The 124,184-nt window shown below is 39.8% G+C and overlaps 12 protein-coding genes across 13 annotated transcripts; 7 read left to right on the top strand and 5 right to left on the bottom strand.

Annotated features, from left to right (window-relative positions):
* Positions 1–3,190: 3,190 nt before the first annotated feature.
* On the top strand, positions 3,191–10,891 carry plcd1b (phospholipase C, delta 1b). The gene is made up of 15 exons (XM_053329462.1): positions 3,191–3,290; positions 3,655–3,813; positions 4,497–4,725; positions 4,863–4,992; positions 5,419–5,647; positions 6,487–6,688; positions 7,263–7,407; positions 7,493–7,645; positions 7,761–7,907; positions 8,006–8,162; positions 8,834–8,950; positions 9,101–9,279; positions 9,383–9,515; positions 9,934–10,083; positions 10,280–10,891. Exons 1-15 carry the CDS (start codon positions 3,191–3,193, stop codon positions 10,369–10,371), a joined length of 2,322 nt encoding a protein of 773 aa, XP_053185437.1. The 3' UTR covers positions 10,372–10,891.
* A 2,553-nt stretch (positions 10,892–13,444) lies between these two features.
* LOC128369537 (CTD small phosphatase-like protein) lies at positions 13,445–29,609 on the bottom strand. 2 transcript variants are annotated; one of them, XM_053330609.1, is made up of 8 exons: positions 28,986–29,609; positions 20,222–20,379; positions 19,937–19,969; positions 18,543–18,644; positions 17,676–17,732; positions 17,142–17,234; positions 16,433–16,618; positions 13,445–16,059 (listed from the first exon to the last, which is right to left on the bottom strand). In XM_053330609.1, exons 1-8 carry the CDS (start codon positions 29,059–29,061, stop codon positions 15,934–15,936), a joined length of 831 nt encoding a protein of 276 aa, XP_053186584.1. In that variant the 5' UTR covers positions 29,062–29,609; the 3' UTR covers positions 13,445–15,933. The 2 variants fall into 2 exon arrangements, with proteins under 2 accessions (XP_053186584.1, XP_053186585.1); XM_053330610.1 differs by lacking the exon at positions 19,937–19,969.
* A 2,683-nt stretch (positions 29,610–32,292) lies between these two features.
* hhatla (hedgehog acyltransferase like, a) lies at positions 32,293–38,107 on the top strand. The gene is made up of 11 exons (XM_053330608.1): positions 32,293–32,414; positions 33,624–33,691; positions 33,815–33,928; positions 34,675–34,869; positions 34,967–35,176; positions 35,504–35,675; positions 36,162–36,306; positions 36,424–36,459; positions 36,561–36,762; positions 36,868–37,009; positions 37,326–38,107. Exons 1-11 carry the CDS (start codon positions 32,309–32,311, stop codon positions 37,466–37,468), a joined length of 1,533 nt encoding a protein of 510 aa, XP_053186583.1. The 5' UTR covers positions 32,293–32,308; the 3' UTR covers positions 37,469–38,107.
* Positions 38,108–40,645: 2,538 nt separating this feature from the next.
* Positions 40,646–46,223, top strand: LOC128369535 (kelch-like protein 40a). Its single transcript, XM_053330607.1, has 6 exons — positions 40,646–41,764; positions 41,903–42,063; positions 42,823–42,930; positions 43,530–43,715; positions 43,957–44,106; positions 45,766–46,223. Exons 1-6 carry the CDS (start codon positions 40,646–40,648, stop codon positions 45,875–45,877), a joined length of 1,836 nt encoding a protein of 611 aa, XP_053186582.1. The 3' UTR covers positions 45,878–46,223.
* A 2,605-nt stretch (positions 46,224–48,828) lies between these two features.
* Positions 48,829–63,037, bottom strand: LOC128369540 (vasoactive intestinal polypeptide receptor-like). The gene is made up of 12 exons (XM_053330612.1): positions 62,962–63,037; positions 61,800–61,913; positions 55,782–55,891; positions 55,556–55,653; positions 54,095–54,224; positions 51,633–51,786; positions 50,562–50,622; positions 50,154–50,220; positions 49,971–50,062; positions 49,627–49,756; positions 49,142–49,183; positions 48,829–49,020 (listed from the first exon to the last, which is right to left on the bottom strand). Exons 1-12 carry the CDS (start codon positions 63,032–63,034, stop codon positions 48,829–48,831), a joined length of 1,263 nt encoding a protein of 420 aa, XP_053186587.1. The 5' UTR covers positions 63,035–63,037.
* A 10,396-nt stretch (positions 63,038–73,433) lies between these two features.
* On the top strand, positions 73,434–75,164 carry LOC128369538 (mitochondrial ubiquitin ligase activator of nfkb 1-A). The gene is made up of 5 exons (XM_053330611.1): positions 73,434–73,458; positions 73,600–73,721; positions 73,813–73,900; positions 73,994–74,114; positions 74,199–75,164. The coding sequence occupies exons 2-5, from the start codon at positions 73,608–73,610 to the stop codon at positions 74,689–74,691; spliced, it is 816 nt and encodes a 271-aa protein (XP_053186586.1). The 5' UTR covers positions 73,434–73,458; positions 73,600–73,607; the 3' UTR covers positions 74,692–75,164.
* A 1,140-nt stretch (positions 75,165–76,304) lies between these two features.
* Positions 76,305–83,034, bottom strand: eif2b5 (eukaryotic translation initiation factor 2B, subunit 5 epsilon). The gene is made up of 16 exons (XM_053330606.1): positions 82,860–83,034; positions 81,873–81,997; positions 81,588–81,773; positions 81,304–81,481; positions 80,485–80,565; positions 80,325–80,402; positions 79,935–80,247; positions 79,693–79,838; positions 79,181–79,325; positions 78,987–79,088; positions 78,784–78,885; positions 78,231–78,321; positions 78,011–78,134; positions 77,792–77,917; positions 77,547–77,657; positions 76,305–76,548 (listed from the first exon to the last, which is right to left on the bottom strand). The coding sequence occupies exons 1-16, from the start codon at positions 83,016–83,018 to the stop codon at positions 76,486–76,488; spliced, it is 2,130 nt and encodes a 709-aa protein (XP_053186581.1). The 5' UTR covers positions 83,019–83,034; the 3' UTR covers positions 76,305–76,485.
* Positions 83,035–84,025: 991 nt separating this feature from the next.
* Positions 84,026–88,469, bottom strand: LOC128368925 (crystallin J1A-like). The gene is made up of 10 exons (XM_053329849.1): positions 88,371–88,469; positions 87,831–87,897; positions 87,415–87,591; positions 86,753–86,851; positions 86,572–86,664; positions 86,328–86,484; positions 85,446–85,561; positions 85,115–85,192; positions 84,818–84,957; positions 84,026–84,342 (listed from the first exon to the last, which is right to left on the bottom strand). The coding sequence occupies exons 2-10, from the start codon at positions 87,895–87,897 to the stop codon at positions 84,244–84,246; spliced, it is 1,026 nt and encodes a 341-aa protein (XP_053185824.1). The 5' UTR covers positions 88,371–88,469; the 3' UTR covers positions 84,026–84,243.
* Positions 88,470–91,499: 3,030 nt separating this feature from the next.
* Positions 91,500–99,952, top strand: casq1a (calsequestrin 1a). Its single transcript, XM_053329729.1, has 11 exons — positions 91,500–91,892; positions 95,304–95,397; positions 95,631–95,731; positions 95,899–96,010; positions 96,285–96,358; positions 97,519–97,649; positions 98,180–98,225; positions 98,318–98,372; positions 98,555–98,655; positions 98,799–98,873; positions 99,370–99,952. The coding sequence occupies exons 1-11, from the start codon at positions 91,656–91,658 to the stop codon at positions 99,649–99,651; spliced, it is 1,308 nt and encodes a 435-aa protein (XP_053185704.1). The 5' UTR covers positions 91,500–91,655; the 3' UTR covers positions 99,652–99,952.
* A 5,134-nt stretch (positions 99,953–105,086) lies between these two features.
* si:rp71-1g18.1 (uncharacterized protein LOC559922 homolog) lies at positions 105,087–109,711 on the top strand. Its single transcript, XM_053330031.1, has 4 exons — positions 105,087–105,398; positions 106,276–106,418; positions 106,629–106,722; positions 107,609–109,711. The coding sequence occupies exons 1-4, from the start codon at positions 105,149–105,151 to the stop codon at positions 108,553–108,555; spliced, it is 1,434 nt and encodes a 477-aa protein (XP_053186006.1). The 5' UTR covers positions 105,087–105,148; the 3' UTR covers positions 108,556–109,711.
* A 2,822-nt stretch (positions 109,712–112,533) lies between these two features.
* LOC128368912 (E3 ubiquitin-protein ligase TRIM47-like) lies at positions 112,534–117,813 on the top strand. The gene is made up of 8 exons (XM_053329830.1): positions 112,534–112,576; positions 112,751–113,028; positions 113,180–113,497; positions 114,137–114,229; positions 114,355–114,439; positions 114,545–114,634; positions 114,959–115,015; positions 116,122–117,813. The coding sequence occupies exons 2-8, from the start codon at positions 112,771–112,773 to the stop codon at positions 116,655–116,657; spliced, it is 1,437 nt and encodes a 478-aa protein (XP_053185805.1). The 5' UTR covers positions 112,534–112,576; positions 112,751–112,770; the 3' UTR covers positions 116,658–117,813.
* Positions 117,814–117,887: 74 nt separating this feature from the next.
* Positions 117,888–123,234, bottom strand: tox4a (TOX high mobility group box family member 4 a). Its single transcript, XM_053329829.1, has 9 exons — positions 122,818–123,234; positions 122,664–122,729; positions 121,644–121,943; positions 121,227–121,472; positions 120,802–121,137; positions 120,591–120,671; positions 119,798–120,505; positions 118,580–118,722; positions 117,888–118,463 (listed from the first exon to the last, which is right to left on the bottom strand). The coding sequence occupies exons 1-9, from the start codon at positions 122,920–122,922 to the stop codon at positions 118,406–118,408; spliced, it is 2,043 nt and encodes a 680-aa protein (XP_053185804.1). The 5' UTR covers positions 122,923–123,234; the 3' UTR covers positions 117,888–118,405.
* Positions 123,235–124,184: the final 950 nt, after the last annotated feature.

Here is a 124,184-nt window from a genome sequence, read left to right as displayed (position 1 = left end):
CTAAGCCTCCAACTATTGTATGAATGCACTGGAGTAAAAAGAGCAACAGTTTCCTCTAAAATGTAGACGAATACAAGTATAATGTAGCATGCAAGGCAAAATTCAAGTGGAGAACATGAGTAAAATAGCAAAGGTTACAGTATGTAAAGGGGTTTATTTGTGAGCTACTTTGAGATCCCTGGGTTATGACTCATTCTCCATTATTGAAATGGTGAATGAAAGCTGTAAGACTAGTTCACTCTCGCAAAGATGTGTGAAGAAAAGCACATGAGTCCACTGTGGTAAAAACAGCAGTATTCTAAACTATATCTATTCATTAAAAAAAAGTCTTCAGCAGATACACACATTAGACAGTTATTTATATGTTATTTTATTTATTGTACCCTGTCTAAATTCTTCTTTGGGTTATGTCCTGTATTAACTCAGGAAATTGCATAATCTGTGTCAGTGAAACAGTGCCCTGAGACATGAGGATGTTTTGGGGAAAAGCAGCACAAGTATGGATGGTATCAGTGGTATGTGAGGAAACAGCAGGGCCTGTTGTTGCTTGTTCATACACACACTAAGGAAAGACACAGACTAGAGAAGTCATTTGCCTTCTCTTGTTCACTGTTTGTTAAAATAAGGACAAGCTTATTTGAAAAAGTCCATAACTGTACACTTTAAACAAGTCACTGATTTAGGTAGAGTCTCTGTTAATTGGTTAGTTCTGTGGCACCTGCAAAAACACATTACCTGGACTAACAGCTGATTTATACGTCAATTCTTTCCGATTAAATTCAGCATGTAAAAATTATCACTGGGATACTGAAAAAAATGACACATAACACTGACAAATGTTCAATTTGAAGGGGCAATAAATGGCCAAAAATTCTGACCAGATAAAGTGCATATGTGGTGCAACATTCTCGTCTACTCTCTCAAGTTCTTCAAGATGCCCTTCAGCAAGTTGCTACTCCCCAAATGGCTCACATCAAACAGTGAGGCTCCCAGATGAAGGCCTGCAAGTGCATGAAATGTGAAAGTGAAATATAGAGCATATGTTCTCATCTCTGGGAACAATAACGTTCATAAAATACACATGTGCAGTCATAGTTTCTCGGGCATTCAAAAAAATCTACATCTTGTGTTCATAAATATGCACTTGTGGTACTGCTACAAACATAAAGGCCATACGGCACTTTGTTTTCCTGCCTGTTTCCCTTGAACCTCGTGGATTTTTGGAAATGGTCAGCCCTGGCCCGGAAGCTCTCCCCTGATGCTGCATTAAAGCTCACTCATCCTGATGCTGACAGCGCGCTGAGGGTAAGCCAGGCCTGAAAGGGAAGTGCTGAGAGCCACAAGAGCCCCAACGCACCAGTGATTGCGGTGCTATTATCCTGCCAGGGCTAAGCTGCACATGAAAAGAGGAGCAAAGACTTCATCTCTTCCATTCAGTGTAACCAATATGCTCAAACTGACCGTGAACTATGCAGATGGGCAGCAAGCCAACTCTGCTATTCAGCCTTCTTGGTCATGTTTACTTTTTGTTCAAAAGAGGAACAGGTGTCCACATGAAAATGCAATTACCAAAAGCTTTTGCAAAGTCCACTAGACCTATGTAGCAATAGGAAATTTCCACACAATGTAAATAAGACTTATAAAACCTGATTACAATATCTTGAGGCATGTGAGTGTTTTCCCCTGTGACAGTCTCCTCCCTGTTTATTCACATCTAGTATTTCCTCTGGATGATGAATTGGACCTCAGGAATTCAAAATGCGTGTTTGATGAAAACAGGATTATAAAATGTATTTTAAATATGTGAGCATTTTTCACTTTGGTTGCAGGTTTAAAGACCAACTAATAATGTGCATGTCTTAAAAACACTTAAAAACACTGGAGACACTGTCATGCAGTTTATGTCATATGCCTGATGGCAAAAGCTGGTGTTACCTGCCCTGTTGTGACATCAGCAGTGCAGTTTACATGGCAGGCTCGTCAAACCGGTGTTGGAGCCTGCAGGAGTGCTGACACCATTCAGACTGGCAGGAGAAACCCACCTGTCGCCGCCTTTGGGTGTGTTGATCTCAAACTCGGTTGAAACAATCTCAAACGCCAGTCTTCTTATTTAATTGCGCACATGGAAAAGAAAGAGCAACTGCAGATGAAAAGGTGCACACAGTGAAACGAAGAGAAACCAGACTACGAAAAAAAGGAGAAAGAGAAAACTACCAAAGACGATGGGAACGAATGGACTCGAGATGAAACACGGTAGGACAATTAACAGTTTGAATCTCTTTTAAAATAAACTGTATGTCTTGTATTTCCCCACAAATTGTCCCAATTATTTTCAGGCAAAAATTAAACCAATTTATCCAACATTGTAGCCTAATTGTTTACGCACACCATTTAATCTCCAACTGCTATGTGCTATCTATGCTGGGTTACAATCACCGGCAGGATTTAAAATACCGATTTATAATCTGCCGAAAGGTGTGGCTCCTTTCATTCAGGTGATACAGTTTCACCTTGCTGTAAATAGAAACAAGTGTTTCCTAACACAACATAGCCCTCATACAAACCAGAGCGAAATAGATTGCCAGCGCTGTAAAATAAACTCACTGTTATATTTCCCTGTCCTTTATAGGTTGTAATGTGTTTGTTGACTTGTAGGTTGTTTTTAATCAGTCAGTATTATCGCTTAGTGACTAAATCACAGCACCTGGCAGTACCACCATTTTACCACTAGGTGGAGCCCGTAAACAAACTAATAGACTCCAAATACAGTCACACAGTGTCCCGTTTAAACGTAATACTTTGCAAAGCTTATCATTATATTAAAGAAACACAATCACCTGGTTACATTTTAAATTTATGTTGAATTTCCGTGTTGTAAGGCAAACTAAACTGTGTTTCTTTGTCTTGTTTATAACGTAAACAACACGGTACAAAAAAAACTATGGTCCTATTTCCACTTAAAATTAACTGAATCCACCAACATTTAAACCGTACAGAGGGTTTAAGACATCCCCCTAGCGTTACGCACGCTTGTCAAAACCGAAGTAGGTCCAGTTTATTAGAGTCCGTCTGACACGGATGAGAAGTGAACTTTGAGTGGGGCTGGTCCACGCCCTTCCACACACAGGTCTCTCCCGACGCCTTGTGAACAATTACACAGTTTGGTAGTGCTTCAGTACCCGAAGGCACCATGAAATGCCTACAAAGACAACCAGAAATGAGCAGATCACAGGAATTACAGCGCTATGCCCGAAGCCAGAAGGTGGTAAACATGAACGTAAAGCTTCTAGGTAGGCTGCACACTTACTTGGATGATCTTGTTGCAGATGTGACCATATGGTTGTTGGGTTGGGTTAGATCACAATGGATACTATGCTGTCACAGTGTAGACCTTCTTTATGTTTAAGGCTTTGAGACTTTGCATGTTGGCTTTTAATCAGCCTGCCACTGCAGTTGGCTTACAAAATCACAGTGGTTTGACATCCACTCTGAGCTGTCTGATGGCAAATGCTAGTCAAAGAGGAAGCATGAGAGGTATGTTTAAGGTTTGAGCTAACTGTCATGGATTGTGTAAAATGGGTTGCAGCTGAGCAGTTTTGTGGAAGTCTAGTGTATATCCTGTTGAACGTTAGTTTCTGCTTCCATGTTTCTCAGGTATGGAGGGTGACCCGGACCTCCAGTTCCTCCTGCAGGGGGGAGACCTCCTTAAGGTCCGCTCCTCGTCCTGGAAGAAGACTCGCTATTACAGACTCCAGGAGGACTGCAAGACCATGTGGCATGAATCAAAGAAAACCTTCAAGACAAAGCAGACCTGTGAGTGCTGTCCCAGCACACCAGCTGCATGTGTGTGAGACCCACCAACAAAACCTCTGGCACACATCTGTCTGGTGTTGTGGTGGATACATGTCTCCTACTTACCTGCTTATCAGCAAATAGGTGTTGCGTTCTGATACAATTAAAACCATCTGTTGGTTTTTTCAGATCTGTTCTCTTAGGCAACTTGGATTTTGCCTTCACGGATGATAAAAGTGGCGACTGATCATAGAGCTATAAAAGATTATTTATGTATGAAAGTCCTTGGTATTATCATACATAACTGGGTTGCCCGTGACAGCACTGATATGTTTTGTGGGTGTGTTTATAGAGATAGTGAATTTTTTATAGTGCATAGAGGAGTGGTTTAAAATAGCCCTGGCCATGATCTCTGCTTGGATTACAACCATAAACTGTTCTCATGCAGTCTGATTACTGATAGTCTGATATTGAAGTCACCATGTGTGATATTAATGCACCAACAACTCATTACACAAGTGACTCAAAACATAAACAGCTGCTGTTTGAAAATGTTAGAATTCAGTTCTTTGAAACTCGTAAAGTGACGTCATTAAACCGCAAACAGCAGGCATATGTTTGCGGTCTTGTCTTGGTTGTAACTGCAGAATATTCCTTTACCAAATAACCACAAATATGATGAACCACCTTTCCTCTGTCCTCAGTTTCCATTGACGACATCTCTGCGGTTCGAATGGGCCGCCAGTCGGAAGGCTTGAGGAAGAACACGGAGGAGCAGGTGGATGGCCGCTGCTTCTCCATCTTCTTCAAGAGCCGCCGCAAGAACCTGGACCTCATTGCCAGCTCAGAAGAGGAGGCCAAGCAATGGGTCAACAGCTTGCAAAAAATTGTCTCAAGCATAAACAAACTCAGCAGTCAGCAGAAGGCAGAGCAGTATCCTTATCATGACATTTGAGGGTTTTTTTGTGAGCCTGACCGATTTACTAAATTGGTATCAAAAGTGCCCGTCAGGTGAATGACAAACTATTTTTACATGTATGTATCCACTCCTTACATTAAAAACTTTTCAGCTGGATCCTCAGCTGCCTGGTGAAGGCAGACAAGAACAAAGATGAAAAGCTGAGTCTGTCGGAGATGAAGAACTTCCTGCGTCTGATCAACCTCGAAGTGGATGACGAATATGCAGAAATACTCTTCAAGGTGAAGTCCTCAGAGCTTTTTGATGGTTCCTAATGATCAAAATCACTTATAGATATCCCAAAGAGCCAGTCAAAGTCATTGCTACTTAGTCAGTGAAAGAATGCCTAAATTGAAATAATCCAATCTGTGTCAAAGTGACTTGGCAGAGCTCTCACTGAAACTAACTAGTGTTAAGTTGATATTTTAGGCCGAATGTAGTTCTGAGTTCTCTGCCAAAATAAATTTTGTGTGTGTGTGCAAGCCTTTTGCCAAGATGTATTTGCAGATAAATGTGGAGAAGAAATGACTTTAACACTGTGATTAGAAAGTAGTCACCCTAAACCCTACCCTCTTAATATGAACAAAACAGATACTTTTATTGTACCGTTTATAGCAAGTTAAATTTAAAGTGTGGACTGACCTTCGTTTTCCATTTCCATCGTACAGAAATGTGACACATCAAACTCCGGATACCTGTCAGGAAAAGAGATTGAACACTTCTATGACCTGTTGACCCATCGGGAGGAAATTGACGTGATCTATGGAGAGTACGCTAAAACCACAGGCTTCATGAGCCCTGATAACCTGGTTGAGTTCCTAATGAAAGAACAGAGAGAGAAAACAACGCTGGCTGACGCATACAAGATTATTGAGAAGCATGAGCCGGATGAAAAAGGTCAGAAACTTATTTCGAATTCACGTTTGTTTGTTTGTTTCTAGTTGTTAGGAAGTAACAGAGGCTTTGTTTCCTTTACATTTTGTTACAAATCCATCCATCCATCCATTCATTTTCTGCCACTAATACTGGGTATTAGGACTGGCATTAGGCTGAGCAGGGAAACCCAGATATCCTTTTCCCTGGCTACGCCTTTAAGCTCCTCCTGGGGAATCCCAAAGCGTTCCCAGGCCAGGAGAGACATCTAATCCCTCCAGTGTGTTCTGGGTCTACCCCAATTCTCAATTCTTATACATTTAGAATCATTTGTCTCGGTGATATTTAAAATCTTCATCTATGCATCTATAATGTGAGCTTTGCAGCATCAATCTGGTTTCCAAAATACTAAAAATATGCGATGCTCTGGTGAATAATTATTAATTGAAAATAGCTTTCTTTGACAGTAGATAGATGCTAATGTACTGCTGGAAGTTAGAAATTGACTGATATATAATATTAGCAGTTTTCCAAGTCAAATATGATGCTGGGGAGTCAGCTAACCAGTTAGACAAGCCTATTAATTTTAACCTTCAAGATAAACACTCTATTGAGTGATATCAGGAATAAGTAATGTATCAACTTATCTGTTTTACATGCTGGAGACATGTTAAGTCATGTTTACAGAGCCTCTTGTACTCTTTTGCTTTGCATACTGTCTCCTAAACAAGGATCTGTTATCTTAGACTCCAGTATGAAATAAGCACAGGGGAGAATCAGTTGGCGACAGTGTTTGACATACTTTGATTCTTTGATGAACGCCGTTTGACTCGTTGCTATTGTTACTCCTTGTCTTCTTTCAGCCAAGGAGAAGAAGGTGCTGTCCAAAGATGGCTTGATCATGTACCTGCACCATCCAGACACCTTGGTCCTCAATCCAGACCATAAGGACGTGTACCAGGACATGGGTCAGCCTCTCAACCACTACTTCATCTCCTCCTCACACAACACCTACCTCATGGAGGATCAGCTCAAAGGGCCCAGCAGCACTGAGGCTTACGTCAGGTGACAGCTTTCATCGCATCTTTTTAAGAGTCTGTTCTTGAAGCCCCCCCCGGTTCTTTCAGCTGTTGTAGCTGTTGCATACAGATAAAGTCACTGCAGTCTGCAGATTTTTATCAAACATTTGGGCTCTGGTTTATCACTCTATGAGAGGAGGGTGAGAGCTGCAGCATCTCATATTGAGCACAGCAACTGTCTCGAGGCAGTTTGAGGATGCTGTTTAGTTCATGCAAACAAATGTATTTTAATGATTAGGAGTGCTCTGTTTGCTGCATTTCAGCCTGTTCACATCAAAACAGAAAACGTCAGAAAAAGTAAATGTGTCACCAAAGAAATTAAAGTAACCTGTACAACTGAGGTGTGTTAGATAGACATGATAGCGTTGAAGTGAAACCCCTTTCTATATTTCCACCATTAGGAGCCATGGACGAGATGTTTTTTTAGCATTTCTATGCAGTGTTAATGTGATGTCGTAGTTAGATGAATATCTTAACATTAGATTAAAAATGGTGACTGCTACATAGAACCATTTTTAATCCAGATGTTCAGTCACTAATGCTGCTTATGACGGTCTCAGGGCTCTGCTGAAGGGCTGCCGCTGTGTGGAGCTGGACTGCTGGGACGGATCAGATGACGAGCCGGTGATCTACCACGGCTACACACTCACCTCCAAGATCCTCTTCAAAGATGTGATCAAAGCCATCAAGGAGTATGCATTTAAGGTGGGTTTATGTCTATTGTGTCCTAGAGTATTCAGCATATTATCATTAAGTTTCCAGTACATACGCCTCTCTCTTTCTGTTCCAGACGTCCGATTACCCAGTGATCCTCTCCCTGGAGAACCACTGCAGTGTGGAGCAGCAGGAAGTCATGGCCCGCCATATGAGTTCCATCCTGGGCAGTGCGCTCGTCACCTCTCCCTTAGGGGAAGGAATGCCCACAGACTTCCCGTCTCCTGAGGTTTTTATTTTGCATTTTGTTTTGTCCTTCAGTACTTGTCAAGACTGAAATATGATTGAGATGGCAGCAGTTACTCACAGAGCTGCAATGTTTCTATGTGTTTGCGTACCTCCAGGACCTAAAGGGGAAGTTCCTTATCAAAGGGAAAAGGTTAAACAAACTGGAGGCCAGTTTTGCTGCTGAGGCTGCCGCTGCCGACGACACCGACGTGACGGAGGAGGAGGAGTCCAACGATGAGGATGAACAAAAGGAGGAAGAAAAGGTAGGTGTGACATCAAGGGAAAGTAAATGAAGTGGCTTAAAACTCAGATCAGATCAGATATTCATTTCAACACCTTTATCCTCCTTCTAATATGTCAGAAGAAGAAGCTGAAACTAGCGAAAGAGCTGTCCGACATGGTGATCTACTGTAAGAGCGTCCACTTCCACAGCTTTGAGGACGCCAGAAAGAACCAGAGCTTCTACGAGATGTCGTCCTTCAAGGAAGGAAAGGCTGTGAATCTGGCAGAAGAGTCGGGTGAGAAAAATACTGTGCTGAATTCAGTCAGGTGTTTTAGTGTCATGATTTATTTTGAGAAGATACCAGTGAGGATATTTTATAGATTTCTTTATTGGTGCTTTGTAAAATTCCTGTCTTTGTCTTTTGATTTATTATTAAGCTCAGAGCTGGAAACAACCATGTAAACATGACTTAAACACAGGTTCTTCCAACAATATCATTTTAGTCAAGAAATTGGCCTAATCCCCTAATAACCAAATTTACAACAAGGAAAATGAACATTTTTAAAGCCTTCCGATTTGTCTAAATATGTGTTTACATTTTGAATAACATGTAAGTGATTGGTTATCCAGAATTTTACAGTTTGGGACTTTTAAGAGTTTTAAATGTCTTATTTTCATTTAAAAAGTCTATAGGAGTATTTTGATAAATATTAAATGTTGTTTAAAAAAATAGATGGAATTTAACATCTTCCTTTATTTGTGAACTCAAGCCATGTTTTTGTGCTTTTCTTGCTAGTTTACTTCAACTCCTCGTACTTCCACTCACATGTCATTAACTCTAAATATACTTAAGAAGGACACACTGATAAACAGTTTATCAACGGGATCTTTCTCAGGACCAAGTGTGGATAATCTGTATCTTGCAGAGAGACTTAGTTTCAGCTGAGTTGGTTTTGTTTTCTACAGCTAATGCCTACGTCCATCATAATGTGGACAAACTGAGCCGCATCTACCCAGCAGGCACCAGGACTGACTCATCCAACTACAACCCAGTGCCGCTGTGGAACGCTGGCTGCCAAATCGGTACATAACACTGACACATTGAGGGGTTTACAAACTGTCACATATCCTGTCACAGTCCTGTCTGATAATACAGCAGTCAGCAGTGGGAAATTAGACAGTTCTGTGTTTCTCACTGTCGCTGCCTGCATCATCTTATGTATTCCTTTCCAGTGGCCTTAAACTTCCAGACGAACTGCACGGACATGGATGTGAACCAGGGCAGATTCCTCATCAATGGGAAGAGCGGCTACATCCTGAAACCGGCCTATATGAGGGACGCGGCCACAGAGTTCGACCCCATCACCCTGACCCGAGGAGAGTGGCTGAAGCACAAGACGCTCCATGTCATGGTGAGGCTTTCACTGTGAAGAGATCCACAGGCCTCTTCAGTCAACTTTTCATATCCAAAAAGATCTGCATGATCTGACATGATGCATCTCCACCTGTCACCAGGTTATATCAGCCCAGCAGCTCCCCAAAGTGAACGACAAGAAATCCTCCATTGTTGACCCGGTGATTAAGGTGGAGGTCTACGGAGTGCCGGCTGATGTCGCTGAGAAAGAGACCAACTATATTGAAAACAATGGTGCTTACTTCACTTTTTAAAACATTTTTTTTCAATGCAGCTTAGACAAAATAATTGTATCTTCTGTATACATGCATCTTCTGTTTCTGCATGTATTTTATATTTTTAGTGTCATATTCCCCCGAATTCTAGCTGATTATTAGCTGAAGATAACCAATGCCACATTCATTTTTAATATAGCTACAGTGAAGCTTCAATAGAACAGGATATAATGGCACACACATAACAGATGCTGTATTTTGAGTCAGGTTTGTAACTGTTGCTCACTCTAGTTGAAAGGCATTCTTGGAGATATGGGAAGCCTTCGAAGTAGTAAAGTCAGGTTAAAGGATAACAAAATAACTCCTGGAATGCACTGAACATGAAAAATTAATGACGCAGAACATCCACGAGAGTTTATTTCTCCTTTCTGTCGCAGGTTTTAATCCGACGTGGAACGAAAGCTTCCAGTTTGACGTGTACGTGCCAGAGCTGGCACTGGTGCGCTTCCTCGTGGAGGACTACGACTCCACGTCTGATAATGAGTTCGTTGGGCAGTACACGCTTCCATTCAACAGCTTAAAAATGGGTGAGTTCACAGACATTTGTAACCTTTTTCACACTGTAAAAGCATTGACAGCTCCACATTTTCTCACTTCATATACAAACAGAGACGGGAACTATCTCCTCTGTGCTCGAGCACAGTGAGCTCAGTTCACACACTGCACAAAGAGCTCTTCATATTCTCCTCTTTCTGACTGCATCCGCTTTGTGTTCCCACACAGGATACAGACATGTGCCTCTGTTCAATAAGAACGGAGACCGTCTCCCCTCTGCTGGACTCTTCGTACACATCATGGTCGTCGACGCTGAATAAGATGTCACCACCTGGCTTTGTCTCTCTGCGACATCACACATCCATGTTTTAGCTGTTTGTAACTGGATTTTATATCCCCCCTTTTTTTTTGGAAGCACTCTTTAGCTGTAGTTCATGATTAACTTATTGGCTTAATTCCAGCAGTTTAAGCAGATAAAGATCACATTCTTCTCATGGGACTGTGGTGTCAGTTTAAACTAAAGCTCTCCACCTACAGCTGGAAATTAGTAGTGTTGGTTGGCAAAAACTGTACATACACACACTCGATAATGCTGCATATGAATCACATTACAGGGACTATTATACAGACTGTTTTTAATTGGTTTGTATGAGTTGCACTAGTGTTGAACCATGTTCAGATGGTGATGGCATTGGATTTTTGTTTTGTTTTGTAGACAGCACGTGTCCCTCATTTCTGGTCAGTTAACGTATTGTGTATTTAAATCTTTTTATTCACATGACCAGTACATGAATTCTGGATCAACATAAGCCAACGTAAATAAAACAAAACTATGTGCTTTGTTATCATCAGTTCTTTTAGTCAAGTATGATTCATCTTCCATGTAACACAATTTTGACTTCTTGATATTTTTTGTGAATCAAGATAAAAGTTTTCAACATGAAAGCCTGTGTCAGTCTATTTTATTATTTACTGAATCCCAGTGTTGCCAAGTAATTACCTCTGAATAGTAATATATCATGTGATATGTCATATCAATAATACAATATGACAATCCAACTTTGTTATGTCAATGTAATGTCATAGGTTGGATTGTCTCCAGTGCATACAATAGGATACTTAACCACTTTAAAACCACCCACACAGGCTGAGCCACTTCACTGAATAAAGTAGTTACTTATTAAACTTTGGATGGACACACCCTTTGTACACAGCGTCAAGTCCAACAATCAAAAAGGAGGTCAGGGAGGTGATGCACATAGATGGGTTAGTTTATGGTTAAATTGCATGATAACCTAATTTAATATTAACCTAAAGTCAAATATGGGTTCTTCTCCTTGTTCCCTCTGCTGTTTGAGTTTCACTATGCAGTCGGCTTATTTCACCTTCTTCTGCTAAAGGGAGAACATCTGAAGACGGATTTCAAGACGTGCACCTACGAGCACGATCTATGATATCATAACTAATTTTTTGAGCCAATGGCGGTTCAATATTCAATTTAAACAAGTGTGACAAGGAAGTTTGAAGCCACTAGTGTGCAAACAGAAGGGTCTTTTACAGTGAAGAAAGAGACACCTTGTGCCAGTTAACATTTTGACAATTCAAATATTTACATATTCATAGATTGTGGATTTTTATTTAGAGAAGGAGTAGGTGCCATTTTCAGGATTTTAATGCAGTCTTTTTTTTATTGTGGAAAATCATATCAGGCTATATGGTTATATTGACTATAGATTATATGTTTGCATGTTTTAAAGCAGCTACAATCAGCTATATTAACAACCACATGACTGTATGTTAAAGGGTCATTGTTTTTGTTTTACAGCAACTTTATTACATTATATTACTTTATAACTATTTTCAGTGTAACCCAGCTACTTATGTCTCTCAAAATTTAGTGAAAACTAAGAGCAAATATTGGACAACAGGAGAGCAAATATTGGACTTCATTTCGGCAGCCACAAACACAACTCTAAATAAATGTTTCTCCATGTCTGCTGTAAGTGTAAATAAGTAACTACGTTCCAATATGTTATAATGTAAATGTTGAGTTTACAAGTTGAGCTCACTGCAACAAAAAAAAAATCAGTTAATGCATGTTTAAAGCCCTTTTCTACAGTTGAATGTTTGAGCTTCACTGTGCAGAATGATGTACATGCAGAGTTCAACGCTAGGAGGCTGTTTTCACATTCATCTGTTGAAGAGGAAACATTTCTCTGTACTGACCTTAAAGTTGTGACATCACAACTAGTTAAGAAGTAAAAGAATATGTATTTTTAAGTGTCTTTAGCAAAGTAATTAGACTTTTTAGTGGAAACGTGATCTTTACGTTTGTAAATCTTAATACGTTTTTTTGTATTAAGTGCAATTATTGAAATAGCATGATAAACTGTTATGAGTTGGTTGAAGTACTCTGCTAACAGAAGACAGCAACATTTTTCCATAAAAATGTGCTTTATTGTATCATGTTTGAAGGAACTGTGGCAAAAATAAATGATGAAGTTCACTGTAACATGGTATTAAAAGACACATGCGTCATTCATGACCTTTGGGGTTAAGTTATCAGGTACAGACAGTGGAAACCTCAATCACACCAGGTTAAAGTGATTATCTTTGGCCTTAATTTATGAACCACATCAGACACTAATCAGAAAAACAAACAAAACAGACGTGACAAATAGTTTTAATGAAGCTTTTTATTATGGAAAGAAAGAAAAAAACCTGATGCTCAGGATGACAACACGCTGCCAACACAAAGTAAGCCAACAACAATCGACACGTGTTTAAAAAAAAAGAAAGAAAAAAAAGTGAAGAATCTGACCCCTCATAGAACTAACCAAAGAAAAAGCACAGTGACTAAACTCAAGTGTTTTAGAACTTTGGTGTTAAATCAATACAAAAATGATGAATGTGTGATTATGAGTGAGGTGATACACAAAGAAAACCTGTAAAGGAAGCACAAACAAGACGCCTGTGCACACACACACACACACATATACACACACATACATGTCCCCTGATAGGAAAAGACAAGACCTGACTGAGAATTCTTACCCGAGGCAAGTAAGAGGGACATTACAGATCTAAAAGGAAAAGCTGGATACAATGGGAGAGGAAAAGAGGGAGGGTGGGGCGTAATATGCAACTTTTTCAAACCAAATACTGACAAAAAAGGTAGGTAGAAAAATATCACAATGATACAAACATCTTCAGAGAAAGGTAATCATTGAGAGGTCGAGAAGAGTCGATCAAACGCTTCTTTATAAAAAGGACATTGCACTGAAACCATCATCATGAGCAGAACACTCACTACCGACACAAACGTTTTCAAAAAATGCTGATGCTAAAGAAAGAAAATATTTTAATACGGTTAAAGCAGCAGCAGCAACTGGAGAAAAAAAAATGGTGGAAATTATGAAGTAGTGTAGGTCTTTTTAATAGAACATCATGACCCCTAAAGTGAGCATCAAAGCTAATGAGGTTTGTTGTACAATCCCTAGATGGCACCGCAGATTTTTTCATGCTTCATTGCTTTATTTTATTGTTTCGCGATGTTAATGCACCTGACCGCGTACGCTCGACGTGAATATGGCCGAGCCGCTTTTACACTCTGTAAAAAGAAAATACTAATGAGACAATGCCAAAAAACCTGGAGTTTGTAACCTTGGAATTAATGGAGAAACATTGCTTTGTGCCCGTGCAGGCAGTAAGGCATCGATGTCATGATGAGGTTCTACACAGTCCTTTATGCAGTGTCCCAGTAGTGTTTTTTATATTTAGAGCTGGCTCCCGAACGTTTGGGATGGGCCGGGGGGACTGAGCACCCATCTGTAGGTTTGGAAGGCGTCGTCTTTTTCTTTTTTTTTCTCTCTCTTATACTGTTTTCCACAACACGGACTGAAAACTAGCAGTTATCTACACAAGGTCATTTTGGCTGCTGTTGCTGCAATTGAGCAACATTCAAGTTGATTCAGTATTGTAACTTTGAAAAAAAAACCTAATAATTTATATTTCATTCTAAAAAATGACTAAATTATCCAGTTTTTTGTAGCAAACAATTTGAAAAATGTATGTGAAGGTTCATAACACCAACACTGAAAATCACTGATAACTGGGCCAGCCCTACTGTGGACCACATTACTACTATACTGGCTATCCTCGTGAAGTGCTCTAGACACCCAAACCAAACACTTAGGATGGAAGTCTCTCCCCCCAAAAAGGTTATTGCCATGGTAGCAAATGTTGCAGCATTCGGTTTGCGTGGCTCCTCTCGAACGTAGGCACTGAGGTGAAGAGCAGTTAAAAAGAGTCTGGGAAGGTAAACACCGCACGTCGTCTCCGCTGCTTTCACACCAGTGCTGGATCAGGTCAGACCACCACTGGATGTAAATCAGGAGGAGCGTGGTGTGATTTTTAACTCTTTCCAGACTCTATCCGACACTATTCTATGCTTTCTAAAGACACTAACCTCATGAAAAAAAAAAAACAACAAAAAACTAAAAGCATGGCACTCGACCCATTAACTGTGAGATCCCAGACCATCTGAAACAACAAAAAGGTATATACCATTGCAACTGTGCACAATTCTGGAGAACGATCCCCTGTGTGGGTGAAGCTGCACCACATACGTGTGCTGAACAAAACAACAAAAACTTAAAATGCAGGCTAAAAGCTTAGCCGTCTGATAAGCATGACGTGACAAAGAACCTCAAAACATTTAAAACATACACATGAATTTGACGTCTACTTGTCAAATTAATAAAAACCTATAATACTATACTCACTACTTATGGTTTAACAGTTATAGCTGAAACCCCTGTTAAAGATATGAAGCCTGTTAAAAAATAATATCCTTATTTGGCAAATAATAAAATGAGAAAAAAAAGGGGGAGTAAAGTGGGAGAGACAGAAACATAAATGGCACATTTTATCTGAGCTTTCAGATCAAATCCATCAAATGTAAAGAATGACTTTCAGGTGGGGTATAAGGTTCACAATTGCCAACGTACTCCTGTGCCTAAAACAAATGAACTAATTCTATGTATAATGAAAGCAGAAAGAAACAAAGTCACATCTATATAATGGCACAAGAAAATAAAAAGAATACTATGGAGACATTTACCCAGCGTTTGATGATCAAAAAAATAAAATAAACAAAAGTTAAATTTTTATGCAAAGATACTTCTGTGTCCACTTTAAAGCATACTGTGTGTGAAAAGACTGAAGTACTCTGGAAAGATGCCATGTACAAAATATCTCCCCATATAAACAACATTCACACAAGGCACTTCATTCAGTAAGAAAAGAGAGTCACAGTCCTTTCTACTACCAGAAACTGCCTGCATAGCAACAATACAAGGACAAAATCTTTTCAGACTTTTGTGTGGTACCCACAAAAGAAGTTTCAGACGAAAAATTGTTTGTTTTTTTGTTGTTTTTTTTTGGTTTTAAAATAAGCACTTCACCAAATAGTAAAACTTTGTTGGTTTGAAAATAAAGACCAGAGTTCATTCCTCTTAGCATTTTTTGTCCCCGATACTATCAACTTAGGATGCTCTGTACACTTTCTGGTGTGATTTTTGTGAAAACACAGTGCTCCTGGGATATTAAGTGTTTGTTTTTGTTTTTTTCTGATGGCACTCAGAAGGCAGCCAGTCACCAGGAGAAGAGAGCGGAGATGGTGGGGCAGGGGCAGTGGAGGGGGGACAGAATGTTTCCACAGTGAGACTCCGAGGCGTCCCCTTGGGGCAGAGACAAGAGGGGCGCGCGTGGGAGGATCTGCCTGAGTCTGAGAGACGTGGTGGGTGGAGGGGTGGGTGGGGGCAGAGATGGACAGAGAGGAGTAGCGTGGAGAGCGCAGGTGGCGCCGTGGTGTTGTCCTGCTACCTGCTTCTCAGATTCTGCAGCACTCCGTAAACCTCCTCTTCTTTGCTGAGTCCCTCAAAGAAAGGCAGCAGATCCAAGAGCTCTGTGTCATTCATGTCGTCAAACCAGGACTGGACTGGGACCTGAGGGCATGAGAAAACCGCCTCAAGTTAAATGTTTATGTACTAGCAAGTAAGACTGTCCCTAAAATGACTATAACCCAACAGAGACACATATTGCCTTGCTAGATTTTTGCAGTACTTCCTAACATGTTATTATTCAGCCAATAAAAATTCAGGAAGAGAGAGAGAAGCTGTTGCCATGCAGACAGCCTTCACTTTCAGTTCTCATAGGACTATGTTCAACTGCGTTTGTTAGTTGCATTACAAAGTAATGTTAGTAAAAGTATAGTACATATATTATTAAAGATAATGGACTATAGTTTAATAGCAAACTGTGGAAGCATGTGACTCCTTTTATTATGGTCATGCCTAACCCTTCCCCAGAGACACTCACAGCGTTTTCTGGGTGGAAAATATAAGAGGCGGGTGAGTTGTCGACGATGATGACGTTGCTGAGCTCTCGTCCAAGCCGGCTGAGGTCTTTAACATAGTTCCCTCTGTGAAAAACGCAGGATTCTCTGAAGAGCCGCGCTCGAAACACGCCCCACTGGTCCAGCAGGTCTGCCACGGGGTCTGCGTACTGTCCGAGCCAAACACAAACAGAAAGGTGTTAGTGAGCTGTGAAGACAAATATTAGACTTGAATTTCACTGCTGTATGACTACAAACACATTGATAGGTACAGCTGGATATCTCAATCCTACGCCTAAACTACAGCGCTAATAAAACAACCTGCAGAGACTAAATGCTGGAAGCAGAGCAGGTTATCCTTCACGGTTGTGTTTACCTGATGAGGAAAGTGCCTCACGAAAAACTACTTACTCAACAAGCACCACATCTAGCTTTTAAATCAGCAGGAAGTGTTTGACACTACGCAGACATCAGGCCTTTAACACGGTTATTTCCGTCTCATTCTTTAAACTTACCCACTTTTTTTTTTATTTTGGCAAAGATGTGACAGACAGATGGACAGAGGAGCAGAGGAAGTGTGAGAAGTTTAGACAGCGGGAGCAGATAAAAATGACAGACCAGAACTTCAGCAGACACTGGCTTGTGACCAAAACACGTGTCAGAGCTGGAAGCGTGCATGAGTCATTCACGAACCTTGGCGAGACTGGCTGTAAACAGCACACATTCAAACAGCTCTCCCATCTTCTGAAGGAACTCGTCCACGTGGGGTCGTTTCAGCACATACACCTGCACGACAAATCACGGGTTAGAGAAATACAGGATATATGATGCAACGCAGATAGACTCATTAGGAGAGGAGTGAGAATTACAACCTTCATCAAGTGACTTATTGATATATAAAGACAGGGTGCTGTTCTGTGCAGGTCTTTTGAAGACTGCCCCTGACAGGTTCCTGTTAATTCCTTTTTAAAAGACCACCAACTCTAAAAATCATCATTCTCACCCACAGTTTAGATGTCTCCACTCTTTTGTCCCCTCGCCAGCTCAGTAGCTGCAGCCCAGTGCAAGTAATCATGAATAGGCCAACCAGGATACACACAGCCTATCCTGGATTACTTGAACTGGATCACAGCTGTACTCTTCAGGATCTTCTCCCAGGGAACAAAGTGGCACTCTGATAAAAAGGTGAGCTTAAATCAAAAGGTTTTGTGCGTGTGTGTGCAATACCTGATGAACGGTACCATCGATCTCCACTGGAACAATAAAATCAGCATTGCTGATGGGCTGTGAGAAGAAACACATGCGTGTCATTCAAACTGTCGGTGCAGTACCACAGCTGACCAGCAGAGGTCCTGCTAGGAACACTAAAACTCAAGACTGTGAAATCTCTGGCACTGAAGAAAATTATCAGTCCTCTTCTTTTTGCCAAAACAAATCCCTCCTCATTGCTTTCCTTTCCCTCTGCAAACTCTCTAATAATCTAACTCAACAGACAATGAAGTGGTTGGCCTCAAAACAGGAAGTGAACAGCGGGAGGATGAGTTAAGGTTAAAAAAAAAAAGAAAAGGAGAAGGATAAACAGGAAGAGGAGTGGAATGAGGTCCACACATAGATATTCTGTGGTGTAACACAAAAGCCACACGTTACTACTACTACTGTTTATAAAGCCTTTTTACAGGTTATAACGCTAGTTAAAGTTAAACACACTAAACTGCATTAACTGCAGTCTGCCTTCACACTTTTCTATTATCATCCTGCTCTAAAAGGAACAATCGATGCTGTTTTATTGCCCGTGATCTTATGAGAGCACATTCTCCACCACCTGCTCCCCTCCTGGCTTTATTTACACACTGATATGATGGATTTAAACAGCTTTTAAGTGCTGCAGGTTACCAACTGAGCTTTTCATATAAAATAAATGATAAAGACAGATACACAGTATCTATAGGGTAATTAAAAGTTATGATTTTTTTAAGCAAAAACTTACATAGTCAGACCATATCAAGGTCTTATCCAGCTCACACTTCACTGACTGCTGACAACTGTGCAGAACATCAATACTAATCCTCAGTTTGAGCTTTAGCCTCTGCTTACCTTGAACGAGCTGTGGACGAGCGTTTCATCCAAGTCAATCACAACACACTTTTTGCCATAGTCAGATATTTTCATCTCTGGTAGGAGGTATTTGGCTGGTGGCTGTGAAGGGGGGAAAGACGAGGCAGATAATGTCAGATATATGGAGAGAAAGACAGGATGAGAGTGTCAGCAAAAGACAGAGATGGAGAGAAAGACAGGCAGAGACAGCAAAAAAGAGATAGAGAGAGAGAGAGAGAGAGAGAGAGAGAGAGAGAGAGAGAGAGAGAGAGAGAGAGAGAGAGAGAGAGAGAGAGAGAGAGAGAGAGAGAGAGAGAGAGAGAGAGAGAGAGAGAGAGAGAGAGAGAGAGAGAGAGAGAGAGAGAGGGAGAGAGACTGATACAAGATGTACTGTGCATAAATTAGTTTGTGAGGCTGAGCTGAAAAAGCCAACACCACGTCAGAAAGGAGGATTTTCTTCATGAGAAACAATGCAGCTGAGATAAAGCCATGTCTGAAATGATGCGTTTAATGGGCCCAGAGCTTCAAAACGACACCTTCTGGGAATATTGGGAGATTCCTCTGCTGCAGCCACGTACTCAGAGCAAAGTAATGCTGCCTTAAATCCCCTCAGATTTGTGGAGATTGAATAAAACTTTTCATACATTCTTGCAGACATGAGGCCATGCAGAGGTTAGCAGCTGCTGTAGAGCAGTCCCAATGTCGTTGAAATCAATTCAAACAGAACCACTTAAAAAAAGCTGATATACATTAAGTGTGAACATGATGTGATGGGTTCTTGTGGGTAACTAAAGCATCAGTGCAGGAATGGTGCTGTATTAAAAATTCATTGATGTTTGATGGATGGGGGGGGAGTCACTTGTGTGCGATTTGGCTGGTTTGTTGTTCAGACCGCCAGATTATAAGATCGACCTCCTTCATTGCGTGATGGGATCAATTAGTCGCACCCCTTCTTTACAGGCGCAAACCTAAAGACCAGGAGCTTCTGTGGAGCTTAACTCTCACTGATATTATTCACTTAACAGCAGGTAAGCAGCATGAGAAGTCGATTTACTTCTTGCGTGGAAGCACCTGAGGCGATTAATCCAAACGGTTTTAGCTTTGAACTTGTTAGACGGTTAGTGTCGCGGTATTTCTGGAAGCATACAAACCACCAAAGTGTCACTCATGCAGATCAGGCATTGAGGCACCGTTTCAACCCCCGCAGGTGCGTGAACACCTCCCGTACAGCCGGCGCTACCACAGGCTGAAAAAAAAATGAACCGCGGTACGGCAGCGGAGCTTTAAAGCTCTCTGAGGAGCGCTGGAGCCCACACAAGACTGGATGTGCCAGCGCCAGCCCACTCAGCCTGCATGCAGAGGAAAACAAAAACAAAAAAAGAGGCGATACATACACTAGGGACAGGGATGACCTCGACCTGGTCACACTACAACACAGGAGAGATAGACACGCACACACATATACAAAAAAAACAAAAAAAAAAAACAGGGTGAGGGCCAGGAAGGAGAACAAATACAAAAAGGATCCACGAAGATAAAAAGAAAAGAAAAGATATTCACACAAAGAGACTTTATGACAGATAAAAAAAACCCCACTTCCAAACATGTGTAGACTGTTATATTTCCTTCAGTTTTTAAACATGATGGTGTTCGGTGAAGTGGCACCGGCGGCGGCTCACCTTGGGAGGGGATCCATTCTCCTCAACAGGTGGAGGCAGGGAGCTGGTGTTGGTGTTGGCGGGTGGCGGCTCAACATTGTAGTTGCGGAAGCAGCAGAGGAACGAGCTGAAGATGCTGCGGCTCCTCTGCTTCTTTAGGCTGCTGTTCGACTGGGACGCTGTCAAAACAAACAGAGGGGAGGGGGGGGGGGAGAGAGAAGGAAGGGCGGTGTGAATAAGTGAAGATGCATATTGAAACTGTTCTGTAATAAAAAGCTGGAGAGCGTTTTTATATTTTCATTGTTTGCACAGTGAGCTGTGAGCGCTGCTTCGAGGACTAAATTGTGACGTGTACGTTACATTTCTCCTGCGTGACAGCGACACTGCGAGCCGTGCCGAAATCACCTCGACACCTTGACGTTGTGATTGAGAGGCGTTAAAAGTGAGGGTTTGGGTTGAACAGGCCCGGCAGAACAACTGATCAGAAAATAACTTGGCTCACTGGGGTGACTTCATCGGTCACATAGAGATGGCTTCGGAGAGCACTCTGCTCTGATTCCTCATTCCAGGACTATGGAGTGGAGGAGGTGGGGGTGGAGGGGGTCTAAATGAGACGCTGAGTTTTTATTAATAGTGACAAGTTGGAAGCCGTGCACTCCGCCCCTCTTCCTTTCTGCCCCCCTGCCGTGGTTGCTGTCCCTGATTGGCTTGCGAGGCTCCATTCGGATTGCTTGCTCATGTTTCCCTCCCATGTTTCGGCTGGCAGGTGAGTGACTGAAGCAGCCCTGGACATGCACAAGAGAGGAGGGGAAGGAGGAGGTGGGAGGCCCCTCCAACCCCGCGGAGCCTATACAAGGCTGCATTCCTCTCCACCCATTAGTCCCCCCACCACTCCTCCTCCCTGCTCAGCCCCCCTTGGCTCACACAACCAGAATGCTTTTGCAACTGAAGACCAGTGAAGAGCAAATAGCATTATGTCATGTCTTTTGGCATCTTGGTATCGTGCCACTTTGTACTCCTGACCTTAAAACAAACACCCATCACACATTTCTTCAAAGGAAATACTCTGCAAGTCACTTCTCGTAAAAGGCGAGCTGCTACCACCGGCTATCAGTAAACAACTCAACTTTGACCGCTTACAAATATGAGAAGTTATTTTTTAATTCGATCCAGCTGCGTCGAGCATTTTTCCTGCAAAAAAGTGGCGTGTCTCGAGGCCGCCTGAGCGTCGTATCGTGTCGTGCAGCAGCCACATTTTTTTGTTTTCAGAAGACTGCTTAAATACTGAACTTTAAAAAGCTGTAAATACTCAGAAGTGCAGGAAAGGTATCAGACGCTGAGACACTTTGTGTACTCCCCTGATCTCTCTGTGGTTTCCCCTCCGGTGCTGGCTTCCAGTCAAATTAATTATGGCCTCCAGTAGGAGCAAACTGTGCCGGGTATTTAGAAAATGTCTCATCAGTGACACAAGCTCCTTCACCCCTGAGACACACGGTGGACAATATGCATCTATCAAGGAGGAATTAACATTAACAAAAAAACCTAAATTATGCTTGACACCACTGTTACAGGTTATCTGGCATTGAATGTTTGTAAGTTTTTGCAGGGCTGATCTTTTATTTGTTGGTTATCAAGTTTTACCTGCCCCTATAGAACTGTCATGATTAATCTTAATTTAAGTAAATGAAACAGAACACAACACACATAGACAATCCTCTATATCAAACTCAACACTGTCTTCTTTTCTTCAGCCCAGTTTCTTTCAGACTCTTTAACCCAACATTTTCTTACAGTCCCTCTTTAATGTTTCTCGTATTTATTTCGGTGTAAAAATTAAACACTCCGCTGATTCATCTATTCGACAGAGCTCTCATAATCCTGAGGGACGTCAGTTTCACACATCGCACTGTTAGACTGCTCAGCTCTTAGTTGGCCGAAGTCGTGTGCCAATATCCTCCGTCCAATGCGTGCAGGGGGAGGAAAGGGGGGCTGTGCTGTGTGTGTCGAAACAATATGAAAACTTTTTTTTTTTTTTAAATGTATCTATTTTTTTTAATCACTCGTCTGATCAGGGAAAGTGAGTTGCTAGATTTACTACCCTAATACGAGTTTACTTGCCCCAGACAATCACACAAACCTTACTGTTATAGAGCTGAATGATCTACAAATATTTAGATTATTGTGACATATTATCATTGTAATATGAGTCATGACTGTAGTGGGAATGTTAATGTTGCCTAAAATCTGGAGATTATGATTTGTAGGTCTGTAGCACCACAATGCCTCATTTATAATGACACATTTAAAGCTCCTATGATTTGTATATTGCACTTGGCTTTATTTTGATCGTATTCTAATTAAGTGTTCAGTCATTTTGTATTTTACTTATTTACATTATTTAATCTTTGAAAATGTGCATAATTTTCAGAATATCTTTGCTTTGATGACAGTGTGAATTCGCCATGTTATCCCAGCAGGATCTGACAGTGTTGCACAGAGCTTCTCGTGGTGTTACACGATGCTCGGCTTTCTCGGTCTTCAGCTGCCCCGTAAATGTCCAGTGGGGTCGAGGTCTGGTGAGTGTGGAGGAAAGTCCAAGACAGTCAGGACTCCTTGGTCTTCAAGCACTTCTTGCAGAGCTTGGAGGTGTTTGGGATCCTGATCCTGCTGCAGTATGAATCCCTCTCCATAAAGATTCAAATCAGAGAGTCCAGCAAGTCTCTGAAGAATGGAGTGCTACTTCTCCTCTTGGTCAGGGTGGGGTCAAATCCAGAGTAAACCAAACACTCCGAGACTTGATTATTCCCACCACCATGTTTCACCGTCAGTCTGACACACTGCAGTATTGTTCATTTACCCTTCTGTCACTGCTATCGATCTCAAACTTGGATTAATTGGTGAAGAAGTCTCTTCTTCAGTCAGCCTCTGTGAAATGTTGATATTTCTTAGTCCACCCCGAGAATTTGACTTTGTTTCACCTCCTGAGAAGTGGTTTAGTAACTGCTACTCGTCCTCTGAGACTACCACCAGACAGACCGTACTTTTGCTCGTTTGAGTCTTGCATTCTTTATTTAGAAAAGTCTGTATCTGAGATGAAGTTGCTTTTCTATCTGAGGGAACTAAACTTAATGTATTGATCTTCTAATGGTCACTTGCAATCTGCCTGAATGTGCTCTAGATAAAATTGATCCGGTTTCCCTGCACAGCCTCTTTAGAAATGTTTACTCCTGCCATGATGCGACCCTGAGCTCTTAACTTAAAATAACAGTTTGACTTCAACACTTTCATTTAAATCTGAAGCCATGTTTCCAGCTATTACGATTCTTCTTAGCGAGCAACAATCTGCTGGAAACGCGAGGCACTGTCATATTTATAACAGGTGAACACCGGCTGCACGTCAAGTTACTTGACTGAGCCTCTGACAAGTCGATCCAATCCACCCGAGTATCATCTGACCATACACTTCAATAGAGGAGAAACAACTCGAGGAAATCTGACCTTTTGTAAATTGGTCAATGCCACGAATTTGTTCAAATTTGATTGCTGATCTGAAAATTGAGCATTGAGTATTGTTTTAAATGTTACTGAATCCTAAAACTCTGTTTATTACCAGGTTTTTGCCCCAATATTAGAGATTTTTGATTATTTCATATTTTATTTTATTAGAAATGCTATCTAATACTACAGCTCTGCTATGAATTTTACATTTGATTTATTTTTAGCTTTTAGTGACAAGGTGATAATTCTACTTTAGGTTTATTATTGAGATCATAGTTGGTGGTGCTGGTGGTGTATTGAAGCAAATTATATTGAATTATATATTATAGTGCTCCTAATATTTTGCCCCCCACATGTAAGTTAATGGAGCGGAAAAATTATAAGACTCACTTTTTAATATAACTGCATTACATTACACAGGTGTAGCTAATGAAGTACACACACATAATACCAAAGTAATAAACTGCTGTACAGCTTTGCATTGAGATATCAGCAGAGCATTAAATTATAAAAAGCCTTTCCTCTAGTATTGCTCAAATAACCTCAGAGGAATATTAACCAAATTGCTCTCAGTGATGAACTTGCTTTAGTTAGACGATCATATCTGCCACAGTACGCTCGGTGCGGATCTAAAAATAACCCGATCAGCAGCGCCGCACAAATTCTTTTCATGAAACTGGACTTCATCTTGTCATTTCGGCTCTGTATTACAGTAAAACTAGGACAGTGAGGCAGTTGTCGACGGCTTCCTGTGACTCATCATTGCTGTGACCGACCGCAGTATTGATTCCTCGCACAAAGACCCCATCAGAAGGCACTCAGGACTACTGCACTGAGCACAGCTGGGCCTAAAACACCTGAGGGGGAGCAGATGAGGAGGGTAGTAATTCATTAATGAGAGGGTAAAAAAAATGTATAAAGTTACAAATCAGAGTTCATCTTCCCCACAATATGTTCCACAGCTTAATCAACAAATAACATTAATCATTTGTGACTCAGCAAAACAGCCCCTGCTATGATTCGCCTTATGCCTTTCAGCTACGCTCAGCACAACGCTGGAACACACGCACACACACACACAGAGTAAATCATTAATCGGTAGGTGTGACGACCACTTTCAGCAGGGGTCTGACTCTCTCTGCTGCTGAGGACTGTATGTTGTGGTTGTTGACACATTGTGTAGCTCTAGCTGTGGGTTAGCTCCACACAGCGAGGAGCTTCATCGCCCCCACGCTGCCCGCTGTGCAGTCTTAACACTTTCTGTTTGGGCCAGGTGGTGCGACGAGTGCGTATCTAAACGAAGCCACAAAATTTTAAGTTGGTTTGTTCTCCACATGTCGATATGTAAATACACACAGTCTGTGGAGTAGAGCGACTTCCTTTAAACATCTCACGTCCATCACAAGCGCATGTGACTTTAGAAGAGCATGTTTCATCTTTAATGTAAATAGTTTGCTTTTTAAAAGTCTGATATGGAGCAGAATACATTTACCTGCAGTCTATAGAGAGCGACTGCTGTTTCCAGTATGAGCAATACGAGCAAAGTCTAACCCCAAGTATGAACAATGTTTGAGAATGAGGTCTGGGCTACGACTCAAGCAGCTACCAGAGCGGGCCTCGAAGCTCTTCAAAAAACACGAATGGAGCATGTCACCACTCCCTAAATCATTGAAAGGTGTTTTATTGACCCTAAACAACATCTGATTAGGGCTGGGCAATACTACCAAACTCTCCTAACCCGATAACGATGCCTATCTTGATACGCCACATGTACACCCAGAACATAAATACAAACTTTTCCGCTCCCACCTACGGGAAACTTAGAGTCACTAGTTTACTTAACCTGCATGTGTTTGGGCTGCTGGAGGAGAAAAAAAAACCTGAGCACCCCGAGGAAAACAACGCAGTCACATGAAGAACATGCAGACTCCACATGGGGACACTCCTGCTGGTCAGTAACTTTAAAACCAAAAGACTTCTTGTTGTGACATGACGGTGCTAACCTGACTTTTCCTATTTAAAATAATGGTTTAAAATCATAGGTGAATATGGTTGTTTATCTAATTATCTCATTTAACCCTGTTAATTTTAGTGAATCAGTGTTTTAACAGACGTGTCACATCTTCATATTCTGACAGACGAATGTTTGAGAAATGATATAAAATGCAGCGAAAATCAGCAAACACCCTCCTTTGAATCAACCTCCACAAACTTCCAGGATTTCATGAGTGTGGAGGAGCATTAATCATGAGGGTGGAGGGATCAGTTCACCTCACAGATGCATTGAGGTCCAAGTGAACCACTCAGAGTCGAGTGACAACTTTAAATAGTTGACTCCCCCCCAACCCCCAACCCCTAACCCTCCACCCACCCATCATCCATCTCCAAAATCCCAACAAGAAAAACAGACTCACAGCCCCCCCTGACTATCTCGCTCTGTAAAAATCGAGTTGTTTTTCCAAACTAAAGCCCGGTATATCTACGAGCATGAAGAAACTGATCATTGTCATCTTTGCGAGCAGTTATACTTGGCCTCGAGGTCAGTGGTGCCCTGGCCAGCGGGGCAGAGAGTCTATATTTAGGCCGCCGCTTGGCAGCCGCCACGGTGCGAGAGGCAGGCACATGTCGTAAGACTTCTAGTGGAGGAACACTGAGAGCAAAGGTGGTCAATTTTTGTCCAGACAGTTTGGAGCCTGTCCAAGCGGAGGAAGACTACCTGTTAAATTCCTCTGGGACAGCAGCTGGGACGAGCTACATGACAGAAGATTTATAACAGATAAGGACGGTCAAACTACTTGCTCGATGTATGTTATTAAATTTAGGGAATAAAGTTGAGGATTCTGTTGTTAACCCGGATTGTGACGGGGTTGATAGAAACATTGCACCCGTTTTAAAAATAAAACAAAATTCCTGTTCTTATCACAGCCCGTCAGAATCAAATCACTTTCATTATGTCCAGAATATGAAAAATGGAGACGGCCACACAACCCCTGTAATGATGGTGATATCTGCCTTCGCCCTGAGGGAGGACTTCTGACTCATTCTTTAGAGAAAATGGAAGAAACAAAACAGTACACATCACTGCCCTACTTTGTCCTCAAACTCCACTGTGTCCCACGTTAACGGAGCGCTCTCACTGGAGGCCGACATCAGGTGTCCCGCCATGAATGTGTGTGTGGTGCCACTCAAACCTCTGTTTGTAAACAATTAGAGACATTACTAAACACAGAGACAGGTTTGCTATTAATGTGACCTTAATGTAGAGACATTATCTGTAGCGTGACGTGATTAAACTGTCATTACAGAATAAAAACCATTAGAAGACTTTACTGAGCTAAAGTACGTTCTTAACTAGCGCGACACTAATCAAATGTTTTCATACAACAATGCTGGCTACATCAAACTATTAATCTTTATGTTTTTATTTAGTCTACACACAGAAATGATGCTTAACATGTATGAACTTTTCCTAAATAAAGAAATTTAAAATGTAATCAAAAATCTACTTATTATAAAACCTGCATGGTTTGGCATTTTTAAATGGAAAAGTTGCTTATATCATTCATTAGTTTTAACCATTAGGAGAGGAAATATCTCATTAACTAACCAGCACAACTCATATCCAGCAACCCTAAATGACCAAATTGTGATTTATATAGTACAAATAAGCCCTCTAAAAACACTTTCATAACATTGACTTGGCTTTTTGTCTACTAATATTTTTATAAAAACATAGTCTCATACATATAATACATAAAGAGGTTTAAAAACTGCAGCGTAATGGGCATATTTTACTGCCTTTGCAATTATATTCTCCCACAGACCTGCACTGATTGTCTCCTAGATGCCTGAATATGTTCAAGTCACACAAAATCCATACAGGTTACTTTGACCCTCCGAGGCGGAACGCTTTGTTGTGCTTGAAAGAATCAACTTCTCACATTACAAGTGGGGTTTGAGATGTGATACTGATACACATCCCGTGGGTATGGGCGACCCAGAAACTGTCACAGTAGCCCAGAGAGAGAGAGGGGTGATGGGTGGTGGTGGGGGTGGGGGGATGAATGGACATTAGCAGCTAGTGTCTTGAAGGAGAGTTTTGACCTCCACTGCAATTTATGCTCAAGTGTGGCTGGAGACATAAAGAGCACTGACAGATGTACTCAGAGTGAAAATGAAGCCACGACGGTTTTAGATCCTGAGATTTGATGCGTGTGAAAGATTATGACTCTTAAAATCAAATGCTGATTTTCTCTGAGATAGGAGGCAAGTTATGCTGGTGCTACAAAAAAAAAGAAAACATAAGCCATGTAAGAATATGGCAATGTAAAGCTCTGCATCCTAAAAGTCTGATCACAGTCCTGGTGGCTTTTAGCTAAACAAAGTTACAAGCCTGGAGAAGGATGCTGTGATAATCCACTTGACATTTGACACACTAGCAGCGGACACACTCTTCTCCGCTCATACTTGCTTTGCCCCAAAGACATTTTTTGCTTCCCCTCAGACCAAACCACAAAGAACTTTTGCTAGCTTCTTGTGGTCATGAGTCTTGAAGGCGATTGCCTGTCAAATCACATTGTCTACTTATGTAGTAAGCACAAACAGAAAAGTGTAAAACACAATTACATCAGAGGCAAAGACTTGGTGTTACTAGGTTTAAACTCAGTGTGGACAACAAGTGTTACTGTTTGACAACAAATGTATTGGCTACCCTTAATTCAACCAAGGTTAATGGGATAAAACCTGGAGACACTTGACACCACTGTTTCCACATTTAAAACAACAAACCTTTCTGTTAACTCAGGCTCATGAATAGCCTGAACGTGTGTGGTTTTTAAACTCTTTATCGGTGTTATTTTTTAAATGATTATTACAATTTGTGACAAAGTATGTGTTCGATTTAGTGCTTCATTTTAAGTTGTTGTGTTTCTGCATTGTCTAAACTGAGCTTTAAAACGACTTTATCGTGGTGGTCCATTGCTTTTATGCTGACGTGAAGCACCTTGAACTGCCATTGTGTATGAAAAGTGCTACACAAATACTATTGACTTGACACTGAAGCGCTATTCATACCGAGCAACAAACAACACGTTAAACTAGTCCGATAACTTATTGCCACAGGCCCCCTCTAATAAACGTGTTGCTTATTACAGAGTTCAACTACCGCTGGTTGTGTTTCCAGACTATAAATGTGAACATCACACGCAGGCAACCAGTGTCCACAACTACCACAGCAGTTAGCTAACGGCTAACGTCAACCGAGGAAAGTAGCTCGACTCTCCCTTACCTTTCTCCTGGTTGTAGGATATTATTTCCTCCTCCTTGGGATTGGAAACTTGGGTTATTATGGACATGTGGTCCATTTAGACGGGTGGTTATTCCTCTTTTGTTTTGCTGGCTTGCTTCGCTTGCTAGCTACAGTTAGCTAGCGGTTTAAGATGACCAGCTAGCCCACAAAGCCCGGCAACCGTCCGAGGCGAGGCGCTGTGGCAGCGGGGGCAGCCAGCCAGCTAGCACGGGGGTGAATGGACGCCAATGAGCGGCTGTCATTTATGGCTCTCCGCAAAAAAATATCATCACTGCAAACGAATATTTTTTGTGGGTAACAATGACTAAAAAAACAAAACAACAAAAAACAAGTGCCGTAGAGTCGCTCACTAGCTGAAGTTAGCAGGTAGCCTAGGTTAGCGAGTTAGCCGTGAAGCTCCGTGAGGCCGCGTCTGGAACAACGGTGCAAACACCAGGCAGCCCTGTCGGTCGGAGGGTTGGTCCGCTTGTCCCAAAAAAACATGAATCAGACGCAAGTGGTACAGCGGTAAAGTTAGCGCACACTTTCAGGCAAACAGTTCACATCAGCTGGCCCTACATTCCCTGTGCAACATGGAGGCTTCATGTATTTAGAGTTGCATCTGAAGCGGGGGCATCAGAGTGGGAGGGGGCGGTTTGTTTCTGTGATGGATTCTCACTACATTGCTCAACCCATGCAGCTGGCTGGACTCCGGCTCTCTCAAGCTTCCTCTCTATAATTACTCTGGGGCGCACGCAACAAATTATAGCTCTATATTATTAACATTTTAAAAAGCATATGTTTAAAGATAATGCACTTTATATTCATGTGGGACCAAGTAACCGTGTGTGTGCCCAGGAATCTTACAATCCAAGCAAATAGTTGACGTTAATCCAAAACACCCTTGTGTATGTTTTCTCTGCTTGTGAGTGATTTTTAAAGGTCGAGGGCGCCACCTAGTGTTTACATTACGAAACAAGGCTCCAATGATACCCTGCACTCATGATTAACAAAAAACCAAACATTTACAATCGTATGGAATTTTCTATAATTAAGCTGTTTTTAAAAAAATAGCACATAGCTGCTTTAAATTAAGTACTTTAAAACATTTCAGTATCTTTATAATAGGAAACATGCCTGACAACTGTGAAAAATGACCAAATTCCTCAATACTTTCACGACTTCAAAACATGGTCTCCTATTCTGGTGAGTATTAGAACAGAAGAGAATAGAACTTTATTGTCCAGCATGGTGGAAAATTGTCTTTGGCTCACCAATAACAGACATACAATAGACACAAATTACATAAAAACCATAGAATCCATAAACTCCATAAAATCATTCTTAAAATACATCAAATATGTAAGTTATAAAAATATAAATGCATGTCAATATCTGTGTGCGTACTGTGTATTGGTCATTTGGAAGTGTTTAAAATTTTAATTGCACTTGGGATAAAAAACTTCTTCCTGGTTGCCAAATGAACTCAAAAACACTTACATTTTTAAAATTTTATTCAATTTCTATCCATTATATATTGATTTTTATTGCTTTTTTTTTTGTAAATGTTGTTCAAATACATTTAAGGTACAGCGGATAATGTTCTGCTGCTATAGGCCTATAAATAATAAGTAAATAACTTTAAGTAGTTGTTTTTGTCGTTGCCAAGAACACAGCAAACATATTTTGATACATATTTTTAATAATTCGAGAAGTAAAGACAAATTTCACTTGGTAAATTCTAGGATATTCTTCTCAAGTCTAATCCATGATGATATTTTTGACTAGAGAGGCATGCTGTGTCCAGATGCAGTAGATGCTGCTGGATGCACCTGCTTTCCTCCTTATTTCAACCATTGTCACATAGTGTTTTTACGCTTCAGTAAGGTCCCCACAGTGTGGACCACCCCTCACTGCGGTGCAGTAGTGGAAGGATAAATATATCCCCCCTCCTCCTCTTCCTCCTCCTCCTCCTCTCTTCGTTGAGTCCGCAACATCCTGACTTGCCGAGGCTGGTGATCGCAGGCGGCGGCAGCGGCAAGCCCTTACAAGACGGATGAATTAGGGAAAAATCAGCTGTAACCACCGCCACCCCCCTTTTTATTTATTTTATTTTCTATTCTGAAGAGACGGGCTGCACACACTGTTGCCCTCATCTTGACAGTTTGAGGCGGATACAAGGTTAGTAAAAAACAAGTCTATTTAAATTTGTGCATAGGGTTAAATAGAAGATTAACCATCAGATCAATACAGGAGGCCTGTGTGTTTTTCGGCTCTGTGTGAATGGAGCAGTGAAACAGTGACATTTGTATGCAGGACGCTTTGCTGGGGCCCTGCTCAGCCATGGTTACATCTTGGCATGACAGACCACAAGACTTATTAGTTCAACTCCTTTAACTTCAACTCAAAGTGCGTGACATGAGCCTCAAACACACACACATACACACACGCACACGCACACTCAACCAGGAGCAAGTGCGTTATGCGTCCCCGGAAAGTATCTATCATGCGACGAAATCTGCTCTCTCACTCTTTCTCTGCACCATTCTTGGTCATTCCAGCCAGTGCTAATTATTCTGTGAAGTGAGTCCCCGGCGCCCCTCAGATCACATAGCACTGCAGCTGCCCGGCTGTGCAGCAGACCAACTGCAAGGGCTATAATAGGAAGGAGAGGTAGAGTTGCGCAGCTGACGATGCTGATTCCGAGGAGCTAGGGCTCTGCAGTCCTATTTAAATCACTGTCGATCCTAAAGGCTTATTAGAAAAATGTCGCCTTGTCAAAACACCATATTTAACATGAGGAACATGTGCCAATAGGTGCTGGCACAAATATACTGTACATATAAACACCATCATGTGTTTTTATATTCATATAGCATTTCAAGCCTAGAGAAGTTATTGTGTTTTCCACTGGGCTACCTTTATTGTAAAATCAGTGTTGCCAAGGAAACTACATGAGTGATAGGCCTACTGATTACTAAATTGAACAATGATGTACTTACATACCTTTTCAATTCCTGTTTTATTTCCATGGTAGTCACATTTCCATGACAGAGCCCACACAGTATCTCAAAATGCATGCTTACATCATACAGATGTCACAGGCCTAACTATAACTTCTGCATAATCACTGGTGGTAATTATTCCAAAAACATTGGTTCAATAAACCTCAGCAAACCCTTTAACGACCTTACTCACATTTACATAACTGTCTATCAGTTTTCAGGCCTGTTTTGTTTTCATACTTTTTGCCTTCAGTAAGATCTAATGTTATGTGGCAGATCTCTTTTCAACCCGTTAGGCTTCCTGTGCATAGATTCACCATGGGGATCAAGGCTGCCCTCCCCAGATATGAGCTGTATCTCTACACAGCTGTACTCTCTGTGGCCTTGATATGGACAGGCAGTTGGATATTTGATGCTTCAAGCGGTGAGTGACTGTTTATCTAGTAGTGCAATCTGCTGCCAAAAAACAAGATCTCTACCTACAACACTGTTCTATCTAACCCTAAAACTGTGTAGAAAGCTAATTTAGCAGATTAAACGGATCCCCTTTTCTCTTGAGGAATTTCTGCATGTTCCTATTAATATGAGGACAATTTAAAGATGGTCTAATTACTTGCTAATTATTTTCCTGATGGAGGCATGTCAGACTGAGATCCCTGCTGTACAACAGTAACACTATCTAACTAATTTCACGCCTTTCATCCTCATGTTTGCGTGTATTCAGACTGTAAAATGCTAAAACGAGTCTCTTCATACACTCTACTGAATGGCCTGAGTGTAAACTGGTGGATGGCACTGTCTGTCACAGTCAGTGCTGTCAGATTAGCAAAGGCAGAGTTGTCAGTCATCATTTTGTCCTACTTCTTTAGTTTCCTTTTCTTTAATACTATCTGTCTCTTCTATGTCATTTTGGCTGCTCAGTCTGGGGGCATTTGTCATCATGCTCAGGTCTGCATGCTACAGTAACACTGTATCCTGGTAGTAGAAGTCTGGCTGTGTTCCCAGAAGTAAGAGGCTTTCCCTCAATGACCCTCACATTTTGATATCCTTTTTCATAGCCATTAGTGTAATCAGGTATCACTGCTGGATCTACTGTGATGCTGCATACCAATCGCATTTGTTGCCGTATTCTCAAAATCTCAACATCATTGTGATGTGACCCTTCTTATTCTTATATTTATTCTTATTTTTATTTTGTATAGTAGCATTTAATTCCGGTTATGCATTGAATATAATATAATAATCTCCTACATACAGATTATGATGCACGAGTGTAGCTGTTAGCCTCAAAAATAGAAAGCTTCGCAATGAGTGTGTTATGTAATATCTCATGTTATCAAATGAGCTTAATGTGCTCTCACACCCTCAATTCACCAAATAATCCAACATTTGTACCAAAGCTGGTTAAGATTTGATTCCTACAGGACGTTTTTTCACAGTAAGGTTATTTCAAAAATGTTCAGTGCTCACATAGAAGCTCAAAAATAAAGCCACCTAAATCCTGGACAGGTTTACCACATACTGCCATGTTGCCATGAGTTGAAATCTTAGTACTTCATTTATTAATTATATTATTTATTTATAGGTGCACAATTTCTAACATAATGTTTGGTGATTTTTTTTCTTTGTTCAGAGAATGTAAACAGAAAGGTCTTCAAACAAAGTGTGAAACCAGGATGGCATTATTTTGGAAGGAAAATGGTGAGCTGCTCACATATAAATTCATATATGTACCTATTTGTATTCTAAAAGTAGACGTTATGAAGCAAGATATTGACAGAGAGAACTTATCACCTGTTATTAATGCATCTTTCTTTGCCACAGGATGTCGCAGACTTCGAGTGGATGATGTGGTTCTCTACATTCCGCAATCATATCCTTTTTGCTCTCGCCGGCCACGTGATCTTTGCCAAGATATTCACCCTGGTCTCTCCAAAGGTGCGTGCATGTGTGTCCTAGAGAGGGTGTGAGTGTCCATGAGATACCACTGCATTCTGATTGTAAACAGGTATAATTGCTTGTCTCTTTATTGTATATGCGTATGTATTGAACTTGTATGTGTGCGTGTGTTTGAATGTGAATGTGTGTGTGCGTGTTTTCTCCAATCAAGGCAATACATCAGATGAATATGTGATTTAAACTAGTTTAATGTAAAGCTAAATTGCACTGATTACTGACAGTAGTGCTATACAAATAATTCAACTCAATTTCAATCTATTTAATTCTTAACCAAGCAACAAAGAACAAACCAAACACATGAATGACTTGATGCATGGGCATGAGTTGAATGCTGTGGGATTGGGTTGGTATTGGTGTTGAGTTCTTGTCTGAATGCACAAGTAATTGTTGTGATTCTGTGAATATTTTTGACATATTTAAAACAGTTCAATATGTTTTAAACATGTTTCTATCTTGTTTCATGCTTACAATGAAGATTGGTATAGATGGATGTAAGGTAACATTAATAAACTTGTCATGTTTCATTTAAATCATTGATACCTGGATGTTTGATCTGTTTTTTCCACACAATCTAATCTTTTTTCAATCCTAATATAAATCCATTGTTGTACATACACACGTTATTGTACTTACACCACTCTCTTCATGTGTGTTGAATTGAATTATAAATAGTACAAAGATACTGACATTGCATCACACTGAAGCTGGCTCCTCTTTACCCACAGCACAGATCCTTGATCTTTGGTGTGTACGGTGGTTTAGCAGTCCTGGTCACAATGGGCTGGACCTTCATGGCTCTGGTTCTGTCTCACTGCATCATGCTCTACAGTGTCGCCATGGTCAAGAAGAAATGGTTGTGCTTTGCAGCAGGCCTGGCCACACTGGCCTCAATCAAGCTGGAGCCCTATAACTCCTGGCAGGTGAGTAGTTCTCTTACTGCAACCTTTCAGGAATAACTTTTGGTAAACTAATGCAGGCGACAATGTTTGACGCTCAGAATAACTCTGACTCTTGCAGGAAGCCTTGGTGAGTGGCTCATTTGAACTACAAGACATCCTGTTCTACGGAGGCTGCGGCTTCAGCATCATGCGCTGTATGAGCTTTGCTTTGGAGAACTGTGAGAAGAATGATGGCAACTACTCATTCTCTGACCTGCTGAAATACAACTTCTACCTCCCCTTCTTTTTCTTTGGACCTATCATGACTTTCGACATGTATCATGCCCAGGTGAGGGTTAAAGGTCAAACTCAATGTGAAGACAAATGACATGATTGAACAGTCCACTGAGATTTGGCAGATTTTGGCAGTCACTCATGATGGTATATTGCAAAAGGCTGTAAAGGCTGTATGTAATACCCACATATAATCCCATTTTAGGAAGCCGATTCATGTATATACGATATGGATGTGTTTATATATAATGCAATTTGAAATTCACTGGAATACTATTAATCCTTAATTATAACAATTGTCGGACATCTGAATTAATAGAGAGTGGTTTTTAATTTAATAAAACAACAAAGGCTTGCTCATAAAACTGGTTAATTTCCATAGGCCAACAACACCAAGCTGACCCGTAAGGAGAGGGAGATGTGGAACATCACCACCAAAGCCGTGTTGCACTTGGGAGTTATTCTGATGGTGGACGTCTTCTTCCACTATCTCTACATCTTGACAATCCCCAATGACATGAAGCTGGCCACCAAGCTGTCTGACTGGTGTTTGGGTGAGCGAGATACTATTATGTAATAATAATGTGTCATGTGCATCTGGTATTAGTGCATGTATTTTTGTTTTTTAAATGGGACAGCTGACATCGATAACAGGCATTATTCAGTATCTTTTAGCACCAGCTGTTAAATTTTCATACAATAAAAAACACAAATCATCATTGTTTATGGCCGATTTCTTTTCTATGTCTTTGCTGATGTGGAAATTAGTAATAAAGCATTGGGACCACAATTGGAACCTAAAATGCTCCATTCTTAACCTAGAACAATGAATTTGTTCAGCATCTTAGTTTAAAACCTATATGTAAATAAATACATAAAATTGCAAAGAAAATGCAATGGTCTGTATTAGTCATTATGACTGACAGACATCCAATATTTACTGAAGGGCTAATATCCAGTATTAGCTCCATGCATCATTTCAAGCTTTATGTAGTTGATCAAACATTAAACTTGCTTTGTTCCCATGTATACTTGTGTAGGTGGTCTAGCTTATTCCAACCTGGTGTATGACTGGGTGAAAGCTGCTGTGATGTTTGGCGTCATCAACACTGTGGCTACACTGGATCACCTGGACCCTCCTCAGCCACCCAAGTGTATCACCATGCTCTACGTCTTTGCTGAGACGTAAGTGTGACTTGCACTTTTAAAAAATCACTGTACTGTTTAATTTCTATTCATTGGCCTCACTAAACCTTGAACTTGTGTAAAAAGACTTACATGGGACATTTCTCTCTTGTTTAGGCACTTTGATAGAGGCATCAATGACTGGCTGTGCAAGTGAGTGTTTGATTTTAAATTCACTGGTTTAACTAACAGATGCATCAGTATAGAAAGACGTTGATTCTTCATTGAGTTAAATCTGAGTTCATATTTTGCAGGTATGTTTATGACTACATTGGTGGGGATCATGACAAAATCTTCAAGGAGCTCCTGGCAACTATCTGCACCTTCGCCATCACCACTCTGTGGCTGGGCCCATGTGAGCTGGTTTACATCTGGTCCTTTTTCAACTGCTTCGGCCTGAACTTTGAGCTGTGGGTGGCCAAGCTCTTCTCTTTTCCGCCATTTTCTACCATAGAGGTGAGAAACATTAAGATAAAAAGCACTTTATTTCAAGTCATTTAACCTACAATCAAGTATAATTTGTGCCAGATTCCTTATGTGTCCTGTGTCCTCTGTTTTTAGTATGCTATGGGTGAAGCCATGTCACGCAGGATCCGTGGTGTGTTCAATGCCGCCAACTTCTGGTTGATCATCCTCTACAACGTTCTCGCTCTCAACAGTTTGGAGTTTGCCAAACTGGTGGGAAGAAGATTGATTTTCAAAGGTACTGAACAACAATGGTGTGGAGTATGTAAAAAGAGGTGTCTCTGTCAGTTCTAGTAAAAGCAATCACAGACATAAAAAGAAACTGGATCCCAAAGGGCTCCATCCTCAAGAGATCACATTTTCTTCACATAAAACAAATCTTAACAACAGAGCATTGGCAAACTGAGAAGTTGTTGACAGAATTATGGTATCTGTCAAACATGCGCTTAGATCACAGTACAAAGAAACCTGCATTCCTGTAAAGTCATACTTTTTCTTTCTTCTTCTCCCCCTCCACTTCCTCCTCCTTTCCCTCTTCATCTTTTTCCCTCCAGGATTTCCTCTGTCCACCCTCTCAGTGTTACTGGTGACCTACTGTGGCGTGCAGCTGGTGAAGGAAAGGGAACGACAACAGGCCCTGCTGGATGAACCTGAACCGGTGAAGCCAGTAGATGGTGGCAAAGAAAAAGCAGAATAAGCAAACAGAACAAAAACTCAGTTTCACAGACTTCCTGGTCAACACACTCACTTTGCTCCATCGTCGGCCCAAACCGCCTGGACTGTAAGAGTCAGTCACCACTTACATTGTTCACACGCCTGTTTGTCAGAAGCAAGGCAATGTTTTGAACTGTGAATGATCCTCAAGTGCACTTGCTGTAGATAATCACCACGTCCTTTGGCACAAACCCACCGATGATACATTTTGTATTTGTATTTTATCTGAACAAGAGATTGTTTAGCAAATGAAGGGCCTGCCAAATATTTTATGATGTTATACCTAATAGTACATTCAATAGCATACAGTATCGTAAAGGAACAACTACTTTGCTCTGTGTGGTTGTTCCCTGTGTTCATTTTTGATTTTCCTCAAATTTGGACATTCTTCCTTTCTTTTTAAACATCATGATTTTTATCATTTTTTGTCAGGCGGTGTCTTAATTTTGCCTTAGACACCTTGGAACCTAATCGTAATAATATCTGAAAGGGTTAAAACTTGAAGTAACTTGAATCAGGGTGCAAATAATGGAGTGAGATGAAGAAAAACGAAACAAAGGGTGCTGTGGAGACTTCGGTCTACCACATTGCTTGCAGCTGATTGTGATGCATTGTGTAATTGCTCTACCGTCACACAAGTCACAATATATTGGATAGTCTGTTTAAGTGTTGATTAAGAATGTATTTGATCTATTGTAATGTTAAAGAAATCGAATGTAGTTCAGACAGAGAGCTGTCCACACTTGAAAAACAGAGAATGACTGCTTTACTCCAGTACTACACTGTCCACAGGAGATTGCTGTAGGTGTGACATTTCAGCATATCTTTCCTACGCCCTCTCTCACATGATCCAGGCTGTGAACGTACCAAGATCAGAATGAGGCCCACAGTTGGCTATGAAAGGCAATAGGCCCAGCAGGGAATATGGGTCAATCTTATCCAGCCTGTCACCGAAACCTGCTGTGTGTCTTCGGCGCTGCAGGCAGTCGGAGGATGTTTGTGCAGATTGTAATGCCTCTTCTCTCAATGTAGGGTTTTTAATCGAAAGTGTTTATTGACTTGAAATAAAGTTTTGTTTCATCCAGAAGTGAGTTGAGTGACTTCTAAACTGCTCTCTAATTAGTTTTATTTCATCTGATACAACCTACACCTTTACCTTTGACAGTTCCTATTTACACATGTTGTTGGGTCATCAAGTAATTCCCACACAACTCATACACTCCCCCAACTTCAACTTCAGCAGACATCTCATGAGCCTGTGTGAAAGGCCTTTAATGTATTCTATACTGTAATGTCCAAATTAAACTCAATACATTGAAATACCAATACAAATCACAATTTAAGGTGCTGCCCCTATTCAATCATGGGAACAACAATGGGATCGAAGCCCCTTGTACTTTACATTGACGGGTTTTAGAGGCACAGTTAAATGTAACTTAACTTTCATCATGGTCATTAGTTTTACCTGTAATTCTCCTTCTGTGTCAACACAAAATGCTGTTGGTCTGTGTTCATAACATGTAACCTGACATAGGTGTTCCTAATTACTAATCAACAGGTGACACACACTTTATACCATTATTGTTCCTTTTATATTAGGTTACCGCAGAGGTTCTCTTTCCAAAAGTATCTTGAAGTAGTATCTTGAATAAAAGTAAAACTGGAAATATACAAAGGCAAAAAAGAAGAAATACATATTAACAGATTATTATTTCTCCCTGAAGGCACATTTTGGAATCCAATGTTTTTTCTTCACTCACAAGTTGGACATGAAAGAAATCATTCACTTAACTTCCAGACAGATTATTGCTACATATGAGGTAATTTCTCCCCATTAGATGGCTTAATCTGTCTACCAAATCCATACTCATACAGTTATTCTACGCAGGTTTTAAGTATGTAATGTGTTCACAATATAAATTTACAATATAAAGTATACACAAAACAGTCAATATGGATACTAAAATGAAAAACTTGACTTTTGAGGGTGTTGTTGATGGATAGCCCCACAATGCAATTCTCAAAGGAATTAGAGGAGGTGCTCACAGCTGCAAGAAATAAACCTAATCATTTTGCTCTTTATTTATGCAGCTTAATTGATAGAAGCACTCTTAAATCAGAGCTTGATTACATATGTCAAGTGTTTAATCATTTTCAGTTAGTATTTTAAGTTAGAATTAATCAAGGCATAACAAATTAAATGGGAACAAATTCAAATGCTTTTTTCTGTGGTTTGTTTCTTACTTAGACCACAGTTGTTCTTTTCAGCCAGTAGGTGGCAGTGTTTGTTGATCAGTCACACTCAGGGTGTATGTCTGGGTCTATAAAAGTGGTTGCACATCATAATCTTTATTAAATCCATGTATGATGATAGATTACAAAAATGTAGCCTGTTTCCTAAAAGACCATTTGTTTGATAATTAACCATTTTGTATGATTTGGATGGGCCAGATAAAGAGTGTAAAGTTATTTTCTAACTTTTTTGCCTTTAGAATTGTGTACTAATGTGTATTTGACTGCTCTCGAAAAAGTGTTTTGATGCTATTCAAACAATTATATATACAATGGTGGACAATAAAGGTGTATAATGTGTCACTTGAATAATGAAGTGTGTCTCTTGCTTGGGTGTCAGGGGATGTTTATTATGCAACATGTTAGTCTTCCAGGAACCATGTTGCCTATACTCTGTATATACAGTATATCCTTCATTAATGTCAATGTAGCCTGGTACTCACTTCCACTATTCAAACAGTATTGGATTACATCGAGGAAAACAACTTGGTAAAAGTGAGAGAAAACATCAAAGTAACACAATCTTGCCAAGCTGCCTGGTGAGATGTTCTGCTGTATTTAACATGCCGTCACTGCTGTGTCACTCAGCTGTTTGTGGGGTCTGTGTGGTGCAGCAGTGCTTTCCTGTCCACCAAAATGCATTCCTCAGATTTGTGAGGGAGTTTTCTATAAATACACCTGACTTACAGAGTGACTGACAGCCACAGACAGCTGCAGCAACCAGCCAACCCGTAGAGACTATCCACAGCAATCTGAGCAGCACTGTGAATGCTGACAGTCCCTTTCTGTTGTGGAGAGTAACTAGTGTGCCCCTCTTCTACGTCTCTCCCTCCCACAAAACCCAACCAGGACAAGGTGGCAGAGCAAAATGGCTGCCATGACTATAGACCCGGCGGAGCAGCCTCGCATGTACCAGCAGACCCTTCTTCAGGATGGACTGTGTGACCTCTTGGAGAATGACAAGTTTGTCGACTGTGTCCTCAAAATCCAGGACAAGGAGTTCCCTTGCCACCGCTTGGTTCTGGCAGCCAGTAGTCCCTTCTTCAAGGCCATGTTCCTGTCTGACCTGGAGGAGAGCAAGAAGCGTGAGATAGTCCTCAAAGATGTGGAGCCTGGTGTTATGGGAATGATCCTGCGGTACTTGTACACCTCTGACATTAATTTAACAGAGCAGAACGTCCAGGATATCTTCATGGTAGCTAACATGTACCAGATCCCCTCCATCTTCTCTGTTTGTGTGTCCTACCTCCAAGAAAAGCTGGTGCTGGGAAACTGCTTGGCTATCTTCAGGCTTGGGCTGCTCCTGGATTGTCCCAGGCTCACTCTGGCTGCTCAGGAGTTCATCTGTGAACGTTTCCAGGTTGTTGTCAGGGACCAGGACTTCTTGCAGCTGGCCCCGAGTGAGCTGGGCATCATCATTACTTCAGATGCCCTCAACGTTGAGAGGGAGGAGCTGGTGTTTGAAGCCGTGATGGACTGGGTCAGACATGATGAGAAAGACCGTGTTAAGGACTTGCCAGACCTGTTGCACTGCATCCGTTTCAGGCTGATGCCTTTGGATTATTTGAAAGAAAAAGTGGAGCGTAATCAGTACATTAGGTTAAACCAGGAGATCAAGAAGGATCTGGATATGGTCAAGGATGCTCACAAAGGTCGTCTCCCAAAGCCCAGAAAGCTCAGCAGTGAAGGGGCAAAGGGGGGAGAAGGTGATGAGGAGGTGGAGGAGGAGGAGGGATACCTGCCGGGTATACTCAACAACAACCCTCGCTTTGGGATGTTTGAGATGGAACTGTTACTTATGATCAGTGACACAGGGACTGTGGCATATGACCCGGTAGGAAATGAATGCTTTGTGGTCTCAGAATCCACAGAAATTCCCAAGAACCATTGCAGTCTGGTGACCAAGCAAAACCAGGTGTTTGTTGTCGGGGGGCTTCTCTACAACGAGGAGAATAAAGACGAACCATTCAGCTCTTACTTCCTACAGGTAGAGAATCAGTCATGAAGACCACCAATAGCTCTTTATTTTGTGAAACTGAAAGAATGTTTTAATCCTGTACCTATAAAATGCAGACTGTTTTGTGTATCTCATTCCTCACTGACCTATCATTCCTTTCATCTCCAGTTTGACCCAGTAAGTTCAGAATGGTTAGGAATGCCCTCACAACCCAACCCTCGTTGCCTGTTTGGGCTGACTGAAGCTGAGAACTCCATCTTTGTTGTTGGAGGCAAGCAACTGAAGGAGGGAGAGCACGCACTGGACTCAGTCATGATCTATGACAGACAGTAAGTACAGATACCGCATTTAATATGGAGCTGTACCAATGATAGTCCACACTGTCAAAGTAATAATAAGAAAAGATACAATAGGGCTTCTCGCTGGTCAGCACTAGGGCCCTAATTAGAAAGAAGTAGCGGAGCATAATAAAAAGCCAAGAGAAAATCACATCTCTCCAGTCTTTCCTGATGCATTCATGTAAATGCTCATTGGGCTTCACTGTATTAAAAACACTTTCTTTTTTTTAAATGCATTTTTTATAAATTTTTTGATATTACAATGATCAACTTTGTGATGTTGTGACTCATTATACTGTAGCATCTATAACAGATAAAATGTAATTCATTTGGGCTACAAACACAGTACAGTCAATTAATTTAATTATTGTTCAATAAAGTATATTTCTAAAAATAATAATCTATGCTGTATCCATTATCTAAATGAAAATGTACTCAAACAAAACAAGGGAAGTCTTTTTGGGAAATGTATTCCATTGATTATTAATTAAGCTTGCTTTTACTACATTCGAATTGCCAGTAAAGAAAATTGAAAACAGCAAAGTGTACAACCATCTCTCTCATAGTCCCATTAAAGGAATTACATAATATTTTTATGGCTCTAGTAAAATGCCATATGAGAGGCATATTTGTGTCTTCTAGTGCCTTCCAATTATTTATTGATCAAAGTTATTGCAGCATGTATGTGTAGAATCACCTCTATCATCTATAGAGCCATTGCTCATGATGTTTTTCTTTTTGTGTACCCAGGTCATTTAAATGGGGAGAGTCGGACCCTCTGCCTTATGAAGTGTATGGCCATGGAGCTGTGTCACACAAAGGTCTTGTCTATGTTATTGGAGGGAAGTCTGAGAGCAAGTAAGTGTGATACCAGATGATATAACTCAAACTATAATCTGATATTGTATCATTGTATGATTACACCTCAGGAGTGTGTCTGAACACTGTTCAGACACACTCCTGAGGTGTGTCTGTAATTATGGAAAAAGATAATTATTTGACATTCCTTACTCAATACCACAGTAAACCATCACAGTTTGTGATGGTGCCATCATTTTCCCAACTCAAAGTATCAACAGATTTTTAAAAATCAAAGCAGCAGAGACTGAGATATCCTGACTTTTAGTCTCTAGTACAAGTTCCAAAAACACTTGATCCCACAATTCCCATAATGTAACTTAACTGCATTTTTCATTTGACTGTGCATGCTTCCTGAATGTCTACTTCTTTAAAACCCCACAAAACAGTCTCATTCCCAACCGAGATAACCCTGATTACATCATCAGGGTTATTTATTAAACTTCAACAGCAGACAAACATGTGAAAACATGGCACATGTTGCCATATACCATGTCTTCACGGGCTGAGTAGCACTCCTTGTCATGAGTAAACCAAACTTCATGTACCAAACCTGTGGAGAGCCTCTTTAACACACTGTATTAAATATTTATGTGCAGGAAATGCATGAAGAGAGTCTGTGTCTACAACCCCACCAAGTTTGAGTGGAAGGACTTGGCTCCTTTGAAGAAGGCCCGCTCACTGTTTGGAATCACTGTCCACAAAGATCAGATCTTTGTGATTACGGGGGTCACAGATGAAGGCCTCACCAGCTCTTCGGAGGTCTACGACATTGCCAGCAACAAGTGAGACAACAGTTGTTTTATATGACCACTTTATCTCATCATTATGAGGTGAAGCATCTGTCCACAGTAGTGAAATGACTCACAGGAGCGTGAACAGCAGATCATTAGGTCATAAAATAGCACTGGTAGTACTGCTCTGTGTATCGTACAGTAATATAGATGCTTATTTTACACCATCATCACTTCATTTTGTGTGTCTACGTGTGTGTGTGGGGGGGATTATTTTCCTGTTATGCTCCAGGTGGTCCGAGTTCACAGAGTTCCCTCAGGAGCGCAGTTCCCTTAATCTGTTGTCGATGGGAGGTTTCCTATATGCTGTGGGGGGCTTTGCCATGATGCCCAGTGAGACCAGTGAGGAGAAAGTCCCAACAGAGATGACTGACATCTGGAGGTAAGAGCCCACTACATTATCTCAATATGCCTAAAGAGTGATTATAATGTCTTCATAATGGCTAAAGTAAAAAGAACATTTATATAATAATTTCCTTTTTTTATTTACTATTATATTGTTTATAATAGTGAGGACCTGAAGAAGTGGTGTTTTGGGTGTTTCTGAGTTCTTCCTACAGTTAAAATTACACCAACCCCACCACTTGGGAAAGTTTCTCCGTGTTCCCCTTAAATCTGAATGTATGGCATTATTTGTGACATCATCCTACAATTTATTTAATCATGGTCCAATATGCAAATTACACAAGGGTGATGTAGAGGCTCCAGTCAACACAGAATGAGAATGGACTTTTCAGAGAAGTAGGAGGCATCTTGTGTCCAGCTATTAAACTTTTGAAATGAAAAATATTCAAAACATCTGGATTTTTCAATGGAGGAGAAGATGTATTTTGATAATTTGAACCCCTTAATCAAACGTTGGGAGGAAAATTCATATCAGACATAAATTATGATTTAAAAGTATATTTTAGATTAAATCTTAAAACATGTCTGGAAATGATCTTGAACAACCCTACAGTATAAATCGTCAAATTCTGTGTTTTTCTAATTGCTATCAGATTTCATGAGCAAGTATTTGTAGCCTGTTGGCCAAAACTTGAAGTTTATTTTGAGGCAATCCCACGTACCCCATACTTGTTAGTTTAATACCCGATGAATCATCAAATGTGGACTAAGAGCTGAAAATACTTCCCAGAAAATACACTAATACCTTCTGTTGAGTAATATTTGCTAAAAACAACAGTGACCAGCTGTTTTATGTAATTAATAAATCTCTTCTTTAAAAAAAAACGAAAAAAAACTACTTATATTTACATGTTCTGTTTGAACAAAAGACATTTATATTAAATGTAGAATAACACTTTACTTTACCTCTGTCCTTAGGCCCTTGCATTGAATAAGCAAAACAACCCAAAACCCTTTAACGGGAAACATTTTTGGTAGAAACCTCAGGAAGAGCAAATTACATAATTACAGCAATACAACATAGAAAAGAGGATGATTATAAATGGATTTATGACATAGAATGTGATCTGGAGGATGCCAAACAACTTCCAGGTACTATCAAAAACAGAATTAAGCCATGTGACCTCCGTTACCACGGAGACCGGGGAAGAGGACAGACTACACATTCACACAGGGGAAACTCCCATCACACAATTCTCACACACGCACACAGATGAACGAGAGACAAGAAACCACACACAAGGAAGAGAGAGAGAGAGATAGATAGATAGATAGAGAGAGAGAGAGAGAGAGAGAGAGAGAGAGAGAGAGAAAGAGAAGGACAATAAGTTTGTTCATGTTGACATATCATAATGGCACACCCAAATGAAACCATCTCTTCTGTTATGAAATAATTTCTCAACATTTCTGCTGTGAAACAATTACTATTAATTTCCTACACATAAATATGAATACATGAAGATAATGAGGGTCTAAAATCGAAAATAAAAAATAATGTTTGACTCAATAAATTCAACTTCACAGAGATTATTAAAGAATCACCACCAAATCATTCTTTGTAGATGATAGGCGATGATATTGTATTTCCTATTTGAGGTTGGAGACACCCAACACTAACAATGTATTCTTCCTATAGATATGATGAGTCCGAGAAGTGCTGGAATGGGATTCTACGAGAGATCAGCTACGCGGAGGGAGCCACCGTTCTCCCAGTGTGTCTCAACACTCTGCGTCTCACCAAGTTATAACTGAACTCAACTGTGGCTTTGACAAGCTTAATGATGTATCATTATTATATAAGAGTACTCATTATGGACATTAGCCTGAAATTAGCTTTATAATGTTTTATGGTAACAACTGAACTTGGTAATTAAATCAGCATCAAGTTGTTTTATCTCATATTTTACAGCAGGGGGAGACATACATGTTTAGTTGGAAGTAGGAATAGCAATCAAGGACATGAGTTCAATTGTGAAATTTCTTTTATAAAAACCAAAATGTTGATTTGTATATCTGTTTGTTGTTGTTATATTATTTCATACATGTTCATTATCCAACATCTGTTTTATTTCAAGCAGAAATAAAGATAATGGCTGATTGTGTTGCTTCAAGTGATGAGTCTCACGTTCCTTCAAAAAACAGAGGCCCTGTGCAAAGTGCAAATGTCTTTATTCATGGTCATCTGATAATTTGTTCAATAACATCTTTATATCTGATTCCACATACTGTACAGTGCACAATATTTACATAGCATTTACATGGCAACAAATAGGAGACACATTATTGACATTATGCAAATACCATGAGTGAGGAACATAGTTTTAAATGTAAACATCAATTTCCAGTTGACACCTGAGCACTATAAATCATCACCATAAAATACATCATAAACCAATCCTTTAACCTTATTTACATGTTCATGTTATGTACAATAGCTGTGTGTGACATTAAGTCCGAGGTACTTTCAGTTAGTTTTAGTTTTACACACACACACACACACACACACACACACACACACACACACACACACACACACACACACACACACACACACACAGATACAGAAATACACACACACACTGCACACACACACACACACACACACACACACACACACACACACACACACACACACACACTGACGACAAAAAGAGGAAACATCATACTCCAACATCACTCCCACACACATGAAACTGGACACTGTCAATGTCTGTACATATAAACATCTGAAAATGTATTTTTCTGAGGAGAATGTGGTTTCTAATAAACATAACAGAATAGAGCGACAGGGAGAGTAAGCATGATAATATTACATCTAATAACTTTGAACTCTGTAAGCTTGCACTTAATGGTGTATGATGCTTTGAGTTAAATGCTAACGTCAGCATGCTCACGTTAAACTGCTAACATGCTGATGTTTTTCAGATATAATGTTTACCGTATTAACCATCAGCATTTGCAAAGTGTAAACATGCAAACTAATTAGCACTAAACACACAGTACAGCTGAGGCTGATGGCAATGTCATGAGTTTGTTAGGTATTTGGTTATTGAGTAGTATTTAAAGAAGAGCTGATGATGGCACTGGATGGAAAGTGTAATTCCTCCTCAGGGGGAATGAATGGTGGTACAAAAGTTCATAACAATCCTTACTCACCTAACATCTCACTCAGAACCATAAAGGTCAAGTTCATAGTGGCACTAGAAAAAAAAAGTAATTTGATCACCAAAGTCATCAAGAGTCATCCTCTGGGGACCATGAGGATAACAATTCATTTTATAGATGTTGAGATATTTCTCAAGATAAGTGAAAACTTTTACCTGCTGGTGGCGTGAGATGAAAAGTTAGAGGTTAACCAAAATCATTAAGATTTGTCTTCTGGGGAACATGAATAACCCTAACCCTAACCCATTTTATCCAATAGTTGCAGATATATTTAATTCTGGCCATTCAGTGCACCGACAGACTGACCAACTGACAATACAAAACATAGAGTCCTGCCACTGGCATGTCTATAAAACAGCTTGGTACAATAACATATATATTATATTTCAAGTGCAGAATAAAATAGAATAGAAAACAAACATTAGATGCAATTAAATGAATTGTCCATGCAATCCAGTTAATGGAAGTCGCATCATAATAATTCACTATATCGTGTATTGTGGGCTAATAATGAAATACATCTGGTCCATGGGTTGCAGAAGCAGTCCAAATGAATGTCTGTGCACTCAAACAAAACTAAAAGCTTCTGTAATCTGTGATAAATTTCACAAGCGAGAGCTTCAGTCTCTCCTCTGGAATGTTATCCGGCAGTAATTCAGCAGAGTGTACGCTCCGTATAAAACTGTCATACACAAGACAGGGACGTCCAGCACATTGGTTATGCTATAGATTCCTCCTCTGTGACTACTGGTGACGGTCTAATACTGTCTATTAACGTTGCTACCATTGGTCCTCTAAGCAACACGGACCATTAGGTTAAGTGCTCGGAGGCCTCTTGTGTAACACACCCTTTTAATAAACATCTTCTCTCCCGTAGGACTCAGCTGATCTCTGCTTTTATCCACCTATTGCTTAACATCAGATGGAAAATGCTCGCCAACTATCCCATTTCCTTTTAATTCACATGGTGGCCATGGAGATGTCCCTCCCTGCAGTATTCTGAGGTGTGTTAATTACAAAACAATTCTGAGAACTGATACTCACCAACTTATCATTGGTTAGTTCTGTTTGACTCATCCTGTGATCTCAGAACAGAGTCACACTGTTGAGAAAACAAATGTGTTTGCCCAAATATCAATGTGATACTGGCCTTTATGTTTATATCAGATACGTCTCAGTGCTAACCTCCAGTACAATGGAAGTTCTTCCCTGATTAAAGCTACTGTATCCAAGAACAGTGTGACAATAATCCTTTTTCTACTCTTGTCAATTTAATTGTTCAAAAACATTTTTGTAAATTAAGTAAAAATGATTATTTAAACAATTCTTTGAATAGGTGGAATGTTTCCATAATGGTTTTACCCTGCACGGCAAGAAAATCACTGAACACTTGTCATTTTTGACAGGTAATAGATAAAATTACAACAGACACATATTAGCTTCAGTTCTAAAATGTCATCTTGATCTCCAGTGTGCCACGCATTCAGTACGTAATGATAAAAACAGAGAGTGGAGTTCACTTGATAGGTATGTATCAGATGGCAGAGAGGTGCTCTTGACAAGCAGATGCCCGTCGTGTAGAAGGACTGTACTTGGTTAACATGGTGATCTGGGTGCTGAAGTTGTTGCCGTTGCTGCCTATGGAGGGTTGTTGGTACTTAGTGTCAGCACCCAGGAACCGCTGCAGCATCCATCTGCGCCACTTACGCTTAATCTCCGCCTGTACCTGCAGGTGGGATGAGGAGGTAGACAAACAGGATGAAGAAGGAGGGCATTAAGAGGGCATGACACACAAGAGGTGACATAAAAGGACAGTAAACATCTTAGAGAGCTTTGGATTTACTTACCTCTCCATTCAGAAAACAGTACAAGACTGCAACAACGAAACCCTGAAAAAGAGAGAAGCAGAAGCAGATAAAACGTATTGCCCAATAAGAGCTTTTGTTGAAAAGACATACCAATATGATAGTGCAGCTGGGGGAAACACTCGAAATGTTTGTGCATGAATAATGATCGTAAGATTACGACTGACTACATGCTCAGACAGGAGGTTTATCATTTGGAATCGCTGGGAAATTTTCCCAGGAGATATCATTCTGAGCTAAAACGATAATAAATTAAGAATACTTTCCATTTCTAGGTTTCCATCACCGCACTTGGCTCGCAGCGTTTACACTCAATTGAATACTCAGTAAATCACCAACCTCATTATTCAAGCATACAAAATTAAACATGTCAACTTAACAAACCAGTCGCTGGCTCAATGGTACAAAATGTCTTCATGCTTCAAACTGCTTTCATGTAACTTATAAAATGTAGTATGGATCTTTACCTGAAATGACCCCAGGATGAGATCAAACACCATTCTCACTTGTGGGTGGATGTCGTCAGGGATGAAGGCAAAAATTATGTAATTTATCCCAAAGAGAGGTATCAAGAGAAGTGTGGATTTAGCCAGTCTCCTGTTAAAAAGAAAGGAGAAAATAAGAATGTTTAGTGTTCATCTTTGTTAAAACCTACAATAGCTAGAGTCTAGGTAATACTGGTCACTTTGCACTATGATTGTCCACCACCAACAACATAATGGCAGCAGCAAAATAGTTTAATTCACCTGGTAAGAAATTAATGTTAACATCCTGTGATAGACATGTTGATATTTCACACTTAAACACCTACGAGTACTGATTGGATTCCTTTCTTCCGATGTCTGGGCAGTTCATCTTCTGTCGCAAAATCCGGATTATACAGATGAAGAGGAAAAAGTTCATCTGCCGAGAAAGTAACAGCCTGCTTAATGTCATTGCATCATGCAGAGCTTTATATATGCAATGCTGCTCATGAAAAGGTGACATGACTCACAAGTATGGTTACTAAAATCGGTGTTTTGATGATCCACCACGGTCTGTCATCAATTATCTCCCAGCATCTGTCACAAGAGACGAGAGAGTCAGAACAAACAACTCTGACAGCATGTCAACATCAATGTTAGTGGCCATAATTACGCAATTCCTCATTCATATTATTATCATATTATACAGAGCCAGATTCAAAGTCGGGATTTTGGCTGTAGGGTGTAGCCATGAAACATAGTTCTTGTTTTAGATCATGTGTTGCAGATTAGAAGTTTATCACAGACCACTGATGAGACAATTACTCACCACACCAGCCCAAAAAGTTTCTTCTTTACATCTACAAATATTTCTTTTTTTGGTATTGTAGCTTGTAGCTGATTTATGATATTAAAACAAATACGAATGATTAACTCACCCAGGATCATTTAAATAAGCCTTAGTAATCACCCACGCTGAGATAAAGATGGTTGGAGCCACTATAAACAAAAAGAATAACATAAACAGAATTACTTGTAAGTTATTCCAACATTATAATAATCTCTATGTCACAGAGAGAAACTATCAGTTATATCCACTGTGTCCAAATAAGCACAGCACTGACTCCATACAACCAAATAGTTGTTGAGCTTGTGTACACTGTTAATCTTTTGGAGCATTTTATAGTTCGGAAAGACCTAAAGTAATATTGCATTTTGGTTACGCTTATCATTTTTAACAGGACTCATATGTGCTCTGTGCCAATATTGGTTCATCCTGGGTATCTGCAGGAAAGTCACAGGCCTATATCCATTTTCCTGCTGGCAGACACAACATTTCAGGTCTATTTATAGAGTTACTTTATTGCTGTGGCGGAAGAAAAAAAAGAACTTTGGAGAATGCTTATTAAATATACATTTCAAAGCCAAGTAACAGTGGAATTTTTGGAGCTAAAGGCCAATAATAAGTAGTTGAAAGATGAAAATGTACAGCCAAAAAAAAGATGAAAGTAATGAGTGCTCAGCTTATATTTCTGTGTGACTATACATCTATTCTGATAAAACTGTCAAAAGAGCATCTTTTGCAGCCAAATGGAAAGCATCTATTCATTAGAAAACATCAAAAGTGAATGTCTACAGTGTGTGATCTCTTAGTTCGGTAATTATTGTCTGCCATGGATGCATGAATTCGTTAAATGAGCTGTTTTCCCATCAAAAAGCAGCAACAACATGGCAGGAGTCAAACTGAATAATAACAACAAGAGCAGAGTGGCAGCTGAGGCAAGACTCATTCATATGCAGATGGAAAGGCACACCAGTTTCCTATAGCAACTGCACTTATAAATTCATTTACATATGATCCCATTTGTTGTGTCTGTTGTAGATAAGACGAAAAAAGCTCAGGCTCTGATGGGCATTTGATCATTTGCTGGATAAGTGGACATGTCAAATCTCTTTGAAAACGAGTCGCTGTGAGCTCATCTACGTAAGGTATAAACACGAGCACGCACCCCAACCAATCAGGATGTACCACCAGAAGTACTTCCTCTCAGAGAAGAAGGAGACAGCCAACAGAGCGTGGAGATAGAGGCCTTCCACCAGCAGCCAGAAGTAACTCGCCATGATCCCGTACTGGAAGAACACCACCACAGCCTTACAGCCCACCTACAAAACAACCGCCATGTTAGTGGTTTCTTGCATTGCCAGTGAATGTAAAAAAATATAAATTCCATTACAACTCAAATGATAAAGAGATATTTTATTTATTTATTTTGATGACTGAGTTCTGGTGGCCCACTTACTGTAAAAGGAAATAATCGAGCTAGACTAGTGTTGTGTTTGTTGGCATGCCACCCATCAAAATCAACAGTTGATGAAACAGTCATTATCAAAATTAATATGAGCATTATATCATTAGGGAAAATTCTACAGGGGTTCGCTTACAGTGGTAATTATACTAAATATGGTTGCCAGAATAATTATACCAGCAATTAAAGTGTGTTTGAGATTCAGGTTAATGTTTACATCTAAATGGTCTCACAGTATCAGGGGAAGATCCAGCAGTGGTGTAAAATGTCAGATACATGGTGATCCTCTGCAATAAATACTGAATTAAAAAAAGTAACGCAAACTATAGCCACTGTGAAAATTGTGTTGTTAGTATAAACTTTATAAACTATCAAATGCAGTGTCACAGTAGCACAAGTAGCAACAGTCCGCAAACTGACTGAGCAGTTAGACCAACATTAGCTACCACAACTAGCAGGTCATACCAGACTATGTAAGGCTCTGAAAGTACTGGATTGACCAACTATACTTACTTTATAAAACCAACTTTTGAAAGGGAAAGTTGTGTAACTTTCTTCTACTTTAGAAAAAGTTATTGTGCATCCATAGCTTGGGGACGCAAAAGACAGAATGGTTAAAATCAGCAGCGAGTTGAGATTTCTTGACTTTTCATCACTAATATGGCTCAAGCTCCAAAAGGATTTGATATCATACTTCATATAACGCAACTCAACAGCATCTTTCATTAGACGTCTAGTAAATTCCAGATGTCTTTCAAACTCCAAAGCCCCGGTTTGTTATACAAATGTTCTCCTTCAGATTTGTAGACACCCGGCCTACGCCAAGTGAACCCTGATGACATCTCCAGGGCTATTTTCATAGACATTAAAAATCTCTCTCCAAAGAATCATCACAGAGAGCCAAAGTCCAGACGTATTGTGTCGCTAGCAGCTGGAACTCAATTCAATCTCTCACTGAAGCTTTCTTTCATCATTCTTTCTGTGTGAAATGTGAAACTTCTTCTTTTTATTTACTAATAAGCTGAAACATTTGTGATTCTAATAAAGTTAACAATGACTAATATATGGGCACACAAAAGGACTACAGTTCATAAGAAAGTATTTACCAGCATCACAGCATGTGTACTTGCATTATTATAACCTAGTTATTCGTCATATCTGTAATATCAATCAATCTATTTTTAGTTATTAATCATTTGTATATCTACAGATGTCAATGGTACTTTGAATGAACCTTTTTAGTTTCTCTATCCAACAGTTTTAACAAGCTGAGTACCGTTCATGAGAAGTAAACTGATCTCTGTGTTTAAAATTGGTGAAGTTCCCTTTTAATGTTGTTTTTGCCAATTTTTTTTTTTTTTTAATGTGGAGTTTAAATAGAGTCAAGAGGGTTAGCAGCTGTGTTCGACTCGGGACGATCTGTGTACCCTTGAAGAGGAAACATCTAAACTCGGCCATTAGCAGTCAGCACTTAGAGACAGTAAAGCAGGTGATTTACTGTCTGCTGATCTAATCGTCACTGGTAATAAAACTGTGGATTCAGCTGGAGCGAGATCAGGCAACACCACTAACATTGTTGACTTGATCAATCAAATAAAAATAAAATAATAACCTTACTTTATGAAATTGTTGTAGCTTATCTAAACGCCTTATCTGAACACTTAGGTTTCATTTTGATATTGTCACTATGATCATTTTGTCAAGAAGAAACGATTCAAACAAGATATCCAAGCTGCTCTGAATGTGATTTATTGACAAAGCTCTCTGTAGTTCAGGCTAAATGTTCAGCAAACAGGAACTCTCACAACATCCTGCTGTACAGATGAATAGGGTAACAACGTTTCAGGAGTGGAAGGGACTTGGCAAACACTGCTACGCCCAGAAGCACTTGAGCGCTTGCACATTAAGTAAACTCCGACACAAAGCTTTAAAGTCAGTATAGTCTGAGTGAGTAATTAAAACAGATGCAGTATGCCTTAGCCAGGATCAGAAACTAACAATCGGCTGCTGCTCATGCATCAGGCGGACGAGTTAATTTGATCTACGATGCAAGACTTTTGATTATGCAAGGAAGAAAATCAATAAACTGCGCAGCTTCTCTAATAAATTGGATGTGTCTGTGAACGAGGTGGTAGCAAATAGAGAAGAGACAGCGTTGTACTTACAGATGACTGGCAATTGGTCGTCTCCCCGACATCATACAGGACAACATCCTTGATGAAAACTGTTACAGCTTTCAGTATGAAAGACACAAACAGATGCATGTGGATGTAGTTTCTTGTGCAGTGCAGCTTCCTGTAAAAGAACACAAATGAACTGAGAGATGATTTAAACTGAGGTTAAAATCGAGAAGGGACGGCAGTGGACAGAAAGCTCCTGATGAATTCCTACAGATTAAAGACTTCAAAAGAACTGTTTATATGACCAGTCCCAAAAATCATCTGATAAAGTGTGTGTTTATGGCACCAAAGCATGCAATCAGAATAAATACCAAGAAAATATTTTGGACTTCGCCCCAACACTCACTGACTTTATTTATAAGGGCAAACATGCACAGAAAAAATGTGTGTTTTAACTGAGTAGAGAAGACATTATAAGCACTGAATAGTGGGCTGTGTTGTTATCTAAATGTCCAGCTACATATAAACCAGCATTTGTCAAGAAAAGATATCTATATCTATTTTACAGTATATAGATGTACTTTTCCCCTAAAACACAGATTAATGAGGCAGAAACAAATGTGAAAATACGTTTTTCATATGAGGCTCTAATCCTCTTCTGTACAGACATATACAAGAACAAATCTGGAGTTTTTCCAGGGAAAATGTAAATTCCATCTTTTGGGTGTTTCCAAACAGATGCTTTCCCATTCAGCTTATAATTGGGGGTGAATTGTGCAAACCCATCAGACGAGTCATCCCAGCAGGGCTGGTGCAGTGACACACAGCATCAACCAGCTGCCTGGACATTGAGTCTGCAGCCGAACATAAACAGCAATTGCTATTCACATCCTGTGTCTCTGCTCAAGAGTCCAAACCATTGGCATTTCTTATTTGCCAGGAGTAAACACATGTCTTATTATTTAGCCTGTAACACACAAACACTCTGACTGCAAACACACCCAACTAAAGCGAGTGTATATTAGAGGCCATATACACTGATCATTTACACTTTTTCTAATGATCAGTGCTGTGTCATTCCAATACACATACACACACACGCACGCACACGAACATGCACACACACATGCACATGCACATGCACACGCACACGCACACGCACATTCACACACTTTGTCTCTACAACCCCAGGACTGAAGGTGAAATGCAAACATACTGTGAACAACAGCAGCTTGTCTAAGTGGTTTGACTTTATGGCTGCTCACAGTTGCTTTGTTTGAGAAATGTTGCAACAGCTGATAATGTCAAATTTGGACAACTCGTCCTACAAAATCTGCTCTGGAGGCACATTACTGTGTGAAAAACACTGTAAAACCTCTATAAAATACAGGAAGTATGGTGCGAAATGAGAGATTTGACAAGGTTTTATCGCTATACATGCTGGAAAAAGGTGTTTGATTGCCATTATGCAGGAGCATTAAGTAGCATTTTGATGGATCTCCTTACCGAAAGAGACACAGTATGATGATGGCGATCGTCAGAGAAATGAGAGACACGCTGTGACCGATAGTGTAACCCACTTTGATAGCATCATAGAATTCTCCCTGCAAAAACACATTCAGTTATATTAACTGAAAACACTCCATGTTTACATGAGTTTCACATTTAGCTTGATGCCCCAGCAGCAGTAGCAACATGGAGCTTGAAGAGTTTCAAACTTTGTTTGCCATACCGATGTATTATCATCTATGGTGTTGTTTGGATTGTATCCACAGTCCATTATGTAGGAGTCTATGCTGATCGGCGTCCAGCCATCCTCGGTGCAAGTCTTTGACAGGTTACCTAATGAGCAGAGGGATAGAGAGAATATTAAACATTACTCATACAAGATGCCTTACAATCCATTGCTTTGGCAGCTTCACTGTGTTTCATTTACCATACTGCTCACATTAAAAGTAATGTATCATAATATTGTGTAAGCCGCAGGGCAAAACTTCCCCTACATCTACTCACACTTAATTATGTCACAATGAGATGTATGTGTCTCGCTGGATGTATGTGTCTCGCTGGAATACTCCCAAAGACTAAAAGGAAATGGAAGGAATGACTGAAGGGGATCAGTCGTCCCACCGGCTCAGAGAGTTCCCATGTGTATTTGCCTCCATCTGTTTCTTAATTACTCTCAGGCTGCACACACACACCAAGAGGCCAACAGTCAAGCATTGAGATATTTTTTGCCCTGCTCATGGGGGCAGAAGTGAAAGGTCCAAGTGCATTCGACTGTCCATAAAAAGAGGAGAGGGTCCTCTGAGAGGAGACTAAAGGAGCTGAGTAGAGTAGAGTACAGTGGACTAGAGCTTAGTAAAGGGGACATATAAAATATATTAGAGCAGTATAGAGCTCTGTAATTTGCAGAGGACTTCAGCTCAGCATAGCACAGTAGAGTTCAGTAAAGGACAGTTATGTTCTATAAAGCAGAGTAGAGGACAGTAGACTAGAGCTCAGGAGAGTATATTAGAAAAGAGTAAACTAGAGTAGATCTGTACGATGAGAGCTTGGTTGAGTAAAATAGAGCTCTGTGGAACAGCTGAAGAAGCTCTGTGGCGACTCAAGCTCAATAGAACAGAGCTCAGTAGATTACATTATTAGAGCTCAGTTAAGGATAACAGAGCTCTGTAGAGTACAGTAGACCAGAGCTCAGTAAAGTAAGACATGTCATCATTAGAATAGAGCTCTGTAGAGTACAGTAAACTAGTAGAGTAGAGTAGAGTAGAGTAGAGTAGATTAGATTAGATTAGAGTAGAGTAGAGTAGAGTAGAGTAGAGTAGAGTAGAGTAGAGTAGATTAGATTAGAGTAGAGTAGAGTAGAGTAGAGTAGATTAGATTAGATTAGATTAGAGTAGAGTAGAGTAGAGTAGAGTAGATTAGATTAGATTAGAGTAGAGTAGAGTAGAGTAGAGTAGAGTAGAGTAGAGTAGAGTAGATTAGAGTAGAGTAGAGTAGAGTAGATTAGATTAGAGTAGAGTAGAGTAGAGTAGAGTAGAGTAGAGTAGATTAGATTAGAGTAGAGTAGAGTAGAGTAGAGTAGAGTAGAGTAGAGTAGATTAGATTAGATTAGATTAGAGTAGAGTAGAGTAGAGTAGAGTGGAGTAGATTAGATTAGAGTAGAGTAGAGTAGAGTAGAGTAGAGTAGAGTAGATTAGAGTAGAGTAGAGTAGAGTAGATTAGAGTAGAGTAGAGTAGAGTAGATTAGATTAGATTAGAGTAGAGTAGAGTAGAGTAGAGTAGAGTAGAGTAGAGTAGATTAGATTAGAGTAGAGTAGAGTAGAGTAGAGTAGAGTAGAGTAGAGTAGAGCTTGTCAGTCTTGGACTTTTGTTTGTGGCCCCTGCGGCCCAGAAAAAAATAGCAAAGAGAATTGATTTTATGTCTTATGTTACTTGCAATATATGAACTGAGCTACTTCTCAAAATAAAATAGCTGCACAATAATGGCCTTATACTGGTATTATTTGCTTACATTACACATTACATAAGTATTACTTAGTATTTATATCAATATCGGATGAATGCTCTTTTTTTGTACTCTTTGTGCTTTCGTGCTTTTAAAGAAATTAAAAGCAGATAGTTTACGTTCAAAGAGCTTTTGCAGAAAATGTGCATCACTTAACCAATTGAAATATATTGGGAGGAGGCTTCCTGGTAAGTCTATTGGTTTAGATGCATACTATTTATTCCCCTGTTTCATTCCTCATAGTTACTGTCTCTGCTGTCAATAGAAGCTGTAAAAAAGACCCAGGTGAAAAATTTTACATGAGTGCACACAAGTTCTTCATGAATGTCATACACATTATCCAAATGAAATCCTTTGAAAAGCATTTAATCTTTTGATCATACTAACTTACTTTTCGACAGTATGATTTTTTTTTCATGAATAAAGTATAAATGTGTCAAGTCCTCAGACTAATCATTAATTAGACTGAGAACGCTTCTTACAACCTTCATGAAGCAGATCTAATCCTGTAACCAGCAGTGAGAGGCACAGATTGACATCCATGTGATTTTATTCAGTTTTTTGTTGTGTAATATTTATTTGTAGCATTTCCTCATCTCCTTTCCTGTCAATAAAGAAAGAAAGCTGCGCGTGCTGGCAACAAATTAATCCGTGTGCTGAATGCTGCTGTTGAAATCTAAATGTAGGACATTCCACACATTTCCCAACCATATCGCTCTGCAGCCACTATCAAATCAAGGCCGAGTTGGGAAATGACCAACAATGCAAAGTCTTAGAATGTATTTGGCATTAAAATATGGTCAGCTCACAAATACCTGAGTGGCGTATTGCAGAGAAGACGGAGGCTTAGTCTCCTCAAACAACATGACAAGACACAAAGGCGATGATAAGCCCCTGCTGTTTCAGCCCATGCCACCACTGGATTTGGCTTGTTTGAGGGATTGCCAGAAGAATGCTTTCATCATCCCCCAAAACATGACTGCAAGGATTTTCGGTGTCATGCACGGCAACAAGGAGAGCTCAAACGAGTTAATCACCCCATCATCTTTTGATTTCGAGGTTTTTTTTTATCTCTTTATCTTTTCTGTCAGTCTTGCACACTATTATGCTTTATCTTGCCTAATTATATCTTGGAAGAAGATTCGTATTAGCATGCAACGATTAGCTCCATCTCAGTGGTACATTATGGCACGTATGACAACGCTACAGCACAGGCACTCTGTCATTCAGAGCTTAAAGAAAGGGTGAGTGGCCATGTTATTAAAAGAGATGAATGACTGTGTGTTTGTGTAATACCAACTAGGTAAAGAGTTCATGAGAATGGCAACCTCTATCTCAACTAAATTTATGACTTGGCTCCTGAATCTCTTAGGCGCCATGTTTCGTAATACTTGTTTTTGTGTGTGTGAGACTTAAAAAATGAATGGCTCAGGATGTGTCAATAACTTGAGCCTTTCGCAACGGTTACTGACAGTGAAAAGAAGCTAAAATGACTTTTATGACACTGTAATGCATCTACAAAAAGGGCAACTTCTTAAAGATTATACATCATAACTTGTTTTTTTTCCTTATTTCTCTAACCTCTTAAGGTTATGAAACCATTTCAAAAGTAAAGTGAATACGCTGAAAAATGCCCAGCGGTCAAGTCACACAAACAAGGCTGTTTTTCTTACTTCCTCTAATGTACACATATGGAGATACAAGGTTCTCACCCAACTGACACAGTAATTTACTGTGTACAGAGTCCAAGACAGTAGATCATCCCTTAATGACATGAGAGCAGAGCAGGTTTAACCAGCAGAGGCCTGCACTGATTTGTTAATTTACTGCATAATTGATATCATCTACATCAGTGCAGCACAGGTCACTTATAATCCCCTGACCTTCTTTTAGGCCCCTCGCTTAATCCTGGTCCCTGCACGGTGGGGGCTGCGAAACCTTTGACATGTCAGTGAAATATACCTCCACTGTCTTCAATCCTACATATCTGGTGATTCTTTATGTGTTCTCTCACTCTTTCCCCGTTTCCCCCCAGGAGTGCTCTCCTTTTTCGGTCACACAAGATGGGAGCATCTGGGTCACATCACAGCTTCCAAGAAAACCCTTCTTCACTACAATGAGCCTTTCACATACTGATGATAAATCTTTTGGTTGGAATTCCTCTCATGTTCTGAATGTAACGGGGGAAAATACTGGATGGATTACCGAAGCAGGGACCCCTTCCTTCACCATCCCTGCTGAGGCGCTCAGGGTAAATGTAAAAACTTAAACCTGTGACCGCTGCTGCAAATGCGGTGGAACGTCTGGGGCTGTGTTTGTGAAGTTATGTGCGTGCAATGTTGTAGTTGATATGCAGTGAAAATGTTGTCAACCGATCACACAAAAGACCAAGGACAGATACAACCTGACAGATCTGAGTAAGAAAGTGATGGATTTGCATTTCTGTTAACAAAATGGATGCATATGAAATTACAAATGACATGATAATTTGAGCTTTAAAGCAGCACTAATTGACTTTTTAGCAAGGCAATAAGAAAACCAAAGCAAAATAACACAACCGTAGATCTGAGGGAAGCTGCCAAGTTGGTCTAATTCTCTGTTGGTTCACCACTATGACCAGTAGTACACAAAGTTGGTTTAATGTAGAAATATTGATAGATGCGGCTTTAAAATGTGTTTTTAAAAGCTAATTTCAAGCTACTTCAATCCAATATAAAAACATTTCTCAAGGCTCCAAGTTATAATTGAAGCCTCTCTGCCAAATGAATACAAATAAACAACTCCAGCAACCCTTAGTGCATAATTACACTGAGGTTTCAGTGTGGTAATTAACGACAAATTGCGATACACAGGAAACTCAGAGGGGAATAATCTCAGGGACTACTTTACAAACACACTACAGTTCAGCCTGTTAAATCTCAAGACAATAGTTTCTTTTATACATAATTAACAGGACTTCCCTGTGAGGCTTCTCGTAGATTAAAGAAGGACAAACAGAGCGTATCTTTCATCAGTGGATGGTGCAGAGAAGTGAGAAGAGAAGGTGTTCATCTTTCTGTAACTCAGCCGCACCATGTGTTTTGAGTTTTACTATATTCTTTGTGATGTATGAGACGAGGTGGCAGGAATGATAAGGGCAACAGGTCATCATAGGCTAGAATGACATCATGATTCCTATTTCCAGTCACAAATGTCAAGCGTGATGATAACGGAAAAGACTTAACAGCAGGGAACATTTGGAACATCAAGGATGAAGTGGAGGTTAAGATCAGATCAAGATGAGGAGTGTCATCTTTTTAAATATCCTGTACATTACTCATACCTCCATGGACAAGCATCCTTTACTAATGAACTAAAGTTCATCTCAGACTCAAGGATATAGATCTTCAGGTTCATTTTTGTAAAACATCTTAATATGCTTAGCTGTATTATAATTAGGTAGTTCAAATTTGACAAAGAAGATAACAGTTCCAGTTTTAAAATTAGAGAAAAACTAAGACAAAGCTTTTACATTTTGAAATTCTGCAGTAGTTGTTTTTTTTGGTGGCTTTTTGTAGCAGCACAACAAGCTGTAAACTCAACATTGGCATATTATAATTTCATAAAGTCGATATGTGAAACATAAGTAAGTCTGTACTAAGTAAGTACACATATCTGACTCTTTGGTGGCGAAATGCTCCGCTACGTTCGGCAGCAAGGCGCAAACCAGCCTGTATGCCATTTGGTGTTGGGAAGGCAGCATACAGTAATTAGGGTCAGGGTCAGGGTCAGGGTCAGGGTCAAACTAAACAATGCACTTGACAATGCTAAAATGCAAAATAATTCACAAAAAATATGGATTATAGGAGCTTTAATCAATATTGTTTTGAAAAGTTTTTGAATACATTTTTTGAATATAAATGGACACCTTTTAAGAAATGATTGAGCATTTAAGGGAATATGCGCTATTTTTATTTATTAAACATGTATTATTAATTTAATTGGGTTATTTGTAAAGTTTTTGAGTCAAGCTCCTGGGCAAGAAGTGTCACTCTTGTTTTACTGTGTTTCCTCTTTGTTTCAGATGTGTAATTAAGTCCATTTATCTCCTTGAGACATTGCCACACCAACGTGTGTGACTTTGACTGTCATCAAAACAAACACATCTACTGTGTATAGACGCTTCCCTCCCCTTTCTTCCACAATCACACATGCACAGTTACGCACGCACACTGCCTGTTTTGCAAGCTTGACTCTTACGTGTGATAGTGTCCCTGGAGAAGTAGAAGAGATATTTCGGGCACGGGATGGTGACCACCTCTCCAATGTCGGCACTGGGCCAACAGGTGATCTTGTCCCACGTCCCACTACAACCTGAAAGAAACAGAGGGAGAGAGAGAGTGAGGGGTTGTGCAAAAAAAGGTGTGTTCCACTTGTTAAACATGGAAAGCTCACATATATGAAGAGAAGCAACACAGACTTTTAAACAGAAGATGTTTGCTGTGGCGTGAATCCCGTCGAGTGACAAACAGCAACTGGTGAGGGTGGAGCATTCGAGTTACCATGGCAGCCAAAACATATGAGCTTAGGTCAGCTGTTGTTACAGCCCTGGGTCTATAACAGCAGATGACCTTAGTCAACATGCTGCCACTATGACTAATAAAACAGCTCCCCGTCCTTCGTTACACACTGTTATTTGAATTCAACAGATCACCATGACTTTCCACAGTGTGTTGGGTCTGTGGATGCAGAAATCAGATCACGGCACTTCTAAATCCACACCTGCCTGCCAATTTATTGCTATGAAAAAAATTCAGTTGGCAAGGTGAATTTACAACATCTCCTTATAGATTTATCACGTTTTACATTTGATGGAATTTACATCAAAAAAATGTCATGTTAATAAAAACATAATGAGTGTTTAATGACCTTTACACTGTATGACAGTAACAAGGGTTTCAGTGACACACAGAGGTAGCACAGCTTCCATGCAGCCCAGGAGAATATAATTGTGTGCTAAATGCTGTGAGAACACCCCTCTTAGCCACGTGCAATTCAAACCTCATCAACAATAAATTGAAACAGTCAATCAGCTAAGTGGGTTTCATTATTGCACGCTCCATGGTGTGTTTTTCTTAATAGCGCTTAATGAAAACAAAAGGTAAAATTGGATCAATTAGAGGCTTTCTTTTCAATCTGAACCAAAGCATATGTGACAAGGAGCTGGCATTAGTTGGAAAACAATGCTCATCCATGCAAAGTGTAATCTAAAGCCAGAGGGGATGCTTGAACAGCTTTTGTTGTCTTTAGAGCTCGTTGTGTCACTTCGATCACAGCCCAGTTGAGGATTTAGCATGTAAGGATGAGACAGAGTAAGTGAATTCAGCGCAATGAGGGCATGTTGGAGACGGAGGCTACATACCTGTCGTTCTGTTCTCAATCTGAGCCTCACACATGTCCCTCTCCTTGTCTATTTCCGTCATCATGTCACACATCTGGTTCTGCACAGAACACACCTGTGGAGAGAACAGTTTGTACATGGTTTCTGAAATACAGCTTCAAACAGCGTCAGTCAGAGGTCACCTGCCTATTAGTCAAATGTGTGTCAAGACTTATACTGCGTGCGCCTTCTCAGCAGCGCTTTGGATATCAAAGTTGCAGCATCTATCATCTCCACCTTCCTGTGATGAGCCTGACCCCGGCTGCTGTTAGTCTCTGTATCTGACATCAAATCAGTCTTTTGGCTGTGATTCAACCATCACATTCCTTACAGTCGCATGTCTTGGACACATGGAGGGAATTTCTCAGCCATGAATTGCTTCAACATAAAGCTGAATCCATAGAGGTTTACTGCCAGAGACCACACAGACCCCTTTTCAGGACCAGAAGATTTATGGCTGTTACTTAGGTGGACGACTCTTCTCTCTGTGGGTATTAATCAGACTGGTAGCATGTTGCTATTGTTAGCCACAAAATGAGCCCACATGACTCCAGTCTCTCCCCCAACAAGGTGACTCCCCCATTTATGTTATGATTTATCTGGCTCCTCAGGCTACACAGCACATCCTTGCTGCGTTACTTCACCCACAGTGCACCTCTGGACTATGACGTGAGAACATGTTGTCAGTGATGGATCAGCACTGCTTTCTGCAATGCAAGTTGGAGTATCAGGAGGGAACTTCCCGCACTCCATCATCATGATCATGATCATCACTTTTATCTCCCCAGTGAAAATAGCAAAGCTGAACCATCTTTTTCTTTGATGCAATTTTCATCACTGAGGCGCTGAAGCAGTCTTTGAGTGCGTACAAATGCAGACACTATGCTATTGTAAGTGCTCTGACCTCCAACAAGAATTCCAGCATGAATCATACGTGCTTCTCTGCAGGAGACAGTAGTGGATAAAGATGCTGGAGATCAGAGAGAGACAGACAAAGGAGGCTGTTGCCATGGTGTCCTGCAGGAAAGACCAAGGTACACCCCTTAGCTTTTCCTGGTAATTCACCTTAACCTCAGTCATGAAAAGAGATCAGCGAGGACATAAAAACACATGAATGGCACTAAAAAACAATCTGGCACATGGTGTCAGTAAGAGGCTGCAGGTTTTGTTTGTGGTGTCAGAGGAGTTGAGGAGATTGAGACAGAACAGGGAGGCTGAACCTTTGTCTGAGGGTAGAGAGTGAAGGTCAACAGGATTATTGATTTTAAAGATTTTAAATACAATGTTAAGTTTAACATTTATATATTATACATAATCATTCATATCTTATTGTCTGACAGGTGATGCACAGGCTTTTGCATTAGGCCCAGGTGCTTATCAATCAGTCTCTCCAATCCACTCCTCATATTGGATTATTGAGCAGTTTCTCCATATTGTGATGCTGCCCATATGTCTGATGAAAGTCGGAGATATAGTAGTGAGCAAGAAAATATGAGGGAGCTTTTTACCTTTTTTCCATTTCACTGATTGCATTTTCCTCTTAGGCACCTGTCACTACTCATGTGTGCAGAGATTTATGTCACAGATTGAAAACCAACTTTCTTAAAAAGTGATTAGAACACGAAACAAAACAGAATATTAGCTCAGTTTGGAATTGTATTTAATTTCAAATGTCTTCAATAAAACATATTAATTAAGACCCTAACCAAGCTACACTAACATTTTTTAATGAGCATCTGGCTTTATTTAAACAATGACATTCTTGTCCTCCACAGCTTTTACACACATGTTGGTCAGTGACTGGACCAAGCAGCTCTTTGGCCCACTTTGGTGCGCCCTACATCCAATACTGACTTCAGACATCACCCGTGTGCGCATCAACTTATATATGCGGGCCCCTTACTATACTTCCTTACCTTGGAAATGAAGGAATAGAGCATCTGTCGCATAATTGAAAACGAGCTGAAGTTCAAGTCATGAGAGAAAAAAAGTCAGAGTGTTTATAATGTATACTCACGGGTTCCAGCAACATGCAGCAGAGAAGGATAAAAAATCTGTTTGAAACTTCCACCAACATATCCTTTACAGTAGACGGTTCGTTATAAATAGTAGAAAATGAAGTGAAAGAGTTGGAAACGGGCTGATAATCGGCCGCAGGTTGGTACGGCTCGACTCTGTGCCTCTGTGCGTTCTTGCGCTCTGAGCGCAGAGTGAATCGCTCCGGTCCTGAAATCCTCCCCCTCCTCCTCCTCCCACTCCGGTTTACCTTGAACAACTAACAAGTAACCAATCAAACATCATCTATGAACGTCAGCACGAGGGCGTAAACACATACAAAGGAAAGAGGAACTATAAATTCGAGACATGACTGACCCATTGTGTGCGATAAAACAACTATTACAATACAAAAATCTATATGTATATTTATTTGTGTGTATAAAACCACAACTTATTATATTATGACTTTTTGCTGTCATTAAGTTTGCCTTCTAAGCGTTTAATTCATGTATTAATATAAGGAATGAAATAAGCAAATAAGGTCATTATAAACTTGTTGAAATGTAAAGTGCAATACAAATTAAATGTATTATTATTATTATTATTATTATTATTATTATTATCATCATTATTGTTATTATTATTATATCTATTACTGCACTGTGGTGGAGGTAAAATTCAGACTAAAAGGAACAGCACTGTTACTCCATAGCAAGTTAAACAACTGTATTGAAGACGTCATTTAATAGTAGCTTATGTACTGTAAGTATAATCAGAATGTTAATGGTATTGCTGTTGTTAATGCAGTTATGTATCAGTAGCATTTGAATGTTGTTGCAGGTCAAGGTGCAGCTAATTTGAATTATTTTACATACAGTTGGTTTTAGGTTAATCAGTTACAGTTGAAATAAGTGATGAATAGAAGTAAACAGGAGTAGTAGGCTAGTGGTATAGCACGAAGTGGAGTTGATGAAGTACATCAAATGTCTGTGTACAGTATGTACACTGCTTGAGTAAACACACACTGACTTATATCCCACCACTGGAACCACACACATGCCTCTTCAGTACAGATGGGTGGAAATGCAGTTGTTTCATATAGTGCACTGAGTGGTTTTATGAGTATGAAATTGACATGAATCACATTCATATTCAACAGATCTCAACTTTATTGAACATCTGTAGGAGATCTTAAAGTGACGTATCAGACACCAACACCATCATCGTTGTCATCGTCAGAACACCAAATGAGGGAATATCTTTCAGAAGAATGCTGTTCATCCAGCGGTAGAGCTCTAAAGACATGGTGGATTTATGACAAGTAGCACTTAAACTGTTCTAGGGGCTCGTGGGGGCCCAGCATGATCTGCATTATATTATATTTTAATTAAATCCCCTAAAAGTGCCATAAAGTTGAAGAAACACCTCTATTACGCAATAACGACTGTATCTTTAAATCTGTGAGGACATAAAAAATGTATTGCTTCAGACCATATAGACATTCATATAGACTACTGTGTAGTTACGTGCAATAAAATTCTGGCTCCCAGACATATGGAGCAAACACATTGCTCTCAGATAAGATAATGCTATATACTTAGAGAATGATGAATAGTGCACGTATGAATTCAAACTAACAAATAGTGAAAAGTAAAGCTCATAAAATATAATAAATCAAAAAGGGTGAAGGAAGATTGCCAAATGTTTCTATTCCCTCTGGAATTTCTTAACAATACGAGTGAAAAAAAACATTAATCTGTGTGTCACCAGTTAGACATTTGCTCCGTCATCATGCGCCAATGTGCATACAACGGTGAAGAGTTGAGGATTGTGTCAGTGACTGTAAACAATGCACAGAATCGGTCTTTGTTTTAAACATGCACTAACTCCACTCCGGTGGCACAGCACATATGCTTCAACATGCGCTTTACTGCTCTGGTTTTTACTATCAGCGGGTGACTCACCGAGGCTTATGAGAGCTTTGATGGATGTCAGAATAACCTTCCTCTGGGATGAAAGTCAAATGTTTGGTCTATTGAGTTCAGCTGGATAAATCTTGTGGAATTTCAGGAGAGAAAGAAAGCTTTTTTCCACCACATTCTCTCTTTTTTGTTCTGGTTCATCCATAAAGACATTTGCTGCTCTCTAAGGCCTTTTTTGACAATGTGTTCAAAGGTTACTGAGGTCATTTTTATAACACTGCCTGTGATAGCAAACAATCACATAATGTTTCAAAAGAGTTCATTTTTTGAGATTAATAGCGTCTCGACGTTTTTGTCAATGTGTCTCAAAATCAAGAACATATTTCTCATGAAACCTGTTAGTAGATCAGAGCAAATGGACCCAAATGCAGAAGACTGCTGCAAACCAAGGCTGAGGAATAACTTATTTATTCTAGGCTTGCATAAACAGAAAAGAACAAAGCACTGATAAACAAACCTGAACTAATGAAACAACAAGGAACAAGGTGGCAAGAAACAAGGGCAGGCTGTGAGCTGATTGGCTGGACAGAGCAGGGCTAATAAGACTGAATGCAGTGCAGGTGTAGAGGGAAGCGCAGGCTGAGGAAAACAAGACTAAATACAACAGGCAATAGCTGCTCTGAGCTGAGGACACATTAAAAAATAGAACTTCATCCATTAGTGAACTAACAGTCTACCATATAATCATGTACGATTGTTCTAATATATAAACCGTCATTAATTAAACTGTCTCAGACTGTCACACTGAGCAAACACAACAAATAATTTCAGCATTATTACTCGTGACAAAAACATGAATTAATCAGTTTTTGAAGCAGAGTGTCTTCCATATTAAGGCAGACTGTAATAACATAAGTCAAACAAAGACAACTGCAGCTATGAAAAACATAACTTCAGTACACTTTGAGCACTTTGTTCCAATGAGAGTCAATGTAGAAAGTAACATTATCTCAAGTGGTCCCTAAATATAACTTGAAACCTCTTCTCTGTTCTTCTCTGCCTCAGTCCAGTCTTAACAAATGGGGAAAAGTCTGAGGGCATCTGGTGGACTGGTGGAGGGACACAGAGCCATACTAGGACACAACCATACCAAAGACAATCTTTGGTTCTATCGTCAAAGGTTTTCTTTTTCTTTGCACAGTAAGATCAGTGATGTCGTCCTGTTTTCTGCCATAAAGCATCATCTGCAAAATCTAAACCTGGGGACAAACTGTGAAATATGGTGCCAATCAGAGGTTCAGAGGCTCTCATTTACTGTAATCAAAACATTAATTTGTCTACATCCTCAACCTGTGGGTTCATAGAAATGTATGTGCTCTGAGAAGATGGTAAGAGTTGAAGAATCGAGCTATGGGCTGTCAGTCATGCAAAAAACACTCCAGATATATAGATACAATGAATCTAATTATGAAGGTGCATCAAATGGAAATAAAGATCAGAGAAAGAAATTATCTTCCCAGCAGGGAAACTCAGAGCAGTATTAATCTGTTTGTGTGTGCACTCATGAGACTGTCCATAAATACTACTAAAAACAGTGAGATGAGCCATATAACATTAGTTTGTTTTTTTAGTGCTATCTTGTGGGTGTTGGAACCATTTGAAAGTGTTTTCTCAACCATGTCATCAATCAATTAAAATGGAATTGCAAAAGTTAAAATAAAAAATGCAGGAAAGTAGCTCGCAGCCAGCAGTGATGATATGTTTTAGTGTTGTAGCAGCATGCACACACATATAACTGGATTTACCACCTGCACTCAGAGGGCTTTTGAGTGATTTGAGTCATCCAGCTCATTTTTAGTCGTGCTAGCGGCGCGGCTCCAGGGACCGCTTTGTCTTCTCTGTCATCTGGTCGGTCCACAATTTTAGGTCAGACTGAAATATGTCAACAACTATTGGATTGATTGCCATGAAAGTCTGAGCAGAAATTCATGTCCCCCAGAGAGAGAATCTTGTTGACTTTGGTGACCCAACAACTTTTCCTCTTGCACCTCTGTGAGATTGACATTTGCGATTTTGAGTGGAATGTCTCCACAACTATTGAATGGAAATTTGGTTCAAACATTCTTGTCTCCTCAGGATGAATGATAATCACTTTGGTTAGCCCTGACCTTTCATCTAGTGCTACATTTAAATTTAAAAACAGTGGTTGAGGAAATACTCTTTACTTAAGTACAAGTAGCCTATCAATACCACAATGACTTAATTACAAATAGGGCTGGGTATTGTTTAAAAAAAATGACGATATCAGTACCAATCTAAGTACCCTTAAAGTGATACTGATACCAACTGAGTACTTAATTCAATACCCATTACACATTGTGTGCTTGTATCTGGCTTAACAGGAGTGTAGTGTAGCCACACTTCAGATGGTTTAGGTGGCATCTTGGCTGCTGAACTGCTAAGCACACTAACTCAAATTCATCATGACTTTACCACCACAGACGGGTTGTAGTTGCTGTGGCACAGGGCTAATCACATGTCACATTAAATTGAAGAAAGCTTTTGTTGATTGGCTGTGAGCAAGTCCATACAAATAGTCCTATTTTGTAGCTCTGGGTGCAAAAAGGATCGTTTGCAGGTATCATTTGACAGGAGACTACTTGGTACTGATACCCGGCCATAATCACAAATAAATGTCCTGCATTTAACATCCTACTTAAGTAAAAGTACAGAGGTATTAGGCTACCAGCTAAATATCTTTAGAGTACAAAACTAAAAGTATTTGTTTTGGAGATATTGGGTCGGGTTTTAAAATTTAACAGTCAATGCATAAGCAGCACTTTACAGCTGGTACAGGTTGAGCATATTTGAACTGAGAGTCAAGATACACAAATCTCTTAATTATTCAGAACTTTTCCTAAATAAATGTGTTTTTGTCAAATATTGGAGAGTTTTACCTCTTTGGGCCTTAAACAGTTATTAACTTGAAGCCATGTGAGGGGAAATATATATTTTGTGGAACTGCTAACATAATTGACATTAATTGAAGACATGATTTTTTTTTTTTTTGGAAGAGGAACCAAGCCAAAACAGTTTGGGAACCACTGGTTTAACCTTTAACAACGGTATTTTACATCAAATTTAAATCTGAAATGTACTTAGTTAGATTCCACCACTGGTTTACACAGCCAATGACATTCCAATCAGCCCCAACGGTAGGCTACTTTGTTTTTAATGCTAATTACCAATTATGCTAATGTGAGAACTGAACATCATGATACACATCATACCTGGTACACATCAGCATAGAACTGGCATTATGAGCATGTTAGCATTTAGCTCATGGCACACAGCCGTACCTACAGAGCCGCTGGCATTGCTCTGTTGTTGTCTTGTTAAACACTGCCAAACATTTTGAGGTGAAATTTTATTCCCAAGTGACATGAATGGATCTTTTTGTCTGAAATGCCAGACACTCAACCTCACATTTTTTTAGGTCTTATGTCAGGGACCTGTAATGCAGACACATGTGTTAACTATCCCTTATTACTAGACATCTGAAGCCACCCGTCCTCTACCGTCTATGCAGCAAAGAAATAATACAGGGAAGCTTGGCATAAACATCCACCGTGTGTCTTGTATCCGCTCTCACTCATCACTGAGAGGCAGTGCCAAAAGGGTGTGTGCATCTCTTTTTTTTAAATGATCAGAGACTTTAGAGCAGCGAAGGTCAGAAAGCAGGATTCAGGGACATTTTTTGCTATTGAAGTCAGAATAACAATTACCCGGCCAAAGAAAAGATAATGCAATGCATCTCATTTTGTTTTGATGTACTGTTCTCTCTTTTGTACTAATCCATCTCTGAAATCACTGCATTCCCACATAAATAACGCAGTTTTGGTTCACAGCTGCTTTCCAACCAGGTAGAATTACACTCTGTCTAACCTTATCCCTAACCCTAACCTAATGACATATACTGACATATACATACACCATACCTACGTCTTTGAGTGTTGCGAGTGTCATCAGAGCGGTTTGCTTCATGCAGGTTTGAATGTGAATGTTCAAGTTCAAAGTGTTCAAACAATAAGAAAACTGATGTTATTATGTGAACTGAATGCAACCCTGCTTTCAGCGAGCAGCCAAGGACAGACATACAGGGCATTATGTAGAGAGAGACACAGGCAGCTCTAATTGGATGCATCTTCTTATTCTATTATTTGGTGGTATGTACTCTTCTTTTCTCTTTTCTTCTCTGTTCTTCTCTGTTCTCTTCCTCTTTTCTCTTCCCACCCTCTCCATTCTCAACTTCTGCATATATATACTTTCTGTGTCACCAACTCTTTGTCAACAGCCTGAATAATATAAAGGAGAGCAGGAAATAACAGCAGGTTTGTGTTCATAGTCGAAAAACTATTTATCAAGAGAGCATAGTCTGCTATTCAGCACACACTGACATAGGAAGAGAAAAGGGAAGCTGGCAAAATCTGTGACGCTTTACTTTGTGATTTATCGGTTCCTTACATCAGCCAACGCTGGTCAGAGCAGCCTGCACTAAAAACGTAATCAGTGGATTAGCGAGGTGAGTATGTTTAACAGGTGATTTTATGATGTCAGTAAACATAAGTGGTTTCCCACCCTCTGGATTTTGTGTATGGAGGGGTCACAAGAGGTCACAAGATGATCAACAGGAAAGTAAAGCAGTAAAAACACCTGTTAGAATGACCTCACCTCACCAGTCCTCTGTAAGTTATTCGGTTATTAAGTAACCTGAGAAGGTTTTAAAGGAAAATCTTTCTTTGCTGACAGATATATGAAACCCATGACAGTAGGGCTATAGCTTGTGACATAAAAGCAGCATCACCTAGCCTTAAAATCATTGCTTATGACTCATGTCATGACGGCATCATTCTGACTGGCAACATTAATCAGTGTCAAAACAAGATGTCAACCTAATAAACCTCCATGAAACATTTAAGACATTGAAGTCAGAGTGAGTCTCCTCAGAGAGTCTGGTCTGAGTCAGGAGCCAAACTTTAATGCTTTTCACCCCTTAATACAAAGAAATGGAGACATGGGACCCCTCATCACAAGAGGCATGAACATGAGCTATTAATAGTTTAATTAAAGAAAGTAAGAGTGATTTCCCCCTTCTTAAAAAATGATTTGATTTTAATCCGTTTTAAAGACTTAAGCGGATTAAACCTATACAGTATCCCACAAGAAATCAATTCAAATTATCAATATCAATAAGCAAAACATATCAAAGTAATTTGGGTTTTCTTTTCTCCTATCCCAGTAACCATCAACTGCAAGAAGAGAGCTAAAACAAAAGTAAGTGGTCAGCTTTGTACAGAGTCCAGTAAGTGTTGTGGAGGACAGAGTGGTCCTTGTCCCACTGCCCTACATGCTGTGGGACTGTAAACCATATTGAGACACTGTACAAACAGTAAAATGTGGGCTATACAAATAAACCTGATTTGACTTCTTCCAGTGTCTTCATCCATTATTCCCTGTAGCCACTTTCAGATTCAGTTCATACAACATGATGTAGCTATATAAATGATCTCTAACTTGACCATCTACAGTAGTTCTTTTGACTGAAGTGGGTGTTCCTACATAAAGTAGAGTACGTAGAGTACTTTTACTTTTCTACTTTAAGTGCACTTTTCTGACTATTCTTTTGTGCTTTATCTGTGAAATTGTGAATGCAGAAAGAAATAGTTACTTTTACTTAAAGTGTGCCTCCATTTGAGCTTCACTGTGCAGGAGTGTGGAGTTAGACACCAGAGGGTTATTTTTCACATTCATCTGCTGCAGAAAAGTTTCTCTGTGCTCACCTTAAATCTGAGTTAATGAAGTTTACATTATGATTTGTGATGATCGTATCATAGTTTATCATCTTCCCCACGATAACACACCTGGTTCTAATTATTCTTGGTATCAAACAGCTGAAGCGTATGAAGGGCTTGATAACATGTCATATTTATTAGAATCAGGTGTGTTAGAGTGGAGAGATACCTAAAACATGCAGGGCAGTAGCTCCACAGGAGCAGGGTTGGAGACTACTGGTCAGAGTATGATGAGGAAAGTTGAAGCCTGCAGTGCACATACACTGAGAATGAAGTTTTGGGTTAAATATATTTGCACATTTAGATTCTGGATTTTCTCATCAGAGAAGGAAAACATGTCATTTTAAGAGATTATGTGACTTTTTTGTTGTTGTAAAACATGGCCAACATTAAAATATTATTTCAAGCAACTTCTGAAAGTTTGGGAAGTCCTCTGAAACTCATTTGCCAAATTTTCTAGAATCATATTATAATATTAAACAACATAAAATAAATAGACTACTTCAGTAGAAGAAAGTCATACAGCCCTGTTGTTCACACGGACTCTGCTGCCACCTGCTGGTCACAAAGCTCACCAGCAAAATCCTGCTTATATCCTATTGGCTGATTAACATGACGCAAAAGTCAACCAGGAAACGAAACCAGATGATTGCAGCTTTTGTTTTCGATTTAAGAGAGCGGAGCAGTTTCACCTGCAATTGAGACAGGCAAGTTTTGTTCAATCCTTATCTGTCTGTTATATAATTGTCCTTTAAAAACATACGTCGGACTTTCACTTTGATTGGTGTGTGTAATTGACAGTAGTTTACTTTGACCTGTGCTGGCTGTATGTTCTCTCACACCCACAGACATAAATATGGGTGACTTTCCTAACCCTCTGGTTATGATTGGTGTGGGGTCCAGCTTCGCCTTTTCTGGCCTCTTTTATCATTTGTACCAAGAAAAGAAGAAAGAGTTGAAAAAGCTGAAGGCAAGTATATTATTATCTTAAGGACTTGTCAACTATCAATTCACCTGTTTTTTTTTTTTTTAACACAGTTAATATTATTATTTTATTTCAGGAGATACCCATTTTCAAGCCGGATCATCACTTGGTCAGAGTACTGAGAGCATCTCCCCACAAGAGACTTCAGTATGTTGCTGTAGAAGGTACTTTATTACGTTAATGCAGTTTAGTACACGGTTTCCTGTCATTGAGATCACTGACAGATCACTGACCGATCTCTTCATGTCTGTCTCCAGGTCTGGTCCAGGCAGATGGGGAGCCTCTGGCCAGTCAGTTCGTCCCACGATGCTTTGGTGTTGTTCAGAAGGTAGCAGCTGAGGAACACTGGAAATACTGGAACTCCTTCACCAGGACGTGGTACATAAAACTATGAAATCAAACAAAATAATGACTTTTTATCAATATACAAGCTTATTAATAACAGTATGATTCCTTCTCCAGGAAATCTCGGACGTTGAACAAGAAAGAAACCAAAAACGCTGTTCCCTTCAGCCTGGTCAGCCCTGGGGTCTACATCTCTGACTTGTATGTGAAGGTGCAGAACCCTCTGGAGGCCTCTGGGTCCTACATGGACAGGATTTACCACCGAGTGAGACGTGCTGAGGAGGGCTTGGTGAACGTGATGCTGCAGGGCCTGAACGGGGAGAAACCTGTGGCGATGGAGGAAAGCGAGGAGCTGTTGCGGGTTGGTAGCACCTTGACTGGGTTTGGGGAGGTGGTGCTGGAGGGAGGCCAGGTGATGAGGCTCCAGGCCCCTCAGGATGGCCGTGAGTACGTCCTGGTGCCCACTGACTACAGGAGCTTCATAGACAGGCATGAGAGGTCAGCAAGCATGTGGAAGACGCTGACTGCAGTGACCGGCATCACTGGAGCTTCTCTTCTAGCTGGAGTGATTTACAACCTGGTGGGAAAAAAGGACGACAGATCGCAGTAGACCTGAAGAGGTGGATCCTGTCATGCAGCCTTTTGGGTGTCTCGGTACTCCTTCAGGTGTTTTATCTACAGGCTCCATATTGCAGTCTGGATCCTAAGAGGAATCAGTTGCATGTCTCGACTGTTTCAATGCTGACAGGTATTTGTTAAGTTTCAAGATGTCGCAATGCCTTAAATGACCACTTCAGATTAACCACTTTGATTAGCTATCTTTTAAAGCAGTGGTTCTCAACCTTTCTGGTTTTAAGGACCCAAATTGATCGGGCTGTGGACCCATATATGATAGGATGTAGTCTCTTGGATCCACATTGATCAGATTTAGTTATTCCATTACTGTCTATACTGTAGACCGGCAGATTAACAGTGAAAAGTATAAAACCAATTAACACCATAGTCACTCTTATACATTCTCTCATTGGGCTAAATTCTAATCAATACGATAATATTGAAATTAAAACATTCCTAATTTTTTAGGGGACCCTCTAGAACCCTTGAAGGACCTGAGAGTGAGAGAACTGCTACTTTTACAGTGTGGGCAATAAAACACATATTCAGCAGCTCACTCCTACTTACAGCATCTTACAGTGTATTAAACAACTCTTTGGTGATCACATGTATGTTCAATTAGAGCATTTATACATACAGCATATATACATCTGCCATAGTTAATTGTTACTTGTTTTTTTTAATGTGGATTTTACTTGTGTGAAATCCTTAACATCTCATGAAGTCTATCTACCTATAATAACAGTAAAGTAAGCATGGCCAACAATTCAAATTTGTCTGTTCAAATTTGAATGGAGATTTGAATGAATCTCTCTCTCCCTCATTTCCTGTCACCTCTTCACTATGGGTTAGTGTTAGACAAATAATACTAAACAAGATAGATAAGGATGAAATGTTCAAATTAAATTCAAATAAACTACCCTACCACTATATATTACATACATTATCAATTTCTTATCTTAACCAGTGATATTTAGTACAGTCACTTTCACATCTGTGTCACAGGTGTGTGCTCAGCTGCTTCTGTACTGTAGACATCTAATCTACTCTTTAACTTTAAAGATTCTATTCATAAGTTGGAGTGAAAGTGAAAGATTCAACTCAAGTTGTAACAAATGGAAATAAGGTTAAAACTTGACTGTAACTTCTAAGCTGTGATTTATTATGTCTATTATTGTTTCTTCACTCACTGGGCATAAGGTTATAACTGACATGTGATGGAATCATGAGAACATATTTTTGTAATGAAACTGGATTTTTATCATTTTAACACAGTGTTAAAATCCAAGCTTTTATTTTTTTCTTTCTTTTTCTTGTAAGGTTTTAACTGTGAACTTGATCAAAGACATTATCTCATGATTGTCTGAAGCTTCCAGATGTTTTCACAAGATGGTATGAAAATCAAATTTAAATTGATTTTGACTTAATCAATTTAGCTTATCTTCTACCTCTTAGATCATTAATTACTGTATAGCTTAATGAGGAACAGTTAAAACACTGCTGTGCACAATATTTGTAAAGGTGATGGTTTTAGTCTCATGTTCTTAATTAAACTGCTTTTCAAAACTGTGTTGTAATATTTTATCCTGTGAGTGAAACACATGCAGCTTCAACATATTTCCTTTATTTAAATAGTGACATTCGTGGCACACAGCCGTCACATGACGTGGCACTGTGTGATAAGATGTATGTCGACCTTACAGAGTAGATCCTGCTGTTTTAATAAGGGCAGAAAGCAAGTTTTCAAGTGTCACAAAAGCATCTTTGTCCTTTTCGTAAGTGCTCTGCGTTATTCTCCTTCCTCCTCCGAAGACTCCTCAGCCTCCTCCAACCACTGGATGAACTTCTGAAGCTGTTGAGAGGAAAATAAATATGGTAATAAATTGAGCACGAAGGGTAGGTTTTGGGTAAACAAGTGCAGTTTACACATACTCTGTCTTTAAAAACAAATCAAGACAAGGATGAATAAAACACAGTTCAGGGTGTGATAATGTACAGCTGCTACAAAGGTCCAGTTAGTGTATCTAGTCATGTTACTACACAGGAGTATGAATACATTATAATATGAATAATGTACATAGTCATAACTGATCTACGATGGTGCTGTTAGAAGGTTATTAATGAGTTAGATTGTGTAGTGTATACAAACCCAAATAACACAATTTCTATATTTCTCATACTTTTAAGACCATTTTAATTAATCATTAATTATCATTAAGTTAGGTTTTACAAATGTAAAAGTTAAGTTTTCCCCTTTTTTGTGAGAAAAGTGTATAAAATAAATAAAAATGTAAAAAGAGATGAATTGTCCAGGAAGAACAGAAATACCTATTAACTAATATTCCTTATTTAATTACAATCTACTTTACTTTAAAAAAGTTAAATAAATAATACAAAATGATTTCTATCCACATTGAAGTTGTTTCTTACATGCTGCACTGGGACAGAGTGGTAACTGTTGACAAGAAAACTCCACAGTGCACCTTTAACATTATGTTTTTACATTGGTTTCCTACCAAAGCAAGTGAACATTCAACTTGTCGAATGTATAATGGTGAGTCCTCTTTCCTTCCTGATTGGGTCTTATACTCATGTTACTATCAGTAAGAGTTCTACCACATACTTTTCACCGTTGCTGTTCATCCTCAATAGTATTTTCTGCTACTAAGGAACCAACCACATAGTGGGTAATCTGGTTCCTGTTTACATCAGCACATACATGCCCAGTGTATGTGAAGAGTCATATGATATGTGTTTTCAGGGGTTTTAGTATGGATGGAGATTATTTTCTGAAATAATATAAAATGTTTATGTGGATGGAGATTGTTTTTGTTTTTTCCATGCACCTACCCCCTGGTTCTTGCGCAGCTGTCTGCTCTTATCAGAAGTGGCTCCCTGGGAAAACCAGCGTAGTATCATCTCCTCCTCCAGGATCTCCAGCTGGTACATGTTCATCAGGATCTGGATTTTAAAATAATGTAGAAATTTCAGCTCTGGGTTTGATGAACACACAAAAAAACACTGTATGACTACAAGGAAACTGTTATATCTCAGCAGATTCCTGACTATACATGATAATGATGACTGAGCCTGACCTTGACCATAGCAGCCCAGTGGCTCTCCTGCTCCAGGAAATGCTCCTCGAAGGCAGACAGACAGTCCAGGTGGTCCTGTGCTCTCTTCACATAATTCTTAAACACTGGCGCCCATTTCTTCATTAACTGAGAGGAGAACACATTTTTAAAAAGTAAATATTTTGTCTTTCCTGCATCCTCTCTGTCACATGTACAATAACATGAGGAAAAAATAATCACCGGCAAGAGGAGAGCAACATATTGGGATGGGGTGATCTGTGGGCCCTGCTGCTGGAATGGGAACTCCAACAGAACTCTGGTTAAAATCTGCATCACCTCCTTCAGAGTGATATTGTAAGCATACCTGAAAAAAAAATACAGCACATCAAACTCAATGTGAGACAACAACCTCTTTGAGAGTGAGCAACTTAAATGTGAGCAATTATTAGCTATTGCTTACTTCAGAGAGTTGATCTCCAGTACAAGATTGTCACAGCTGATGTTTTCCTCCAAGCCCCTCTGCAGAGTCCCCAGCACCTCCATCTGGAAGACTGAACATGAACAGAAGAGGAACCAGAATTAGAGGGGAGGAAGTTGGGTGGAGGTTTAAGACTCTATTTAAATCATAGATGGTCATTTATAGATAAGTTTAAAACAGCTCTTTCTGACAATTAATAAAGAGGACTTAGAGAGAAGTGTTATTAACACTGCGGCTAGAATCAAACTGCAGAGGTTGTGGTTATGTGCTACATGTTTTGCAATCTGAAATGAATCCATCAAAATTCCTATAAAACTAAATTGAAGAGGATTACATAGATTAAAAGCAGAGTAAGGATTTCTGTTGCAATTGTACCTATTTCTAAGGTGCATGTACAAGGCCTATAGTGTAAAGTCTCTTAGATTAAGGCTAGTCTCTTAGAGAAAGGCTGCTGTAACTGGTTTTGTGTCATTGGCCAGCAGGGGGCAGTCAATCACATGCTTTCACAGGCAGGTGAGCTTAACTTGAATCTCACCTTTGACATCGTCCATCTCAGGAGAGGGGATCACTGGGTCATCAGGACCGTCTGGCTCGCTGTCCTCGCTGTCGCTCTCAGGGTCGGGGTTCAACACCAAGCCTGGAGAACAACAAACAAAACCTGGGCTGTTGGGATTCTGAACCGCAGCATTGTGGGTATGGCAATTTAACAGAGTAAAGCATGGACAGCTGCTGCCCTACCCCAGAGACACTGCGACAGCTCTTCATCCTCTGTGTCATCCAGACTGATGTTCTTCCAGATGTAGCCCTTTCCCTCTGCTCCAACCTCTGCCGGGTTGAAAACTGGACGACAGAAGAAAAGTAGAGTTCACTACCAGATACAATCATTTAAGCTGGGTTTTTTTTAAACGTATCAATACTGTGTCAATACACACCTTTCTGTTTGGTCTTGTCTTTATTGTGCCCGACCTCAGCATCATCACTGAGGAATTCGTCGTCATCCTCTTCCTCCTCCTCATCTGGGTGGTGCATGGACACCACAGTGCCTTCAGGTAGAGAGGTGTTTGGTCCAATCACCACCTTGAAAACAGTTCACAGGCAAATTAAACGTGGAGATATTTCCAGTTATATCCCAGCTCCACCATCATCGACACACACTCAAAGAAAAGCCAGTGCATTTAAAAAAGCTCAGTATGACCGCATGTTGTTAAAACAAGTCTGCTGGACTAACTCCACCTTTTCACACTGAGGAGCTACTTTAAGTGACCATTACATTTGGTCTTACTTGGCCACGGAGAGCTACTATAGCCATAAAAAACTGCTTAATTCATCATTCAATCAAAGATTATTTGTGTTCTTGTCAAGTGATAAACACCAATAACACAAAGAACAGTGCTCAAAACTTGTACATTTAGCTTATATTATTTAAAATACATGTGTGACTTACATTGAATGCCAGGACACACTGTTTATTAAGCATGACGCCTTCTTTGACCTCAACCTTGTCGCAGACCACAGACTGGCTGATCTTCACATTACTGGCAATGTGGACGTTGTTCCAGATGTAGGCGTGGTCCAGGATTACATTGTCACCTGTTAGAAGAACAAAGAAAGATTTTTTACTTTCACTTTTAAATCTACTTTTTTCATGCACTTGTAGTTTCGGATGATGCCGGCCAGTGAGCATACCTATGGTGCAGTTGTTACCGATGACACTGTTGGAGATGTAACAGTTGGCGCCGATGCTGGTGTCACAGCCAATGAGGACGTTCTCCTCCATCTGGCTGCCGTGGCCCAGGCTGACCCCCGAGCCTCGGTAGACATTGTGGCGAGAGTATGTGCAGCTTCCTCCTTGCTGGTCTGTGAAGTTAGACTCAGGAGTGAGGGGGTAAACCCACCGACGCACGAGGTCCGACGATACCGAGTCATACATAAGCAAATTGGACACTCGGACACCGTACCCGTCCCTAGTGACGTGCATGTGTATCTGGTTGCCCGTGATCTGAACGGAAAGAAAAAAACATTTGATGCTTTTACATCATCCAGGTTTACATAAACATAACTATTACAGTTTAATACCTCTTCATTGACCAACATCCCTCTGACAAAGTCATTCCTAGTCTGGTAGTCAAAGTTGTCAGTGAAGAGCTCAGCAACCTGAGAAATGAAGACAAAACACTGTTACCACATTTTTAAAAAATAAGAGTTCAACAGCTCCTGTTTCTTGCTGGAAACTGACCTGTGGTGAGCAGATACTGATGTGGCTGTCCAGGACATCATGTCTGATTTCAAACTCATCACTTGCACTGTGGAAAATGTTCTGTAAAAACACAAAGACGAGCAACGGTGATTCAGTATTGCACTTGCGTGCATCTGTAATGCAGCAGAGATATTCTTATTTTTAGTGCACAGAGTTGGTCGAACTGGATTGTACACTTATTAGACCTCAATAGTTTATTTTGCTAAATTCTTTCTGCCTGTTAAATGCTCACATTTAAAACACCACTCCTCCAGTCATAAGACCTCCAAACTTTCTTAGGCCTGTCATGATAACTACTTTTGTTGGATGATATATTGTCTCAGAAATAATCACGATAAACGATATTATCGTCATTTGAAGATCATTTTATATCACTGATATAATGATAATATAATAGCATAATAATGGGGGGTGGGATTGGAGAGTGGGCACTTCTGTAAAAACACAGACTGCCATTATGGACAGAGACAGAGTTATTTACCTTTAATTCCATATAAGCTGCACTGCTTGCTTAGCCAATGTGACATGAATAGCCTCTTAGCTGCTAATGTGAAGTGTGGCAATATTGAGGTAAAAAAAAAGACCAAGGCCATGTCCATGTATCACATGATAAGTCCATGTACAGACATGATGATGTACGATAAGTGCATAATTATTGTGACAAACCTGAGCTTTCTATAAAAGAAATCTCCCAGAGAGCAACAGAAGATACGTTCTCCTAGGCTGAACACCTCTCCCCACAACGAGCACAACAAGAGTGCACCTTTAAAAATGTGACCCGTTGTTAATCTCTGTTACCATAGGGAACTGCAGCTTCTTCAGCCCCTGTGTCTTCTGGTAGTGTAAAATCCGCTGACTCTTGCTGTCCATAGCGATAATTACGTCGTCTTCCTCACAGCGAGACCTGTGACCTGGCGAAGATTCCTTGAAGATCATCGTCATCACCGAAACGTTCTTCTCCGTCTTTCTTCGATACCTGAAGTGCAAAAAAAACCACTTAAAGGTAATACAGGATATCGTTGGCAAAACTCTTTCGACTATTATATATATATGAGTCAGACTCAGATCAGATGGTGTCTTACCTGTGCTCCTGCAGGGCCTGGCTGATGTCAATATTCGATACCACATCTCCGTACACCAATAAGAAGTCCGAGCGCACGAGGGACTTCGCATCAACATCCCTGAGCACATCCCCGAGGGAGCGGTACATTTCTGAGGTGATGATGTGGACTGTGTTTGGAGAGGTGGGTCGACACCACTTTGACTTCCTGTCAGACACAATGTCAGATTAAAACCTCTTTCATTTTTCATTAACTTCATCTTTTTTTTTCAGTGGTGTCTCCTCACAAAGCATGAATGAAACTCACAGCAAGTGTTCTTTAATCTTGCTGGCCATCCAGCAGCAGAAGACAAATGTTTCCTGCACTCCAGTGGAAGTGAGGAACTCCAGGGTGTAGTCGATCATGGCAACATTGCCCAACGGCAGCAGAGCCTGTCAACAGAGGACATGAAGCAGAGGACAAGTCAGCAAGACTGACTGTACAACCTCATGATGAAGGCTTACACTATCTCCTCAAGCATTACTAAACAAAACAAACACAGCAGTTCAATCAATGGACCTCAATGTTGCAGGTTTATATAATATACATATGATTTATGAAATTGTACCTTATTTACAACACAAAAACCAAAAATGAACAGATAGATGTGACAAACTAGAACAAAATAAAACTCAAAGAAAAAAATACATGCATGTTAATTTGTACAATGACTGAAATGTCTGCAGGTGGACTGAGGGTCAGAAACAGTCCATGGAACCAAGATCAAGTGAGATCGAGGAAATCCCAAGACGGATGCTAGAAAACGAATCCAGGCAAATTAAAACACAATATAGTACAGTACAGTACAATACAGCTGGATACAATAACTTCCTTGGTTGATACTTCTTCCTAATATGTTCAATAAAGGGTCTCCAGATATTAAGAAACTTGGGGTGGGTATTGGTCAGAGTATACAGAATTTCTACAGGGACAAGAGTTTTGTAAATCAGGGAGGGGGAACAGTTTCCACTCTTACATGATAACCCTTTTTTACTATGATCATACCAAACATAGGGCTCACTGTAATGTTGAGGGAAGAGTCAAAGAGTAATTGGAGCAACGAAACATCACAGAGAGACTGTCAGGCATTAACTGTGTGCTGTATATGTCGTTGTACAAATGCAACAATGTAAAGTAAGTCAGGTTTAAACATGTTCACGTGGTTTGGTCGGTGTCAGTGCAGCCTTGTCACTGTTTACAGCATGGACATGTTAGCCACTGTTAGCTTTCCAGTTAGCTTAGCTCGCAGCTTACCCGCGGCTGGTCTTTGGTCACCGGGAAAAACCTCCGGTTGAAGCTGTCAGCGACTAAAACGGCCTGCAGCGGCTGCTCTTCTTCCTCCTGCTCACCTGCACCTTTTCTACCTGGGAGGCCAGAGCCTGAACGACTCTGTTTTCCCCCTTTGCCGGCCATGTTTGACGTCCCAATGCTTACCTACTCTGTCGTCAGAAACTACTACGGTGGCGGCGGTGGGACAATTTCGATTTTTGTGAGTACAGTGAAAATGACAAGATGATAAATTACTCACCACAGTGTTATGGTCCATTACATTTCTATGACTTGTGGTTGGGATTGTTACGTTATTAATTGTATAATTGTAATGGGAATAACAATGAAATTAAGTTTCAAAAAGTCAATCCAAAATATCCTGGAGTAAAGACACTAAAAGATAAAGTGTACAACTGTATGATTTTATCTTACAGTGTTAATTACAAATATTCCTAGCTTTGTGCCCAGAAATACTTATGTATACAGTATGACGGAGAAACAGTGTTCTTGAGTCTATTAGGTCTGTTATTACAGTCTTCTTTTATAATGTCAGTTTTCCCCTAAAATATTTAAAATGAGTATAAAAGCCTATCACACCATTCCTGAAAGATGTAAAATACAATGTACTGCTATCCCTGCATTAATCTTTAACCCTCCATATTTAGCACAAATTATACAATTACAGTAAATCAGTCTCCACAACAACAAGAAATGAAAGCAAATATTTCAGAAGTCAAATGTATAATGCAAACAGATTAAATATCTATTCTATTTTCTTATAAGAACGTATCTCTTCTCCCTGAGGAAGGATGAATATACCAGTGTAGTTTTAGTTGTGAAAATCCTTCTATCAATGACTAACAATCCAGGAGTTGATAGGAGGTAATCTGATTGGTTGTAAATGTAAATATGCACCACTAAAGTACAGTCCTTCATTTTTTTGTTCATGGACCCTTTGTATGACTCTAGCCAACTTCCTCAAACTTTTGCAGAATAGAGACTATTTTTTTCCTCTAATGAATAAATGGATGAGGATGTGAAAAACATTTAATGACAACAGTGTGTGTGCATTATTACTAGTTAATGTACAATAACTGATCACCAGTGGTATCGACTAAATATCAGACAAAAGCTTCTCCATTAGGTCTTCTTTTAGAATGACTTTATTGTAGAAAAACACATGTACAGAACATCTGAACCAACGTGTTTAACTTCAACAGAAACAAAAACATCTAGCTCTTGTCGTCCAACAGTTTAGACAAAAACCTTCATTGACTGTTCTGTGAAAGCTCAACAGTTTTTTCATGATGTTTCTTTGCCACTTTAGATCATTAAACTCATTACACTGCCACTGCCAGAGGAAGAATAACTACTGGTGGTGTTTAGTTATCTTCTTGGCATGCTCCAACAGTGATTCATATCGCAGGGTTTTCGCTGTCCAGGAAGATGGAATTCCCTCCAATCCAATCTGGGAGAAGGAAAATGGCACATTTCATTTATGAATCAACAAACATACAAAACAGTAATTATTCAGAATAAATAGTCAGCTGGGTAGATACACTATCATGAGTAGTGAGAGCTGTCACCGCTGAACAAAAGAGCACCACCTACGTAAGCTTTTATTTCTTCACGTACCAAACATGGATGTATATAGAGAAGTAGATACAGCATTGGACAGGTTGGTATTTCCTATAAACCAACCAAAAATGACGCTTCCTGTAAACAAACTATGCACACTAGAGTCAAATGCATCCACTGATCTACAGACATCTCTTTCAAAATTAAAGTCTATGGGAAAAAGGTGGTCTTTTTCTATGGTCTTTTTGGGCCACGGTTTGGCCACTATTTCTGTATCCAGTTCTCTTTTATCCATGATACCAAATGATCTATCCTGACTTAATAAATGTGTGATTTATGAATGAGGGGTTAGTAGACAGTTATACCTGAGCACCCAGACAGGCCCCAATGAAGGATCCTCTGCTACTGGTGCATCCCCCGCAGCTCATGGTGCCTCTGACAGCCTGCTCATACTGCTTGCCTGTCAGGACTCCGTGCAGCGCTGCTTGGAACGCACCTGGCAAACCTGAAAGGCCGTAAATGTCACAAGTGAATGACATGAAGGGATTTTAATTTAACATCTCAGTCACTGTTGGGTTATATGAAAACTATCCGGTTCTGTGTTACTGCTCTTGGCTTGTTTAAAGAGCGATGCAGAGAAGGTGGGAGCTTTGAAAAGATACCTCATGTGTTTGGAAACACAGTGGGGATTAGCTCCTGGGGAGTCTTGGATAAATTCTCCTTCACCTGAACAATGTGCCCTGAAATTAGAAAAGAATTGGATCCAATGGTTAGTCAAACATACAGAGGATATAAAGTCTTTTTTCTATTCCTTTGTCCTTAATTTAAAAAGTGCTTAAATGATTACAAACATAGTAACTATTTGGTCATTTACCACTTAGTAAGAAAGCATTTCTGGCACAAAAAGAGAAAGGGTGAATAAACCCTTTAATCCCATGACTAAACCACGTGACTTTGCTGTAGTGAAGTAACAATGCTGCAAGCGTCACATACCAGCAACTGCTTTGTCCAGATCCTGTGGCTGCTTCCTGTTTGGGTCATTAAGCTGATCGAGCACTGTGTCCAAGGCTTTTGGATCAGGACCATTCAGGATGAAATGCTCCAGGAATCTGGGACAAATAATCACACAATAAATTGTTATTTAAATTTCTGTTTGGCACCCAAATACAATTCAAGCTTAATGAATATATTTTTTTATCTAATCCATAGTCTCTGCTTTCTGCATACCTGATGCTTGAATCTTCGTGGTTATCACAATAAACTAATTCAATCTGCTAAACAAACCCTTCACATTTCATTTGCCACATACAGTTAGTTTCATGTGAACCATTTAACATTCTGTTCACCAGTAATGACAACAAATGAAAAGAGAAGAGTTTATTTTGAGGATTAAAACCATGCTAAAAATAAACTGTGTGTCATTTACAGTGACAGGTCAACCTATACCACAATGAAACATCACAAAACTTCTACAACTTCAACAACCAAATGTTAATGCTACACTCTACTGCATTTTTTTTCTATGTGGACGCTAAAATGTCCAACTTTATGACACATCTGGAATGTAACACTCTGTTAGCAGATTCCTTATTAATACATGATCATATTATATTTCACTCTATACATTTTTTAAGATTCCTGGGGCATTTTTAGCTGAATTCTGGTAGCAGATAGTACAAAGGTGAGAGGAAATGAGTAGCGATAGAGAGGAGGCATGCTATAAAAACTGATTAAAACTACTCAAAACCGAACCAAAACACCTGTTGTGCCTTGCAATCAAAAGACTCATAATTTTTTTGTCTTTTTATAGTTCAACTCTCAGATTTAGTGGTATTGTCAATAGTAATATTAGGTGGAAATACTGGATGTACTGACCTTGCAGCTGCCAGCGTCTCTGCCACACATGCATCGTTATTCTGGGTGACACGAACGGCCTGCTCAACCTTCTCCAGCATGTCCGGCTTTCCTGCATAAAAAGCCACTATGGGAGCCAGTTTGGCTATTCCATCAATCTGACAGTCAGTCTCACAGCCTGTGGAAAAAACAAACACATTAAGACACAACAGTTAGTTTTGTTTCACCTGATAATATCATAGTTATCATAACTGGGATTGAGCACCTGTCTCCTCTTTGCCAGCATCCACGTTCTTCAGGAAGCTCTTCAAACTTCCATGTCTCCATGGTCCCTCGATAGGCAGCTGAGGTCTTGGCCCTAACATACACAGAAAAAGACCCTTGAGCTGTTTCACATCAGACACCTAACACCTTCATCCACTCATTCTACTGGATAGTTTTCTTACCTCCTCTCTCTCTGTAAGGATCGTTGACAGGTGTATCATACTCTGATCCGGGTCCAAAGAATTTCAGGGTGCGTTGCTTCAGATCGTCAACATTTAGACCTGGACAGATAGAACAAACAGCTTCAAACAATGGAAAAATTTATCTGCAAAGGCATGTAGTCATAATCATTTTTTATAACTGATAAAGAAATTAACATATGATAGGAAAGTGGCAAATGATCATATATATATATATATATATATATATATATATATATCATCTTATTTCCACCAGAGACAGTAAAAACCAGCCTGATGTGGTGAACTAACAATAATTAGTTCACACTGTGCCACAGGAGATGTGTAGAAAAGTCTGCAATAAAAATACAATTTTCAATATTTTTTTTGTTTTTTAGTTATTTTTTTTAGTAATCCATCTTTTCCAATAAGCCCTAGTGGGTGTAATGGCTGCATAACTCAGATGACGTGAGGATGAGGGGGCTGCATGTCCAAAGCAGATGTACAGCTCATCACCTGGCTATGGATCCATCTGTAAGTGTCACATGTCTAATTATAGCACCTATAATGAAAAGTGCACACTTGACTACAGAAACTACAATCAACAACCAATTTTTTTGCTGGACTGAGATGTAAATGTTTGAAGTGACCATGAAGGAGCCCACCTCCACATTCGGACAAGGACTCCAGCAAGACATAAGCCTGGTCTCCATAGCAACTCTGCTGGCCCGTCTGCCTCCTGTAAAACGGGTTGGCCGACTCGGAGCGAAATTCAGGGTTTGGATCCTGAGCCAGAATCCCCTGCAGCTTCTGGAGGTCATAGACCCAGTGGAGGGGCTGCGCTGTAGGGGCGAGTCATCATCATAAAAGTGTTAGTGTAGGAGAAGATGTCTTTAAAAGGTAAAGACTCGGATAATAGCAGAAAGGCAGAACCTAGAAGAAGTAACCCTTGTAAAAATGACTTATTTTATTGGTTTATACAGTATTATGAACTAGAAGTGGCACAAAGAAAATCATTTCCTACTCTGTTTCTAACTGGCCACAATGTACAATATTAAAACATTTTTTAAATTATTATTACCTGCTGCATCTGCAACTGCTGATCCTACGATAGCTCCTATTGCTCTGTTGGCCAGAGCTGCAGCCATCTGGAAAACAGTATTACTGGATTTTATGAGGATAGTTATCATTTTGGATAAGATTGAATGGTTATTGTCATGTTTCCTGTCCACTGGCTGGAATGACAGACGAACTAATTCATATAAATTGGTCACATGATTCCTCATTAGTAAGAGACTGTGAGGGGAAGCTTGATTTTATCTGTACTCTACTGCTTTTCCCTGAATAGTGTACCAATCTGAAAGCTTAGAGGAACAAAGATGGTAGAGATAAAACATATTAGCGTGTTGCATCTTGCAGCAGTCACATTTCCGTCGTGTTTTATGTACAGCATTAATCTGACTAGCAGCGAATGTAATGGTTTTAGCGTCAATAACATTAATGACCCTTCAATCACGTGCATAGAGTCGTTTCACATTGCTACTTTTAAACATTACAGACTAATATCAGGACAAATATAGCTAGCCGAGCAGCTATTTAGGCTGACATTTAAAGGTCTTACCTTAGACTCCGACGCACAGGTCGTATTATAGTTTGTTTTAACCCTCGACACTTCCTAAATTTCACTCAAAACATAATTCAGAGCATTGTGTGCCAATGAAATGTTATGAAAGGCTAAGGCTCTTTAGCACCGCCCACAGGAAAGCATTAGTATAACCCCGCCCCGCTCTGGTCTGCGATATATGTGCCTAGGACGGCGAAGTCACGACCCGCCTTACTCTACCTCTGATTGGCTTACTCTGATTTTCTTATTCTAATCCTAACCAATCTTGTGCCTCATACCTAAACATAACCAATCCAACCCACGAAGACAACCAGTATTAGCCAATCAGAAGTAGAGTGGGGTGAGTCATGTCTTCGCCGTGCTAGGAAAGAAAAATTGGCTTCTGGTCTTTTATACAGTCTATGTCCTCTGGTCCAATAAATTACATGCGCCATAGTCTGAACTGTTAGGCAAGATATACATGCTTATAAAGTGTATTCCGTTTTATTATAACAATGAGGCATATGTGTATTAAATGCATGTATTTAAGCCTAATCAAAGTAATGTTAGACTAATATATAAATAAAAAGTGAATGAAACAAATAAAAACTAAGTAGGTAGTCTGTAAAGCTAATTGGTGTAAAGTAAAGCTCTCATTTGGGGGTGAGGTGACATTGTGGATTTATTGGTGAGTACAGACTGTCATTTACTGAGCAGTAAATGCCACAGGCATGAACTAAATTAAAAGTTCCCTTATTTGGTCAAACCTTTAGGCTCTCTACCAACTGTATAATACGCATCATTTTACCAATGTAAATAGATTGATGGTCCAATTCTCAAAGTATGTTAGACTAAACAAATATGCTCAGCTAGGCCTTCCAGGCTATTAAAAGATTAATTGAGTTGAGGGAAAATTTTTAAATATTATGTCATCTCAAAGGGTTAAAATTGTGCACTAGTTTACTATTTATAAGTCACCTTACCTACACTTTACTTTTTTCCTGTCATTAACTACCTTAGCTATTTCCATTAAATCATTTATACAGCAGAATGACATTCAATGCAGAAGTTCATGTTTAGGGAAGTTAATAGAAAATGAGAATGAAAGCAAAAGAATGTAATACCACCTCAGTGTTCTCTACATTAAAGGAATAAGAGCTTTTACACAGCACACATTTTGACTTATCGTAGTGGGAGAAGCACAGGTGTTACTAATAACATTAACGATGGCTCTGCTCTTATCAGGTGTCCCAGTGTAAGTCATGTGACAGTGTGACAGTGAGTCGGCATGTCCCACACCAGGACCCTGAAACTGAAGCAGCTAAATGGAACTCAGCCATCATTAATTTTATTATTTACACCTGTGCTTCTCCTATGGTGAAATGTCAAAATGTCTCCTATAGAAGAAAACTGTTGCTGCTCTTCCCCCAGTTGACCCTTTTCATGATAGACATTTGACATTTGAAGCACAGGTGTAAATAATAACGTTAACGAAGGCTCTATTCCATTAATTGTCAATATCAGTGAGTGAGCACGCACAGCAACAGAGCCTCCAAAGTGACTCATCTAAATGTAACACAGCCATTATTGATGTCTGGTGATCTATAGGTGTGACCTCTGACCAAATGTCAAATAAGTGATGTCATAGCAGGTGTTTTTCCCATCATCGCCCTCAAAGTTAAAACACCTGTTGCATCATCACTGATTGGGACTGGGCCAAAAGTGTGACATCCTTAAAATTGTCAGGCCCTAGAGAGCAGCAGGGCAGGAGCTTTCAGAGGACATTCAAATGCGAATAACCCAGAGATCGAAGTAGCTGATTGGTGTAAAAGCAAATATTTTAAGCAGTTTGAGTAAAAATCAAAAGTGTGCATTAGTGTGATATTCTGTCTGGATACAGCGTGGTTACATAGAAGCTGTAACGGAAGACATACATGATGTGGAAATTGAATCCACTTACATGTGTCACATGTGTCAAAATGTTTACAGTTACAGTGAGCCACAGTTCAGCTCAATTCTGACACCACACATTGCAGGATATACTGTATTTCAGTTTACTCCACTCCACCATCAGTAACACTGTCTCTCTCTCACTCTCTCTTTCTCACACACACACGCACACACAAATGGTGCATCTTTCAACCCTTCCTCTTAGACTAAATCTTTAATACTGTAGGCTTACATTCCTTGCTACTGAAAAGAGGGGTGTGTCGTGTATTTGTATGAGTGTGTGTGTGTTCGGGGGTCAGACGGAGTATTACGATACCATGTAGCCTGTATTTATTTATAGCTTACCTCTTCCCTTTCAATTTGTAAAGTAATATCTCAGATGATTATGTCAAGCGCACATGCACACATTGCACAGGACACACGTGTACTGTATGCACATAACAACATAACCCCCCCACCCCCGAAAAAAATGAGCACCCCTTTAAAAATCTAAAACCTTCTTCTTGAGTCAGGGAGAAGTGACACCTATATGTAAGTCTACTGAATCCTAAGCAGGTGCACCCACCCTCTCTTCTCCTCTCCTTCATGTCCCTGAGCGACCCAGTTCCACATTCTAGCGCAGCGCTGGTGCCAGAAGGAGCAAATTAGACACCAGCACCCCCTCCTGATATGTCCTACGTCCATTATTTTTAGCTGGGATCCATCTACACTTAATAAGGGAAAAGAGTGCCTCATATTCACAGCCACATCTAAATCCATCATATCAATCTTTCTTCATTTGGCACACAGGTTTTCAGACTCACACATACACACAAACACACAAAAAACACACACACACACACATCCTATCCTTCTTTATCTCTTTATTCCTCACTCATGCACCGTCTCCCTCCATCTCCATCACTGGTCTTCCCCTGTTCTCAGCCTGGATAGAGACAGAGAGCAGGTTGATCCTCAGTTCCTCTCTCCACCCACTTTGACATGTGTGTAACACACACAGATACACACACACATACATACACAAACACACACACACACACACACACACACGCACACACAAAGCTGTCACCCCAGCAACCGCAGTGGCCCCCATACTCAATTACACCCCACATAGACATACACTCACACCTATGTCAAACTTAGCCCAACCCTCTCGCACCCTGTGCCCCACTGTCAGTTGCCCATGTGGGGTTTTTAATAAGGTGGATGCAAGAGTTGGTCTTGCTCTCTTCTGGGTGACGCGGATTGGAAGGGGTTCATACTTTCACTAAACTATTTTTTTTTTTTTTTTTACCTCCCTTGGTTTTATTTTCTGAAACTACATATACATCTACAGTATTGTAGAGAGGAGCCATGAAGTGGACCTGGGTGCTTGTGGCAGTCCTGCTGTCCTTTGCGGGGATATCACTGGGCAAAGACAGCTTGGACTTCCCTATGTATGATGGCAAGGACCGCGTCCATGACCTCCACGCCAAGAACTATAAGTCTGTGATGAAGAAGTACGACGCCATGGTGGTGTACTACCATGATCATCCCGGATCCAGCCGCGTCGCCCAGAAACAATTTGAGATTGAGGAGCTGGCCCTTGAGGTGGGTTGAGATGGGAACTATTGGTAGATGGGTAGAATAAAGAGGATGGCATACTGATAAGGAAGCAGCACAACTAGTTGAACTAGACCTTGGGTTGTGAGGTTCTAGCAGAGTTTTCATACTGTTGAATTTAATTTAGGTGTAATGATTTATATGATGCAGATGTAAAATATAAGACAGGGTGGTGCTGGGAGAGGAAGTTTAATAAGATATAAGGAGGGAAAGTAAAAACAGATTTTTTGTGTGCACGATTTGAAATGTGTTAAATGTGAAACTGGACACACAGAGAGTTATCATGGGAAAGTGATGCTACAAGTTGGAAAATAGCTTCTCTGGATTCAGAAATGCTGATAGATGAAGTCCCAAAAAACGTGTCACAAGCCTGCAGTGTGTCGTCAGTGTCGTCCACCCAAAGGGCTGAGCTGTGAGGACTCAACATGTCATTTATTCTGGCAAAGGCTGAGCTTGTGTATAATATGTGTATGTGTGTGAGTGTGTAGGAGTTGATACACTTAAAACACCTCCATATGCCTTTCGCACCTCGGACCCCCTGTCAGCTTGGGTACTCTGAGGTTTCATCACATTCCTCACAGAGAGACATGACGTCATCACTCAGCACAAAGCTGCGCTGTCAAACAACAATTTATCAAGCTTGGATCTCAGGTTACAAAAAAATACTGTACGTTGTGTACTGCCAAAGCTCATATTTCAGGGATTTTTTTTTTACATTTTCGCTTTGGGTTAAGTTAATTACATGTTTATAGTCGCCCAGATACACAGGAGCCATTTTAAACTGAACTAAAAACAGTACGCAAAATGAAAATTAAAGCTGATGGAGAGCATGCTCACTTTTCCAGACATTAAATCTTAGACATCCCACATTATATAGACCTAACTGATTCACAAACAATATTTTACACTGACAATTGATGAAAATCATTTGAAGAAATGTAGCAGTGAAAGCTGCTCTTCTATAATAAAAGTGATAGGGGTAGTGTCTATGGAATATATTCACTGGATCATGTGGCAACCATGATTTAATGACCTTATACACTTGTTTGGCATGTTATTATATTTTAATGAGAGTCACTGGTGGCACCTTTAAGAACTTACACAATAAAGAGCAGAAAAAAACGTCAATTGCAACCAAATTCAAAATCAATCATTGGGATGATTTTGAGGACTGAAACATTCAAGTGCTTTCTCTAATTTGTTACTGACAGCTGTGATCATACACCCTCATCATACGCCTTTATTATGCACAAATAAATCAAGTTTTAGTACAACTGAATAATACATTCAACATCTGTTCTCCATGTATTAATATAGCAGAGAAGATTGTTTTATGCTTCACCTAAATCCACCACTCAACAAATAATGGGTGAACAAATAAATGAAAGGGGATGATGACGGGACGAAAATAATAATAATATATTAATAGAGAGGAAAACATTAATAACCAGAACAGTGAGATAGAGAAGCTGCCCTCCTTAGTATATCACATCATCTCAACAGTGTCTCTGTATGGGGCGTTAAGGCTCACTCTCAGGGCTGCAGGCCAGCACTGCTGGTTCTGGCTCCAGTAGTGCCGGCTCAGCTCTGCGCTGTGATTGGCACTTGCAGTACTGTACTTGTCAGCGGATCCTTGAGCACTGAGCATCAGCGCCACCTCGCCAAAATAGTCCCTGGGCTGGTGTGGCTCTGGCGCTATATTTATCCCAAGCTGCTTTTGTGGTGGGTTGAGCTCCCTTGAAGGCTTGTGTTTCTCCTTATGAATGCATTATGATTTATATTTAATGAGGTTTTATTATTAGTAACAGACAACAGCAAGGGTTTGCAGTTTCAGATGTTTCAGAGACACTCTCCTGAGCACTGACATGATGGGAGGGAGGAAATAAAAATCTATGTGTTTTTATACCTCATCATCGTCATAGGAATTGTTAAGATGGCCTACCTTTAGATCTAATCCTCAATCATTTTGGCACTTTTCTATGTTGTTTAGAGGATCTGCGTTTACACTGTCCTGTTGAACTGCTCACTGTCTATTAAAGCAGACATAGATTAGTTCATAAGGTTCAATATATTTCCACCTTAAACACTTGGGATATCAAAATGGGTTGGGCCACTGTCCAATAGGAGAAAAAAATCTTTTTGACCAATGGTGTGGCATTGGTAACTATCTCATTATGATGTTGGGAAATAGCATTTCTATCAAATGTTTAGTGTATTTACAGCTCAGTCAACAAAATTATAATATTTGAATTTGAAATATTGTACATCTGCTGAGCATTTTACATGTTGCAGTTATCAAGCTCTGAAATCCCATCCTAGATACAGAGTCTTTTGGTTTTACTTTACATGTTGTTGGGGAGGTTCAGTTACCCTTAAGAGATGACATCAGCCATATTACACATTCAGAACAGCAATGTCCAAGACAACTTTACAGCTTATATAAAGCTGTGAAATCTCAAGATTTAGCCAAATTACTTATCAGAAAGATACATTAAAATCAAGATAAACAGCCAACCTCCAGTTGAATAATGAAATTAGGAAGGTTGAATGGAATGATTATAATATATTTGTTGTTTGTTTAATTTGTTTAAATATAGTAATGTATTTGTTGTATTTACAAGTCGAACCTACAGTGCAGTAGTTACACAGGAAAACAGACAATCATTTGAGAAGCAGAGTGCAATTTATTATCAAACGTGTCCTTTAGCTACTCACTTAGCCTTCACATATTTATTTTAGCCTATTTAAAAAGGGTGGAGTTTGCGACAAAATGTACCAGGGAGCAATGAAGCGATTTAAATTAATTCAGTTGCGAATGCCTTTACACCATATATTATTTGAAAGATATGTTGCTACAAGCTCTGCATTCCTTCAGTGTGCCCCACCCAGCTGCAGTTTCACATTAAAAGAAATGATCTGAATTATCTGCACAACAAACTGAATGACAGCCTAGTTAGTCACACTATTTATGCCAGTAAAAGCAGCTGCTCAAGATCTCTGACACCAGTGTGCATGTGTGTAGGTGTTTATGTGTATGTGTGTGCGTGCGTGCGTGCATGCATGCATGCATACAATTTATCCTCCAAACACACTTAGACAACCCTCAAACTACTTCCTCAGTGCGACATGTGAATGTGGAATTGCCATTGGTGAAACCAACTGTCACTCACAAGGTTCAAGTTTCATACAGATTTAGAAAGTGCATAAGCAGCGCTCTGAAAAGCAGGCTTTTATGGTAATGAAACTACAGAGTGAGACAACTTTGTCAAAAAGGTGTAAATAGCGTGTGTAGAATGCTGTCAAATACATAAGATATGGACACAAATGTCTTCCCATGTTTTATATATTAAAGTGTCAGGATCAGGTCTTCAGTTCTGTGACAGTGGCTTTGTTTCACAGCTTGCAGCCCAGGTACTGGAAGAGTTTGATGATGAGGATGTTGGAGTCGGGCTCCTTGATGCAAAGCTCGACAAAGTCATTGCAAAGAAATTAGGTAAACACAATGAAATAAACACATCTGCAAACACTTGGAAATACAAGACTCACCAGTATCACTTCACTATTCATCTGTTATGTGTAATAATGCAGAAGTAACTCATTTACTTTCCTATTCTTACACATGACAAACATGAACGATATGGTAAGGATTAGGCCAAGTCAAATGTCTGACCTTTGATCCAGACTGAACTTTTGGTTAAACACTCAATATGTTCTTTTCTCTCTCAGGCCTTGATGAATCCGACAGCATCTACATCTTCACAGATGATGAAATCATAGAGTATGATGGAGAGCTTGCAGCAGACACTCTTGTGGAGTTCATCTATGATGTTCGTGAGGATATAATCTCCCAGTTTTTAGCAAACAAAGTCTCTCAACCAAAATTTGCTTTCTTTTAAGATAACTCATATCACCGTACTCTGAGTCCTTCTTTTCTATCTCACCTATCTCTACTGTCTCCCACCCTCTCTGCCACTGCCCCACATTTGCTTCATAGGTTCTTGAAGACCCAGTGGAAATTATTGACAATAGTAGGGAACTGAAAGGCTTCGAAAACATGGAGGAGGACATCAAATTGGTGGGCTACTTTAAGAGTCACAAGTCAGAACGTAAGAATCTGTACTGTGATGGCATGATAACTTGTTTAAGTCTGTTTTTTCTTACAGGTGATTTTAAATATAAATGCTGTAATAACTGTATATCAAGCAAATGCAACAGAGATCAGGCTCAGGCTGTTTGATTGATTTCATTTTAAGATGGTTTTCAAGTGAGCATACAAAGAGCTACATTAATGATGAGATCAACAAGTCTACAACATTTTTAGATATTTCATACAGGTGCTGATCTACTGAAACAACTTGATGGATGCCTATAAAATTTCAGATTTTGAGGCTTTTGCCGACGCTGCTGAAGAGTTCCATCCTCACGTCAAGTTCTTTGCCACCTTCAGTGCCAAGGTGAGTAATTAGACCACCAAAATAAATACATACAGCATAGTAAAACCAAACAAAGATATGTGCAAGGGATGGAGGAAACATGTATTCAAGAGGACACAACATCAACGAAAAAAAACATCCAAAAGGTATTGCATTTAAATTAAAGCACCAAGAACATGACTAAAAGCTGTGCCTTCCTCCACCAGCCATGGACAGTTTTGAAAATGAACAACTTTGTTTTTCTTTTCAAATAAAATTAGACTGCCCCAACCTTAATGGGCCACCCTTTTTCTGCCAGCTCACTATCTCTTAAATCCCAAATTGTAGTAGAAGCCACATTCCTTTGAGTTGCTCACTCTCATCCACTCTTTTTAATGCACAATAAGGGTCTGAATTAGTTATAAAATGCTACTAAATGTGTAAACCCATGTTAACTTTTACTATTTTAGAACTATGAATTATTTTGATATTATGGAAATGAAACCTATACTTCAAAAAAATGCATGAGTTGTAAGTATGGCATTTGATTTATTTGGAATTAATCATGCAGTTTAGTGTTATTCCTACACATGGCTCAAAACTAATTCTTTGCCATTTACACAAAAAAAAAGCAATGGGCCATGAATTGTTCCTTGAGGTATCCCAGGAAGATGCTCAGACCTTTTTTTTTTTTTTTTTTTACATGTAACTATTTATAAATATAAAAATATTGCTGTGATAGATGTGTCTTTAGACCAACTCCTTATGGTGGAAAGTAGTCATTTTCAAGATTGCTTAATTTTTATTATATAGGGTCAGAAGTACAGTTTGTAAAACAGTTTTTCTAGATAAAAATGCTAAATTATTAAAAATGGATCTACACATTGTCTAGATCTTGAGGCTGAACATTCAAAACATAAACTGATGTCTGTTAAAGGTTTTATCACTATTTCTCTTTATTTAATTAAAACATATAGAATACATACAGTTTCTACATGAACCTTTTTATTCAAAACTATAAAAATCTTAACATCTGGTTGCTGTGCTCAGTCAGTCAAAATGACTCACAATCAATACTGTGCATTGCTTTTCATTCTCTCTACTTTTAAAACTGTATAATTTATCTGCATTATCAACCATCATCACAACATGATTCCCTGGTATTTTACTATTAGTCCAATCTTTTTGATCTTGTGTTGCAGGTTGCCAAGGCTCTGGACCTGAAGCTTAATGAAGTGGACTTCTATGAACCCTTCACTGATGATCCAGTGGCCATCCCTGGAAAACCTTACACTGAGGAAGAGCTGGTGAAGTACATTGAAGATAATGACAGGTGAGTCGTCGAAAGTTACATTACAACTCGTCCACTCATTGGCAGCAAAAAACTATTAATACATGTAATTCACTTCATAATTCTACATATAGAACCTTTAAATTTGAGTTTAAGGAGATACCTACAAGGATTATTTGTGACATCACATCTAGTTTGGAACAAATCGAGGGCCAGTATACAACTTACACAAGTGTGGTATGGAAAATCTAAGCCTCCAGTGCACAAACACTGAGAATTAACTTTATAGTGAAGTAGGAGACATCTTGTGTCCAGCAGTTAAACTTCTTAAATAAAAATTATTTGCATATTCAATGATTCTGGATTTTTACATGAGAAAGAGGAAGTAGAGTTTAGAGTTGAAGAGTTATAATGATTTTTTACAAGGAAACTGGACATTTTTAAGTAAAAAGCTTGTCAATGATTATTTATAATTAGATTTTTATATGTCCTAAAAATGTCTGGAGGGTGTATTTAACCTTCCAGTATAAAGAACAAAATGTATATAATCTAATTCCTCTTTGTTTTTGAAGACCAACTCTGAGGAAGCTGCAACCATACAACATGTACGAGATCTGGGTAAGAACTTTAATGCCCTCAGGACAACATCATGGATGACTGTTGATGAAGTTTGCCCCTGTGTGTTTATTTTCTCTTTATTCTTTCTACAGGCTGATGATATTGATGGTGAACACATTGTTGCTTTTGCAGAGGAGTCTGACCTAGGTAAAAGAACAATTTATGTAAAAATGCTACAAACCGAAAATCTGCCTATTAAACTAATCAAAATCTAGAATAAAGTAGTAATAAAGAATCAGCAAATATATAATTTACTCCTATCACTCCCTCAAAGAAACCTGCAATTGTTCAGTCTTATCTTCAATATAGTGTTTGTCTCCACTCCTCAGATGGCTTTGAGTTCCTGGAGATCCTGAAGCAGGTTGCACAGGATAACACACACAACCCTGACCTCAGCATCATCTGGATTGACCCTGATGACTTCCCTCTGGTAAGAATATGACCACAGTGCAATATGCAGAAAATCGCGAATCACCTAAGAACTGATATTTAATGAAGATGTAAAGATTTATAGTACAAGTACAAGTACAATAAATCATATTTTTCACAAAAACATGTTTATTGTCCCTGTAGCTCGTGCCACACTGGGAGAAGACTTTTGGAATTGACCTGTCCAGCCCTCAGATTGGTGTTGTTGATGCTGACGATGTGAGTTATACACTTTATTCAGAGATGGCTTACAGATTTGTGTGTTTTGCTGTACTCTGTTGTACTATGTATCCAAGGCTGGACTACCAACTGGTTACCCCTAGCAGATTCATTCATTCAACCCTATATATATCTGTCAGTGACAAATAAGGGTTGGCAGGTTGAACAATTCAAAAATATTTTAAAAAATAGTTTTAAAAGCAGCATCAGGTTTGTCAAAATGTACACTTTGTATTTTTGATAGTTTTATGTCATTTGAAAAATGACATTTGCACCATTTATTTTTTTTAAACAAAAAGTAAGAATGAATGCTCCTGAAAATGTCAAATGGTGTAACCACAAAAGAATGATTAATATTAAATATTAACGACATAGACACAAAAAACCCATCATTGACCCTTATATATCATTCAGTGTTTGTGTATGTCAGTGCTATATGTTTAAGGCAGAACATGTACAGCTGAGTTGGTTTCATATGTTCTTCCTCGCTGTGCAGGCTGACAGTGTATGGATGGACATAGAAGATGATGAAGACTTACCAACTGCAGACGAGCTGGAGGACTGGATTGAAGATGTTCTGTCAGGAGAAATCGATCCTGATGATGATGATGATGACGATGATGATGATGACGACGACGACGACGACGATGATGACGATGATGATGACGACGACGACGATGATGACGATGATGACGACGACGACGATGATGACGATGATGACGACGACGATGACGACGACGATGATGACGATGACGACGATGATGACGACGACGACTAAATCATTGAGTCATAATTTACTTTAAGTCTGACCAATGCAGTTTCAAGAGTCGACATCACTAACTGTCAAATCACCCTCTTTTGTAACTAGTTCTTACGTTGAACTCGTCAGTTCATTTTGATATTGCATCTTTTCATCATACTCACGCTGCATCTCAGCAGAACAATATTCCATTTCTCATTTATCCCTCTACCCTTACTTATTCACTAATCCCCTCTGTAACAAAGTACGATCCCACAGTAGCTTTATTCCCACATGTAACTGTCTGGTACAATAAAAAAAGAAATTACTTCAAAACCTTGCCATCTACTACTAGTGATTTTTATATTATGAAAGTTTTTATTTTCCAAAGTACTGGAGGGTTGCATTGTTGTATGCATTATGTCTGAGTCCATCTGTGAAGTCTGTTGCACTTTGAATGTGTTTTCTTAATGTTCACTTATTTTTTTGTTTGCCCCAGTATCGAAACAACTGAAGTCAAATCTAAAGGTGCTAGCAGGCTTTTCTGACGGGTCTTAAGTATCACCGGCCTACTCTGTGAAATCAATGTAACGCTGTACACTGAAAGTGCTGTACATCATATGGATGTTTTCTACAATGATGAAATATAACAACAGCCATATTCTATTTTTGTAACAAGAGAATTTACTTACTGTAAAGTCTTAAATAAATGACAGCTTGGACAGAAACCCCACAACTGTGTGTGTGAATTCGAAATACAGTAATTACAAATCCATCATGATCTTAAAAACTCACTTACATGAGGAATTGTTTCCCTAATGTTGTGTATTAAAGGCTAAATGTGCTTCAGAGTGGGTTACACACTTTTTCAAAAACATTGCACTCATCACACCATGTCTGATAGAGTTACACACTTAAAAGCTCTATGGGTATATAAAGCTTCTGAGTTTCTATGTGGAAAATGGTGTCAGTGTCATTCCAGAACCCACACCCAAAAGATCTACAGTAACACAAAGCAAAAAAGAGGGGATCTGTTTCATGCAAGAAGGTAAGAAATTTAAACGATAGGTTCACAATTGTTCAAGTCTGTCTCAGTGACCAGATAAACACTGAAATAGATTTTTTTTTAGTCATAACAATTCCACCTGTTCATACAGACCAACAGAAGATCCCTTCATAATACACTTACAATGTCAGTGATAGGGGCCAAAGTCCACAGTCCTCCTTCAGTGCAAAAATCTATTTAAAGGTTTATCTAGAGAAGATTCAGCTGTCCTAATGAGTCAAATCAAGTAGATATCTTTCAACGTTACAGTGTTTTTAGTGCCAAAGTCCCTCTTTTGTAACTATACCTCCACCACAGCTCAACAGTAAAAACACAAAGAAAGAATTTGATGTTAAAAAGACTGTAAATGTGTCAGATATCCACTTGATATGACTAACTCAGACTGCTGAAGCCTCTTACAAGCTTTTAAATGTGCAAAGTGGCAACAAAACACAAACCCAGACAGCAGAGAAGGTGTTAACTTAGACAGAACCTGCACATGTAACATACCCTTTGTGCCTTCATTATAACCTAAGGCCGTTGTTGTGTCAGTACCATGTTCAGCTCTCAAATACCCAACCTGCACATTTGACAGACATGCAAACTGTATTCCTACACTCTATTCCAACCAAAAATGTGAATGTCTTGTTACATATGTTAAGTAATGTAATGTTGGTGATGATTTTTAACACTCCATTGTTCATCTGTGGTATTTCCTGATTGTTAGGTTGTAGCAGGGACTGCAGATGTGGCTGATATATGAGTTCAGTGTCCTTGAAACTGTTCCTGTTTTGAATGGTAAGGAACACGTCTGTGAGATTAACTTGAGATTATATTCAGCCCAAGATTAAAGCTCACAGCCATATCAAGAGGAGAGACACTTAATGTAAATAGACAGGTTTATGGTTCTATCCATATGGAGACACGAAAACGTCAATCAACAGAGGATAACTAGTAAGACCTGACTGACATTGTCAATTTGGTTGTTATGCAAACAGTATACAGTTGTAAGTTTGCAATTTGCTTCACAATTCTACACATAGAACTTTTACATTTTTTTTACAAGCCTTAATAACTATGAGGATTATTTATGACATCACAACTAGTTTGGGGCCAAATGAGGTCCAGTATACAACTTACACAAGTGTGATGTGGAAACTTGAAGCCTCTAGTGCGCAAACACTTGAATGTACTTGTGTCCAGCAGTTAAAGTTCTGAAGTGAAAAATATTTGCTCACTCATACATTCTGGATTTTTCCACAAGGCAGAACAAGTAGAATTTAGACTTGTGTGTGAGAGAGGTTTTTTTAGTTGTATTTACAATGTGGTTTTTGTCTCCACCTCTCAGTCATAGTGAAGCTGCATATTGCACAGAATAATGCACACACGACAAATGTGCAGACACAAGTGACCTACGCAGAAATGTTACTTTGGGTGGTCCATCATTTCCTAGATAAACTGAAAAATTCAAAGAAAAAAGAAAAAACAGACAAACTGAAAAAGCAGCACCCAGTTTACTTTGCAATAACAGCAAAACACTGCCTATCCAAAATGCTCAATGACATCAGTCTCTAAAGACTGTACACAACAGTACAGACAACACGCGTCTTTTATGGCCTATCCTGCCTAAAAAAGGATACAGTAAGCAGCTGTGCATCGGCTCTACAGCACACAGCACTAAAAATTAACAGTTGTCCTGCGCAAAGTACACAGTGTACAATCATAAACCCTGACAGCTTAACGTATACTGTACCTCATGCCTTCATTAAAGCCCAAAGCCACTGTTGCTTCAGTTCCACGGTCAGCTCAACAGCTCACAATAAAAACGATCTGCACATAAACCACGCCCTCAAAATTAACATTTCAACATTACATTGTTGTAGTGTTCATGTCAAGCCTGAAAAAACAGTTAGCTAAGCTCCGAACCAGAGCAACCAGTTACAATCCGACTTCTATGACTCATTTTAGTAATTCTGTTGTAATCAGACGAGAAATTCAACAATAAATCCAGTTTATATTTATTTGTGTCCTTATATGTTTTGTATATTCATTGTTACAAAATGTATTTTGATCAAACTTGGCTTGGCGGAGTCGTCCAGTCCAATTACTGGCTTCACGCCTGGTGGACACACTGTGGATTTTGCCCCCATCACTTACAATGAAAGAGCATTTGAAGGGAAACTTTTCATAGCCAGTATGAACAGGAGGAATGTTAACAGTGAGGAAAACGTTTTTTCACTGTTCATACAATCACCTGGCTGTTGTTTTAAGACAAAAAAAATATGGACCTATCTATTTGCACACAAACACTGGCACTAAGAGGCAAGAAGCACACAAAACCAGTTTAAAAAGGCAGCTGGTTCAGGTTATGCCATATCTCAAGCTTAATTCTCTTCCCCAGGCAGTATCATTTTCCCACCAAATTATGTATGTAAATCCCAACTTTTATGTGGAAAATGGTGTACACATCTGTCAAGCCAAAATACAGGCTTGTGTGTATAGAGTTGCTAACAAATGAGGTCATGGGTCTGTTTATTGGAAGACATCCACACCAGCTGGAAAACCTGAAGCCACAGTGGAGACAAGACACATTTTGAGAGTTGTATTTAAGACACTTCGATAGGTTTGTCATCTATACATTGTTCCCTCCATAAAAACACATACAATTACTGCTTTACTTTTTGTTCTTCTTGTTCCTCAAGTTGGATGTTTGAGATTCTCTGTAGAATGACGTATCTTCAGAGTTTTCACATTCATCTGCTGGAAGTAGAAAGATTCTTTGTGCTCACTGAGAATCTGATATTAGGTGGTGGGCCTACAAGTATCATTTGTGACATCACAAATAGTTTTGAAGACGGTAGTGGTCTAATAGTCATCTTACTTTAAGTAGGGATACACTGACATGGTAATTATACATTTATTGTGGGAAAACATATCAGACAAACATTACTATTCCTAGCCAAGCCTATTTTTATATGCCATAATACATGTCTGGAGAGGATCTTTAGCTATAGCTGTTTCCATATACACTGCTCAAAACAATTAAGGGAACACTTAATCATCATAGTATAACACCAGGTCAGTTAAACTTCAGGGATATCAATCTGTTTATTTCAGAAGCACAAGTGATAGTGAATCAATTTCAGCTGCTTCACTACAAATGAAAGGATGCTCTGGAGAGGCGAAAGCAAGGGAACCCCCAAAAAGGGAACGGTGAATGCGATGGCTACAGACAACTGCTCTCTCCTCCTTATCCTTCCCGACTGATTCTTCTCTAGTTGTCACTACTGGTAGCATGAGGCAGTACCTGCAGCCTAGTCAGGTTGCACAAGTAGTCCAGCTCCTCCAGGATGGCACATCCATACATACGAACAGGCTGGAGGATTGTGGCACAACTTCAACTTCTTCCAAGGTGCATGGAGGAGGACAAAAAGTGTGAAGAAAGTTAAAGCTCCAGCAACACTTTTACTATGGGAGAACTTTATTAACGATGATTTTGGTTTCCATTGGCTGTTATTACATCATTTTATTCTCAATAAATTATACAATATACAGCAGTAAAGATTTTCGACTTGAATTATTCTTTCATTAAGATCCGATGTCTGATTTAGGCAAGGCAAGGCAAGGCAGCTTTATTTATATAGCACATTTCATACCCTGGGGCAACTCAATGTTCTTTACATAAAAACAAACATTTAAGAATTGGAAACAAAAACATAAAAACATACAATTTGAAAAATAAAACCCAAAAATAGTAAAAAAACATGGAAACATTAAAACATACGATTAAGAACAATCAACTCCACAAAGAAAATAGAAAGAGACAAAAATAAAATAAGAACTATACAGCATAAAATAATGATTTGCTTTAAAATCATTAAAAGGACATAGAGTGCAAATGAAAGATTAAAAATTAAAGTGCTTTAAAAGAGCTCAATCATAAGCACAGGAGAAGAGAAGTGTTTTTAACCTGGATTTAAAAAATGTTCACATTTGGGGCTGATTTCCCCCAAAGGTGTTGAGGTGTTCCCTTAATTTAGTATAATCATAGTCACAGCTGTTTTTCTCTACAAACTATTATACCCTCCAACAAAGAAAGTATGTGTATTCTTGTGCCTGACATTCTTTCCATCATTTGGAAACAATCCAAATAAAAAAGAGATGGAGACAGGACATCAATTATAAAATATGGAGGCAGTAAGATATATGGAGGGGTTTTTTTAGCGTGCAAAAACAAAAGCTCAACAGTGTGTTTGTGTGGGTGTTGTTTTGAGTTTCTTAACCCCGCCCTCCTCCCAGCTCCTAAACGTTTGGCGCGCCTGCGCTCCTGCGTGGCACGCCCCTTCTTTCTGCAAACCATGTGGCTGTAGATGGAAGCTAAATAAACGTCCGTCCGCTTCAACTTCCTTTTTATTCAGGTATTGTTTTTTTTCGTTTTTGTTGCTTTGACACAAGCGTCGCAGACTCTTGCAAAGGCACTGCAGCCCAAACATGTCGGCGTACGTCGTGGACATCCAGGCTCAGGTGGAGTCTGTCCTGGCTGCATTGGTCAAAGTAGCCGCGGTGGAGTTGACCAAACTGTTCGAGAGCAGATGCCCGACCTCGGCTTTGGATGATCAGCTGGGCCGCGCCAAGGACGGAAAGGAAAATGGAACCGCGGAGAGTTTATCGACAGAAGACAGTAAACGCAGCATCGGCGTGCAAGTGGACGAAGACATTTCTCCACAGCTCCAGTTATCTGGTATGTGTGTTTTTTGGGGGGTATTTAAATACTGTGACTTCCTGTTTGGGTCCATTGCTGGGCTGCAGGGACAGATGCATGAGGGGGACATAGTCCAAAGGCTGGACTCACTAGTTGATTTTTAAGGATTTTAACGACTCTTTTCAGGCAGCAACACCGTCTAGCAGAGTTTATAATGCAGTCTGGATACTTGGAGTGTGATGCATAGAGTAACGCTCAGTCAAAAGTTTAGATTCACGTCTTCATTCAAATGAATAGGAATGATGGGAATAGATAGATTTTACTGATTCCTCTAGTGAAATGATTGAGTTCCTGCCTTATAATAAACTGTAGTGAAGAATGAATTACGTATAAAAAAACAAAAAAAACAAATAACAATAAATTAAAAGGCAAAATTGCAGATGTGCATGGCAAGATGTTGAGGTTTGAATAGTTACACATTGTGCAACATATACTTTAAAAGCAGTAACGGCAGTAGTAGAGAGAAAAAAGAGTTATAATGAAGTGGTAATGAATGATACATGTATTGCATACAATACAAGTCTAATGAAAAAACGGTATTTACAGATTTGAAAAGGTGAGCTGTTTGCAGAGATAGAGTGAGAGATGTTGAAATGATTGTGTCTGTCTCGGTAACCTCCTGTTCCTGGCTGACTCAAAACATCTCCACGTTTTTACCAAAGATAGTTCAGAGTTGTGGCTCCACAGGCACACAGGCACACAATCATACAATCATTGCAAACTCTTTGTGCATTTTGTTTATGCATTTGTGCGACTCAGAAAGTTCTCCTGCAGGCTGCTTTTTATTGCCGACCCAGCGTAAAAGAATGTATGTGCCTCTGTCAGGGTCTTATCCCCTCCCCCATCTTCTCCGCAGGTCTCCCACTCCTCTCAGATTGGGATTGTTTGAGAGAGTGCAGGGAGGAGGTGGTGGTGAAGGGGGGCCTCATTCCATCAGATCTCCTCCTGGCTGAAGATAATGCCCATAGTGACCCCGAGCGGTCACCTCTGAAGGAACAGGTCAGTGAGGGTTTATAGGGATGTAAATCACCTGTGAAATAAGAGTGAGACACAGGCTTATATAAACCTACATATCTATTACTGCCTCACCTGCATGTCTAGTTCTACATGTTTATGTCACTCTAGACACATACTGTATAGTATACGTTTAAATAGTTGTCACTGATCCAGCCCTCCATTGTGCACTTGTGGCACTTCTTGTTTTATCAGGTTGTTGCAGAGACTGTGGAGATGGTAGAGTTGAGCATTCTTGAAACAGAATTCCCTACAGACAGTGATCCACAGACAGAAGCTGTGCTGCATGGTAAGGAACACGTTTGTGAGATGATTGTTTGTGAACGTTTTCCCACCCCTTAGGAAAACTCACTGCTGAATCAAGAGCAGAGACACTTTATGCAAATCAGACGGGGGTGTGTCTTTATCTGTTGAAGACTGAATTCTTGAATGAAGGGAGAATAGAGGAAAACCAGCAGAACCACACCGATAATGAATTAGTTTCGATGACATTTTACAAGAGGGCGTTGAATACAAGATCAGTTTGTTATTCTGGTCCTCATCATCTAGAAATTAAAGAAACCCTGAACTTCTTTTATGTAAAAGCAACATAAGACAAGGAAGCATTTCTGGGTCTAAAATAGAGCCTGACAGATATATCGGTCAGCTAATATTGAACTATCACAGATGTATAGATATGGATGAATATGTTGTACGATATACAGTACTGTGCAAAAGTCTTAGGCCACCACTATCATACACACAGAAAATACAGGAACTGTGTACACCAAATTTAACATTATTAAATATTATTATTAATTAAGGTTCCATTCCATTTAGGTTTAAGAGAGCCAGGTTTCTGCTATTACTCAAGTGTAAGGGGAGGTCACACTAAATACTTGCCACTTTAGCCAATAGAAGCTTTTATTTTTATTTTTTTAAATACTGCAGACACATTTCCTGTATTTTCTGGTTGTATTCTAATCAAGAGATTGAAAAATAATTAAATATGGTCATTATAGCATTGCTTTTTTTGCATAGTACTGTATATCTGCAGACTATAAGCAAAGTGATGAGGGACTTTGAGTGTGTCAGTTGAAAAAGATGATGGTTAGGTTTCACCTAGGCAAAAAGCCTTCAGGAAAAATGATGAAGGGATGAGCTTTGTCATTTAAAAACACCCAATCTTCTTTCAGTCTCTGCAGATCTAAGACATGGATCTCCACAAAGCTCTCCAGCTAAACAGAAGCTTCTCGTGATGAAGCCAGACATAAATGATGTTTCTTCTGGGGACAAGGTGAAGTTCGTTTGCCCATTGTTCCTTAAGCCAGAGTCTGCTGCACCAAAACCTGACAGTACAGAAAAGCCTGTTCAAGCAGAGCCTCAGCAAGCCTTTGTCAGCACCGCCAAGGGTACAGCCTACAGTCCGTCCCCATCTGATGGAGCTGTGACTCCAGCACAGGTGAAGGTTTGGGAGTTGACCCACACGCCAAATGACACGAAGAACAATCTCCAGATGAAACTGAAGCTGACTTCACCCGAGAAAAAGCTGATGCGCCCTTGTACGGTCCAATTGGTGAACATGCTCACTGTGCCTGAGTCAGAGGCTAGACCTCCGTTTGATGGCGCTAACAGCAAAACAAGATTTCCTCTGCCCAAAGATCTGCGTCAACACCAGGGTCTTCACACTGGCCACCGCCTCTGCTGCTTCACCTCATGTGGAAATGGTATCTGGCGGCTCCGGAAGTGCGTCACCCACTCCCGTGACGGGTACGCTTGCAACGTCTGCCAAAAAACGTTCAAGAGGCGGAAGATTCTCCGGCGGCACGAGCGCTTCCACACAGGTGAAAAGCCGTACCCGTGCTCCAAGTGCTCTAAGACGTTTGCACTCCGAAAGAGCCTCCGCCGCCACTTAAGGTTCCACACGGGGGAGAGACCGCACACCTGCACGCAGTGCGGCAAAAGCTTCCGTCTCCGAGAAAATCTGAAAGCGCACCTTAGGTTTCACACCGGAGAGAAGCCTTTCAGCTGCACCACTTGTGGCAAGACGTTCAGGATCACAAGAAACCTTGAGAAACACAAACTCAGCCAGTGTGGATACTTTGTCCCTTCATTCAGAGCGATTGCTGGCATTAAGTTGTGAAAAAAACAGACGTTGGCTGATTTCACCATGGTTGCACCCTTTACTACCTCATACTGAAAACACTGTATAGCTGTTTTAACATATAAACTCTAGACAAAGCCCTGCCCCGAATCCAACACTGTCTGGAGTTGCCCTTTCACACATGTAGCACACAACAAGAGATTGTCCGTGTCCGATGCTTTCTCACCTACTGGAAACACTCAGTTTGGTTTAGGTGAAGGGTGGTGCCTGGCTAGAGCGTGCAGCAGGCAGGATATGATGCAGAAAATATACTGTAGTTGTAATTAAGCATTTTTAAACATTTTCACCAGAAATCAATTGGCTTTTATTTCCTATTTGTGCTAGCTTCACATCGCAGTGTTCAGGCCCAGTCAAAACAATCTTAGCTTAGCTGGCACCACTGTTTGTCTGGCACCATCTGCATGATAGAAAAGTTATCAACACTCCCACTCACTTGTGAATTCCCTGGCAAATGAGCTGCTGTATTCACACATGGGCTCCAACTGACATTATACAAATGTTGTACTAATTAACTGGCAGAATAAGGTCTGTTAATGCCCGGTCCAACTGATTTAAACATTATTTCACACATACAGCTCCCCCAGGTTATGTCTGTAAAACTTCAGGCTTGCAGTGCATGTGTTAACGGGCCTTATGGCTATTGTAGACAACTGTTGTGTAACGTTGAGATAAGAACAGTAAAAGTCAGAAGAGAAACAGAAACTACAATCCAGACTGCTTCCTGAGATTCAGAGTCATTCCATAAAGGTTTTATTTTAATAACAAATATGTAGGGTTGGAACATGATGGGGTTTGTAAAAACACATACTACTGATGTTTTATTTTCTTTGTTTATTATTCCTTGCCATATCTTATCATCTTGTGATTGTGGACCAATAGTATGACTGGACAGAGTGCAAGAGTGTCAGTTACTCAACACTTTAGCATTAGAGCTTAAGAGAAAAAAAGCAACATGTTTGCAAGGAGGTCTTCCCACCTCCCACCATTAACCAGGTATATAACCAGGTATATTTTTTTATATCTATATTTCTGTTATTCTTTCTCCTTTTGTTTTGTATTCATGTTATGATTACTGGATGTATGCAGACTTCTTTCTTTTCCTGTCCTTGATGTTTAAGTGTAGACAATGCTGACTTTATAAGACTGATCTAGTTTTAATACTAAAAAGCTTATGAAAGATAAATGTAAGATCAAAGGTTAAAGCATTATTATCTAATGCTCCACTTTTTAAGACAGTTGAAATACGAGTTTTATATTCCATGTTTTTAAACTGCTGATGCTAGAAAACATTTCAGTTCTCTGTGTATCATTAAAAGTTATTATGCAGTTGTATTGTTGTCTCAATCCCTCACACACTACACTCAGCATACAAGAAGGCCACCACTTTCTGGCAAGCTAGTAAACTTTATCTTTTTACCTCTACTTCCTCCGGTGGAACCTTTGTCCTTCTGTAAAAACAGCTGCCACTAATCTGCTAATGACACAATAACATTTGCTATTGGCTTGTTAGAACTTGAGAAACCTTTGGGACTTTAATTATTTAATTTAACAGCAGAACCAATTGTTTAATGCCATATGTTAATTACCAATTAACTGGAGACTTTATGGTTTATTAGACAATTAGCATTTATTGGTGATTTGACTTTTTTAAGTGACTCACCACCAGCTAGAGAGACAACCTTGTTGCCTAAAAGCTGTTCTTAAATTGTCCTCTAACTGATCTCTAAAGCATTATTAAACAACTGATTGTCATTAATAAATCCATCATTTACAATGTATAGAGGTGCCTTATTACAAAGTGGTTGTGAAGGAGTCAGGTACCTTTGTTACCATGGTAGGTGTCTGCCCAAGTTCAAAGTTTAGGAAATCAAGTGCTCTATCAGTCTCATGTCTCAAATGCCGGTACATATGTTTACAGGAAAAATGACATACCTACATTATCTAGCTAACTCAGACATGACATCATCTTACATGTGAGTGATACATTCAAGCCAGATTTATCTCTCATTTGAAAATATATTCATTAGTTAGATTTAAAAAAATATAGAATAAAGATATTTGATGAAAAAAGTCTGGCATGGGTTTAATTAGTACTGTGACATCATTTAAGCCAGTGTGTGATCATGATTTATTTACAAAATATAAAAAATATTGCTTTCAAAGAATTAAAAAATGATTCAGTAACATGTTAAATATTTAAAAAATGAGGAAAAAACCTTCCCCCTGAGCAAAATTTAAAAAAATGAAAGGTCTGAATTGAGATGTAACCTCCTTTATAGTCATCAACATTTTCATAAGTAACTAATTTATTTACACATTTCTTTTTAAGTAACCGTAACAGATTACAGTTACATTTATTTTGTAACTAAATTATATAATGCCGTTACATGTAACTATTTACACCCCAACACTGCAGATATATGAATGTATAGAGTGTCGGCACCCCAGAGATATAAACCTAACAATGCTGGTGGGACATTAAAGGCCTCAGTGGAGTCAGAAATGTGCTAATAGTGCATTTTCTAATTATTATTATTTTTATTTCATTTTATTTATTTATTTATTTGATGAGGAGAAAATGTGCTGCATGTTCAGTTATGTCTTCATGCGAGTGATGTTAGCATGTTAGCATACACAGTTTAACACTAGTTATGTCAAACCGCACTTACATTTAACCCTCTCCAGCTGCTAAACAAACTATTCTATGAATGTTTATATTTTCACACTACAGCAGGGAATTTAGCAGCTACATTTTGATTAACAAATATGTTTTAATGTACAGCATATCAGTGTTACTCCCTATGCACAGCAGTGCTTTGAGCTAAATGCTAATACACCTCATTTATCATGTTAAAACATTTGCGTATTAGCAGTAAACAGGAACTACTTCACAGTTTTCACTTCATTAGGTACAACTGTGCAAGCTAATGCAATCCAATACAACAGCTCTGCTATAAATGATACCTTAAAGAAGCTCATACATGTTCAGTTTTTGTTGACATTATTAAAAAAAGGTGATAATTCACTTGTTTATTGCTGAGGTCATAGTGGGTGATGGTGGTGTACTGGAGTGCATTATATTGAATGGTGTTTCTAATATTTTGTCCACCCTATTAACATACATAATTAAATTAAAGAGTACGGTTTAGACCTACTCTATGTGTAAAGTGCCTTGAGACGACTTTTGTTGTGATTTGGTGCTATATAAATAAAGATTGATTGATTGATTGATTGATTGATAAGGGGGACAAGATATTACACACTTCAATATAATATACACACTTTTCAATATAATGTGTTGGAGAAATTCACATTTTTGGCCTGATGATGGCACTAGAGTCAGGGAAACAAAGTACAACTGCTGCCATCTATTGAACTGTGAAGTGTAAACCTCATGGTGGTGCCAAAGGTCAAATTCAGTAATCTATGTTGTCATGGTTTAAGATAAACACACATGGCTGTTTCCAGTTGATTTGGGTGACAGGAGTAGCGTGCACACATTTGACACTGATGATATAACTCTATGTCATTTATTTCTTCCTGTAAGCCAGACAGCAGGAAGCTGGACTTTGAACACCTTTATTGAACCCATGACATAATTAATGTTAACAAACACACCTGTGTTTTACAAATCTATAAATCCAAAAGAGTTTGGTGACCTCAAAAGTTCTGCAATAGTTTCAGTTTAGGAGACTAATCAGTGTTTACTTTTATTTTACTCTCTCTCAATTAAAAAAAAAACAAAAGAAAACAAAAAGTACCAGTTTCAATAATAACTATCATATTTTGAAATATCTAATAGTGATGTATAGTTTGTGTAGTTCTGTATTCAGCTGTAAAGTTGGCCATCTCATATAAGTGACTCATGAGTCTCCTCCTCTCATGCCCCGCCCCTACAGGAAGTACAGATATAAACTCAGCAGTGCTTTCACTTTAGCTGGGTGTATGGAGGACAGACGACAGGCCACACTGAGGGCTTTCCCTAACTTTAGCTTCTAAGGTATGAACTGATCTATCTTTTCATTGTTTTTGTTCCTTGTATTCCACATTAGGCTCTGAACAAACAATAGAGGAGCTGTTCACAAAGGCAGCAGCCCGAGTGCTGTAAATACTCTGCTGTTAACTCCTTGTTGTCTGTTGTTTTTACTGCTCACTAGAACTCTTCTTTTTTTAGACTAGGTCCGGGGCTCAAACATGGCAAATACAGACAAAACCAAGCTTGAGGAAATGCTGACATGTCCAGTGTGCCAGGATATCTTCAAGGATCCTCGGCAGCTGCCCTGTGGTCACAGCATGTGTATGAGCTGTCTGGAGGGCATGGTGGATCACACCTCAGACCTCCCCTTCCGCTGCCCTGACTGCAGGGGATATTTTGGACAGGTCATCGGGGTACAGAAGAGCTACGCACTGGCCAGCATCGCAGAGGACTTCAGGTTGAACAGGAGGACAGGGGTACTTGCTATGAACACTTTTTCATCACACTTAAAAAGCTGCAGAACAGACTCATAGTTGAAGATTCTTAAAACTAATTCTCACAAGTGAACAAATGTCTAACATGCATTTTTCTACATCTAAATGTGTGATTTATTTTTTTTGTGAGCAGGAAGAGCACACAGAAAGTGTGTATTGCGACTGCTGCCCAGAGAAAACAACGCTGGCTATGAAAACTTGTCTCAAGTGTGAGTTGTCCCTGTGTGAAGAGCACGTCATGGAACACCTGAAGCTAGCGGTGTTCACGGGACACCCCCTGGTCAAACCCCTGAATGACCTCAAGGAGAGGAAATGCCCGCAGCACAAAGACGAGGTGCTCAAGTATTACTGCAACACGTCAAGGCGCTACATCTGCAACCTTTGTGCCCTGGAGAGCAAGCAGGACAGCCTGGCCAAAGAGAGCTCCACTGTCCTGCGGAGGCACCTGACTGTGAGTGTACAGTTCTTTACAACACATTTATACATATACATATACATATACATATACATATATATAACACCCTCTTCAAACTGGAATCAACGTGGTATGCTCAAGACAACATATATCAGTGAAAAATAAGGGTTGATTTACAAGCAAGGTAGTGGTGGCAACAGCTTCTTAGAAACAGAGGGTTACTCACGCCCAGGAATTTCCCGTCACCCGCTGTAGTTCTGCCACTTTGGAGAAACAGGATTTTCTGGTCCCTGAGAATCTGAAACCGTCTTTCAACCACTTCCCCACACCCCACCTTGTTCATTTACTCCTTGAAGAGCTTTAAAACCTAACGGAACGGATCTTACATAAACATACATTTTATTATTGTCTATCTGCCAGAGTACAGTTTCACATGACACATATTTGTTTGTTTATTCTTTTGCTATTCTCTTTAACTTTTATTGTTGCTTACCTAAATGTTTACTTATTTTAAATATGTGTGCATTGAAACCAGGTTGTCAGGGAATGTAATGGTAATAATTTGTGTGTGTGTGTGTGTGTGTGTGTGTGTGTGTGTGTATATGTGTGTATATGTGTGTATATGTGTGTATATATGTGTGTGTATGTGTGTGTATGTGTGTGTGCATTCAACAGGAGTACTTGGACCAGCGCTTTAACATGCTCAAGGAGCAACTTACAGAGTCCACAGACTCATTCAAAAAACTGCAAGATGACATCAGACGAGATGTGAGCCCAAAATTCTTATTAGACTGATTCAAATAGTTAATAAACTTACATTCAAATATGTAATTTAGAAAATTAAGTTTGTTTTTCACACTCTTCAGATCTGATGTGTATTTTTTTTTTTATAGAAGGAGAAAGCACAACCAGCAGAATCACAGCTCAACAGTGTGACAGTGGTGTTGCTCTGTCTCTGGTTTATTGTGCTGTACTATGGTAAAGGATTGGTTTCTTTTTATTAGCTTTCAATTAGCTCTTTGATAAATGTCCATGACCGAACCCTAGAACGACACCTTTCTTTCTTTCTTTCTTTCTAACTAGCCTACAACTACTCTGTGGAAAACCAGACGTTAACAGAAGCGCTGGACAAGCAGCAGAGCCGTATGCTTCACGTCTATTCCTCCATAGCAGGTAAGAAAGGCCTTGGGAAGTCACTGCTGACTGCGTACAAAAACTATGAATTTGAGCTCATAATCTTTATCCATACTTTAGCATATCACAGAACAATGGATGATGAGTTTATTCCACATTACAACATGTAGAGGTAGAATTGCTGGTGTTTATGTGACTGTTAATGGCCTACTGGTGGTACATATTTCAAGAGTAAACCATTTAAACTAGCTGTTTGTTGAATAGTATTAAATAAGAGTTGTGAGGGTTCATGTGGTTTTCTAGAATCATTCAGTTTATTGTGATATTTCTTCAAATAACTTTTTTTTTCTTTTTTCTATGTAGACCTCTTGGTTGATCGTCCAACGAAGCGCTATACACTGGCAGAGAAAGACGATCAAGGTATCACAATAAATACAGATAAGCAAATGATGACTATGTTTACGTACGTGTTCAGTTTCATCCTGAGGTCCGGAGGTGTGTTTCATAGAGGTGGCTCAAGCCTGTCCTGAATGAACCTGATAAATAGAACAACATTTTAGCTGCTTCTTGAAGAGAACTCAGAGCTTATGTTTAATAGATTTGAGATTACATCGATTCATGGTGGAAAAAAACTGACGTAAGGACAACATTGATGTATGCAGCCATGGTGAGATCAGAGTAGAGATTTTTTTAAAAATGAAGCCTGACTCACTGCAGTAATCCTGGTTCACCTGGTAATCTTGCTTTATGCAACACTCCTCTGGTTTCTCATTCTGAACATGATTCCACAGAACAAAGAGAAACCTGATTGTTCATGCCCCTGTTTACAATATTATCTAGACTTGTGACCGCCTGCCAATCTGCCATTTCTGAGCTGACTGAGTTACTAAAACGATTGAGGATGAACTCAGGATTGGACCGCTGCATTTTTACCACTGTCGATTTCACTTCATCGCCTTTTTTCGTCAGTAATAGACGGGCAATAATAAAATCTTTCATCTGCATCAATTCTGTCTTTCACTTTTTTTTTGCATGCTAATCATCATTACACTGTTCATGATCATATTTCTAATTTTTTGCATGTTTTATTTATTTATTTATTTTTTACCAATCACTGTTTAACTTGAGTTGTGGGAAACCTCCTGCAAGTAAAACTTAGATAAAGTTTTAACATTACCACTATATCCCAGTTTGTATCAAGACACTGCTGGTTTTGATGGTAAAGACATGACAAAAACACTCAAAAAGACATCAATCATGACAGGGATACTAGTGTGCATGTAAACAGACATATGTACTGCTGTCCTGAAATATATAACATGAAGGACAACACATTCTATAACGTTTTAAAAGGTCTTGAGGGTAAGATCTCATTAACCAAAAATTCAAGGACAAAGACACGCACACATGATCTCAGTTAATTGCATTACAAAGATGCTACAGCAAGAACCGGAGTCTTTAATTAGTCTTTTAATTGCCATGAAGCTACTGTATTATATAAAACTTGTGCAACTTCTGTCTCTCAGTGATTCCCACGCTGGACCTGGACACCGCCAGTCCTTTCCTTGGAATCTCTGCTGACCTGCAGACAGTAGAGAGAGTGGAGAGCAGGCTGAATTACCCCAGCAGGAACACCCGCTTTGATGAAGCCCCGCAGGTCCTCTCCACCCAGTGCTTCTCCACCGGTACCCATACGTGGGAGGTGGAGGCTGAGGGATACTGGGACATCGCTTTGTCCTACCAGAGCATCAAACGCAAGAACAAGGGCAGCAGCGCCTTCGGAAACAACCCAGAGTCCTGGAGCCTGACGCACAATGGCAAAGGCAAGCTGTTTGCGTACCACAACAACAAAAAACACATCCTCTATCAAACCTTGGAGAGCAACCGGGTAGCAGTGGGGTTTAACTTTGAGAGAGGCAACATCACGTTCAGTGCCGTGGATTCTGGAGTTACTACCGAGCTGCACGAGTTCAAGGCTAAGTTGACTGCACCGTTGTGTCTGGGTTTGGGACTTTATCGTGTCGATCCACCCAGCAGAGCCTCTATTATCAAAGTTTCCTGAATGATCCTTCAGACTATCATAATAATAATAATAATATAATATTAATATTCTGCTGAGACTGGACCCAGACTGCCTTTACTCCAATCGTAATCAAGAAAGACTGATGCCAGTTTGCACTTAAAGTGGAACTGAGAGTAGCTCAAAGCCAAAAATTGGAAAGTTTGCCTCAGGTATTTTTGTTGTGTGTGTGAGTGTGAGTGTGAGTGTGAGAGTGTGAGTAAGAGTGTGTGTGTGAGTGTGTGTGAATGTGAGAGAGTGTGAGTAAGAGTGTGTGTGTGTGAGTGTATGCTTAACTGATTTGTCTTTGATTTTTTTTTCAGATAAAATGTTAATTATATTATACTGTGAAATATCTATTTTTATATAGAATTTGTCAGCTTTGTAGTTGCCATTTATAAATATGATTGACATAGGACATAGCACAGTAATGTAATGCTGTGATCATGAAGGAATCTTAAAATAAGAGTCTTAACTCCGACTTTGCCCAACTGCTTTTCTTAGTTTTGGGAGTTAAAACATTGAGCTTGATTTATATTCACTGTTGAACCTCTGTGTGCCACAAATAACATTCCAGCTTCTTTTCTTCAGAGTCTGAAGCACAGATTTGGTTTATTACACTTTAGAGCTTTCGGTTTTTGTCTGTGCTCTTCTCACAGGTTTTATTTTACTTTTTAAGTTTTCAAGGACTTTAAAGTGAGACTGTAACGTTTGCTCAACCCCTACAAGACGATGACAAATGTTAAAATGTAGCTTTACATTAGCAGCAGAGGAGCCATACAGTCAAACACACAGTAATAGCAGTTAATATCTATACCAAATAAGACTATAGCAGCTTCAATGCTTATGAATCCAACTTATCGTTTGTCAGAGGAACAATGTGTTATTTCTTCTTTCAATAGTTACATAGTCTCACTTTGAGGGATGCAGTAATAAGACAAAGAACAGTGGCGTTTTTTTCCCTAATTTATTAAGAAAACATGAAAGTCGAGAGTTTTTTAACATTTGACAATGATCTGAACACATTTTACAAGAAAATGAAGGCAATATCAAGCCTTGAAGGCCACTATCCTCAGTACAAAAAGCAAGTTTACAGTGATACAAATGTTTTTCCACTTAAACTAAGGCGGCAGAACACCAAAAAAAAGAAAAAGAAAAAAACAAAGCATGGATTTCAAATCAGAGTGTCTTAAACTGCTGTTAAAAAAAAAAAAAAGGTTGAAATGTTCATCATCAGAGCACAGTTCTTTGAGAAACACACCTTGCTTGCCCGTATCAGCCTTATACAAAGATCTTATTATTTACAGTAAACATGTATAAAATGTGGGCTTCAGTAAAAACAAAAAGAAAAAAAAACTGAGATTATTGTTGTTTTGGCCATTTTTCTTGCTTAATTGTGCTGATGTTTTTTTTTTTCCTTTAGCTGCCTCAAAGTCCCTTGATGCTTGACTAAAAGCGGTATACGTATTCAAACGTAACACTACATAATTATCCACACTGCGGACGTGCCTGTCGTTAGAGTAGTCTGTATGCCAACAACTCCCAGCAGGAGATTTCTGTCATAACTCCTGAACAGCAGCCAAGTTCATCCTACAGTATTGTGCATGTAGAAAAAAAACAAAACAACAATGAGAACTTTGACACATGTGTATTTGCAGTGAAATGTGGTTTTTGACGTCTCTGTCCTCCGCTGGTCATCTAGTAACACTGTGGAAAAACAAGCATTTGAAGTGGTTGGTAGTAGCTGCTCTTTATTTCACCGTCCCCATGTTGTGATTCTTGATGGAGCACCACGCCATGAATATATCTCTGAAAAAACAAACCCAAAACAGAAAATAATTAGTCTCAAACATCTCCTGGAAAAGTTATTATACATTAAATATGCAAATAGAAAAGATGCAATAACTTTGAGTCGTGATGCGTACCTGCAGTGATTGGCCACGCATTCGTTGCTGCAGTATTCTTTGTCCCAGTCGTTGCTCTCCACTGCTGGGTTGTTACAGCCGGCCCTCACACACACGCTCTTCAAAGAGGTGGCCTCGCTATACTCCGATACTTCCATCTCATCCTGAAAGATCAGTAAAGATTTGGAAAAGCATAATATTACAGACTTGTATTTTTCTGAGCTCTCAATCCCAGAATCCCAAAGAATACCATTTAATGTCAAAATGAGAAGAATCTTAACAGGTGTATCTAGTACACGCACACAAATATACAACACAACATATATTTTCATAGTTTTCACCCTGTCAGTTGAGTTTTAGTGGTTACATCCTTGTGACTGAGTCTCATTGTTGGTGAAACTGCTGAAACTCCATAAATGTGTGTGTGTGTGTGTGTGTGTGTGGTTAGTGAACAGTAAATTTTCGCCAACGTCATGTGAGTGTTTTCAACCACTCTGTTGTAAAACTTGTGGCTCACCCCAGCAACAGTACTCGTGCACCATGTCTCCCATCTCAGCATGTAGGTGTAAACTAAAAATCACACTGCTGCACACATATTTACTGTTCAGTGTAACTTATAACTGGCTGCACTATTATTTATGTAGATTTTATTTTGTATTTTTAATGAATTCAGATCAATTTATTTCCACTTTTACATTTAGGGGTCATCTATCTTGTCCAGTGCCGAAACATCTCAATTACATCAACGCTGATAGAGTGTCATAAAACAAAAAGTCCAAAGTTTAGGGGAACTGTTGTGAAGGCAGGGATCAAATTTAACATTGAATTCTGATTTGTGAATATGAAGATGGCAAAGATTAAACTCTGCTCATACCACAGCTACTTAAGAACTGAAATGATTATTCAGTTAATCAATAATAAACTGCAGCTGCAAACCTGCAACTATTTGTAATAATCCACTACTTGCTTATAAGCACAAATGCAAAAAAAAAATTCACTGTTATCAGGCTTCTCAAATGTGAATATTTTGCTGACATTTTGTAGCAAAATAACATAAATAATGGATAGATTACTCAATAATGGAAATTATTATTAGCTGCCCTATGTAACTCTGAATAAATCTGTATTTTTTGAATGTTGGAAATTTGCCACTACAATAAATCAGCCTTAAAAAAATACAAAATGTTACTACCTGCTTCTAAACTTGCCAACAACAATAGCATAAGAAAGACCTGTTACCTCTTCTGAAGGTAGCATTTCTGCAACTACATCCTCGTCGGGATTTCCTGATGTGTCGACAGAATTCACCACCTGCACATTAACAACAGGTGCAGATTGGGCGGATGTAGTCACTGATGCCGCTGTCGTGGGGACAATAATCGGCAGGGCCTCTTTTCCCGGTAAGGAGGCTGGAACTATTTTTATCTGGAGTGGAGGCGGCGGTGTGGCTGTGACAGACAAGGGGATGCCTGCTGTGGCATTCCCCTCTCTGGGCTTGGCCTGCAAGGGTGGAGGTGCTGGTGCCATCTGTTGTAGCCGTGGCGGGGGTGGCGCGTTCTGCATCTGCTGCAGTGGCGGTGGCTGACGAGAGGCACCCGAGACAACCAGCGTGGGCTGCATGTTGCGGACCCCTCCGGGCAGGACGGTCACCACCTGACCCCCTGCCTGCAGCATGTGCTTGGGGATGATGATCTTAGTGATGGGCTGGGCTGGGAGGGCTGCTGCTGGTGTAGCAGTGGTTTTGTTTGCCCCTGTGCGGGAACGTGTGGTCATCTCTGGGACGTCCAGAATGATGTTGGAGGCGCAAATGTTGGTGATGGTGTTCTCTTCGAGGTTGTTGATAGCGGGGCGGATGGCCTGGGCACCTGCAGGGGGGAGGGTTGCAGGAGCCACGTTGCCCATAGGTGGAGGTGGTGAAGGGGGCATCTCTATCTCCTCAGTGGCAGGCTTGGGTGAAAACAGATGAAAAAAATTAGAAAAGCAATATGAATGAAAAGCTCATGAACTGCTTTAGAGAACAACATGATCTTACCTGTGAGAGCTGGTTGGCTTTATAAGCTGCCAGTGCTTTTAAATACTCCTTTTTAGCTGCCTCTGTCTTTCTCTTATACACCTAGTGGAGAAAAAACAAGTAATCCTGCTGTGAAAAGACACCAGTTGTGTGTACATTTCAACCAACAATCACTTTTTCTCCCTAAAGCCTGACACAGAATACTAATATATGCGAGCATGTTTACACATACCTGTTTCTGCTCCTCAGCCAGGCTGTCCCACATGGACGCCACAATCTTCGACACCTCACCAAACGAGGCGTTGGGATTCTGGCCCTTGATGGCAGCCTGGGTGTCTCTGAAGAACAGGGCATATGCTGAAACTGGCTTCTGTGGCTCATTGGGGTCTTTCTTCTTCCTTCCTTTCTTTGCGCCCACTGCTCCGGTCACTGCGGCCAGTGTGGCAGGCTTTCCCCCGCCCCTCCTCGCCGTGGCCGGCGACACGGAAGACAGGAGAGCTGGGTGGGAGGATACGTGGGAGAGGCCGGCGGAGGAGAGAGACATGGGGGAGTCTATGAGCACACTCCTCTGAGCAACGAGAGAGAGGGGAAAGCATGTATTAGTTAGATGCCTTCTTTTGAACCTGGCTGTGATGCATGTGAGGTGTAACCCCTCACCTTGAAGTCATCCATGTCCTCATCCTGTAGGGAGCCAGCTGGAGACGGTGTTGCAGACAGCGGCTGGTCAGGTGTCCCTGAATGATGCCTGATGTTTTCACCCCCGAGACCCATTGTCAGCTCCGACTGGTTAATGGTAGTCAGCTGACTGCTTCCCAGGAGTCCGTGACCAATGTCACCAAGCTGAACATCAATGGTCATGGGGGACGAACTGCTAAAGTGTGACCCACTGGTATTACCCAGTTCCTGTAGAAGGAGAAGAAGAGGGGAAACAGAGGATGGTGAAACAACATGTTTTTAAAACACACAGATACATTTTGGGGTTAGAAACAAAAATGTAAATGTATTAATCAACATCTAATACATGAGCACATCAAACAGTACTCTGTGTGAGAGTTCACAGGTGAAGCACTTTACCAATGCAGAGGAGCTCAGTAGGGCTCCACCTCCAGACTGTCCCATAGCCCCGAGGTTCAGCTGCTCCAGGCCCTGGGACCCACTGTTCACGAAGGTGGAGGCGAAGGATGGGTCGTTAGCCTCCACCACCAGGTTGCTGACGAGGCTGCGGGAGCCCCGAGGTCCCCCGGTGCCGTCGGACCCATCGGACAGCTCGAAGTGGGACACGGCGTCAGTGATGCTCAGGGACGGGTCTGGGTCGAGGGAGATGGGGGGGATCTCGAAAACCTCATCCCCGAGGCTGGGAGTATGAAATGTCTGCTGTATGTGGAAGAAGAGCGGGGGGATTGAGGGTCAGTAGGATAGGATAGACTTTATTGTCCCAGTGGGAAATTTGTCTTGGACTTTAACAGTTTCTGCATTGTGAACACTACAAAAAATAACAACACATTATCCAGACATAAGAAAATACAGCAGTAGGACAACTGCCTCCATTCAATTGCACATGCCCATACAGTACCATAAAAACAAAACAAGACAGAGGCACACATATTTACAATATAACAGTGATGAGTGACATTACACAATAGAAAGAATACTGCACAACACTGGTGTCTCCCTATTCCACCCTAGGTGATGTTGAGGTTTTTGAATAGTTTTTGAACCGGTTGTGCTTGCTTAAGGTAACTGAAACATACATGTGTGTGAATACAATGAAGACTGTCACACTGTCTACAGGCTGAGTAGCTAATGAATAATGAATGAATAACTCAACTAGCAGACTGAAGATTGACTTTATTCCCACAGGTCATAAAACTACCAAATAAGAATCAACACACACAAAGAGAAATCCATCCAGTATGCAATAGTCTCTCCATTGATTGTATGTACAACCTTTATGTGCCTTGACACTCTTTACTTAAATACATATATTTTGAAATGTATATATTTTTCAGTAACATGTTTTTTCAATAATGGAGCCTCCCAGTCACAGTATTTCATACAACTGTTTATGTATAACTGTAGTGAGTTGAGGCTCACCTCCGCGGATAAAAAAGGGTGTCCCGCTCCGCTGATGGTCAGATAACTGTCGTTGCCCTCTGGAAACTGAAACACACCGTTAGTATGTCACTGAACTAACATCAAACTTACTGTAAAAGCTTTGCTATTAAATAAAGCTTTAACTTTATTTTACCTTATTTTCCTCAGAGTATCCACCGTAAGGTTGAGTGTCCAAAAACTCCGAATCAACATTTTGAGCACACCCGTCCGACAGGTCCGAGTAAAAATTAAGGTCCATTTTTAAAATAATTCCCTCTTAAACTATCACACACGTTGTGTAAGCAGTTAGCTGACCGTGGGGATTTCTTAATTCCTTACCCATTTAGGCTAACATTCACTAAAGCAGCTAACTTAGCAGCTAGCTAACTAGCTGCCGGTTAGCATGACATTAAGGTCGAGGAGATGATGCTAACGTTACCTTAGCTTTATGTCCAGGGTATGACTGAGATAAGGGGGTGATTTTATGCTAATAGCTGTTAACCAAATGACTATAATGTGGCCAAAGTATTATTTATTAGCTTCGGTTAGCTCCCGCATAGTTTACTGGAGGCCCAAAACAAAAGCCCCTCATTGCCAGCACCGAACACATTAGCTGCTGCTGGATTCAAGGACTGTCGGAAAAATGTGCCAACATCGCTTGTAACCACGAACCGCAACGAGAGTACATTAGCTTTCTGCTAGTGTGTGATTTACTGAAAGTCAATGAGAGCATTTACATAGACGGGAGCCGCGTGTAGTTCACGGATGCATGTACACCTGGCGTACTCAACGTTGTTGGGTTTTTTTTGCATAATGTTGTTTGCCAGTTTAACTACCAAATACAATGTAACGTGTGCTATTTTCCATCCTCGTGTAAAATTTAAAATGAGACAATAACAATTACACTGTGGTTTGTTACAACGTATGATCAATTTTGTTATCGTTTCCAAAGATGCTTAAATTGACTTGTGTATGGAAAGAACGAGCAAACAAAGAAGCCATGAAGGCAGCGCAGTTCAAATCCACAGACCTCTGTCGGAACCATGTGTCTCATTCAACTCAAGTACTATTCCGTTCATAAAGAAAACCATATTAACTTAAAAATAAGTTGTGGACACTTTTAAGGGTGCTGCTTTTAAATAAATGTTGATTTTCATTTAAGTAGTAAAAGACTGGCCGCTGTAAACAAGATTACAGCGTTCATTCATTTGGAAATGAATGAACGGCTAAATCTGCGCAGTGACAACAGGGTCGCAGCATGAGGACAGTGTATTACCACCTGCTTTAGGGTCCAATAAGTTGTATCATACCATTTCCACCAAATAAAGGCATTTTATTTTTTCAATGTTTTTTTTGTTGTTGTTGTGAAAGTTGGGACTTTGTGGGAGTCTTGCCTTTCAGGCAGCAGCACCGCCCCCTGGCCCATCCTTTAAGAACAGGCCTAACCGTTCCCCAAAGATAAAATGAATTAAAGCTCCCACCCCACAGTGTGCTCCATGACATAGCCTCCTGCTTTTCTAA

The sequence above is a fragment of the Scomber japonicus genome, chromosome 12, assembly GCF_027409825.1.
Source record: "Scomber japonicus isolate fScoJap1 chromosome 12, fScoJap1.pri, whole genome shotgun sequence".
NCBI classification, from domain to species: Eukaryota; Metazoa; Chordata; class Actinopteri; order Scombriformes; family Scombridae; genus Scomber; species Scomber japonicus.
The sequence above is the reverse complement of the archived record's forward strand: the minus strand, read 5'-3'. Positions and strand labels throughout refer to the sequence as shown.

Coding starts and splice junctions, on each gene's coding strand:
- plcd1b (XM_053329462.1), top strand. CDS start 3,191: ATGAAATGCCTACAAAGACAACCAGAAATGAGCAGATCACAGGAATTA. Junction 5,648..6,486: donor GCATGAGCCGGATGAAAAAG/GTCAGAAACTTA, acceptor GTCTTCTTTCAG/CCAAGGAGAAGAAGGTGCTG. Junction 9,280..9,382: donor ACAAGACGCTCCATGTCATG/GTGAGGCTTTCA, acceptor ACCTGTCACCAG/GTTATATCAGCCCAGCAGCT.
- LOC128369537 (XM_053330609.1), bottom strand. CDS start 29,061: ATGGACCACATGTCCATAATAACCCAAGTTTCCAATCCCAAGGAGGAG. Junction 18,645..19,936: donor AGGTCATCCCTGTCCCTAGT/GTATGTATCGCC, acceptor CCCCCTTCACAG/CCACCAGCCAAATACCTCCT. Junction 17,235..17,675: donor TCGATGGTACCGTTCATCAG/GTATTGCACACA, acceptor TTTGTCGTGCAG/GTGTATGTGCTGAAACGACC.
- hhatla (XM_053330608.1), top strand. CDS start 32,309: ATGGGGATCAAGGCTGCCCTCCCCAGATATGAGCTGTATCTCTACACA. Junction 33,929..34,674: donor TCACCCTGGTCTCTCCAAAG/GTGCGTGCATGT, acceptor CTTTACCCACAG/CACAGATCCTTGATCTTTGG. Junction 36,307..36,423: donor CTCTACGTCTTTGCTGAGAC/GTAAGTGTGACT, acceptor TCTCTTGTTTAG/GCACTTTGATAGAGGCATCA.
- LOC128369535 (XM_053330607.1), top strand. CDS start 40,646: ATGGCTGCCATGACTATAGACCCGGCGGAGCAGCCTCGCATGTACCAG. Junction 42,931..43,529: donor GGAGGGAAGTCTGAGAGCAA/GTAAGTGTGATA, acceptor ATTTATGTGCAG/GAAATGCATGAAGAGAGTCT. Junction 44,107..45,765: donor GAGATGACTGACATCTGGAG/GTAAGAGCCCAC, acceptor TTCTTCCTATAG/ATATGATGAGTCCGAGAAGT.
- LOC128369540 (XM_053330612.1), bottom strand. CDS start 63,034: ATGTGTGACATGATGACGGAAATAGACAAGGAGAGGGACATGTGTGAG. Junction 55,654..55,781: donor CCATAGATGATAATACATCG/GTATGGCAAACA, acceptor GTGTTTTTGCAG/GGAGAATTCTATGATGCTAT. Junction 50,623..51,632: donor GTACATCCTGATTGGTTGGG/GTGCGTGCTCGT, acceptor TTTTGTTTATAG/TGGCTCCAACCATCTTTATC.
- LOC128369538 (XM_053330611.1), top strand. CDS start 73,608: ATGGGTGACTTTCCTAACCCTCTGGTTATGATTGGTGTGGGGTCCAGC. Junction 73,722..73,812: donor AAGAGTTGAAAAAGCTGAAG/GCAAGTATATTA, acceptor ATTTTATTTCAG/GAGATACCCATTTTCAAGCC. Junction 73,901..73,993: donor TCAGTATGTTGCTGTAGAAG/GTACTTTATTAC, acceptor GTCTGTCTCCAG/GTCTGGTCCAGGCAGATGGG.
- eif2b5 (XM_053330606.1), bottom strand. CDS start 83,018: ATGGCCGGCAAAGGGGGAAAACAGAGTCGTTCAGGCTCTGGCCTCCCA. Junction 79,089..79,180: donor AGACAAGACCAAACAGAAAG/GTGTGTATTGAC, acceptor TCTGTCGTCCAG/TTTTCAACCCGGCAGAGGTT. Junction 78,135..78,230: donor CTGGAGATCAACTCTCTGAA/GTAAGCAATAGC, acceptor TTTTTTTTTCAG/GTATGCTTACAATATCACTC.
- casq1a (XM_053329729.1), top strand. CDS start 91,656: ATGAAGTGGACCTGGGTGCTTGTGGCAGTCCTGCTGTCCTTTGCGGGG. Junction 97,650..98,179: donor TACATTGAAGATAATGACAG/GTGAGTCGTCGA, acceptor TTGTTTTTGAAG/ACCAACTCTGAGGAAGCTGC. Junction 98,874..99,369: donor GTGTTGTTGATGCTGACGAT/GTGAGTTATACA, acceptor CTCGCTGTGCAG/GCTGACAGTGTATGGATGGA.
- si:rp71-1g18.1 (XM_053330031.1), top strand. CDS start 105,149: ATGTCGGCGTACGTCGTGGACATCCAGGCTCAGGTGGAGTCTGTCCTG. Junction 106,419..106,628: donor GGTCACCTCTGAAGGAACAG/GTCAGTGAGGGT, acceptor TTGTTTTATCAG/GTTGTTGCAGAGACTGTGGA. Junction 106,723..107,608: donor GACAGAAGCTGTGCTGCATG/GTAAGGAACACG, acceptor ATCTTCTTTCAG/TCTCTGCAGATCTAAGACAT.
- LOC128368912 (XM_053329830.1), top strand. CDS start 112,771: ATGGCAAATACAGACAAAACCAAGCTTGAGGAAATGCTGACATGTCCA. Junction 113,029..113,179: donor GGTTGAACAGGAGGACAGGG/GTACTTGCTATG, acceptor TTTTGTGAGCAG/GAAGAGCACACAGAAAGTGT. Junction 113,498..114,136: donor TCCTGCGGAGGCACCTGACT/GTGAGTGTACAG, acceptor TGCATTCAACAG/GAGTACTTGGACCAGCGCTT.
- tox4a (XM_053329829.1), bottom strand. CDS start 122,922: ATGGACCTTAATTTTTACTCGGACCTGTCGGACGGGTGTGCTCAAAAT. Junction 121,944..122,663: donor ACCCTTTTTTATCCGCGGAG/GTGAGCCTCAAC, acceptor TTCCACATACAG/CAGACATTTCATACTCCCAG. Junction 121,473..121,643: donor TACTGAGCTCCTCTGCATTG/GTAAAGTGCTTC, acceptor CTCCTTCTACAG/GAACTGGGTAATACCAGTGG.